The sequence below is a fragment of the Bolinopsis microptera genome, chromosome 6 (genome assembly GCF_026151205.1).
Source record: "Bolinopsis microptera isolate Bmic1 chromosome 6, MBARI_Bmic_1.0, whole genome shotgun sequence".
Lineage (NCBI taxonomy): Eukaryota > Metazoa > Ctenophora > Tentaculata > Lobata > Bolinopsidae > Bolinopsis > Bolinopsis microptera.
The window spans coordinates 5,950,567-6,070,621 of NC_087077.1; the positions used below are offsets into that span (position 1 = coordinate 5,950,567).

The 120,055-nt window shown below is 39.3% G+C and overlaps 8 protein-coding genes across 13 annotated transcripts in view; 7 read left to right on the forward strand and 1 right to left on the reverse strand.

Moving 5' to 3' along the window:
- The window catches only part of LOC134817618 (E3 ubiquitin-protein ligase RNF123-like), a 5,030-nt gene extending 4,250 nt beyond the window's left edge, over nt 1-780 (forward strand). Inside the window, exon 2 of the mRNA XM_063826849.1 lies at nt 1-780. This exon is cut by the window's left edge and continues 3,287 nt beyond it. Coding sequence (XP_063682919.1) covers nt 1-167 — 167 coding nt within the window. The 3' untranslated portion in view covers nt 168-780.
- Nucleotides 781-7,933: 7,153 nt separating this feature from the next.
- On the forward strand, nt 7,934-9,377 carry LOC134817249 (uncharacterized). Its single transcript, XM_063826391.1, has one exon. The coding sequence runs from the start codon at nt 7,962-7,964 to the stop codon at nt 9,210-9,212; it is 1,251 nt and encodes a 416-aa protein (XP_063682461.1). The 5' UTR covers nt 7,934-7,961; the 3' UTR covers nt 9,213-9,377.
- Nucleotides 9,378-16,769: 7,392 nt separating this feature from the next.
- LOC134817346 (clumping factor B-like) lies at nt 16,770-20,502 on the forward strand. The gene is made up of 2 exons (XM_063826483.1): nt 16,770-17,100; nt 19,712-20,502. The coding sequence occupies exons 1-2, from the start codon at nt 16,770-16,772 to the stop codon at nt 20,500-20,502; spliced, it is 1,122 nt and encodes a 373-aa protein (XP_063682553.1).
- Nucleotides 20,503-40,678: 20,176 nt separating this feature from the next.
- LOC134816866 (centrosomal protein of 192 kDa-like) lies at nt 40,679-63,848 on the forward strand. The gene is made up of 14 exons (XM_063825867.1): nt 40,679-40,820; nt 49,574-49,712; nt 49,839-51,549; nt 52,209-52,379; nt 52,586-52,686; nt 54,871-54,951; nt 55,741-55,852; nt 56,321-56,441; nt 56,553-56,715; nt 57,383-57,735; nt 57,853-58,014; nt 60,316-60,478; nt 61,587-61,687; nt 61,880-63,848. The coding sequence occupies exons 3-14, from the start codon at nt 51,033-51,035 to the stop codon at nt 62,820-62,822; spliced, it is 2,988 nt and encodes a 995-aa protein (XP_063681937.1). The 5' UTR covers nt 40,679-40,820; nt 49,574-49,712; nt 49,839-51,032; the 3' UTR covers nt 62,823-63,848.
- Nucleotides 63,849-64,682: 834 nt separating this feature from the next.
- On the forward strand, nt 64,683-67,210 carry LOC134816817 (arylsulfatase G-like). The gene has a single exon (XM_063825809.1). The coding sequence runs from the start codon at nt 64,694-64,696 to the stop codon at nt 66,182-66,184; it is 1,491 nt and encodes a 496-aa protein (XP_063681879.1). The 5' UTR covers nt 64,683-64,693; the 3' UTR covers nt 66,185-67,210.
- A 947-nt stretch (nt 67,211-68,157) lies between these two features.
- LOC134817213 (early endosome antigen 1-like) lies at nt 68,158-70,995 on the forward strand. Its single transcript, XM_063826349.1, has one exon. It carries the CDS (start codon nt 68,264-68,266, stop codon nt 69,905-69,907), a length of 1,644 nt encoding a protein of 547 aa, XP_063682419.1. The 5' UTR covers nt 68,158-68,263; the 3' UTR covers nt 69,908-70,995.
- A 1,371-nt stretch (nt 70,996-72,366) lies between these two features.
- Nucleotides 72,367-91,137, forward strand: LOC134816522 (transmembrane protein 104-like). Of its 2 annotated transcripts, XM_063825401.1 has the most exons (15): nt 72,383-72,499; nt 73,541-73,662; nt 73,771-73,894; nt 75,328-75,375; nt 76,666-76,723; nt 77,070-77,113; nt 77,686-77,716; nt 78,620-78,719; nt 85,740-85,821; nt 86,480-86,573; nt 86,701-86,814; nt 87,525-87,691; nt 89,382-89,552; nt 89,644-89,796; nt 90,143-90,590. In XM_063825401.1, exons 1-15 carry the CDS (start codon nt 72,437-72,439, stop codon nt 90,299-90,301), a joined length of 1,530 nt encoding a protein of 509 aa, XP_063681471.1. In that variant the 5' UTR covers nt 72,383-72,436; the 3' UTR covers nt 90,302-90,590. The 2 variants fall into 2 exon arrangements, with proteins under 2 accessions (XP_063681472.1, XP_063681471.1); XM_063825402.1 differs by lacking the exon at nt 75,328-75,375 and having other exon boundaries at nt 72,367-72,499; nt 90,143-91,137.
- Nucleotides 91,138-91,933: 796 nt separating this feature from the next.
- On the reverse strand, nt 91,934-110,362 carry LOC134816523 (GRIP and coiled-coil domain-containing protein 1-like). Of its 5 annotated transcripts, none has more exons than XM_063825406.1 (14): nt 110,123-110,362; nt 109,708-109,877; nt 107,850-107,903; nt 105,921-106,026; nt 105,474-105,664; nt 104,695-104,834; nt 103,719-104,012; nt 101,966-102,017; nt 99,503-99,586; nt 98,414-98,518; nt 98,245-98,306; nt 94,103-94,214; nt 93,609-93,790; nt 91,934-92,665 (listed from the first exon to the last, which is right to left on the reverse strand). In XM_063825406.1, exons 1-14 carry the CDS (start codon nt 110,304-110,306, stop codon nt 92,542-92,544), a joined length of 1,860 nt encoding a protein of 619 aa, XP_063681476.1. In that variant the 5' UTR covers nt 110,307-110,362; the 3' UTR covers nt 91,934-92,541. The 5 variants fall into 5 exon arrangements, with proteins under 5 accessions (XP_063681476.1, XP_063681474.1, XP_063681475.1 ...); XM_063825404.1 differs by having other exon boundaries at nt 105,921-106,038; XM_063825405.1 differs by having other exon boundaries at nt 91,938-92,665; nt 105,474-105,673.
- Nucleotides 110,363-120,055: the final 9,693 nt, after the last annotated feature.

A 120,055-nucleotide genomic window follows, 5' to 3' on the forward strand; every position in this document is an offset into this window, starting at 1 on the left:
ATTTGTGTCCAATCTGTTATGACAAATGCATATCGGCGGTCTTTAATCCATGTGGACATAAATCTTGCAGGGCATGTATAACCATGCACCTTTATAATTCTAAAGAATGCTTCTTCTGCAAAACTAACATTGATAACATTAGCGACCTGGGTGGTGCTATATCATGACGAAAACTGATCATAACGAGGAAAATGTCAAATTAGTGTTGAAATGTTGGGATTGTTATGCGATGTGGTGATAATGAGGAGATAAGACTGAATAGAGAGAAGATAAGACTGAACTGGGACTACAACACAGTACCCCACTGTGTACAGCTACTCAGCTGAATAATATGTTATTGATAAGTTGTTTAAATGTGCTTTAAGTTTTATAACTACAACATAATAACTTTTGAGGCCAGATTATAAAACATTCGATTCATTGTTTCCATTTGCCATCTTATGATCAACGCACCAGTTTTAGTTCGTTAAGAAAGAATTTGCGTTAGATATAATGTAATTACCTGTGTTAACCCTGTATATGCAATAGGAGCTTCATCTAACCGCAATATATGTTGGCTTTTTTGTTTGTTTAGACCTGTTTGAAGGTATTCGGTGACCTTTTCAAGACATAATGAGTACTGTACTATAATGAGGGTTTGTGAAAATATCGTTCCTTTTCCGCCATGGAGTTAACGTCAAAGATTTAAATTTTAGTAATACTTAATTTTACTTAATTTTTGGAGCAGGCTGCTGATAATTTTGTGTTAACATGTTCTATATTTGATTGCAGTACTGAAAATATTTTGTCAATCCTTGTCTTTTAAATTTCACATGACTTCCAATGTCATGCTTGCAATTAAAATATAATTATACAGCGGAAATAAAAGGATTCAAAATCATTCCACTAAAAAACTGATTTTATTTCAAAATCATTCCACTAAAAGATTAATTGTATTTCAACATCATTCCACTAAAATACTTATTGTATTTCCCTCACGCTCATTATCTGTGATACAGGTTGAATGAACTGCATGTGCTGCTCCCCAAGCTGTACGTGCGCCCAGTGGTGTTCATACCTCTACACAATCAGTGTCCAGCAACAACAAATGTCATGTACCTGTAACCCCACTCCAAATTATCACAACTATCCTAGTTACCCAGTACCAGACTACATCAACTACCACACCTCTCACCCAAACTACCCTCTCAATTGCACTCCTACAATACCTCAAAAAAGAACACCTCGACGGAATAAACGAAACAATTCCAAATTGTCAAATATATCAGAGAATAGTGAGAAAGATCAGAGTTCAACTGACGAACATATGGCCGAGGAACTGGCCAAATTCTTTAAACAAACATCAGAGCACAGGGTCAAAATGAAAGAGGATCGGAAGAACCTGTCACGGGTTCAGCTTGAGAAAGTGAACTTTGACATGAACGATCATTTAGACAGAGCGGGTAAGTTGAGTAAGTTATATGGTTCACATTATGTTGAGATCGCTAGTTTAGAGGCCAAGTTGAGTTTGCAGTATGAAACTTATTGCGATGAAAATCAACCTATTTTATGGCCTGTTTTGCCTTTGAAACTGTGATAACGATAAACCCTGCTACTCTAGTATAACGATAGTCTTTTCAGATTATTTGTTGTCCGTTTTAGAATATTTACTTGTACTTGTTTTAGAATATGACTTCATTTTTTATCTGGGATTTCATTGGTTTATTTCAATAATAACAATAATTTCAGCTATTCATATATAATTTGACCTTTATACATTGTGTATAATAAACATTATATCAGTTTTACGAAAACTAACGATCGATTTTATTTTCTCCGATGAACTCCTTTCGATCTGCCGAACAATTAAGCAACCGGTTTAACAATTACTGCACTGTTTTGGTCAATCGAGTGTAACGAAATGTTTAAAAAAAAGTTATTTTAACTTTAATGTGGCAATCTGGAGAAGTGTTCTCTGTCTGGCTCCTGTTATGTTGCCAGTAACACTGCACGTTTGATAGCACCTCCTGTAACACTTGTGATAGCACCTCCTGTAACACTTGTGATAGCACCTCCTGTAACACTTGTGATAGCACCTCCTGTAACACTGCACTTGTGATAGCACCTCCTGTAACACTGCACTTGTGATAGCACCTCTTGTAACACTTGTGATAGCACCTCCTGTAACACTTGTGATAGCACCTCCTGTAACACTTGTGATAGCACCTCCTATAACACTTGTGATAGCACCTCCTATAACACTTGTGAATTGTGATAGCACCTCCTGTAACACTTGTATAGCACCTCCTATAACACTTGTGATAGCACCTCCTGTAACACTTGTGATAGCACCTCCTGTAACACTGCACTTGTGATAGCACCTGTAACACTTGTGATAGCACCTCCTGTAACACTTGTGATAGCACCTCCTGTAACACTTGTGATAGCACCTCCTATAACACTTGTGAATTGTGATTGCACCTCCTGTAACACTTGTATAGCACCTCCTGTAACACTTGTGATAGCACCTCCTGTAACACTTGTGATAGCACCTCCTGTAACACTTGTGATAGCACTCCTGTAACACTTGTATAGCACCTCCTGTAACACTTGTGATAGCACTCCTGTAACACTTGTGATAGCACCCCCTGTAACACTTGTGATAGCACCCCCTGTACTTGTGTTGAAGTTATTAATAAAGTTTGGTAGTGTGTATTACATTTATTAATTACGTGTGTGGTGTATAATAGTGAGAGTGAAGCAGTGATAGGTAGACAATACACCGCTAATTAGACCTATCTGGATGTGTACAGCTGTGTGCACTGAGTGTGTGAGTAGTTGAGCTGGATGTGTGTATGTACAGCTGTGTGGACTGAGTGTGTGAGTAGTTGAACTGGATGTGTGTATGTACAGCTGTGTGCACTGGGTGTGTGAGTAGTTGAGCTGGATGTGTACAGCTGTGTGCACTGAGTGTGTGAGTAGTTGAGCTGGATGTGTGTATGTACAGCTGTGTGCACTGAGTGTGTGAGTAGTTGAGCTGGATGTGTGTATGTACAGCTGTGTGGACTGAGTGTGTGAGTAGTTGAGCTGGATGTGTACAGCTGTGTGCACTGAGTGTGTGAGTAGTTGAGCTGGATGTGTACAGCTGTGTGCACTGAGTGTGTGAGTAGTTGAGCTGGATGAGTGTATGTACAGCTGTGTGGACTGAGTGTGTGAGTAGTTGAGCTGGATGTGTGTATGTACAGCTGTGTGGACTGAGTGTGTGAGTAGTTAAGCTGGATGTGTGTATGTACAGCTGTGTGCACTGAGTGTGTGAGTAGTTGAGCTGGATGTGTCTATGTACAGCTGTGTGGACTGAGTGTGTGAGAAGTGCCCCCTTTGAGCGATATTATACATAGTTCATATTTACTGCGGGTGTATTGTGTAAGGCTGTATGTTGCACGTTAACATAAACTGTGACTGTATCAGTTTAAAACTAACATGTACTGAAGCTTTATATACTGGTGAGTATTGTACAGAGGAATGAAGAAATAGCAAGGGAAGCCACATTAAAGCTACAGGGAGTGTGTCCTTCACCCTACACCCTACACCCTACACCTTACACCCTACACCATACACTCTAAGTCTACACTCTAAGTGTACATCCTACACCCTACACCCTTCACCCTACATCCTTCACTCTACATCCTACATCCTACACCCTACACCCTACATCATTCACCCTACACCCTACATCCTACAGCCTACACCCTACATCCTTCACTCTACACCTTACATCCTACATCACACATCCTACACCCTACATCCTTCACCATAAACCCTGCATTCTACACCCTACATCTTACATCCTACATCCTTCACCCTCTCTGACAGGCATGTTGTTACTGTTACAGTTTCAGGGAGGAACTACCATATTCCGTTGCTAAATCCTTGTGAACATTTAAATCCAACGGAACCCTTAAATCGACCACTTTTCCCCTTACTATGTTCTAGGTGAAATCAAATTTCTATAGGCTGCTGTTAAAAAATGCCAGCCGTGACGAAATTGTCATTTTGTAAGGCATGTTTTTTAGAAAATTTCAAAGATGACAATTTTTATCGCCAAATTTAGGTTTTTCAATCAAATCAACCCCCGGGAAGAAAAATATACTTGTTGAACTACCTATCAGGATAATAAAACATTAACAAAACTCATTTTTGTGCATTTCAGAGCCATCTCCTTTTTACCGTCATTTTGTAAGACCCGTAACCATGTTAACTGATTTATATTAATAATATGAAAATGTTATCCAGTAGTCAGTACAATGTTACTGAACTGTCATCCCGCTAACAAGGTTACATTTACAGCTATTAAAATTAACACTATCCCAGAATAGCCCTTGACATGACTTATCAATTTAACAAGTTATGTTCGTTGTCATGGTAACGGTAAATAGATCTAATTAATATATATGCATGTTATTCAGTAGGTAGTCAGTACACATCCCAACCAGTAGTCATTACACATCTCAACCAGTAGTCAGTACACATCTCAACCAGTAGTCAGTACACATCTCAACCAGTAGTCAGTACACATCTCAACCAGTAGTCAGTACACATCTCAACCAGTAGTCAGTACACATCTCAACCAGTAGTCAGTACACATCTCAACCAGTAGTCAGTACACATCTCAACCAGTAGTCAGTACACATCTCGACCATTAGTCAGTACACAACATCGTGCAAGTTTCTTTAAATGCTCTCAATGTGTAAATCATGATTTATACTCTACTTCAATACATCTGATGTAGGAATGTGTACACTGTAAATCTGATGTAGGAATGTGTACACTGTACATCTGATGTACGAATGTGTACACTGTACATCTGATGTAGGAATGTGTACACTGTACATCTGATGTACGAATGTGTACACTGTTCATCTGATATACGAATGTGTACACTGTACATCTGATGTACGAATGTGTACACTGTACATCTGATGTAGGAAGCCCCCTGGATCGTATCCAGCTGTGATTAATAAAGCGTTCTCTTACATACTACTACTACTACATATCAGTAGGTTCGGTTGGTCTTACGCTTAGTCATACTTATGTTCGTGTCTTTGTTAGCTACGTTAGGTTTGCTAGCATGAACCCGTCTAACCCTAAAGTGGTGTCAAGACTCAAGAGACTAAAAGTAAAATAATTATTACCTATTTAATTCGCGTTTTTGACACCAAATTCCAAATTTTGGGCACTAACATTCTTATTCCTTGGCCTATTTTTTATTTATTTTTCATCCAGATTTGAAGGCCATTAAGTTAGTCAGCCACTACTGTCAGTAAAACAACGCGTTGACTTTAAATGTCAGTAAAATATACCTTTACACTCATCCTTGAAAATTATTTGTTATATAGTAGTGTTGAAAGTATTATAATATATATATATATATATTATATATCGTCTCGCTTTATATATAGTAACACTGTTATAGAGTTGTAATTTGTTATAATCCTACACAGTAGGAAAACAGGCAACACTGTACGACAAATGTATCCACGTATATAAACGTGCATTTATTTATGATACAACTTCCCTCACATAGTACTAGTAAGCTAGTAGTAGTAGTAGTAGTTCCCTCACAATCCTATACAGTATACAGAGGTTCTCAGAGTTAACCATTTTATATTGAGCTCTCTATTTTACTGCTCACGTACGGAGACAGATAGTTATATTTAAAGATCTCTTATAATACAGTACAGGAAACACTCTGTATATAATGTAGCCTATATGTTAGCGAATATAAAGGTTGCTATATTTACTGCTGTCTACACTCTGTATATAATGTAGCCTATATTATAGCCTATATTATTACACTCTGTATATAATGTAACAATATATAATATATTATATTGTTAGTCAGCCACAACTGTCAGTAAAACAACGCCTTGACTTCAAATGTCGGTAAAATTTACCTTTACAGTCATCCTCAATAAATGTAATAGATTTGTAGCGTTGTAATTAGTTTAAAACTATATATATATATACCCATACGTTGGGTCTTATAACTCCGCCGTCTTTTATATTTGAGAGTTGTTGCTTTGCAGATGGCATACTGTACCTACTTGTTTGAGGATTCCGTCGCCAAAATTTGAAAATTCGAATATTTTAGACCACGCCCATTCAATATTAAAACACCTATATTGTTCTTTGTGAACATGTTGGACGCCTAATTTTTTCTGAGACTGTAGATTATTACATTTTGCATCTGATCCAAAATAATAATGTGAAACAGATTAGAAATGACAAAGTTATCAAGCGATTTGTGTATCTCGTTAGCAAAATTGATTGGGTGATTTAAATGTGACACCGTGACATTCCCATAATGTTCAACGGGGTAGTTACCGGGGTCACCTTATCACGTGATTAGGTAAGCCAATCACCTGATCACACGTAATGAGTAAACTCGTTATGCTTCGTATCTCGGTCATCTGAGAAGCTGTAACTCTAATTTGGTCACGACAAACGTAATTCGAATGGCCAAACACAATTCAATAAAATTTAGCTCGATCCGACTATCCAAATTATCAAATTATTAAGAAACTGTTTACACCATTACATTAAAATATTCAAAACCCCTAAAAGAAATCCCCTAAATTATCAAATAAATGCGAAAATGAATCCTCATTGGAAAAAAATGAACACGAATATTTTTCGAGTTGACAAATTCCCCGAACCAGTGGTGGTACTAAGTTATACCAGAAAGAATATTTTCTAAAGGCCAACGTATGGGTACTGACTTTTGGCCCGCCCTGTATATATAAAGAGGTTATCACCTCTTTTAGCAGTTAGTTGCCATTACATATCCATTAGGTGGTACCAGCGTACTACCTACATTTAGGCTTAGCAGACTCGCTAATCTTATAAACATGCTGGTTCTTGATTCAGGTTGATGTGCGCTACTAAAGATTATATCGCGTTGCTATGGTGATTTGTAGGCCCCCTGAGAGTCTCATTGCAATTCAAGACGTGACTTTTCGTGAGTGTTGTAATGGATATTTCAACGGAGCTGTTCTTTTAAGTAGCGTCATCTGTTCCAAATCCTCAAGTTGTCGAGATTGTCAGATTACTGCTGGCAGTACACATTTCGTGTAATGAGTTTGTTAAACGTGTAAGAGCTGTAAAGATGGTGTTGTGTTTCAGAGCAGCCCTCTGACACCCTGTATACTAGTAGGGGGTACACGCTGTCACCCTGTTATACTGATTCAGTATAACAGGGTGACGTCATGTTTGTGCCTCCTGGCACTCAGCCACCTTTATTTTATATTATATAGTCAGTTTGAAATATAGCATAGATAGTTAGTTTTATAGTAAAGTTCTAAGACTGGGCCAGTATCATGGTACTGGTACTGGTTAGGATCATTATTTTGAATATTCAGCTTGTTAATAACCTTTAATTACTTGTTAATTACTTTGTCTCTGTAATATTTATAATGCTGCTCCTTCCCACTTTGTTTGTGTGCACTGCTAGCATGTATAATGACGTGTAATGTAATTAAGCGGACCGTCTCAAGTGCACTCTGGGTCAATTCGTGTTTTTCACTGGTCGGTTTAGCGCCGTGGCTTTTATTCTGTCAACAGAGTATTTTAAACAATTTAAATCTCTCCATGTTATTTTGTTATCTGTTTGCATGCTTATCGAGTACTCAAACATCTCTGACATTTTCTTGCTCCTGGTGCTTTAAATTGTTTAATTGCTAGACTTTGGATGAGAGTATATTTTTGTGTTGTTTCTTTCTCGCAACTTCATTCAAGTGTTTAATAAATGTTGATAGCTTCATAGCTTACTATCTCTAGAGAATATTCAATAATTTCGTGGTCAACTATTATACATAATATTTTAAATCGCTCTCGGCGAATATAATTACGAACGATTGCACAAATTTTTATTAATTATGACTAAGCACACTTTAAGAAAGTAAGAAGTTGAGAAATGAAGTGAGATGCCGAAAGTAGGACACACATCACTCTTCGACTACAAGAACCGGATAACGGACCTAGAAAGTGAAGTGAATACTCTGAAGCGGCGTCTAGATGAGCTACGGCGTGCTAAAGTGCAGGCGTTTTACAAGCAGAGACGTTCCTCTAAATCAGACATCCCAGAAGTGGAGCAGGTTCCCTGTATGGGCGTACTGGAACAGAGGATTACTCGACTACAGAACGAGTTGGAGTTAGCGGAGCTCAAATACGTGAGGGACACTAAGGAGCTGAAGGAGACGATAGAGCGGTTACAAGAGGAAATGAACTCTGTGAAGGAGAACCACCAAGAGATGTTAAACAAAATGAACGACAAACACTTGTACGAGATGGCGAAGTTAAAGCGGGGCCATACGGAGGAGTTGGCACTGTACTCAGAGAAAATAGAGCTGGAGAAAGAAGCTAGGGTGGGGGCGGAGAAGGAGCTGGTGGAGTATAAGTGTAGGATGAGGAGTGTCACTCTGCAGCTGCCTGATGTAGAGGTGCTCAAGAGTGAGCTGACTCGGCTCCAGGACGCTTACTACTCCCTCAAGCTGCAACATGAGAGTGAGGTTAGCAAGTTGGAGGAGAGAATAGCAGTGCTCATGTCTGACATTGCTGCTCACGGTGAGAAATCTAAACGAAGGTTTCAGCTTATCCCAGATAGGACTTACATCGTTAAGAAAACTACGCCAACCGCTTCATCAACCAGTATTGGGTCTGCATTAGAAAAAAACTCTCAAGCTGAAAACAACTCTAATAAATCTGCAGCTCGACCAAAATCAGCCCTGAAAAAATCAGAGGCAGACACCACAGATATATCAGTTGTTATGACGACCATAAAACCAGTTACAAACACTGCCAGGCCCACTATTTCAAATTTTCAGGCCTACAACACTCGGGTAGAAACGATTGACAGGCCCAAGAGCACAACAACCATTAGACCCAAATCTAGCTTGATTCGGAAGACTCATCAGCCAGTCCCGCCAGATAAGATAACCCGGCCCAAGTCTTGTTGGAGTGATCAGCGGGGCTCATCTAGCACTGAAAAGCGTGTCACAAGTTCTACTGTGTCAGGGAGGTTTGGAAATGTCAGCAGTAAAATAGACACGGGTCGGGGGGAGCCCCACTTACTGCCTAGGGAGTCCAAACACAGACCGTCTAGGAACGGTTCTCCCTGGCAAACGGTTAATGTGAGGACTACTCGCAGTTATGTAGCTAGAAGTAGCAAATTCTAATGGTACAGTTCACATTTAAAGTTTCAGATATGTTATTGTTTTCATAGTTTGAACATTCCCTGAGTGACATGAAACGAGAAAAATTATCCAAGGAGTTAATTTTTAATTGAATTGTGTTATCGTTATAATTTTTGTATTTTATCAAATACAGTTAAAGGTTCTAAATGAAAATGAAACGTTGCTCGGTATCACACTATTCTCAAAGGTTGAAAATCTAGAAGATAATGTATTTGTCATTACTGAATCCTTCCATACAGTTCCCTATATTTAGGGGGTCTTGATGAAAATTCGCCCGAAATTGAGCTTACAGCTGTTTCTGATGGAAGGGAGTGATATATATCACTATCAGCTGCTTTTAATCCTATGGCAAAAAATAGTCCAAAATTAGTTCCTATGTGTAATTGTATCGCTCAAAGTATTTTCGATCGCGTGCTCTGGAAGTCTAACTTCTAAAAATCTATCTTTTCCTACATTTGTTTAGTAATCACCCTTAAACTTTCAGGATTTATTTGACTTTCTAGCTTTGAAAATCTTGGTAATCGTCAAAAAACAAGGTCCAAGGTTTTCAAAATCAAATAAGCAATTTTTAAATGCCTATCTCAAAATTCTGTCCAAAAGGCCGTAAAGGCATTCGACTCAGCAAAAAACTTTTTAACGGTTTATCTCTCACGGTTTTCGCGGAAACCTGTGTTAAAATTGATGTCGTGGACCGTGGTGTTAGTAAAATGGCAACAGATATTATATATTATAATATGTAGTGACACTTGGGCTATTGAGTGCTGTGGATCATGTTTATATTTTACTGTACTTTATTCCTTTTCATTGTTCATTATTTATTGTGTCGAATTAGTATAACTTAAATGCAGCCACATTAGAAAATAGAACTACAACCTGTTGTACAAGTTAAATTAATAAATAAACACCAAAAATAAGTCTCATTTGATTATTTTACTTACTTTGGTATGGATACTTTGGAGAGATTCGTAGATTCCTCTACTGGGTCATCGAATAGTTCGACCGCCCTTGCAGCATCGCTGCTGCCTTATTCATACTCCAGTCCAGCAAAGAATTTCCATTAGGGCAGCTGTAATTGCTCACAGATGGGTACTGCTCTGGCTGAGACATGGAATGGTGGTATCGATGAAGTGGAGTAGAAAAATGGATCCCCAGGTCATTTGGGCAGCGTTGGTGCACGATTTTCCACATGTGGATGATAATATAACGCTATCTCCTCCATTGCATCGACATTAAATTTAGTGCTTTGAACACCCTAAATCCTTGATGTGAAAGTACGCTGTACTCCTTCAATCTGTTGGATGTCTGAGATTTTACTGGTATTCCACAGAGGGCAGCAGTACTCTAAGTGACTTCGGACAAGTGACTTGTAAAGTGTCAACATTGTGATTCTATTTCAGCATTTGAACGCACTGAGCACCCAGGCTGCAACTTTTCTAGCTCGGGATGCCATAGAACTGACATGATGTGACCACGACATATCAGAAGACACTATAACTCCAAGATCCTTAACTTGATCTGTAGGTGAGAGCATATTACCATCTGACATCTTGTATGTTTGTGTTTGACATACAAAAAGGCAGCTCATATAGACTCTCATTATGATTCCCCCGGTGAACTAGGAGCTCAGATTTATCCTCGTGTAAAACTATGTTATTACGTTTGGCCCAAGCAATTACATGGTCGAGATCTTGCTGAAGAACGATAACACCCTGTTCTGTATATATATGTGCATACGGGTATCATCAGCAAAGATTCTTATAACTGAGCCAGCCACACAAAGCTTTATGCCATTTATGAAGAGTATAAAAAGGAGGGGTCCAAGAATGTAGATTGAACCCTCCTTCTGAAAATTGTGCTGTAAACTGGCGGTCCCCCCTGTACCCCCGGGCCCCCAGCCTTGGTCGACCGACGACCCCATGTCAGAAACTTGATACCCGATCCCCCCCCCCCCCCCCCGTATCAGCCCACATAATTCTTGGAAACTCCTTTATAACGTAGCTTAGGATGTTTTCCGGGTGGTAGCTATTTCCGTGTGTATTAATAATTATGTAGGGGATATCGTATACTGCACACTTATTGAGGGTTATTGAATAGACCCAAATCTTGATCTATATTTTCTTCATTATTGGAAGTGTCCTGACTATTGTGTACCTGTTTATTAAAGCTAACTGGGATACCTTCTCTCTAATCTTAATACAGTCAAAAGATCAAACACGGCTTGTTAGTTGTTCCTAAACAGTAAGCACGCATTGTATCAAGTCTGTGCAGTACAGGTTATCTACATAATGTACAGTGTGTGCACTATGTACAGTGTGTGCACTATGTACAGTGTGTGTACTATGTTCAGCGTGTGCACTATGTACAGTGTGTGCACTATGTACAGTGTGTGCACTATGTACAGTGTGTGCACTATGTTCAGCGTGTGCACTATGTACAGTGTGTGCACTATGTACAGTGTGTGCACTATGTAGATTGTCTATCTGTCTGCGCACATGTTTGTGTAATATATTAGATGTTAACTACTCACGTTAACAAGCTCCAGTATTTATAAGATAGCAGTATAAGAATGCATGTGTGTGTACTTACCTAACTGTGTACTGTGTACTGTGTACTGTGTACTGTGCAGCTCTAGAGAAATAAGAATGATAACAACTAACTGTGTACTGTGTACTGTGTACTGTGTACTGTGTACTGTTTACTGTTTACTGTGTACTGTGTACTGTGCACTGTGTACTGTGTACTGTGCAGCTCTAGAGAAATAAGAATGATAACATAGATACACACTACACAGCACCTACTATCTAATATATAATATCTACAGCTATTGGTACTGTGGACTAATTCTTCGAGTTCGGTTGACCTTGCCGTAAACATACATTTAAAGGAGTTTGAGAAGCGATAATTTTCTAATTGCTTATCTGAAAGCTTGTAAACGATTATAGCACACAATCCTAAAATCGACACACATCTGACGACTCTCAAGCCTCTTCAGATCATGCCCGGTCGATCGCCAAATCTACTGGATTGGAACAGTTTGGGCGGTTACATCTTTACATTTTACCTCCAAAACGTACAAGTGGTTACAACTGTATTTCTGAGAATGATTGAGAAGAAGTAAAACTGATGAGCTGTGTTTAAATGTGAAACATACACTCAACACAGTATGTAGAATGCAATTTTATTCAATTATCGTTACATAATAATATTAGAGCTTGCATGGTGTTATATTTGTAGACGGCAAACTATTTTGGCACGTTTGTGGCTCACAATAAATATCCTTGTGTGTACATCTAAATATAGAGCGATTTTCCGTAATCAGTTCAATTAACCAAATTACGCGGTGCTAAAAATAACACCGCACTGGTTAGAAAATGACGACTTTTTAAAAGAAATTACCTCCCTCCCCTCTACTCAGTGAATACGTAATATTATGTGAACGACCTCTTACTTTACAACTAAAAATATGAAACTGTTCACCTCCTTTGGGTACCCGACTCTATTACAAAGCAGAATGAAGAGACGTTATTGCATGAGATTGATGACAAACTACTCAAATTCCTACGTTATTATGCGTTCAGTATGGACTATACATTACATATAAAACTCTTACGCTTTTTCTATTTACTTTTTCAGTTCGGTATTAACCTACTTGGAGGACTGTGTTTATGATCTAACTGATTAGACATTGATTATTTGATTGACATGCTGGTCACCGTTAACATTGAATAATACAACATTGTGTAATATAACAGCATAGGATTTAAAGGTGTATGACGTGAGAGGTGATCAAATGAAACGTTGTGTGATTCATAAACGTAAGGCGCCAAATACATACCAGTGTAAAAAGTGAAGTAAATTTCGCGTAGTAGATGAATGCCACGCGCGCGCGTTTAAATTGGTAATTCTGGGATTCCGAATTACACATACATACATGTTACATGGCGAGATCTCCATCCAAAAGGATTAGTCTGCGTCGACTGCGTCATTACTTTGTATTATACAACTTCGGCGGGTAACATTTCTCCATCCCTTTCGGAATTCGGTCTGCAGCTAATCTTCTCATACAATCAATCGTGAGCCCATTACGATCCAATCTCTGCTCAGCATCCTCAATGAATACATCATTTAAGCTCTTCCTAGGCCTGCCTCTTGATCTCTTCCCATGCTTGGGTTTCCATTCAAGTAAATAGTTGGGCAACCGATCTTCAGGCATTCTACTGAGTACTGACATGTCCAAACCAACGCAGCCGTTTTGTTGTTATTATGTCAGCAAGGGCAGTTATTGATGCCCTTCTTAAAACATCCTCATTACTTACTCGATGGAACCACCTCACTCTCAGGATTCTTCTTAAGCAGTACTGATGGAAAGACTCCAATCTTCTTGTCTGCACTTGAGTCGTGTTCCATATCTCACATCCATAGGTCAGAATGGTAAGAACACGACAAGTGTTAGTGAAACAAATTTTTTTCAACGTGACTTTTAACCTGTTCTCTAGCTGGCCCTGAACGACCATCCGAAACCCTTACCCTCTAATCTGATCCTAACTCAATCCCTAACATAAGCACATGCTGAAACTCTTAACGAGAAATTACACCAACTTCCTTACACGGTCATATCACGAGACTCGACAAGGGAGCATTTTAGCCATATGTCATGGAGGTGATTCGGAATCAGCGTCCGAAAATAGAAAATTCATCGATCCAAGCTTGGTTTCAACTGCATCGGAAGCCCCGCTGTGCGCGCCATCTGGGGGGGGGGGGGGGGGGGTGGGTGGGACAATTTCGAGCGTGCTCAATCACTCTACAGTCGATCTTCGAGATTGATTTATAGGGCCACCAACTTGAATCGATGTATTTTCGGACGCTGATTCCGAATCACCTCCATGACATAAGGTTAAAATGCTCCCTACCCTTGTCGAGTCTCGTGATATGACCTTGTATCACGTTGCGACCCCCACTTTATCGTCCTGACGATACAGGGGGAGCCGCGCACGAAGTGCGCGGCGGGTCATACAACGTATGACAAATATGACCGTGTAAGGAAGTTTGTATAATTTCTCGTTAAGAGTTTCAGCATGTGCTTTTGTTAGGGATTGAGATATATTACGATTGGGTTATATTACGATTGAGTTATATTACGATTGAGTCATATTAGGATCAGATTAGAGGGTAAGGGTTTCGGATAATCGTTCAGGGCCAGCTAGAGGCTGGCCCTGACGGCCGCATAAGAAAGTTAGTCTAATTTCTCGTTAGGATTAGGGTTCAGCAATATGCTTTTGTTAAGGTTAGGGTTAGGGTTTCGAATAGTCGTTCAGGACCAGCTAGAGAACGGGTTGAAAAAGTCACGTGACAGTCGAGTGTAGAGTGATTAATCATCATCCCAAATCTTCCTAAGCCTACGACTAGTAAGACTAGAAACGTTCACCGCTCACTAAGCTAGATTATCTCTCCTTGATTTGGCTAGAGTAACCTACTGTTGATATAGTTTCAAGTCAGTCCTCCGTCCAGATCAAGTCGCCTTTGGGACCAGCCAGTCCACGTCAAGACCAAACCAAGACCTAAACCTTTTGTTTTCTTCTCTACAAGTACAACACTATCAAATGTCAAAGCAATCATCATCAATTAATACTAATAGTTTTTAATTTGTAAGCTTTATATACCATATTGCATATTATATTACTTATAGTTATAAATGGCTACAGCTAACACTATTAATGCTAAGTACCAAACAACAAGTGGGAGGTGGATCGTTGGTATACCATTAAATCGATTTAACACCGCAATTCCAGTCGCAAGCCTGGGACCACTACTAGCATAGTCACAACATCTACAAAGCTGCCATATAACCTGACTGACAATTTTCTCGACTGACTGACAATGTTTCTTCTTTTTCCCCATTTAGAATACAAAGATTAGTACATTTTAGCTTATGATTAATATTATATTTTTACCTATAGTTTACCTAGATTAATAATACCATATAGTTAATAATGAAAATAATTTCTGTGGGTGTAGTAACTGTCACCAAGATGTAAATCAGATCGAATCGAGACGCCGTTCGATCTAATTTCTCGTTCGATCTAATTTCTCGTTCGATCTAATTTCTCGTTCGATCTAATTTCTCGTTCGATCTGATTTACATCTTGGTGACAGGTATCAATTATTATTTAATAGGATCATACACTGTAACACAAAAATAATAAACAAATTAATACATTAATGCAGTAATTTGTACCGCGATACAAATTTAAAACTGAAGAACCATAAATTAGTATAGTATTAGTATAGCCCTCCGTGTTCGATAAATCTGACAGGTCTATATAGTGATCAAATATTTATATCGCGCGCAAGGCTTGTTGCACTATATACAATATAATATTATTATTATGTTTTTCAATTTTCATATCGAAAGATAGTTTCTATTTCCGCCAACAACTTATTTTACTGGGTTGCGCTCAGCCTGTGACTCCGCTATATTTGTGTTTTCTGTCGTAGAAATTTTCCTATTTCCTGGGGCTCTGCTTCCCATACGTAGACCTTTTTTTGAACCAAGTCGTTTCAATGAGAATCTTCGACCAATTGAGTTACTCATTGTGGTGTTTTCTGTATTCGACTTCTAAAAATGAAAGTGGGTCAAACTCAATGGTTGTTGACATTGACAAATGATACTCGTCTAAATTTCTTCGAGTTGGAATTAAACATTAAATGTCTATACTTGTTTTTGTGAACATGCAAGTTAAGAAACTTTCAATTATTGGAAACTTTCCAAAAAAGTTACAATTTCGTTTTTATGCGCTGTACTGGGGGGTTTCAAAGTTGTGAAGATCTTTCGGTTAAGAGGGACAAGTTCAAATTCGTTAAGCTCAATGATACAACGATTGCATGGCTTGTAAAATAGAAAGGTTGATTGCTCCTTGTATTGCTCCTTGTATTGGTTAAAAGTACGAGCGCGAGAACCGGTAGACCAAATCAGCACTCTCTGATATATGAAAATGTCATTTAATGTTTAAAATCCGGTCATTCTTTTTTCATCACCCTGTAATATGATAAGTCATATAATCTAAAAATGACGCGGAACAGGTTCGTTAATTTCGTTAGTAAAATCGATCAGGTAAACTGAATCATGTGATGGTGTGATCACTATTATTCCAAAAAATGGTGACATCAGCATATTATGCTCGAACAACAGGGGCATTACACTCCGCTCCACAACTTCTAAACTTTTTCAAATGGTAGTTATACTTGCCAGGCTCGGGGAAGGTTTGGACTTTGGAAGCTGCCATGCGTGAGAATCAGTGTGGCTTTGGGGAAAAATGAGGGTCGTACGGGCTTTCTTTGACGGTACTGTGAGTGCGGTTTGGCATGACGGTGAGCTTTCGAGGTGGTTTGATGTACTCAGTGAAACTGGACAGGGAGATATCCAGGGGCCACCCATCTTCAATGTTTGTCTGAACTGGGCTGCTCAATCGGCAATGGAGAGGCTCAAGATCATTTCGAAAGGTCTGATGCTTTGTGAAGCATTTGGGGAGCTAAAGGAGGATGACATGGCCTGGCGGTCCTTTACGGGACAAAGGATGGTCTCAAGAATCTACAGATCTCTTGTCCCAGCATGTTGCATATGCTGGCTTGAAAATCAACAATGGCAAGACAAAGACCATGGCCGCTTCGAAGCAACTCAACAATCATACACAGATGCGTGCACTCTCAACATCAAGGTCGATGATGTCACTGTGGAGTGTGGATCAAGTCAGTCATTTTACTTACTTGGGAGCTGTAATATCTGCTGATGGAAACCTGGATAAATATCTGGATAGTAGGATTGGCAAGGCAGCGGGCACCTTAAACACCTTGTCCCGTGTCTGGAACAACCGTAACATCCTGACACCGACAAAGATCAGAATCTAGAGAGCTGCTGTGCTAACAGTATTACTCTGCGGAAGTGAGACATGGCCGACCATCAAAAGCCCTGTGCACCGTGTAGAGGTGTTCCATAAGTGGTGTCAGAGGAGAATTCTATGGATCAAGTGGTTCATGAAGACTTCTTTTGATTGGTCGGCGTCGACAGTAAGCCTTCCTTACGGTGGCTTTCACAACGCGTCCCCATTCTCCAACTCCTGCTGCTGGAGAGAGAGACTCCCAAATTATATACCATAAATATATTAAACATAGATATCGACAACAGACTCCGAGAGTCTTGAAGTTCTGTTACCACCGCCTCGGCGCCTCTGGTGCAACCCCGCCGGGTTAACGACAGAGAGACAGGGACTTCCAGGGGAGGTCATGGCCTGCAACGTGCAACTCGTAGGAGTATGCAATATGCTCCTGTAACGTCACTGTAGACCGCTCCTCTTTCCTTTTTTTTGAGTGGCCAATCCAAAACCAAATCCTGGAGTTACTGCAAGAACCATGGAAGCCTGTGAGCGTGTAGACCGCTCCTCTATCGTTGTTTTGAGTGCCCGATCCAAAACCAAATCCTAGGGTACACGAGACGTGGTAGCCTGTGTGAGCATGTTAGAGTCTGTTAAGTGTTAGAGTCCTAGGGTTACACGAGACGTGGTAGCCTGTGAGCGTTTTAAATCCTGGGGTTACACGAGACATGGTAGCCTGTGAGCGTGTAGACCGCTCCTCTATCGTTGTTTTGAGTGTCCGATCCAAAACCAACTCTTAGGGTACACGAGACGTGAAAGCCTGTGAGCGTGTTAGAGTCTGTTAAGTGTTAGAGTCCTAGGGTTACACGAGACGTGGTAGCCTGTGAGCGTGTTAAATCTTGGGGTTACACGAGACGTGGTAGCCTGTGAACGTGTCAAATCCTGGGGTTACACGAGACATGGTAGCCTGTGAGCGTGTAGACCGCTCCTCTATCGTTGTTTTGAGTGTCCGATCCAAAACCAACTCTTAGGGTACACGAGACGTGGAAGCCTGTGAGCGTGTTAGAGTCTGTTAAGTGTTAGAGTCCTAGGGTTACACAAGACGTGCGGTAGCCTGTGAGGGTTTTAAATCCTGGGGTTACACGAGACATGGTAACCTGTGAGCGTTTAGACCGCTCCTCTATTGTTGTTTTGAGGTTGCAATTTCAGCAGGAGATAGGAAAGAGTGGAGGACATTTTCCAGACTGAGACAACGGATACCAGAGGCTGGCCACTCGGATGATTGAGGAGACCGTTACAAGTACACGTAATGCGTAAGTAGTGATACGAAACCACAATTGCTCTTCCTGCACGATTCAAATACGGCGGATCATCAATTCAATCATTCGATCTCCCGATATGAGCAAATTATTTTTGTTTCATATCTCGGTCATTTGTGCAGTTAGCTGCTAGCGCTATGAGATGAATGTCATTCCAACTTTATTTGATGTTTTCCCAACGTATGTATTTTGACTTTCGCCCCCCTCCGGCCCATTCCCCTGTATTTCTGTACAATGAGGCTGTTTTACCCCTAGCTTATCATCAGTTAGATATTTGGTCCTCCTGGTGAATTTGAGTCTACCATCCTTCCTGACCAACTTTCTCTTCCGTTTCAAGATGGAGGGTCTTCTAAACTTAATGTTGTTCATTTTCAGATATGCTCCAAACTTTGTTCCTGTAATTTAACTTATTTAAATATTTTACATCGGTTAAATCGCAAAACCCTCTTCAATTATATAAAAGTTTAGATAACAAAGCTTTAAAAATTAGGAGGTACCAATGTTTGCATCTAGAGATGTTTATAATTATAAAGCAGGACAAAGTCAAACGTGAACTAAGTACTAACCTTTAATAAATTCTAACTTGAAAGCTCCTCTGCTACTGAGATTTTCCAAGAAACTAAGTGATAGTCTCTTTCTGAGATCGTAAGTGTGTTTCCACATTTGAATCATGTTTATTAATCCAAGTAACTGCTGCGATATCTCCTGCAGTGTAGTTTATCAAGTCGGACTTTAATAATTAAAAACCGCGAGTCTTATAACGTAGATTTATTATTCACTAGGTCTCCATTAGAAATGATGAATCAATTTTCTATACATCTGATTATTTGATTATTTTTATTCACAATCGTGCTACATAGAAAACTCATGATTTATTTTGACTGAAAGTTAGTACCCTGATGTAGAATAGAATGAGGGCATTGTATTCGTTGTGTAGAATGTCCGATTCTGGCTTGTTTCCCTAAATTATTAATTAGTATGGTTAATAATAGTCACTTAATCATAATGTGACTATTATAACTCAGTGACTTGAAACCGCTCGCAGTTTTAAATCAGGTTTGCGCCAGGGCTAGGTTATGGTTGTCGAGATGACGTGACAATTTGAATTATTCAACAGGCTTTTCTATTCTTGAATTTGTGACCAAAATTTATACTGACAAGATAACAAATTTGTTAGTATAATGCAGTAGCTAGTAATGTAGTAGCTAGTAATAAAGGAAATGCTATCAATTATAAAATAAACAGTGATTATAATGTATGCGACTTATCAGTTATGATTGAGAAACACTGACAGACGAACAGACAGAGGAAAAGACAGATGAACATACAGACGAAAAGATAGACGAACAGACAGACGAAAAGACAGACGAACTAACAGACGAACAGACAGACGAACAGACAGACGAACAGACAGACGAACAGACGGACGAAAAGACAGACGAGCAGACAGACGAACAGACGGACGAAAAGACAGACGAACTTACAGACGAACAGACAGACGAACAGACAGACGAACAGACGGACGAAAAGACAGACGAGCAGACAGACGAACAGACATACGAACAGACAGACGAACAGACAGACGAACAGACAGACGAACAGACAGACGAACAGACGGACGAACATACAGACGAACAGACAGACGAACAGACATACGAACAGACAGACGAACAGACGGACGAAAAGACAGACGAGCAGACAGACGAACAGACATACGAACAGACAGACGAACAGACAGACGAACAGACAGACGAACAGACGGACGAAAAGACAGACGAGCAGACAGACGAACAGACAGACGAACAGACAGACGAACAGACAGACGAACAGACAGACGAACAGACAGACGAACAGACGGACGAAAAGACAGACGAACTTACAGACGAACAGACAGACGAACAGACAGACGAACATACAGACGAACAGACAGACGAACAGACATACGAACATACAGACGAACAGACAGACGAACAGACAGACGAACAGACAGACGAAAATACAGACGAACACACATATGAACAGACATACGAACTTACAGACAGCTCACCGTTATATGGTAGAAGATGTAGGCACAGTAGTAGGTAACGCTGAGTGATAGCACTAAAATATAGACTGTTGAGAGGCGAAGAAAGAAGAAAGTTTCTTTATTGTGCATACTCTCTGATGAGGTCAAGTTCCTTTCCTGAAAATACGTGAACCATATAATATGTAGAAATACCTCAAAAAGGAGGATACAAACAGAATAGTGAAGACTTTATCTTAAAGAAAACACTTTTCTATTAGTCTATGTAATAAGCGCCATGAGTTGACACAGAAGTTTTTGTCTCCGATTTTGATAAATTTGGTACCAAAAGTTGCCTTTAAGTATGAATAATGTAAATTCACCGTGCAGCACGATAAGGTCGAGCTGTATGTGGGCCTCCTCTGTCAAAAATTCACGCCCTTGTGTTCAGGTTAATAAATTTTGAAAAAAATGTTTCTTTAAATCTTAACATATTGGTACCAAATTACAATGGTAATGTCTGACCCAATATAAAAAGTAAATTTACCCAAAAGTCAAAAAGTATATATACAATTACAAGTAGAGAATGAGAATAAAAGAGAAATAAAGAGAATGAGAATAAAATTGAAACCACTATATAATAATAAACAAAGAAATAATCCCCGCAAATCTTCAGAATGAGATTTAATTTTTTTAAATCAAATGAACTCTTCTTAAAGAGTTTCGAGTCTTACATTAGGCAATATTGTTATTGTTAGGAATTTGTTTAGAGGATGCTTTATGTGATGAGAAGAGCAATGATTTACTTTGTGAGGACAAACAGTGACGGAAATCTTCATAGAGAGGGCAAGTGCGCAATACATGAAGCTCATCTTCGATGATTGGATCAGGGAAAGGAAGCTCTAGAAGAAGGTTGAGTGACTCCTCATCTGTAGTAGAACAGTGTTTGCCTACCCTATCCGAAAGTTTATGGCGATTCATGCCGTGTCTTCCTGTTTCGATGTTGTATTGATGCGAGCTTGTTCTGAGTTGCGCAAGTCCCCTAGTCTGCTGTGGCCGTAGGTTGATCGACAGGTATGTTTCGCAACCGAAGCTTGCCTTGATGAGGTTGTAAAATGTAGAATCCCAATTTTTTATTATTATTATTTTATTCACATTTTTAAACAACTTTTGGTACCAAATTTATCAAAATTGGAGGAAAAGAATTCTGTGCCAAGTCATGGCGCATATTATATAGACTAAATAGTAGTTTGTAGTTCGGGAAAGTACTAGTTTGAGAAAGCTTTGGTAATGGTAAATGTGGGGTCTACCTTCATCATATAAGCGCCAATAGTGATGTTGGCTAGGAGGTACATAACGATCAGTATCTGCTGAGGTACAAACGCGCTCAGTAGCGTGTAGGATCCAGCTGCAATCAGGATACCTTTGCTGGAATCGTCACTCAAATGTCCGGCTAGGGGAGTTGGTGAAGTATTGGGTAGAGTGGACCGCTCGGTAAAACTGGTGACTGATTTAATTCTCGGTATCATTTTGCGTTTGGGTACGGTAACCGGGTAACGGTAATTTAAATTGATATAATTTCTTTTTGTGTGGAAAAAGTGTCCAGTGTCCACTCTACCCAATTTTAAAAATCAAATTGTAAAACATTGGGAAGTGAGGTAATTTCTTCGATTTCAAAATTTGATCTTTTTTAACATTTCCTTATGTTTGAGTCAGCATATCTCTCGCGAACACACACACGCACACATCCACGGATTTTTCGCTAATATTAAATAAATATATCATGAAAATATAAATAAAAACAGTTATTGTTAATCCTCTTCCCGATACTAGGTTTAGTTAGTTTTAATTCCACTCACCAACATTGACTTTATTTCTGACGTACTTCTTAATTATCAAAGCGTAGGCGGTCAGCAGGAAGATGACGGCAAGGATCTTTACCAAAGCAATACAGATAAGGTGCACCGTGGCGTACTCATCGTCCTTTAAGTTACTTAGTCAGAGAGTTGGATATTATTTTATGATAAGTGTTAGATTCGACATTTTATTCATCTTCTGTGAATTACTCAAAAATAATTCGAGGGCTTAATTAAAGATACAAAACTAATTATCATAGCAGAGCTATTAATGAGCGAGGTGTGACTTCTGAAGGAGCGGATGTTTGTTTGTAACATTTTGTTCGGCAATCTGGGTGAGTAGTAGTAAAATACTGGATTACTCACGGATGTACTGGTGCAGACCCCCACATTGTTAGAGTACTCCTTTGTCACTACAAATATCTCCGCTATAACACCGATCAAGGCTCCCACGGTTCCCAGAGTGATCAGCTTCCACACTACTCCATATCTGAAGTGTTTGGTCATGCGAGGGATCATTGTGAAGTCAATACATTTACTCACGTATAGGAGTTTTACTCCATCATCATTTGTTTTAGGTAGTATCGAAGAAGTCAAAAAGGTTTTATTGGCACGCAACAGCGATTAAACAATCGGCTAATTCGATCACAGCATCACTGTCACGTGTTGTAGGTATCACTCGTTCTTGTCACGTGTTGTAGGTATCACCCGTTCTTGTCACGTGTTGTAGGTATCACTCTTTCTTAGCATTTTACCTATTGTAGAACCATTAAGAATTTAACTTAATTCCTAACTACCTGTTTCATCTTCCTTGTCTCTTTCAACCGGCCGGATATTATCCAACTGTCAGTATTTCATCATGAGACTAACAAACAGCGAGCTACTCCAACATTTGGTAGATTTTGTGGTTTGAGCGTTAGTGAAAATTAGTTTTACTCATTTTTCTCCTAAAGTAAGACGTAGCACTAAGATGAATACACAGTACCTAGAATCTAGATTGTACCGAGCATATTCCCGTATTCCGGTCATTTTAAGCCCAAGTTCAAGTCTCTAAGTCCATCACTCTTAAGAAGTTAGTTGAAAATTTCCCTCACGCGCCTAACATAAAATATGGGCGTGGTCCCCCAGGGCTGGGACTTGCAACTCAACATGCGGTCCTATCGTTTAGGGTTGAATAGGTTACCAATAACCTATTCAACCCGATTCAGCAGCAAAAAACTCTATACATCGAGGTGTACACTGAACTATCCATGCTACTAGAGTAATTTACCTGAAATAAGGGAAACTTACCTGAAATAAGGAAAGTTTACCTGAAATAAGTAAAGTTTACCTGAAATAAGGAAAGTTTACCTGAAATAAGGAAAGTTTACCTGAAATAAGGAAAGTTTACCTGAAATAAGGAAAGTTTACCTGAAATAAGGAAAGTTTACCTGAAATAAGGAACGTTTACCTGAAATAAGGAAAGTTTACCTGAAATAAGGAAAGTTTACCTGAAATAAGGAAAGTTTACCTGAAATAAGGAAAGTTTACCTGAAATATGGAAAGTGTACCTGAAATAAGGAAAGTTTACCTGAAATAACGGAAGTACTCCAGGGGAGCGTAGGTTGAAATTATCCTACCACACATCCCGACTACGTAGCAACAAACCTGTCGGGCATGTTTTGTGTTACAAATAGGAATATAACTTAGATTACCCATACCAAAAACGGCAGAGGCTATTTATTGATATCATAAGGTTAGCGTAGGACCAAGTCCAGTCTAAAAAGAATTTCTGGGATGCGACCCTCGTTCAACTAGAAATTGTGTCTTATACCTGGGGTACTTGCGAACAAATAACGGTTCGATAAAATATAATCTACAATAATAATCCCAAAAAATATGTGTGTGTGTGTTTGTAATTTACGAACGACTTAATCACGACAACGGTTAAGTTATTTGTTCCTATTTTTTAAATTTAATTTTATCGGAGTATTAACCTTATCTTATCTTTATTAGGTACTTATCAATGAAACAAGAAATTTCAATGAAACAAGAAATTTAATTTTAGCACATTTTACAGAATAAAAAGATGTAAAACAATTCATAAAATATAATGCCCATTTGGTGTATGGACGAAAATATTCTACCGATGTTATAAAGATTTTGTTGGAATTTTTGAAACTCATTCGTTGTTTGATTGCGGGAAATACCGATCTTGGAAAGTAAATGTAGCTGGATAATGATGAACCTACGAACTATTGGTTGTTACCTGGATGAAGGCATTAAATTGATGTTGGTGAAACAACTGGTTATATTTAAGTTAGATTACTGTAATTCTTTGTACATGAATCTACCCAAGACCAGATCAAACAAACTTAGGTCCATCCTGAATGGGCCCATTCCGTGGTTCCCTTCTATAAGAAGTCCCACATACCCTCTATAGACCAGCGAATCTTCTTTAAAGTCTGTCTATTAACCCACAAATCAGTTCACGGTACTGCACCTGGTTACCTCAAAGCATTACTGGATGTGGATGTAGTGAATACAAAACTTTCAAGCACCGTGACCAGGTCGAAGAGACCGTGTGACCATCTCATGCTCAAGATACCAACGAATAAAAAGTCCAAAGTTGATGACAGACGTTTCTCAAGCCATGCACCGGTTGCATGGAACTCTCTTCCACTGATGTTGAGATGTATTACTGATACTACATGTTTCAAGCGAATGTTAAAGAACCATTTATATAATCAGTTTTGATATCTTTTTATTTTCTATTTGTCTTCACTTTGCAAGACACCTTGGCTTTAATTTTTTACCGCACTCCATTTTATCTCTTGATCTCTAACTTTTTAGGATCTGTTTCTTTTCGGTTGATTATGTCACTGTACTAACCTTTATTATATACCTACATGTATTGTATGGTTTCTGCTTCTACTTAGTTGAGTGTGGTTTACAATACACTCTGCGCCCTTACCATGACATCACCTACTACGGTCTAACACTTTATTGCAAACTTTAATAAACCAAACCATGATAGAGCGAGGTAAATCGCTGGAGATGGTTTGTAGAACACACAAGACTTTCTGGTATGTTTCCGAGCTAGCGCTGTTGGAACTGGCGAGGTAGCTGGAGCTGAACAAACCTGATAAATAATGAGGTACCAATTTATTGAACTGTAGTAACCTAACTGTACCAATTTACTCTACTTTTACCCCTTTACTAGTTTTATCATACATCTCAAAATATTAAATATTTGTTGAATATCTAGTTAGAATGATTCAGAATAGCATTTCTAAGAGACTTGTGCAAATAAATAACATGAAGGCTGACGCTCTAGCAGAAGAAATAAATAACACTGACGACGCTAGAAAGATGTTTGAAGCTTCAAGATCTTTAGCTGGAATAAAAAGTCGGGTAACATAGTGGTCAATGATATCAACAACAACCCTATTGGTACTGATTTAGGGAAAGCAAACACAGCGAAATCTTTCTTCAAAAAACAACTAACAGAAGGAGTTGAAGCTGGCCTGCAACCTTTTACCTGCGATCCAAAACCACTTGATAACCCCATTACACCAGTTGAAGTTAAACTTGCTGCAAGTAAACTCAAATCAAACCGTGCCAGTGGTCCAGATAATCTCCAGAATGAGTTGATAAAGTACGCCCATCCAATCACTTTTGAGAAGTATGCTGAGGCAATTAATGAGTCATTTAGTGGGAACAAATACATAAGTTCAATAGGACAAGGTATTGTGACTCCTCTACAGAAGCCCGGTAAATCTAAGGGTCCCCTCACAAGCCTCAGACCACTTACACTGTTAAACGGATCGAGGAAGATGCTCACTCAAATTGCCTTAAAACGGGTTGAGAGTAGAATTGACATCTACACCATGCCATGGCAGAGTGCTTACAAGAGAGGTAGGAGCTGCTCTGACATTGTGTGGGCTCAGAGAATGCTCATATCTGTTGTGATGAGGAAGAAATGGACATTTAGCAAAATGGGTATTGATATGAGTAGAGCTTTTGATACCGTAAAAAGGGATACTATCATCAATGTTTTGAAGGATGCTGGTTGTTCGGAGGACGACATTCGCTTATAGTTCAATACCTTCTATCGAATACTCTCCTTAGAGTTCGTGTTAACTCCTCACTGTCGGAAGAGTTTGAAAGTTTACTCGGAGCCTTTCAAGGTGACAGTTTATCTTGAAAACTGTTCACACTTATTCTTGCAGCAGCCTTACACCACCTCAGAGCTGTATCCGGGAGACCAAACCCACCAGTATCAGAACTAGGTTTTCCAACTGAGTGGGAATATTCAGACGATTGTGACTTTGCTGACGAGGACATCGAGAAACTGAGAATTTTCCTTCCTACAGTGAAGGAGATTCTCAAAGACTGGAACCTCCAAGTAAATGAAAGTAAAACTGAATTCAGTACCTTCTACCTGGCGAAAAAATCTGATAAAGACACAAACGGTCAGCCATTAGCTAATAACGAACCATGGCGAAGTAACAAGTCACTTTGTTCCTTACTCTGCACTGAGAAGGACATTCAAAGAAGGAGAATCCTAGCTGAGATCGCTTTTAAGAACTTTGGAAAAGTATGGTTGTCCGGTAAGAAAATTTCCCTTGAAAGAAGGCTGAGGTTATATGATGCTCAAGTTGTATCTGTATTGATTTACAACTCAAATAGTTGGAGTCTTAAGAAAGCAACCATGGAGAAAATGGACACACTCCATCGTAGACACCTCAGGTCCATTTTAAACATCAAATGGCCTAAAGGTATGATAAGCAACAAAGCATTGTATGAACGGTGCAAAGTTGAAAAGTTATCCAAGCGTATAGAACACCAGCGGTGGAAGATGTTTGGACACATTCTCAGGAGTATGGAGAACACCCCAGCCCAAACGGCTCTCTCTTTTGCAATTGAATCAGATAATTTATTCATTGGTAGATTGGGGAGACCTAGAATGAACTTGTTATCGGTTTTAAGAAGTGATTTAAGTAGTAGAAATTTGCAAATGGACAACTTGCATGAATTGAACGAAATTAGAGATATAGCTGCATGCAACAGATGTTGGGAAAATCTTTTTCAAGGGTACAGTTTACCGCATTAAGGTATTTTTAAGAATCATTTTTGTCGGTAAGATCCTGTTTTATAATAATAATAATGAATATCTATCAGATTCAAATCCGTATTCACACTGAAATTTAGGCTTTTTCCTTGTGAGGAATGGAAACTGTCAAGTAGTTTCAAATGAATCAAACATCATTTAAATGTTAGAATATCAATTAAGTGTTTACCACGTCAAATCAAGACTGACCTATGGAGACGAAGAACGCATTAAGACTGGACATAATGCAGCAGATAGATATTACAACATAAACCAACACGTGGGCCTGCTTTTGTATTCCTACTCGGTGGTATCCCCAGATCACCAAAAATGCAAACATCACTCCGAACACCTGTGTGTGATATCAAGGTAGAAAGGTAGGGAGCGCTATTAGCTGGGTGTGATATCAAGGTAGAAAGGTAGGGAGCGCTATTAGCTGGGTATGATATCAAGGTAGAAAGGTAGGGAGCGCTATTAAGTATTAGCTGGGTGTGATATCAAGGTAGAAAGGTAGGGAGTGCTATAAGCTGGGTATGATATCAAGGTAGAAAGGTAGGGAGTGCTATAAGCTGGGTATGATATCAAGGTAGGAAGGTTGGGAGTGCTATTAGCTGGGTATGATATCAAGGTAGAAAGGTCGGGAGTGCTATAAGCTGGGTATGATATCAAGGTAGAAAGGTAGGGAGTGCTATAAGCTGGGTATGATATCAAGGTAGAAAGGTCGGGAGTGCTATTAGCTGGGTATGATATCAAGGTAGAAAGGTAGGGAGCGCTATTAGCTGGGTGTGATATCAAGGTAGAAAGGTAGGGAGCGCTATTAGCTGGGTATGATATCAAGGTAGGAAGGTAGGGAGTGCTATTAGCTGGGTTTGATATCAAGGTAGAAAGGTAGGAAGTGCTATAAGCTGGGTATGCTATCAAGGTAGGAAGGTAGGGAGTGCTATTAGCTGGGTGTGATATCAAGGTAGAAAGGTAGGGAGTGCTATAAGCTGGGTATGATATCAAGGTAGAAAGGTAGGGAGTGCTATAAGCTGGGTATGATATCAAGGTAGAAAGGGAACGTTATAAGCTGTGTGAAAAAATGAAAAAGAAAAGTGCTGCATTGTAAATAATTTGTAAAACCAATCAATCTCGAATCATTAAAAGTAAAAATACCCCGACAGCCAGCATGATAATAGCTAGTACGTAAGGCAACCCATCAACCTGGAGGATTCCCAGGTTTGCAGTCTGCGTGCCTGACATCTTCTTCTCCGTCACCAAGTACCCAGGTAATAAGTTTGTACTGAGATCTGCAGTTTAGAGTTTAACTAACCACCACATTTAAACATTGCTTAATATCGTTCACTTCGTGTTCATGTTATCCTATTAAAAGTGATTTTATTATTTCTTGACTTGACTACAGCTGAGAGAAATGACCGAGTAACTTACTGTTTCAATGTGTAAAAGTTACACTCCTCAGCAGCGTAGAAGCACAATTTTAAACAATAATCTCAGAATGTGTGTGTGTGTGTGTGTGTGTGTGTGTGTGTGTGTGTGTGTGTGTGTGTGTGTGTGTGTGTGTGTGTGTGTGTGTGTGTGTGTGTGTGTGTGTGTGTGTGTGTGTGTGTGTGTGCGTGTGTGTGTGTGTGTGTGTGTGTGTGTGTGTGTGTGTGTGTGTGTGTGTGTGTGTGTGTGTGTGTGTGTGTGTGTGTGTGTGTGTGTGTGTCTGTGTGTCTGTGTGTCTGTGTGTCTGTGTGTCTGTGTGTCTGTGTGTCTGTGTGTCTGTGTGTCTGTGCGCGTGTAATTTCCGAGCGGATTAATCAAGAAAACGGTAAGAGTTAAGGAACTGGTGTTTTCGGTATAGTTTCGACAAAACTCAGACGAAGCCAAATGATAACGGTTTTTAAATCGGTCGGTGGTAAGTGGTTTGATTAATGGTTTTGTACCACAAAAATTGCTCTCTTTTTCTCCCTCCTTGCTTTCTCTCCCATTACTGCATGTGTAGCTGCATATGTAACGTTGGTACATGAATCATAATTGGGTTAGCCGCGTAAGATTCACTGTCATGTAGTACTATAAGCTTGTTAGGGGAGGGGGCACTCATTGCGGTCTGTTTGGACTGTAGAGAGAGTTCATACTTTCTTTCATACAACAATGTTATGCGTGCTTTCAAATATAATAGGCGGGTTTATACTTTTGCATTTCAACTGCGATAGTGAAGTCCCGGCCGTAGGCACGGGTTACACTAGTAAACTTATAATTTAATAAAATATGATTTGTTAATACATAATAAGCATTTATTTTATTAAGGCTATGAAAATTTCGGCTGTCATACTATATAGAATTAGAAACTAAGAAAGCGCAAAAATAAAAACACAAACATAATCTGTCTAAAAATTAAAAATTAAACCGTTTTGATATTTTTTAAAAGGTTGCACAAAAATGTTTCTCAGATTTTTATAAATTTGGTCGATTGAAAGACCTGAAGGCCACCCATAGGGGCTTTTGAGCAGTATACAAAATGTATTATAAACAAAATAAATCCCTGGAAATTAAACGACCTGCACCTACTTACAATTAAAGCCAGACCCGCCTTGCAAGGACTTTCAGTCCTGCAAGCTCAACGGATCATGGCTGACCTAAATATTATAGTCTTATGCCTTGACCTTAATATAGTAAAATATGAGCCACAGTTCATTCTGCCTAAATCTCCACACAAAATCCTGCATCGTAAAAAAACTTGTTAAAAATGGTTTATAGAATACATCGGCTACAACTTACACTAAGTACAAACTAATTACTTCCTTATTTGAACACTGGAGGCCCTAACTCCTAACGTTCATCTTAATGTCCGTTCAAATAAAGTCCGTTCATTTAAGGTCCGTCCAAGTAAAAGTCCGTTGCATTTTTTTCAAACATTTTTCACTTCGAACTTTTTGTCCAGATTATGACAACTATGAGAACTTTATTGTGCCGTAAGTTAACGACGGAAAGGTTCTCCCTGATCTTCCGGAGGTACAGAAAACTTTACTTGTATATGATGTTGTTTTCAAGGGTCACTTGGCGGAACAAGTCAACGAAATTATTACACGTACAGCTCGATTTATGGTAAATTTACATTATTCACACTTTGAGGCAACTTTTGGTACCAAAATACCAAATTTATCAAATCGGAGTCAACAACTTCTTTACCAACTGACAACGCATGGTGTTTATTACACTGATTAGTAAACAATCAATAATTTTCGTAAACATTTTATGGGAATTTCTAGAAATTTGTAGGTTGGTCGAATAATTGTAGAAGTAGAAACTTCTACTGTTTTTTGAGTTAGGAGAATCTTCATCACTTCCATTATTGATTGATGGTTGAGTTAGGAGAATCTTCATCATTTCCATTATTGGTTGAGTTAAGAGAATCTTCATCACTTCCATTATTGGTTGAGTTAGGAGAATCTTCATCGTCTATTCGGTCACCTGAAGTGCCCGAAGTGGAGATTGAAGAAATCTGTTCATCTACAGCTCTCCCTGCAGCTCGAGTTTCGTGATCTTTTATTCGTTGCAACAGATGAAGCGTAATAGAGCTATTGAAAAGGATGCAGATGCATGCAAACCGGAGAATAATCGTCATGTCCGTGTTATCTATCGCCATGGCAACCGTGACTGAGTTTTTGGAATCCATCATTTTGTCACTCTACGTGGTTCACAGAGCGTGAGTCACTGATAAACTAAAGCACGAATAACAAAAGTGTAAAACGATAGCGGGATGAATTAATACAACAATAAATTAAGTTGATGAAAGTACACTGACGGATCATGTAAAAAATACAATACTTGTTGGCATCCACCGGTCTGAAAAAAATTGCTGACTGGATCAAAAGTGTAAACATTTATAAAACTACGAGTTAATCATGTGCTATTGCTAAATTTATAAATATATATATATCAACGCAGCCTAGCGGACGGAAAGATATATCGCTGTTAGCAGCAGTCAGCAGCAGTCAGCAGCAGTTAGTACTAGTAGCAGTTAGCAGCAGTTAGCAGCAGTTAGTAGCAGTTAGCAGCAGTCAGCAGCAGTTAGCTGTTAGCAGTAGTTTCTTTGCACTATAGTGTAAGATAGCCTGGAGGACCCGTTGGGCCCGAGTGTTATACGACACTTCCGCCTGCGAGGCGAGTATGATATGTATTATATCCACAAGTGGGCGTTTATCACAAAGCTTCAGTTTCCAACAATCATAGCAAATTAAAGTAAAAGATTTTAGACTAAAGTTGCAAATTTACGAACAAAAATCATAGAGTTATTGTTTAAGATGCAGAACAGAGCAAAATTACTGACTATAGAACATAAATATAATAGAGTAACGAGCGTGCTAAATCACTCTACAGTCGACCTTCGAGATTTTTCTAAAAGGTCCCCTGACAGTTGAAATCTACTTAATCCGATGTATTTTCGCACGCTGATTCCGAATCACCCCACATGACATAGGGTTAAAATGCTCCCCTAGCGAAATATCGGCGAAAAACTGTCTCGATCACGTGATATGACCATATAAGGAAGTTGGTCTAATTTCACGTTAGGGTTTCAGCATATGCTTCAGTTAGGGATTGGGTTAGGGTTAGGATCAGATTAAATGGTTAGGGTTTCGAATAATCAATCACAGCCACCTAGAGGACGTGTTTAAAAAGTCACGTGACACTGACAGTCGAGTGTAGAGTGATTAATCATCATCCATAGAGTAACCCACGAAAAACCGGCCGCTATCAAACAATTTTTGAGCTCATTGTTTCATGTAAACGATGCGATCAAAATATAGGCACTTGCTGCATGAGTGTGAGTTTGTCAACTGTAAGCATCTACTCGACTAAAGTTGCCAGGAGAGTTTGAAACGGAGAAAACAGAAAACATGAGAGTAGAACGTAAAATTCGCAACGGCAAAAACATAACTTTACTGGCGGTGTCAAAACGGGGCAAGTTTCTATTTTGGTACACAATATACTTGTATTTACAAGTACAAAACCGGCCTAAATATAAAAAAATTAACTCAGCTTATAGGTTATACCATCAAAAGGAGTGAACTTACTACAGCGTGGCCCAAAAGTAACTGCCCACACGCAACCCTTCAATAACTCACGCGTAATTCTTCTTAGAATTGCACAGAAATTGCAGAAATAATAGATATGGGTCAAACTTACATTTCCTGAAAGTTTCATCAAATTTAATTAATTACAGTGGGTGTGGTACGCCAATCTCTTTTTTCCGCTTTGTCGCCATAAAGTGAAACGCTTTCAGTTAGGAACCTCAACGTTTCTAGACATATTTGGTTTCATAATTGAAGTGCTTTCCCAAAATTTCAAGTTGGTTGTTCACAATTTACCCGAGTTATGACCCTTTTAAGATATTGCAGATACGTGATCTCGGCACTTAATCAGTGATTTCGTCACCCAATCAGTAATCTCATCGGGAGCTATTTGCTATCGGGATCTGATCACTTTGAGTGAGAACTGATAGTGACGATCCATAAAACCGAAGAAATTCGCTTTATAGCGCTTCGGTTGCTGTCCTATAATCCGTCTCCAACCAATCAGGGCATTGATTGAGTGAAGATATCACTGATTACGCGCTCCTACTAAATCGCTCGCCCAAATTTTAAGAAAATTCTTGTGAAAAGGCCCTTTGGGTGTGAAATTGATCTGAATCGGTGTATTTTTGGACGCTGATTCCGAATCACCCCACATGGGCTCTTACTAAATCGCTCGCCCAAAAATTTCACGGGACTTTGGTTTTTTTGGTTTTGCAGCCTTACAAAACGGTTTTACATAAACCCTAATCCCAACCCTAACCCTAACCATAACCCCGAAGCTATCCATAATCTTAACCACAATCCTAACCCTAACCCGAGCCCTAAATAATCGAATTCACGTTTTACTAGCCTGTCACGTGACCAAAACGGATTTTAACCCTACGTCATGGGGGTGATTCGGAATCAGCGTTCAAAAATACACCGATCTAAATCACTTTCAAGCCTAAAGGGCCTTTTCACAAGAATTATTTCTTAAAATTTGGGCGAGCGATTTAGTAGGAGCGCTTCCACGGAGAGTTATGGGCAAAAAACCGTTTTGGTCACATGACAGGCTAGTAAAACATGAATTCAATTGTTTAGGGCTCAAGTTAGGGTTAAGATAGGCCATGCAGGGGGTGGACGATAAAAATAAACTTGCTCGGATTTTACAAATTTTTGTACCGTTGTTTTCTTAACGGGTGATACTCGTAAAATATTTGTCCAACTCGGCGCGCGTCCTGGTAGGTTTAAAAGGGAAGTGATATCTATTTGCTACTTTTGCATTTTGGTCCCATGGAAAAATATTGTTCCTAGACGAAATGACTACCGGTCAAAGGTCAGCGCTCATGTGTAAATCAAATTATCAGATTTTGCAATTTAACTCAGCGCGCAACTCTTGTAGCGCATACGTCACTTTTTTATTGTTAGTTGGCGTTCACGTGATCTTTTGCACGGCTGTAATTTGTAATTGGTTCTGAACGATCACGTGAATGCGAGTCACATGCGCTCTAACATCCCATGAGCACTCGCACTTTTTTCAGGGCGATGGAAATCGTAATTCACTCAGCCCGAATAAAGATTCGGCGGAATGACAAGCTATGCTAAGCGCCGCCCCGTAACAATCGCGCGCCCTGAAAATCGAGTCTAAAAATTTATCTTCTCCTACATTTTTTAGCAATCACCTTGAAACTTTAAAATATGTCCTAAGGACCATTTAGAAGATTTCACGAGCGTACTAAATCACTCTACAGTCGATCTTCGAAATTGTTCTAAAAGGGCCCCCGACAGTGCAGTTGAAACCAACTTCAATCGATGTATTTTCGGACGCTGATTCCGAATCACCTCCCATGACATAGGGTTAAAATGCTCCCCTGACGAGATATAGGCGAAAAACTGTCTCGATCACGTGATATGACCGTATAAGGAAGTTAGTCTAATTTCTCGTTAGGGTTAGGGTTTCAGCATATGCTTTTGTTAAGGATTGGGTTAGGGTTAGGGTTGGAATCAGATAAGAGGGTTAGGTTTTCGAATAATCGTTCAGGACCAGCTAGAGAACGGGTTGAAAAAGTCACGTGACAGTCGAGTGTAGAGTGATTAATTATCATCCAAGATTTCACTCTTTTTTAAATTTCGAGATAGGCCTTTATAAAAATTTTTATTCAATTTTGAAAGTCTTGCTGTTGCTTGGACCTCTTTTTTTGACGATTTTTCCAGGTCCAAGATTTTCAAAATGGAATAAACAATGTTTAAAGGCCTATCTCAAAATTCTAAAAAGAGTGAAATCTTCTAAATCATAAATGGTCCTTAAATAACATATCCTAAAATAAAAGTTTCTGCAAGGTGATTGCTAAAAAAATGTAGGATAAGATAGATTTGTAAACTCGATTTTCTATATTCAGGGCGCGTGATTGAAAATCGCTCGCGCAATACAATTACACATGAGCGCTGACCTTTGACCGGCAATTATTTCTTCTAGGAACAATATTTTTCCATAGGACTAAAAGTAGCAAATAAATATCACTCCCCCTATTAAAAACAACTATAAAATCAGTTTCGAGAAAAATTTCATGAAGACCCCCCTGCCCCCTTAACAGCGTGTATATTTGATATTGATGAAATACAAGCTTGACGGAGGCTAATCGTCTAAATTTCTTCGAAGTAACGCCAAACGCGCGCCGGGCCAGACCATTAACAATGGTCAAATACAAGCGCGCTAGCTGCTAGCATACTTGGATCATTGCATTTAATTTTAAATCAAATTTATTCGGATATATATTTATTGATTATGTATTGAATTGGTGATAAATAATAAAATTGTCTTTTCTCAAAAATTGTATTTTCTCTATAATATATGTATGTATGTATTATATATTTGACCGAAACCCATAATCATGGGTAGAGTGGACCGTTGCCAGTGTCTCTCTTTCCCAAACAAGTAGATAATATTAATTTGAATGACCATCTGCAAATGCAAAATGATACCTGGAATGAAATCGTTCGCTCGCTTTTCCCATTCATTCACGGCATACGAATTGTAATAAGTTTCGAATAATTGCATTAATCACATGCTGTAAAAATCTCTTTGGGTTGCTACCTAGTATTTTGGGATAAGGGCGGTATAGTTAGTGTCAAATTAGCTGATGTTTATTCATTGTTGAATCTTTATTGATGAGTGCAGCTGCCTTCATGTAGTTCTTTTTAATATATTACAATTGTAATTGTAAATGAATGGGAAAAGCGAGTGACCGATATCATTCTCGGTATCATTTTGCATTTGCAGACGGTAATTCAAATTAATATATCATCTACTTTTGTTTGGGAAAGAGAGACACTGTAGCGGTCCACTCTACCCATGGCCATGATTATGGGTTTTGGTCAAATATCATCTCTTTTTTATTATAATGTCAAGGTACTTTACAAAGTCGAGTGGAAGATTAGTTCGGCAAATGCAGCCATGGGTTCTATTGATCACTGCGTGTGGTCCAACCCAGCATTAACTGACATCAAGTCCAAACTTTGGAACAATCATCTTATTGATAAGGGAATATTTTACATCTCAGATTTCCTTTCTATAGACCAAAGTACACTCCTTAACTACGATATGTTCATTAACAAGTGGGAGCTGTCACCGAATACGATTTCCAAAATTGATTACTGTAACATTATCATGGGGATACGGAGATATAACTGCCCCACTATTAACTCAAGCTCAAGGAATATCGTATTTGGCTTTAGGTAGGGTGCCCCGCTAAAAGAACTGGATTCTTCCAGGAAGCATCCCGTGCACAGAGCTTAGTCTACATATATATTAAATTATTAACCATTCACTCTGTATGTGCACGAAAATTTATTTCAATCAATATCGAATTTGTTGACCCAAATATAAAAATTCAATTTTTACATTCTTTTACTGGGCAGGTGAAGGGAAGCAAAATTTGGGATAAAATGTATGATTCTATCTGCACAAACGAGCTGTCTCCATTACGTCAATGGGTTATCGACTTAAATAGTCATTCAATCGATTGGGTGGTCGTTCTTAGCAACCTTTTTTTTCTTAGTCTCTAAAAAATTTAAGCTGATTCAATTTCAATACAAACTTTTGATGAGGATCTCAACTTGTAGATACATGAGACATAAAATGAAAATTTTTGCGGATACTCCCATGTGTAGCCTTTGTAACACTTACTTAGAAACTATTCCTCATATTCATCTCCATTGTATTCACACAAATAGCTTCATTTTTTATCTAGACACTTTTTTTACTTCGGAGTATTCCAACAGCCATATTGTTACACAAGTGCAACCAGCCAATTACAGGAAGCCGTATCAAAAGGAAAGTCGTAAAGTTTGTAATCACACTTCACAAATCATAAACTATTTTAATAAAGATTTCAGGCAGGGGAAATGCTGATCTGGCAGGGGTATATCAAATTACTTTTAAGCTTTCACTAACAGGAGACAAAATAGGTCACAAAAGTTCTATTGTGTCGATCTTGGTCGATTAGGGCTAAATATCCACTCCATTTATATTGCTGTCTAATTATGTGGTATTTAATTAAGTGGTATTCCTACCACTTGTAAATATTTAGAATTGACGATATATATATAGATATCACCGCAGCCTTGAGGGCGGTACTAAATATTGCACGCGCGTGCGCGGAGATATTTCCGTATAGCACGGAGGCCCAACGGCCCAAGTGTAGTTGTAATGCCAATTAGATGATCATTTACTAAGTTTTATAAACCACATGCGTAGTTTTATAGCCGTTGCCAAAAACAAATTTTACATTTTGCAGTTGAGTATTACATTTTTGAATTCCTCAGTCTCAGGAATAAGGAGAATAAATGAAACATTTTAATTTCACAAGGTTAAGCAATTCATATCAAGGTCAGGTGAAATCACAAAACAATTCTATTGAAGTATTGATCATGAACCTTTCAGCAGTTTAAAAACAATCATTTCTACCAGCTAGTACGGGGATCAAGTCAAACATTTTAAACAGTTCGGCAGTTCAGTTTAACATACGGGTAAGGATAAAGGTAACCAGAATAACGATTAAGATGAGGGCAATGGTTAACATTCTCTCTCGATAGTCTCTAGGGCTGTCCAAAGTGAAAATCTGTGACACTCTAGCCACATTTTTGGTGAGACCAGGTCGCTTTACATTGGGCTGCGAGAGGTCAGAAGACAAAATATAGCCCGCTGGTGGATATATTATGATCTAATAGTAAATTTTACAAAGCTGGCTTTGGATTTAGGTAAGATTATAATTTATTTTAAAAAAACCACGGATAGTTTTAAGTTTAATTCTATTTGTCGTATAATCATAAACAAGTGAATCCTGTTTTCAAGAATGCGCGGCTTTGGCGGCCAGTTATTGACTTATACATTAAATTGAACTTTAAGGTCATTGTCAATTTTGCTTTGCCCATTTTGCTTACTTTTTGATTTAAATTTTTGAGCAGGTTGATAAAGAGCAATTTAATCCTTTCTGATATCATTTTCATCTGAAGATTCCGAATTTTCTGAATTCTTTGGAATGAAGTTTCTATCTCATGTGGAGCAAAAGTTATGACCTGGTTTTCAATGTGGAGCAAAAAAGTGTGGAGCACCCCAATAAAATCTATGCTTTTTGACTATTTTGATCGCCATTTAACAAATAGATCCTGGACGTTAATTGCAAAATATTTTCACTGCCAAATCATAAAATGGACCTCAGCCAGTGTGGAGCAGTCGAAATATCCTCATATTTTTCGTCTCAACCAGGGGTAAACATTACAGTAGAATCTCCGTCTTTTCACAAAATCTTAGTTTAAAGGAATACGCACCAGATAACATTATCAATAATGGTAAACCTTGCTCAACCGATGCGGAGCACGAAACTATTATACCTTAGTTGGGAATACTGATTGGGAAGAAACTGAGTTTTGAAAGTGAGTGTGATTAAAAACGATAAATACATCTAATCAGGCCATAAAAATATCATTTTTTCTTGTGATTATGTTCAGACCCCCTGACTCTATTCTTTGGAACTGCTGATAAACCTAGTAATGCTCAACCATGTGGAGCAGAGGACTTTTACTGCATAACATGACTCCTCATCGGCTGATATGACTTGGATGAGAAATTAGAATGAGTATTTTAGCTTTTACAATAAATTACTAGCAGAACAGATTGAAAAATTGTATTTAATAGGCTCAACCAGAGAGGAGCAGAATGGAATGATAGATTGATAACACAACTATTTGTAAGGATCAGTGTTGTTATATTAGGATAAAGGAGGAATGATATCATCAATACTTAAGAAGCTGTTGATGTATGTAGTACTGTGTCCTTTAAAGAGAAATATGCCACCATAGAAAAAGACAATATGCTCAACCGTGAGGAGCAACAGGCTTTTCTACGGTAAAAAGAGTCTCCATGATGGTCGATCTGTAGCCAATTTGTACGTAATGCAATTTAAAGTTGACTGATATACTTTAAATACTTTTCTTACCATGATTGGGCCATGATTGATGTTCCAGAACTGTTCAGCCAGAGTGGAGCAGAGCTAGAAATGACATGTCATGTACGGGATTCCTCAACTGCCTAACATTTGATGAAGATCTCTCTTGCATGCGGCTGTAGAATGAAGTAGTGAGCTTCGAAAATCTAATACAACAGAAATCATCTCTGCTCCACACAGGTTGAGCACTGAATAGTTCCCGTGAAGTAAGTTTATTGACCAATATTATAACATATTTTCTCTAGAATGAATAAAAATAATATCCCATGAAGCACTTAAAAGTTGTCTCGATTGATCAAAAGGAAGACCTCTTTTTGCTCCACATGGTTGAGATAGGCTGTTCTCAACTAAAGAGTCTGCATCAACGGTGAAAATATAGATACAGGAGTCAAGATGTAAATCACAGAAGTCACTTTATCTCAACCCAGAAAGAATTTAAAAGTTGGCAAATTTTTAACCATTTTGGGCTCCACAGGGTTGAGAGAAGTGTACTGAATATAAATATCCGTTTCAGTACTCAAAATAGAGTTAGTAAGAGTTACCAAGCTAAAAAAATCTTACAGATCTAAACAAAAGCATTATGAAAAGCTAATAAATTAAAAATTTACAAATTTCTACATTGCCAAAACCTCGCTCCACGTCGGTTGAGACATGGTGTGTTATCGCAAATAGTCAAAAACTCTTGAGAGGGGTTTCAGCTAAAAAGTTCATAGAGTTTCAACCAAAAACTTGACTGTTTAGCGTATGATTTTTGGTCTTGAAAATTGCCTAACTTTCAAGCTACTGCTCCACACAGGCTGAGCATTAAAAGTTGTCTCAACCGGGGCTTTCTGTGTAGATGGGACCTTTTTCTGAGAGTCTCAACCTGTTTTGACTGCCAGATTCAGTTACCAACAAGATTGCAAAAAGTTTTAAAATGTCACTTTGAAGCACTGATATGCTCCACATTGGCTGAGTAACACATATAGATTACATGTTAAAGTGTCCAGTGAACATTTGTTTCCATCTGGGTGAAATATTAACAAAGGGTGAACACCAGGTGGCATGCTAGCTCACTAAATAGCTCAACCGGTCAAATTGTACCAATTTTGGCAGTCAAATTTGGGCAAAGCAAACTTTACAATGACCTTAAATAGAAATGTGAATATATTAAAATTTAAAACTTTCAAAACGGAGGCTTATAAATATTTTTTTACAATCATAATATAATTTTTTTTTAAATTGAATTTTCAAATTTTAAAAAAAATTATATTATGATTGTAAAATAAAGGATAAAATTTTAAATTTGTTTCACTAAAATTTGTTTCACTTCTAACCATCTTATAATTTTTTAGTAAAAAAAGTTGATGGAAAAAATTTGAAGCACAAGTATAACTTTGCCGTTGTGGTACATACGAAAGCAAATAGCAACAGTGCCTCTTTGCCCCGTCAACTATCAGTCCATCAGTCTATCTGCAGTATGACTGGTATGCAAAAATTATCCTAAATTGCTTTCCTTTAGCTTTGTAAAGATTTCCAATAATAATGTATAAAATTAGCATCAAATTGATAACTTGGTTTTATTGATAACTGGATAGCAATAAAGCTGAAATTGTTGACTACGATAAATTTGATGTTGATGTGAATAAAAAAACAGTTTCATCCACATTTAGCTATTCCAATTTTGACAGTTCCGGCGGCATACCTCTAATTCTACTGGTGTCTGATTCTTTTTATTTCAATACCAATTATTATGTGCATGTGAAAATAATGTTTGAAATCTTTTTCTTAGAATGTGGAAATTATGAATTCCAGTGACGAATTCACAAGTCCCATTGCAACCTCGACTGTTTGGAAAAAGAAGAAACCTCCAGGCTGGAATCAAGAACCCAACACAACCTTCCAAGAACATCATGAACAATCTGTGGCAGGGTTTGTTTTCTTAAATGATAAATAATAAATTTAATAAACGGGGTTTTAAACACAATCCGGATTTTACACTAATCGACACTTATATTTTATTCTCAGTAGTGTGAAAAGAACTATTTAGGGGTCGTTCACATATATTATGTAATCAATATTTTAGCAATTTTTACCCCCCTCCCCCCTCCATAATCAACCGTAATCAAGACCCAACCCCCCCCCCCCCCTCCTGACAGCAATATTACGTAATCATGGCCTGACTTTTGACTTTTTTCCCTGGAAACACTTTTCTTTACGTTTGATGCTACCCTGATTAGGAACCGACCGGATTGGGGTTTTGGCTGCCGGACCGGATTCAGCCGGATTTGGATCTCAAATCCGGCAAGCCGGATTTTGCCGGACCGGAACCGGTGGTTTCAGAGTGAAATAAAAGGCAGCCGGATTTTGCCGGTTTTTGCCGGATGTTGCCGGAAAATTTCCTTCCTTTCCACGCCTAATCTTCATCGAGCACTTCTTGCAGCTTGCATAAGGGATCCCATTTTCTTCTGAGTAGATCAACCAGACGGACGATGTTTTAGATTTACTACTACTCGACTCGACTTAGGGCGGCTTCAACGTCCGAACAGATATAGTTTTTTTACAAATCTTCCTATCTACTACTAGACATTGCTTAAACAAGCAGTACGTAGCAGACACAATGTAACACGAGTAGACACGAGTCACGACACTAGACGAGTAATACTCAGAAATGATATCTAATTGGCATATGCTGCCAGACCCCTGATTGAGCGCGTTTGTGCGAATTCCCTTTTTTTCATGCAAGTCTGAGTATCATTGGGTCACGTGACTTACAACCAGAGGTGCTTAATAAGGTTGTTCGCAAGCAGGCACTGTCTAGTACACTACTAATCACCGTCTGGCGTCTAGAGCTGAGTCACATGATTGCGGTAATGAGCTGATTGATTGATTGATTGAGGAGCACTACCCAGAGGCATTACTCGGCACTAACGCCTTAAAATCTTTAATTACAATCAAATATAAATATATGCACACAATGCAATGTATAAAATATGAATAATGTATAAAATATGATTACGCTATTAGCAAATTTGAATAGTACTACTATTAAGAATTTCTAAATAACTCTTATCTCTTGACATAAATTTAGAACAGCGACACAGGGTCTGAAGAATGCGCGGTGATATTTTTGTTTTGTAAATGACAGTGAAATTGCGCGGTAGCGATAGCATTGTAGAAAATGCTCGAAGATAGTCATATTTCGTTATGAGGTTAAAGTTTTGTTGCTCGTTATTATCAACGTATGTTGTACCAAATTATTTAAATTTCTAAAAGTACGAAATTTGAGTTGTTCCAGTCCTTGTCATCCGGGTTAAGTGCTTGTGCAGTAAGCACATGCTTGCTGACTGTAGACTTGAATGAATTTAGGAATTTGTCTTGTAGGCAAGTCGTGACATATTTTATGTCCTTGTTAATAATGTTGACTGTTTTGTTATATAACTTAGGCCCAATGTAAGAAATGCTCTTGTCTGAATTACATAAACGGTTAAATGGTACTGCAAAGAACTCAGGTTCTCTTCTAGGTGCGTTTAAGTTTGAAACAGTGAACATTCTTATAATATTTGGTGGTGCAGTGTTAGAATAAACTTTGTGCATTAAGCATAATATACATTTAGCTATCACGTTCGGTAAAGCTAATACTTCTAGTTTATTGAAAATTTCCTTTGTGTGTGAAGGTGTACTGTTCAGATCTTTGTCATAAAAATAGCGGTGGTATTGGTTATCTGCAGCGCGAATGCCCTTTTTCTGGGCCGAGAAGACTCTTTTAACGGAGTTTAGCGATCTTGTTCCCCAAACTGTGCAGCAGTAGTACAAGTGAGACTGAACAAAGCTGTTGTATATCAACTTGAGTGCTTTGTTAGGTACAGAGCCTTTGAGTTTGTAGAGTATGCCCGCATTTCTAGATACTTTAGTGGCTAAATGTCTAATGTGGTGGGCCCAATTTAGCTTGGTATCAATGATCACGCCAAGAAACCTTTCGTGATCACTTTGCTTTAATCGTTCACCTCCCATGTAAATTTCTATATCCTCAGTTTTCTTATTTGTAAAGATCATATATTTAGTTTTGCTAGCATTTAATTTAAGCCCGTTATTAGTAGCCCAATCAATTATCAAAGTCAGAATCTCATTCACCATTGCATTAAGTTGTTCAAATGTATCTGTACTTATTATTAGGTTTGCGTCGTCAGCGAAATAAATATGTTTAGCTAAATTACTAATCTGAGGAAGGTCGTTGATGTAAATTATGAACAGAATTGGTCCGAGAATGGAGCCCTGTGGTACTCCGTAGTTAAGTTTGAGGTGAGAGGACTTGCAGTTGTTGACGCTCACGTATTGCTCTCTATCGGTAAGATATGAGTGAAACCAAGATAAAGCCAATCCCCGAACTCCATAGTGCTCAAGTTTTCTCAGAAGAATACTGCTGTCAACCATGTCGAAGGCCTTGCTGTAGTCCAATAGAAGCAGTGCTGTGACCTGCTTTTTTTCTAGTGCCCTGTGGATATGGTTTTGGGCTTCTAGTAAAGCATGTTCACAGCTATGTCCAGCTCGAAATCCGTATTGAGAGTCAAATAGGATTTTCTCTGTCTTTAAGTGATCTAATAGTCGCGCTTGCATAATTTTTTCAAAGATTTTTGAGAAACACGAAAGTAGTGAGATTGGTCGATAGTTTGAAACTTCAGCACGTGACCCACCTTTGTGAAGTGGAATTACTTTCGCGATTTTCAATTTATGTGGAAACTTCCCCTGATGTAGAGACGCAGAGACTAGGCAGCTAAGCACTGGCGCAAGTATATTGCTCACTTTTTTCAGGGGAAGTATACTCATATCAGAAGTCGACTTAATCTTCAGACCCTTAACTATTTCAATTATTTCTGATGCGGACGAGTCTTCGAGATTCATGCTCCGCTGGCATTTGCTATCTTGAGTTTCTGTTACGATAGTCCGGCCCTCGGAGCATACGAGACCATTTTCTCTCTTAAGAGTCTCAGCTATATTGCAGAAATAGTCATTGAAGCTATTCGCAATTTGCTGAGAATCTGTTATCTCGCTCCCATTATAGTTAATTTTGTTTATCTTGATTTTGCCTTTTTTCTTTCTGTTTAACAAGTTATTAACCATTTGCCATTGTTTTCTGCTGTCGCTAGAATATTTTGTAAAGTATGCGTTGTAATATTTGTTTTTGGCCTTATCCACGTGTTTATTCACAAATTTCTTCATTTTCTTGTACCTAATATCATTTTCAGTGGTCGGGTTTGTGACAAAATCTTCATAAAATTTATTTTTGCGATCACATGCGCACCGTAACCATTCTTGGATCCACGGCTTTGTGTTTTTACGGCGGCCTGGTTTACTCTTTTTTGCCTTCATTGGGAAATTTCGGTCGTATAGTTCACTATATTTTTTCTCGAAAGCCTCAAATTTTTCATCTGCAGAATCATAGTTATTAACCAAGTTCCAGTCTACGGCAGAAATGTCGTTCTCGAACTTTTTGATGCTGTCATCGTTTATTACTCGAGAAGATGTATCTTCTTGAAGTTTACAACTGAGCCTATTCTGATCAACCATAATTGTGACAAAAGTTGCCAAGTGGTCAGAGATTGATTCAGAAATTACTCCCGATTTTGTAACAGCGTGGCAATTATTGACGAAAATATGGTCAATGATAGTCGCACTGTGATCTGTGACTCTAGTTGGTCTTGATATCACAGGAGCGAATCCGTGCTCTGCTAAAGTGTCCACATACTTAGTAACAGAGTCTATTCTCCCGTAATCTAGTAGGTCTATGTTAGTATCACCGGCCAGTATGATATTTTTGTTTCGATGTCTTGCTAAGTTACGGAGGAAAATTTTCAATTGTTCAAGGAAACCATTCAAGTCCCCACTTGGAGAGCGATATATATTACAGATTAACGCGTTTTTGTGCCCTTTCAAGGTAAGTTCTGCAACCAAGAATTCTCCTATCTTAGGATTATCGTGGCAACATAGAGCGCTCTTAACGTTTATGTCAGATAATTCACATAGTTTTTTGTTAACATATATGACTAATCCTCCACCACGATTTGACGCTCTAGCGGGAGTCTGAACATACGGTGGATAGAAACCGTCTAGTTCGAGCTCCTCTCCCTGAAAAGGCAAACATTCCGTGTTACAATTTGTTTCATTGAAGCAGAGAACGTCGTATTTTGTGTATTGATCTATATTCTCCCGAAATTCTTCAATTTTCCCACTGAGTGACCTAACGTTTAGCGAGAAAACTTTCAATTCATACTCCTTCGTATTTTTGATCGCGTTCGCGGTATAATATTTGCAGTTATTTAGAAGACTAGACGTTGTTTCCCATGGATTCAAATCAGCATCAGTATCATCATGATCACCTATTTGATTTGATAGGTGGTCGCGATTAAAGGGGTTAAACCTAATAGTGTTACTGAAATTTATCATGTGAAGCTGTCTAATGGAGACATCGTATGCTGGGAAAATTTTTCTCAAGCATTCTTTGCAGCCTGTTGAGCCAGCAGAACATCTTGTGTGGGATAGGTTGTCACAGTAGCAACATTTGGTCATTTGTCTTATATTCCCAATTTTTGTGCAAGTGTGACATTTTTCTCGTTTATTGGAGACTTGGATTTGTATAGGCCGTGATGGTGATAGAGGCATGACGGCACCCACTGGAAGAATTTCTGAAATGCAGCTGTAGCAAGACCATTCTCCAGTAAGTTCAGTTATGTCGCTAGGTGTTAGGTGAGCACATTTTGGGTGATATGTCGTATAACAAATACTACAAGTGATGCTTACCTTGTGTGAGACTAGGCGCTTTGCACAGGCCTTACAGCTATTTTTACTACTTCGGATAACTACCATTTTTTAGCTGTAAATGATACTCTTGTTTAAATGTAGATATAGGTTTGCTACTTAATATAATATAATAAAGTACACGGAAAACAGTCACTGAAAGTATCTACTCCAGATGAGTGAGCCAAGAAAATGGGGCCAGGGAAGAGTGAGAAAACGTGCGAGGTTTTGTGAACACTCTGTCCGGGTCCCTAACTTCAGCTTCTAACTAGAGAAATCAATTCAGTGAAGTGTTGTTCTGTGGGAATAAGTTTAAAAAGTTAATTGAAGTATGTGAAATGTGAATGTGACTTGTATTCTGTATTTGTAACTTGTAAGTGTATGTACTTAGTGGTCTGATTACGTGGTTCAACTTAGTAAAGATAAGATTTCGATTAGCCGTAAGCTGGTGCAGATAAGACATGGTTCGTATACTGTACGATTCTTAGTAGATTAATAATTTTGTCCAAATTTTCGTTATAGTATGTTTGCCGATTGTATTGCTGTTCTAAGGTCTGCCCAATGAAGAAACATACTCCCGTCTTAGCGGCCAGTGTTTTCGAATTAAGTAGCTGCGCCCCATAAATTCTTTGACACAGGTAGCAAGAGAGCGAGCTATCTCTCTCTTGGACATGACTGTTAGGTGGATTCCGTTTCCACCAGGATCTACAATGACCTCTCTTCTCTGGTATAAAACAGTACAAATATGGTGCGAGTCAAAGAACCATAGCTTGGACACTCTATTGCTTAGTTCAAAAATAAAGCTGTTAAAATGCTTAACTTCCTCATTAAGCCACGAGAAACGTGTGAGAACTAAAGAATTAAATATAAAAGTCGTGTTAGGATATTTCTCAATTAGATAATCAATATTTCTCTTAAAATCACATGAAAGGGAGTGGTGGTGGTGGTCATAGCGAGATAAATCGTTTATACCAGAAGAAATTATGACAATTTTAGAGCCAGAAATATATTGTTCGTGATCTAAAATTTTGGATAACTGGTACATTTCGCGTTTGATGCAGTGTACGTTAGGAGGGTCAAAAGGGACATCTCTGAGAAGCGAGTCCGTCAAGAATAATAGACGCTCCTTAGGTTGAGACTGCTCAGTAACCGTAGGCTTATGAATCGGTTCGTGGATCCTCGGGATTTTTTTGCGATGGGGGGTATTCTGAGAGAGGCGTCTGAACGTAAGCGATATTCTGCAGTCCTGAGTTTCTGGTTGTGGCAATATACCATGCTCCCAGAAATTCTGTGATTCACGTGTCATCACATACACACATCCATGGTCAAGTTTGTGGATCTGTTGTTTGACCGGACCGACTTTGCTACGAAATACTAGGTCTCTAGAGGCCCCAAGACTGAGTGTAATGATGTCACCAGTGACCTCATTTTCATCATCACTGTGGAAGGGTATGTGGCACTTGCCGTTTTCATATTTGGTGATTAGACAAGTTACCTGCTCCTTATTAAACGTAGGGTCATCTAATGCATTCGAAATGTTTGTAAAAATGTGGTCAATAACGGAGTTCTGAGGATAGTTTCTGGAATGATGCACGGTCGACCCATAGCGGTAATCTGTTGCTCCAAAGTACTGTACGGATCGGGATGCGATTCTGCGGAAGTTCATGCTCTTGCAGATGTCCATCCAATTAATGTCATTAAAGTTCACACTTAGATTACATACCGGAGTAGGTAGAGCTGCGGAGGGTGGGCTAATCACTAACTGTTGTGGGGCTGGAGCAGAAGGGAGTGCGCTGTTTCCGATGCAGTCTGCGGTTGTTCTCCGAACTTCTGTCTTGTAGTCCTCTAGTGTTGTTTCTGCCTTCTCCAGCAAACCGGAAAAATGGTTCATTAATGAATCTATTTTGGCAACATCTACCGTAAACGAATTGATAAAGTTAGCATTTTTACAATCGTTCTCCAGTTTTTGTTTCAATAGAACTTTACGTTTTGAAACCTTAGTGTTGGATTTAATCCCTAAATCAATTCCCAGTGAATTGTTGTAGGAGATTTCGTGCGCCATGTGCTCATCCTTAACGTGCTCGAACAGATCGAGGCATAGTTTAGGTGACAGGGTAGGAAGCCACTGTCCAAATGTTATGTCTGTTTGAGTACTTATAACGCACATACCGGGTGTGGTAGGGGGTGCCAGGCAGTGTTCTGTAGAGGTAGTGGTATGGGCACCACTACCTGGCAGCCCGGAGTCCGAAGAGATGAAGTCCATATTAGGAGTTGGTTGGATGTTCATGTGTTGTAAATTTGAGTGTAAGGCAGTCTTATCAGCACCAGCCCACAATCTATCGGCGGCTTATCAAACTATACTAGCGAGTTAAAAGCATGCGTAATACATAAAACTATTTGATGAATTAAGTAGCTACCCAGACCCTGAACACGTGACCTTAACATTTCGTATTTCATAATCAGAAGATTAAATACTGCCAATTTTGCGATTATAGCCGGGGGCTAGCCCAGGGAGGTGGCCCAAAATATTTTCCGGTTTTTTCTAAGTCCGCACCTACCATGCCACTCGATACACTATTCTGTATTCTGGACTCAAGGTTTCCCCCGGTAATGCAATCTCGGAAGGCAGGCCTCCCCTTTGCAACACGAGCTCGGAAGCGGGAGCTCTCGATACAGGAGGTACGTCTCGAGAACGACTCGGACCGAAAACTTCTAAGTTAAAATTTTTCGAAGTTTTTCTGAAAACCACTTTTTTCCACGATTCAGGCTACCCTGTTCATTATTAGCCGAAAATATTTTTCCGGTTTTTCGAAGTCCCCACCTACCCCTCGATACACAATTCTGGACTCGAGGTTTCCCCTGGTAATGTGATCACGGAAGGCAGGCCTCCCCTTGGCAACACGAGCTCGGAAGCGGGAGCTCTCGATACAGGAGGTACGTCTCGAGAACGACTCGGACCGAAAACTTCTAAGTTAAAATTTTTCGAAGTTTTTCTGAAAACCACTTTTTTCCACGATTCAGGCTACCCTGTTCATTATTAGCCGAAAATATTTTTTCGGTTTTTCGAAGTCCCCACCTACCCCTCGATACACAATTCTGGACTCGATGTTTCCCCTGGTAATGTGATCACGGAAGGCAAGCCTCCCCTTTGCAACACGAGCTCGGAAGCGGGAGCTCTCGATACAGGAGGTACGTCTCGACAACGACTCGGACCGAAAACTTCTAAGTTAAAATTTTTCGAAGTTTTTCTGAAAACCACTTTTTTCCACAATTCAGGCTACCCTGTTCATTATTAGCCGAAAATATTTTTTTGATTTTTTTTTGGTAAAAAAAAACTGAAATCCGGCAAATTTTTTTCCAGCCGGAGCCGGAACCGGAACCGGATTTTGAAGCCGGATATCCGGCCGGAACCGGATTCAGCCGGATTTCCGGTCGGTTCCTAACCCTGATCATGAGCCGGAATTATTGTTATTATGTATAATATATATATCCGGCCAAGCACCTTTCAAACTACTTACTTTAGCAGCCGGATTAGATAGGGGGCCAACGGCATAAAATTGAGAATTTAAAATAAACAGAACCCAATTTTTTACAAAATTTACTAGTAAACGGACGAAATAATTTAAATAAAATATTCATCTAGAATCTAAATATCATTTCGAACACCTAAAAGATAATTGTTTGCCTTTTTATCGTATTTCGACCTTCAACAATTTTACAGATCGAACACAAGCTTGTATAAATTTTGTAAAATATTGTGTTTTTCAAATATAATAATATCATAATTTTGGTACTAAACGTTTTGCCTTTCCAAGCTAAAAACAATCCAGTAAAGATGTTTCCAAAGTTTATTAAGTTTTAAATTTCGTGCATATCACTACTATTTCCAGAACATTGGACGACAAGGAAAATGTTGACACAAACAGCAATGTGATAGTTTCTAGTGAAACAACTTTGAACTTGTGGAAGTACATTGTTCCTCCCCATCCTGGCGAGCTTGAAGAGGACAGCTTCATTGTCGATAACATGGTATGCATTCAAGGAATTTTAACATCATTTGGATTAGTTGTTCTTCTTACATGTATAATTATTAAGGGTAGTTGGTAGTCTTATGAATTGAAGGCTCAGTTTAACAACCAATGATACATTTTGCAGGCGTATAACCTAGATGGAAGCACACCAAATGATGTAGATCAAAGAGAATTCTCTGAAAAGATGGCTGAAGATCTGGCCAGCCTAAATATACTGGCTAAGGAATTGAATGTTGAGGCATCTATTACAGAAAATTCAGAATTCCCTCAAAGAATATGCGAACAATTTTCACCTATACCTGGATACATTGTTACAGAAAATAATGTCATAATGCGAAGACATTCGTCAACAAACTGCCAAAAAATGGTTGCAAATGCAGATAAGGAAGATGCAGATGGTATCAGGAAAATGTTAAGTGCACCTCCTTCAATGACTATCATGGATGAACCAAAACAAGCACATAACGACCTGGATGCAGAGGTGGCTGCATTGACCTCAAAAAATGCTGTCGATTTCTTTGATTACATAGAGGTCGAGGAAGATCTCGTTAATGAATCGTTTTCTAAATACTTTCTTCAAGAGGATATCATAACATCTCAAGATATACCCAATATTAACAAGGAAACAGAAGATAAGATTGATCAAATGGCCCTTCAAATGAGCAAGCCTATGGATCAATTGTTGGGATCCGATCGCGATAGTCCCATTGATAATGTTTTGTTGCAAGGTCATGGTTCAAAAAATGCATATGAATTAGAGTTCGATACTAAAAACAGTGCTCGTTACTCCCTTGGATCTCTGAACACTGTAACTTATATTGATCCAGAGAATTCTATGACTACTGAAGCTCTCCAAACTCCTGGGCATGTTGACGAAACCGAGTTTGATGTACCTAGTGACGAGGAGTCATATGATGAAGATGAGGAACTAGAAGACAATATGCCTTCTGAGCTTAAATTGAAAGAACAGATAAAATAGCATTAATGAAGATAACTCGAGTTCAGAGAAGTTTGATTATGTGTCAAGTGAAGAGGAGTTAGACACTGGCAATGTTAATTTGGAAACTGATTGTGTGTCAAGTGATGAAAACAATTTGAGCACAGTGAACTGTGATGACGGAAATATGGCTCCAGATACTGACCATGGTGAAGTTGAGAGACATCCATCATTCAATAATAGTCTTGAAATTATGCACCATCATTCGATTCTCGACAGGATACTTAAAGATGACTTTGCCCCTCGAAACAAATTGTCATCTCTCCCAGCTATACCCTAGAGCAACCTTGTGCTGTGGGTATAACAAAGAAATTTCCTGTTATGATAGAAAACAAAACTGATCTATGGGTCCAGTGCAGTATATCAGTTGATGAAGTCGGAAAGATGAATGGCTTTAGTTCCCAAAACCGTCTGATAATTCCCCCCCTTGCAAAGGAGAGTTTGCCCGTATGCCTGTCTGCTAAACAAGACGGTCTGTGTCTGGGGACCGTGGAGGTGACTGTAAATTCTGTGATAAGTGGCATGTTACATGAACAACACCATAGCTGCAAAATAACTGCCATTGCTGAGCTACCTGGCCTCAGCATGCTTCCCAAACAAATACAATTCAACATCCAAGTAGAAAACAAAGAGGCGTCGTACGAGCTTAAAAATGCTTCAGACTATGAACTGCCTTTGAAAGTTGTGCTTCATTCTGAAGGCCTGGATGAAGTCTTCTCGCTTTCCGATCCTATGTCAAAGTACCCTACTGCTGTCTTTGCACTTATCCTACCGCCTCACCAGCTATTTGTTGGGCACATCGAGTTCTGCCCTTACGAACAATACAGCGTTTGTGAAGGTAATTAGTGGGGTTAGTGGGGATAAGTAGGATTAGTGGGGTTAGTGGGATTAGTGGGGTTAGTGGGATTAGTGGGGTGAGTGGAATTAGTGGGATTAGTGGGGTTGGTGGAGTTGGTGGGGTTGGTGGGGTTAGTGGGGTTAGTGGGGTTAGTGGGATTAGTGGGGTTAGTGGGATTAGTGGGGATAAGTAGGATTAGTGGGGTTAGTGGAATTAGTGGGATTAGTGGGGGTTAGTGCGGTAAGTGGGGATAAGTAGGATTAGTGGGATTAGTGGGATTAGTAGGATTAGTGGGATTAGTGGGATTAGTGGGGTTAGTGGGATTAGTGGGAGTAGTGGGCTTAGTGGGCTTAGTGGGATTAGTGGGATTAGTGGGATTAGTGGGATTAGTGGGATTAGTGGGGTTAGTGGGGTTAGTGGGATTAGGATATTGAATTATGCAGCTAAACTGAATGAAAAAGGAAAGTTATATATATATATAATGTATCATAAAGGTGATATTATGTTACGTAAAAATTAAGGGTGAAATGTGCAATTGCTATCTCGCTGGGTATCAAGTGTTGTATTACACACAGCATATTACACAAAATGACTTACATCCCTATTTCATGAACTATACATATATATTATATCATATCATGACTCTCCTCACTTTACAGCCAGTTTGAGAGTGTACGTGGATAGTCCTAACGGCGCACTGCTAGCAGAGACTGATGTTTTGGGAACAGTTGGTCATTATAAAGTGAGGATACCCACAGACAAACACTCTCTTTCTTTCCATTCCAGCCCAGGGGACCCACTCACCACTGACATCACCTTAATTAACACAGGTATAAATATTACAATTTTAAGGTTTGAAACTTCAAATCTTTCTTCATCATGCCGAGTATGTAACTTGTATGATGAAGACTCATCTCTTATAAACTATACCCTTCATTAACTTAATCGCTCATGGACGACTTAATAGTTATGTAATCGAAGCTGTGCAGTATGAATTCAGTTTATAAGATGTGTATGTAACGATGTAACTCTGCAGGCAACATGGCCACCACAATTACTCTCGATGTGACGCGCCCCTTTTCTGTATCTCCTCCTTTTATTGGCTCCTTGGTTCCGGGAGAGGAGGCTACCTGCCAGGTGAGCACTAGTGGGGTTAGTGGGAGAGGAGGCTACCTGCCAGGTGAGCAGTAGTGGGGTTAGTGGGAGAGGAGGCTACCTGCCAGGTGAGCACTAGTGGGGTTAGTGGGAGATGAGGCTACCTGCCAGGTGAGTACTAGTGGGGTTAGTGGGAGAGGAGGCTACCTGCCAGGTGAGTACTAGTGGGGTTAGTGGGAGAGGAGGCTACCTGCCAGGTGAGCACTAGTGGGGTTAGTGGGAGATGAGGCTACCTGCCAGGTGAGCACTAGTGGGGTTAGTGGGAGAGGAGGCTACCTGCCAGGTGAGCACTAGTGGGGTTAGTGGGAGAGGAGGCTACCTGCCAGGTGAGCACTAGTGGGGTTAGTGGGAGAGGAGGCTACCTGCCAGGTGAGCACTAGTGGGGTTAGTGGGAGAGGAGGCTACCTGCCAGGTGAGCACTAGTGGGGTTAGTGGGAGAGGAGGCTACCTGCCAGGTGAGCAGTAGTGGGGTTAGTGGGAGAGGAGGCTACCTGCCAGGTGAGCACTAGTGGGGTTAGTGGGAGAGGAGGCTACCTGCCAGGTGAGCACTAGTGGGGTTAGTGGGAGAGGAGGCTACCTGCCAGGTGAGCACTAGTGGGGTTAGTGGGAGAGGAGGCTACCTGCCAGGTGAGCACTAGTGGGGTTAGTGGGAGAGGAGGCTACCTGCCAGGTGAGCACTAGTGGGGTTAGTGGGAGAGGAGGCTACCTGCCAGGTGAGCACTAGTGAGGTTAGTGGGAGAGGAGGCTACCTGCCAGGTGAGCACTAGTGGGGTTAGTGGGAGAGGAGGCTACCTGCCAGGTGAGCACTAGTGGGGTTAGTGGGAGAGGAGGCTACCTGCCAGGTGAGCACTAGTGGGGTTAGTGGAAGAGGAGGCTACCTGACAGGTGAGCACTAGTGGGGTTAGTGGGAGAGGAGGCTACCTGCCAGGTGAGCACTAGTGGGGTTAGTGGGAGAGGAGGCTACCTGCCAGGTGAGCACTAGTGGGGTTAGTGGGAGATGAGGCTACCTGCCAGGTGAGCTGTAGTGGGGTTAGTGGGAGAGGAGGCTACCTGCCAGGTGAGCACTAGTGGGGTTAGTGGGAGAGGAGGCTACCTGCCAGGTGAGCACTAGTGGGGTTAGTGGGAGAGGAGGCTACCTGCCAGGTGAGCACTAGTGGGGTTAGTGGGAGAGGAGGCTACCTGCCAGGTGAGCACTAGTGGGGTTAGTGGGAGAGGAGGCTACCTGCCAGGTGAGCACTAGTGGGGTTAGTGGGAGAGGAGGCTACCTGCCAGGTGAGCACTAGTGGGGTTAGTGGGAGAGGAGGCTACCTGCCAGGTGAGCACTAGTGGGGTTAGTGGGAGAGGAGGCTACCTGCCAGGTGAGCAGTAGTGGGGTTAGTGGGAGAGGAGGCTACCTGCCAGGTGAGCACTAGTGAGGTTAGTGGGAGAGTAGGCTACCTGCCAGGTGAGCACTAGTGAGGTTAGTGGGAGAGGAGGCTACCTGCCAGGTGAGCACTAGTGAGGTTAGTGGGAGAGGAGGCTACCTGCCAGGTGAGCTGTAGTGGGGTTAGTGGGAGAGGAGGCTACCTGCCAGGTGAGCTGTAGTGGGGTTAGTGGGAGAGGAGGCTACCTGCCAGGTGAGCTGTAGTGGGGTTAGTGGGAGAGGAGGCTACCCGCCAGGTGAGCTGTAGTGGGGTTAATGGGAGAGGAGGCTACCTGCCGGGTGAGCACTAGTGGGGTTAGTGGGAGAGGAGGCTACCTGCCAGGTGAGCAGTAGTGGGGTTAGTGGGAGAGGAGGCTACCTGCCAGGTGAGCACTAGTGGGGTTAGTGGGAGAGGAGGCTACCTGCCAGGTGAGCAGTAGTGGGGTTAGTGGGAGAGGAGGCTACCTGCCAGGTGAGCAGTAGTGGGGTTAGTGGGAGAGGAGGCTACGCCAGGTGAGCACTAGTGGGGTTAGTGGGAGAGGAGGCTACCTGCCAGGTGAGCATTCCGGGAGAGGAGGCTACCTGCCAGGTGAGCACTCTCCACAACACAATAAACTCTCGTCACTTATTCTCAGTTTGAGATGTTGGAATAACTACAACATGGGATAACATGGTCACATTTACTACTTTCTTTTTATATTTCTCCTTTTTCTTTTTTGAGAGAGGCTGGATGGCTCCCCACTGTAACACATCTAAATTGTCAGGTGTCCTATTTCCCAGTGGTAACGGAGCACGTGACTGGGCTGCTCACCCTCAGTCTGGAGGCAGATTCTGTTGTTTACCAGGTATCAAGCCTTAAAAAATAATATTTTATTTCTTAGTAATGGACAAATTTTCAACAAAGTGCTTAAATTTGTGTTTCACTGTGAGCACTAGTTAGTGGGAGGCTACCTGTCAGGTTCCTAAATCCACAGACTGTCTGCATAACTCGGCCAATTTCAGCCTCTTATGTTTTGTCGATAACTCGGATAATAAGCTTTTTTTGGAGATCAACTATAATAAATTTTATACAATTTTGGCCACTGAAAATGTTGTGCAAACCAATAAATAGCTGAAGGCACTTTGCGTCTTGGAAACTTATTAGGACTGTAACTATAAAATGAATATGTGATAAGTGCGCTATAGGAACCGACCTAATATTCGACTGAGTCCGCTTCCAGCCCGATATATTATGGACACGTTCATTGAAATTTGAGGATATTGGTAAATTTAAAAAATAGCGTTTTCAACGATAGTGGCTTAATTTTAGCATCTAATAATCTAGCAAGTTCAGAAGTTTTTATAGTGTGACAATGTTAGCATCTCACTGCTGGCCGAATTTAAGCGATATCTTATCATCTGATAAAGATATCATTATGTGACAAAGTTTACCTAGAGGATGAGACGATTATCCTAACCATGGAGGGTTTTTATAGTTTTATAGTGCGACAAATTTTACCTCATCGTGTCATTTAATAGGGCTACTAACAATGAACGTGTGCATATATAATTATACAGTACTTCTCGATTCCTGATTGTTGATTTAGCTATTTAGGAACGTTTATTCAAAATGTTTTGCACTACACAACTACAAGGTACCGATCGAAGGACGGAGCACAAAGAACAAATCAAACGTTGCAAATACCACGTGTCCCTATTCGCTGCTGACCAGTAAAAGTATTGTTAACTTTGGGGGATCTGAGATTGGTTAGTCAAATTAACAGTCTCTACTCTCTTTTACAGAATAGATTCCGCGATCAGTTCAACTTGTACAAATAATGAATTCTAGTTTTCATAACACGCTTCGACGATACAACATACCCCAAAAAGATGAATACAGTAACCCCGATTTACCACGGAGTTTGGGGAAAGGAAACATCAGCGGTAAATCGGATTTCGCGGTAAATCGGGGTTTTGTTTGTTTACATTATGCATGTTAAGCCCTATTTGGGGGAAATGAGATGGCTGCGGTATATCGAGGTTGCAGTAAATCGGGGCGCGGTAAACACTTATACTATGCACCTTATAAATCTAATTATATAACTACCAGCCTATCATACTAAATTCATAAGAGACCCACTATGTTGCACACTTACAGTCATGTTATGGAAACATAGAGGTAGCCTAGTTCATAATTATTAAATTAGAATTATTAAACTAATTAAAATTGACCAGGCAGACAGAAGGAAGACACTATAGTGCTACAGAACGATTCACCCACTGAGTTAATGTGTCTGGTGCTGAGAGTGATCAGTCCTAGCCGCTCATTCTACATCCTCAACGACAACTCCATAACGTTTACACATTTCTCGTTTATTTTTATAATAGTGGATTAGTTGGTATGTTTGTAATATATATTTAAACGTAACTTTTGAATATTTAACATCACGTACTATCTGATTTGCAGGTTAAGCTGTGATATGGTGTTACCAGCAGGGACCTCTCAGACGCTCAAGTTGGGTTACACACCACTACACAGCCAACAGCATGTGGGCGAGTTGCTCGTTAAAACCAAGAAGAATAACCTTTCCTTTAATATTTCTCTATCTGGGCACGGTGGTCTTAGTAAGGTACAGTCCCTAATTGTTATGATTTTACGTTATGATGCAACCTCAGGTGGTAATCCTAAACTAAATAAACATGATATAACTCTAACTCCTGCAGATAACTATGATGCAACCTCAGGTGGTAATCCTAAACTAACTAAACATGATATAACTGTAACTCCTGCAGATAACTATGATGTAACCTCAGGTGGTAATCCTAAACTAACTAAACATGATATAACTCTAACTCCTGCAGATAACTATGATGTAACCTCAGGTGTCAATCCTAAACTAACTAAACATGATATAACTCTAACTCCTGCAGATAACTATGATGTAACCTCAGGTGGTAATCCTAAACTAACTAAACATGATATAACTCTAACTCCTGCAGATAACTATGATGTAACCTCAGGTGGTAATCCTAAACTAACTAAACATGATATAACTCTAACTCCTGTAGATAACTATGATGTAACCTCAGGTGGTAATCCTAAACTAACTAAACATGATATAACTCTAACTCCTGCAGATAACTATGATGTAACCTCAGGTGGTAATCCTAAACTAACTAAACATGATATAACTCTAACTCCTGCAGATAACTATGATGTAACCTCAGGTGTCAATCCTAAACTAACTAAACATGATATAACTCTAACTCCTGCAGATAACTATGATTTAACCTCAGGTGGTAATCCTAAACGCACAACAGAGCTCCTCCCGTCTCTGGGTAGACATGGGAGACATCTGCCCAAACACTCGCAACACCGCGCGTATCACCCTTAACAACACCGGCTCCAGGGCAGCCTTCGTATCAGGAGTTCTAGAAGACGAGGAGGGGTACCCCTTACCCTCCACTCTGGCCTGGATCAACCCCACCACTTTTGTGATCCCAGATAACACTACACGTGAATTGTACGTGATCTACGAGGCAGGGGCTGATAAAGAGGCGGGAGTGAGCAGGATAGCTCTCCTCAAGTTGTACTGTGGTGACGAGATCTCCAGGAGGAGGTTCTGCAACGTTCTCAACATTCTTGACAGGTATTTTACTTTTACAAAATTAAGTTACCTAAGGTTTATCGGGAGGGGGGGTGGACTGATTTGTTAACAAGGGTCGAATGTGTCCATCATAAATCATAATAATGCTCTATGCTTCAGGCCGGTGGAAGATCAGGACCTCCCGTTTGACCCTGCTGTGGAGTACCTGACACCAGGTGAAATGAAGAGAGAGGGTGAGCTGAAAGTACCTCATCTCATGCAGGCCGATATGGCCTTGGAGAGAAAGCTCTTCGGAAGTGGACTATATCAACTCTTTATCAGGTTAGCTAATTTGGTTACGCCTGGGGGCAAAATGGAAGAATTTACCTGCTTACAAGTATATCCATCTGTTCCTACATCCCTCCTGTTCCTACATCCCTCCTGTTCCTACATCCCTCCTGTTCCTACATCCCTCCTGTTCCTACATCTTTCCTGTACCTACATCCCTCCCGTTCCTACATCCCTCCTGTTCCTACATATCTCCTGTTCCTACATCCCTCCTGTTCCTACATCCCTCCTGTTCCTACATTCCTCCTGTTGCTACATCCCGCCTATTCCTACATCACTCCTGTTCCTACATCCCTCCCGTTCCTACATCCCTCCTGTTTTTACATCCCTCATGTTCCTACATCCTCCTGTTCCTACATCTTTCCTGTACCTACATCCCTCCCGTTCCTACATCCCTCCTGTTCCTACATATCTCCTGTTCCTACATCCCGCCCTCCTGTTCCTACATCCCTCCTGTTCCTACATCCCTCCTGTTGCTACATCCCTCCTATTCCTACATCACTCCTGTTCCTACATCCCTCCCGTTCCTACATCCCTCCTGTTTTTACATCCCTCATGTTCCTACATCCCTCCTGTACCTACATCCTTCCCGTTCCTACATCCCTCCTGTTCCTACATCCCTTCCGTTCCTACATCCCTCCTGTTCCTACATCCCTCCTGTTCCTACATCCCCCTGTTCCTATATCCCTTCTGTTCCTACATCCCTCCTGTTCCTACATCGCTCCTGTTCCTACATCCCTCCTGCTCCTACATCCCTCCTGTTCCTACATCCCTCCTGTTCCTACATCTATCCTGTTCCTACATCCCTCCTGTTCCTACATCCCTCATGTTCCTTCATCCCTCCTGTTCCTACATCCCTCCTGTTCCTACATCCAGGGGTGTAGGAAGCGGGGGGCAGGGGGGGGGGGGGGCATCGCCCCCCCCCCCCCCATGAAATCTGGCCAAGGGGCCAAAAAGGGCCAACTTTTTAATTTAGGTTTCTACAAAGTCAAAAATTTTCAAAGTTTTCTTGGAAACTACTTTTGTTCATGTTTCATGCTTCCCTGATCATTATGAGCCAAAAATATTTTTTTCGGTTTTCGAAGTTCAATATACGATTTTGGACTCGAGGGTTCCCCTTTGTAATGCGATCTCGGAAGGCAGGCCTCCCCTTCGCAATCCGAGCTCGGAAGCGGGAGCTCTGCTTTCAGAGGTACGTATCGAGAATGACTCGGACCGAAATTTTTAAGTCAAAATTTTTCTGGAAATTACTTTTTTTCATGTTTCATGCTACCCTGATCATTCTGCGCCGAAAATATTTTTTTCGGTTTTCGAAGTCCGCACCTACCCTTCGATATACTATTTTGGACTCGAGGGTGCCCCTTTGTAATGCGATCTCGGAAGGCAATGCAGGCCTACCCTTCGCAATGCGAGCTCGGAAGCGGAAGCTCTGCTTTCAGAGGTACGTATCGAGAGACGAGAATGACTCTGACCGAAAATTTTCTAAGTCAAAATTTTTCAAAGTTTTCCTGGAAATTACTTTTGTTCATGTTTCATGCTACCCTGATCATTCTGAGCCGAAAATATTTTTTCGGTTTTTTGAAGTCCGTTCCTACAATCGGAAGGTTGTGGATGTGATACTGAATGGTTTCATGTACTATTACTAATTAGTTAGTTAGTAGTTAGATAGTAGGAGACGGAAGCTTTCTAAGCTTTCCGTAGTGCCCCCAACCTGCTATTACTAATTATAGAAAACGTGATATTTGGCCCACAGATTTGAAGGAAAATACGCGAATTTGGTCCTCAGATTTAAAGGAAAATGCGCAATTTGACGCGGAGAACTGAAAAATCGCGATTTGTTGTGAGGCCAGGATTTAAAAATCGCGATTTGTCGCGGCCCGGCAAAGGTGAAAAATTGCGATACCGCACATGCTGCAATTTCATTTTGTCCTTACCCTCGAAATTCAGGCTTTGGCGCTTCGCGCCAAAGCCTGAATTTCGAGGGTAAGGACAAAATGAAATATTTAGAATTTGGCCCCCTCCATGAAGAAAATCATTCCTACACCCCTGCCTACATCCCTCCTGTTCCTACATCCCTCCCACTCCCGTTCCTACATCCCTCCTGTTCCTACATCTCTTTGTTCCTACATTTCTCTGTTCCTTTAGCTGTGGACACCTTGTACGTTTTTAAAAAATGATAAAAGTTTGTTATTTATAACTTAGAATAATGATAATTTAAATTTGTTCAGAAAAAAAAGGTAAATTGAATTTTATACATCCTAACACGTGATGAACCTTATATATAATATATTATAGTGTGATGGGAAGAAAGGGCGGTCCACCAGCTCGCAGATCGCTGGTTACCTTGACCAGACAAGAAGTTTCGGCCAGATCAGGCAGCTCTGATAGTACTATCTCAGCTGGTAACCTATCACAGGGTGCTACACCCCGGATTAGCCTGACTAATCCTAAAGCCAAGGTTAGGGACCTTTATTAGTTAATACTCTTCTAGACAATTAGTTAATACTCCGCTAGAGTACTAGGAAGGTTAGGGATCTTACTACTTTACTAGAGAACGGAATAAGGTTAGAGACCTTAGGAGAGGGAGAGACCTTAGGAGAGGGATAGACCTTAGGAGAGGGAGAGGGAGAGGGAGAGGGAGAGGGAGAGGGAGAGGGAGAGGGAGAGGGAGAGGGAGAGGGAGAGGGAGAGGGAGAGGGAGAGGGAGAGGGAGAGGGAGAGGGAGAGGGAGAGGGAGAGGGAGAGGGAGAGGGAGAGGGAGAGGGAGAGGGAGAGGGAGAGGGAGAGGGAGAGGGAGAGGGAGAGGGAGAGGGAGAGGGAGAGGGAGAGGGAGAGGGAGAGGGAGAGGGAGAGGGAGAGGGAGAGGGAGAGGGAGAGGGAGAGGGAGAGGGAGAGGGAGAGGGAGAGGGAGAGGGAGAGGGAGAGGGAGAGGGAGAGGGAGAGGGAGAGGGAGAGGGAGAGGGAGAGGGAGAGGGAGAGGGAGAGGGAGAGGGAGAGGGAGAGGGAGAGGGAGAGGGAGAGGGAGAGGGAGAGGGAGAGGGAGAGGGAGAGGGAGAGGGAGAGGGAGAGGGAGAGGGAGAGGGAGAGGGAGAGGGAGAGGGAGAGGGAGAGGGAGAGGGAGAGGGAGAGGGAGAGGGAGAGGGAGAGAAAGAGGGAGTCAATTCGTTCCTCGGAGGAGGTTTCAGGTTGAAGTGCCCTGTTCTTTGAGTTGCTCAGTGCTCTCAAGACAGTGCAATTAGTTTATAATTTCACTGTTTTTCGAGCAGCTAACAACACAGTCCGTGCGATTATAAACTAATCGCACTGATTATAACACCAGAAGCGTGGAGTTATATAATACGAATATAAATGCATGTATAATATGATTTCACCAGTTATTGCACTCGGCTGCGCCTCGTGAAATAACTGCAATAATCGAACTCGTGCAATTAATAGTGTAATTGCATTATACGCAGTTAAATTAGCGTATATACTACTATAGTTATAGTACTATACTATAGATATTATATAATATACACTAGTGTATAGTCTATTTATCTATGATCACCGTCCACTGGTATTTTCAGTCCTCCAAAGAAGAAAACAAAGAAACATGTTGGAGTTTTAGCGTTGATGAATTGAATTTCAGTAAACCAACCGTCTTCCACGTGGTTAACGAGAGTACCAAGTAAGATAGATATTAGATATATTAACCACTCATTTTACACCCCCTCTTCATGTTTCTAGCAGTGGTCAACGCTGTATATTAAATACAGCTCTTTGATGTTAAGGATCATGTTTGGTCCAAGTTGGTTGTCAGTAATGCGAGTTACTAGTCTGTTTAAAAGATATTTTATATTGAGATAATGCACCATTACAGATCGCTATTGTATGATGTTTCTTATGAAGGGACCCTGTACGATGTGACACCGAAAGCAGGTTGCATTCCACCGTCTGGGTGCACAGAGATCAGCGTCCGACCACGTGTTTCTTCTTCACCCTTCTTATCAACACTTCTTGTCACTGCTGGAGGAATTGAGAAGACTCTAAAACTATCTTACACCCCTGCTCAGTCTGAAAATGTTCGATTGAAGTGTCCTTTAAGTACATCTGGTAATACTGACAAACCTCTGTCAGTCCCAGCTAAGGTCAGTTTCCAAACAATCCCTATTAATACAAGCTGCTCTGCCTTGTTCGAGTTTAACAACACGCAGACTGAAGTTTTACAGTGGCGGCTCTCCTCCATTGCTCCAGCTTACCGCAAGGTGGACAGTTCGGACCCCATCAGAGTTCCATATTCTGCTTTCTGTGTAGACATGGTGAGCGGAGTGACACCTGCAGGTTGTCGGGAGTGTATACCCATCACCTTCTATCCTAAACATACCGGACACTTCAGTCAGTGCTGGAATTTTGTTTGCTTTAAAGGCTCTATCAAGAGTCTAAAGCACAGCCAAAGAGTGATATTAGAGGGAAGTGCTACAGCATCTACAATACGCACAGTCGATAATCGTCCCAAAGATAAAGTCTTCATCAGAATAAAAATCCTCGAATTCTCCGCTGGCATCAATGGTTGTCAATCTCTCTCATTTAAAGTGGGTAACCCTCTGAAGGTAGCCAGTAAAGTGAGACTGTCCGTTCTTCTTCCTCCCTTTTATTTGAAGTATAAAGAAGTCCTTGTCGAGGCAGGACACTCTGCACGCATTCCTATCAAATACAAACCCACTATTTTTGGTGAGTTTAAAGAATTTCTGAAGATCGATACTGACCATGGAGTCCTCACACTTGAACTTCAGGGAACTGTTACAAACCGTAAAAGTAAATAAATTTGACACTGAGCTATCGACATCGGGATGGTTCTCTTTAAATATTATAATATCTTGTATTACTAAAATATTATGATGCTGAACTAATATTTGAACACTGAGGCTAATTGCGCTGTGCACTTACGTTCAAGTAATGTTTAATAATGGTAGTAGTAACAATAAAGCAATAATGGTGTGAAGTGCTCGATGAAAAGTTGGCCAAATTCTGACGCGAAAGCACACAGCGTTTTAGGTAGAAATTATAACAAAATAATTTTATTGAATATTTTGAAATTTGTACGAAGTTTACATAACTTAGTTGTGTTATTATATATTTGTTGTTATATACGTAATAAGTATCGCATGTGTGAATATCACTAAGCATAGCCAGTTCTATGTACATTTTATATTATGTTCTGGCAGGGAATGTTTTTAACGCACTTTTAATCTGCATTTTTATGTGACGGAATGATTTTATACTTTATAGTTATAGCAACCACAATATTTAATTATTATCCAGGGTGTCCCAACAAATAACAACCAAGTTTTTGTTAATCACCTCAGATTTAATCTAACGACTAATACACTACTAACAACAGTACACTACTAACAGCAGTACACTACTAACAGCAGTACACTACTAACAGCAGTACACTACTAACAGCAGTACACTACTAACAGCAGAACACTACTAACAGCAGTACATAAAAATGAGAGATATCAGTAAATTTGTAAAATAGCGTCACAAGGCTGTCACACCACAGAATAAACTTTAAGTCTGATTTTTTTTCGGACTCCGGAGGTTACACGCTATAGCCTCTGTAAATTATAAATGGCGTTCTTAAACCGTTAAAAAAATTTAATCTCTTGGTTGCTTATTTTGGACACACTGTATTTGTGTATTTATGAAGCATTTTTACCATATTATTTGAGATTTATATATTGTTTAACATAGTAGTATAGTATTTAATGGCTCCACTACCTACTTATATAATAATATGTTGTAATTAATAAGATGTGCTATAGTTTTAAATTACACTCGTGTCCAAATATATCGTGGTGTTTCCTTGCAAGGGGGGGGGGGGGGGGGGGGGGGGGGGGTCGTAGATTCCTCTACAGGGTCATCGAATAGTTCGACCGCCCTTGTTTTACAATACACTATATTGTAGATGTTCTGAAGGAGTAACCTAAGAATTAAGATTCATGATCTTTTGGCACAGGCACCCCTCCTCATTTAACCCTCAATCAAGTTTCCTATCATTCGGCTGAAGTGATCGCGAATTTGGTACTAAACGTTTTGCCTTTCCAAGCTAAAAACCATCATGTACCTAAAAATATTTCCGAAATTTATTAGTTTTCATGTTGCATATAGCATGTAGCATGTATGTTTCTTCCAGTGTTCATGTTACCCTGATCATTATGAGCCGAATTTTTTTTTCAATAACGACAACGTTGTAAATATTAATTTTGGATTCCCTAAACGATATTTTTTACCGCATCAAAAATATCAATCACAACCAAAGTTATGAATAGTCATACCGTGAGCGTAAATGTGAGCTAGTCATGACGTAACATAAAGCATGAAAACGCGCATTGACAATCGGTGCTTGCTCACTCACATGCAATTTTTTGAGGTTGCTACGCAACGTCGCAGTTTACCTTCGATAAAATAACAAGGTTTCAACTCCATTTGCGAGCTGAAATTGGTCAGAACAAAGGGTCGGTTTTTGGTCAATTTTCAGTGTTTTTTGTCCCCGTTGCCGGGGAGATTTCGTCAAGTTTAAAATTTAATATAGAAATATATTCAGCTTATAGAGTATTAGGAATATTTATTTAAATGAGTGAAATTATGCCTAATTTATTCCATTGTTTTACATAACAATTTTGCAGGGATGTTTCTATCAGGGATCACCCTCTTTACTATTCATCTCCTTTGCGGTGTCAGCTCCTCTCCCAGACCCAATATTGTGTTGATAATGGCAGATGATCTAGGTTGGGGGGACGTGGCCCCAAACAACCCTGACATTAACTACACACCCAACATAGCTAAGCTTGCATCACAAGGAGTACGCTACACAGACTACCACAGTGCTGCTTCAGTCTGCACTCCCTCTCGAGCAGGACTACTGACCGGCAGGTTGGGGCAGAGGACTGGGGTCATACATAACTTCGGTGTTTACGCGAAAGGGGGCTTGCCACTTAGTGAGCACACTATGGCAGATTATTTGAAAAGTGTGGGTTACAAAACTGGGATAATCGGAAAGTGGCACTTAGGTCACACTCACAAATACCACCCCCTGTCTCGAGGCTTTGATTACTATTTTGGGCTCCCTTACTCAAACGATATGGGGTGCCTCAACAAATCATCTCCCGTCTACAACATCAAAGTGGATCCATATTGTGGAGCCAACATAAGGAACCTTTCTCTGCCACTTTTTGAAAATAGGGATATTATTGAGCAACCTGTAGATTTGATAACTCTAACTGAACGATATGCTAAGAAAGCTCTGCAGTTCATTAGTACCTCTTTAGAAGAAAAGAAACCCTTTTTTCTTTACATTCCAATGACCCACGTGCATGTTCCTTTATACTTTGCTAAACAGGAAACTGGAAATCACTTTATCGACACCGTTATTGAAATGGACCAGTATGTAGGTAAGCTGATCAATTTTTTAAAGCAAAACCAACTCGAAAAGAACACAATCGTCATTTTTACTTCAGACAACGGACCTTGTGAATTCAAATGTGACCTTGCAGGAACTTCAAAACCTTATTTGGGAGAGTGGCAGAAAACGAAGGGAGAGGGTGGATCGTCCAGTAAGATGACCACATGGGAAGGAGGTCACAGGGTCCCATTCGTGGTATCTTGGCCCGGAGTCATACCTAAGGGGCAGGTCAGCGGGGATTTGGTGAGCGCCTATGATATTCTCCCTACGTTGGCTCAGATATCAAACTTTTCCCTGCCAAATGACCGAGTGTTCGATGGGATTCCTTTGCCATTTGTTGTTCCACATGAAGATACCCGCACTCTCTTCCACCCGGATGTAGACCTCCTGGAGCTCTGGTCAGTTAGATACGGCAAGTACAAGATTTACTACGCTACTTACCCTGATCACGACTGTGAGAATAACTTCGGGACAGGGTTCCTGTACCACAACCCAGCTCTGGTGTTTGACCTGGACAATGACAGCAGCGAGAGCTCTCCGCTCAGTCTACAAGAGGTCCCGGCAGGTCTTTATCACAAGATAGAGTCTTTAAAGAAGAGAATGAGAGACAGTATTTACACCAGTTTTAGGTCCACAGTGAACTGGAAAACCGATGAGGATGTGGCAGCTTGTTGTAACAAACATAACAAGTACTGCGCCTGTTCAGTGGTCCATTAGTGGAGACTGGAGGTACATTACGTTGTAATGTTACAAACAGTACTTCACTATCTTATGAAGGCTTTGTTTCTCGAAGTTACATTTACTGTGGCTGTTTTCTTTCTCACAAACTCCACGGTAAATCAGGGTTTTACTGTATATTGGGTATATTGTATAATATCGGTGATGCTTGCACCTGGAATTATAGATGATAGGTGATCTAAGCTATCTGAAATTGGGTTAAATCTTTTTATTATTGTAATTATGATTTTTTGCGATTTTCTTACAAGTCTTGATTTTATTAATATTTTCATATTTATTTATAAATAATTGACTTTTAAAAACAAAATTAAAGAGGCGTTTATTTCTTAATAAATGCAGAGAAACTAGCGGGCTGCGATGAATGGTGACGTGCCACCTGGCCACCATGGCAACATTAACTGTATTGGCTCTGTTACATCGCTTCCTGTTAAACGTAATATAAAGCTCTGGAACATAAAAAGGGTTCGAATTAAAGGTATTTATAAATTTCACAACTCTCGCCGTAATTCTTACAGAATTCAACAAAATCCGAAAATGGGGAAACTAATTACAACACTACAAATCTATTATATTTATTGAGGACGTTACAGAAGGAATTAATTTAATGTAGTTTGAGGGGTCCTAAGTCTCCTCACGTCCAAAAATGGCGTTTCTCTTGTCGCTAATATAAAATAATAATAAAAACATTTGAATACAACTACAATTACTAATAAAAAACAGCAAGCCCCAAAAAAGTGCAACGAAGCACAAAGTACAATTAATCACAAACAATGAAGTATGCGACTGGACAGAGATAAGAAGCCCAATATACACTACTTTACTACATATGTAGTGACTTCATGTATACATGAAGTCACAAACTGTGAAATTGTGCCAGCGTTTGAGAGTACATGCTGGTTGATTATTAAATAAATGTTTAAAATATTTATACAATCTGACCTTCTTTTCAAAATTCTAAAATCAGTCACAACAAGTGAAGAGGATTTGTATATATCCTATCACTAATTACCTGTCTGTAAATCACACCTCGGTCCTCGAAACATAACATAAATAATATTAAGGAGGAATCTTCATTTTAAGTTTGTCTCGATACGAACAAATAAATCAAATAAATTAGTACTGACACTACTTAAGGCATCATGTAGCCGGTGGGCCCGACATGATACAACATATCTCGACACGTCGGGGTTTGTCGGGGTCTGTCGGGATATGTCGGGGTTTGTCGGGGTTTGTCAGGGTTTGTCGGGGTGTGTCGGGGTTTGTCGGGGTTTGTCGAGCCTGGAGGCTACATAATGCCTTACTTAGTTGCCAGTTGTTTCTTGTAATTATGTAAGTCAGATTTAAAAAATAGTCCCAAAAATAGGAAACTTATTCTTTTAAACTGGTTCAATAAAACCTTTCTTGAATAACTTCTAAGCTTCTTATTCTAAACAATATTAACATCACCAGTAATTATATGCCTACACTCGGCCTCGGTATAATAAAATTACTATCAAAGTTATAAAAATAATAAACATTAGAGATAGGCTCATTACTTAAAAAGTGAATTTTAATTAATAATTTCAGAACAAATTGATGTTTGTTAATTTTTTAATTGATTATTGTTTTATGTATATTCTGAAAAGGTTTTTTATTTAGATGTTATCATGGAGCTTACTACTACATTTTACTCAGTTATTAAACTACCAAGTGTTTTGATGTGAAACTTAATTCATTGTGTTTAAAAATTTAATTTGATCAATTTCAAGATCTGGTATATTATTATTTATTATGAAATAAACATTTGTGTAAGTAGATAAATAAATTCTAGTATTTATAACACGCTTCGACTGAGAGAAAAACCCCAAAAAGATAATATATATTTTATCAAGATTATAATATTCAGTATTCATTCGATAATATATTTAGATGATCAATTTTGTTTGGCATCAAATAAATTCACCTTGTTTTTCAGGATGAGTCCAGCAATAGCTACTGAATGATGAACTAAGATAATGGAAACGATTCAAATTTAGCTGTTCAGTTCAGCTCACCATTTATTTTCTTGATGGAGGATTGATGGACCTGACGGACCGGGAGAAACAGTTTATGTTAGAGCGAGACCAACTGGCAGCAGAAAAGCAGAAGATTCTTGAAGACAAACACCGTTCGGAGGAAGAGTTTGGGAAGATCCGAGCAAAGTTCAAGGATCTGTATCTACAAAGGGAGGCCGAGATAGTCAAACTAAGTGACGAGAAGAACAGGATAGAATATGAGATATCAGACGTACGCACCGCTGCGATGGTCTCTCAATCGACGGCTCAGGAAGAGTTGGATGGACTAACAAGGAGGTACAACGAGGAAGTGAGAACGTATAAACAACAGTTGCTAGAAGCGAGGGACAGGTTGCAACAGAGTAGAGTAAGAAACGACAACGATATAAGCGAGGTGGAGAACCTGGAGAGTAGCATGCTTAAAGCACAGAAAGACACGGAAATGTTGAAAGAGATAATAGTGCCTCTGGAGACGGAACTGAAGGAGGTAAAGCTGCAATGTCAGCAACTTATGGCGGAGAACATGAAACTTCGTGAGCAGCAAACCAAGGACTGCAGACCCCAACCTACGGTCGACATGTTGCTTGATCTGGACGGAGATATAGGAGGAACAGAAGTTGGAGTTGAGGTGAACTCCAGGGAACAGGTGGAAGAACTGGAGAGGGAGCTGGAGGAGGAGACACAGAAGAATGCGAGTCTAAAGGAGCTGGTGCGGTTGCAGGAGCAGCAACTTGGTGATTACAGGAAACGAGACGAGGAACTGACAAAGCAGAACTCCGAGCTCCAGGAGGAGTCCGGAATGAAAACAACAGAACTAGATGAGTTCAAACGGAGTGTACAGACAACTGAAACTAAGTGGACGGATCTTACTGAGAGGTTCACTGAGAAGGTGGATCACGTGACTGAGTCTTTTACAATCCTCCGGGATTCTTACAAAACTGCAGAGTCAGATCTCAGCATTTTCAAGAGCAAGAATACCGTTGAAATGAACGATTTTGAAAACTACAAGAGAAAGCTGATCGACGACTTTGAGAAGCTGAAAAATAAGTTGAGCGATGAGAGGAAAACGCACGAAGATGCACAAGCTCTACTTACTGATTCCTTAGAGTCATGCAGGCAAGAAATTCTTAGGTTGGAGGGTATTTCAAGCGAACTGCAAACCAGTCAGGAGCTCTGTCAAAAACTGCAGAATGATGTCGTCAACGTTACTGACAAGTTAAATGAGTCTCAGAGAAAAAGTAAGGATGTAATCTTGGGCTTACAAAAACAAATCCTTGCAGCTACTTCAGAAAAAGAAGAAAGTGTTGCGAGAATTGCTCGACTCGGCAAGGAACTCAGCGAGAGCCTCTCAGTGCGGGATGAACTAGCGGTTCAATCCTCCGAGCTGCAAGTTCAGTTGGAATCTCACCGTGAACTGCTGAAGAACATCAAGTGGGAACACGAGGACGATGTGGCTAATTGTCGGGGGTGCGAGGTGGCTTTCTCAATGACAAAGCGGAAGAGCCACTGCCGGAAATGTGGTAGGATTTTCTGCACTGAGTGCTGCAGCAGCACGATAGAGTTTGGAGTCAACAAGCGACAGTATAAGGCGTGTGGGGAGTGTGTTAGTAGGCACAGGGCTGAGCAACCTACCGAGTATCATACTGTTACCGTACCTAAAAGTACTTAATCTTTCGTGCGATGAAATTACCTTAAGAACGAAATAATATTTAGTCTACCATAAATTTGGTCAAATTTTTGACTGAAGTTGTTTTAAGTCACATTTAATTAATGCGACTATTTGAACCTTTAACTAATTAAAAAGCGAACTAAAATTTTGGTAGAGTATAAATCATTACAGATTAAGAGTTAAGACGTAATATCGTTGATTTTGACTTTGAAACTGTTGTCGACCACATCTACTCATTCGTACTCAAAGTTACAAGTCGAAATGTTAAAATTGTGCTTAATTAGCTTACTTTTAAGTTAAATTACACGAAAAATCAAATAAATCGAAGAAAAATCACGAACAAATGGACTTAAAGTTTGCAACATTTCTAACTAAAATATGGGTAACCAATTTTTTTTGTATCAAATAATGGAGTAGTTCGCTGTTTACTAGTCTCATGATTGAAATCCTGATAGTTGGATAATATCCGGTTGGAAGAGACAAGGACAAATGAAACAGGAAGTTAGGAATGTAGGCAAATTTTCGGCGTCAACGCCATCTTCAGGCTTAAATTGGTAGTACAAATGTTAGTATACAGTTATTATCCAACTATCAGAATTTGTTTTGTAACAAATTTTATTTTAGCCCAAATCTTTGGGACTTACTAAAGTATCAATTTGTTAATTTCCGAGTTGGAATTTGTTAATTTGTTAATAACATAAAATATGGTAACCTACGTATAAAATACTTCACTATAAATCACATATTATAATATTAACGAGGTCTGATAGTCATCTTCTTACAGCGTTCGATGTCTGTGTGAAGGTAAAATGGTGACATCTTCTGGAAAATGCAGGAAAATTTTGTCTCCTTCACTCGCTAATGTTAATTTTAATCCGATTAAACAGCAGACACTAAAGTTTTTCGCCAGTATTATTTTGTGATTTTATTAGACTGACACGTCTTCAATGGTAGTAGTAGTACAGCTATAGTCCCTATAGTAATACTATATTATAGCATACTATAATAAGTTATATACTTTATGTTAACACGTATTCTTCTCTCTTCTTCTCTCCCGGGTTTGAGTACAATATTTGATTCATTCTTTATTTGCTGTATTACTTTTGTTTGATATAAATTTCAGAGTTGTTTCGTCATGCGTCTTAGCTGTGTCACCCAATGTTCAGATTAATTCGTACGATTTTTAGATTTACATTTACTTGTAATTTCTGCAATAAGGGGTCGTTCACATATTACGTAATCAATATTTTAGAAACTTTTACCCTCCTCCCCACCTCCGTAATCAACCGTAATCAAAACCCAACCCCCCCCCCCCCCCCCCCCCCCCTTGACTTTTTTGTTCATGTTACCCTGATCATGCTATCATGATGAGCCGAAATCAATGTTATGATATCCGGCCAAGCACCTTCTAAACTACTTACTATCTTACTATATATAAAGCGAGACGATATATATATATTTATCTATGCCATTTTACTGACACCACGGCATCAACTTTCACGCGAATTTCTGCAAAAAAAGTCAAAGATATACAACTGAAACTTTTTTGACTGGGTCAAATGCTTTAATGGCCTCCAAATCAGCATGAAAAAATAAAAAATTGGCCAAGAAATAGGAGTTTTAGAGCCCAAAATTTGGTACCCCAAGTGGTGTCAAAAACGCGAATTAAATAGGTAATAATTGTTTTAGTCTCTTGAGTCTTGACACCATTTTAGGGTTAGACGGGTTCCTGCTAGTTATAATAGTGTATAGCCGGACATTCGATCAATTTCTAAATTTTATCACTATCAGAGTGAAATTGAGTGGAATTTGAATTAAAATATTGTCATTTAATTGTTATTATTCTAGAGGGTAAAAAAGAAAATTTTGATTACGTAATCAATGACCAAACCCCCCTCCCTGTAATCAACCGTAAGCATTTGGAAACCCCCCCCCCCCCCCCTCGGCTGATTATGTTATATGTGTACACGACCCCTAAGTGGAGATTAAACAGATATACAGTCAATGTTTATCAAAGGTAAAGATGTACGAGCCAGCTACATACCGCTCTCACGTCTTTACCATTGCATGTTCCTGGCAATTAGTTCTTGTGAATTTTGATCAACATTACTCGACATTTTGGCGAACTTCCCTTGTTAAAAATTATCAGCTTTATCGGTTTAATGATTTATCTAGATAAACCCTAAATCGTTATCTGTTTTAAATTTGGATAAAAGATTTCATACCGATAATGGATATCCAGGTTTTGAGTTATTTTCAGATAACTATACTCAAAATTGAATGATTGATATTTCAATCAAAAGAATGTTTTTTTAAGTAACATTGACAAATTTTTGTTTTTCTAAATTTGCGCTACAATACTATTTGTACATCACCTATGTCCTATATGAACATTATACTTGTTCGCATATTGATTTAGTTTGTAAGAATGTTCTTTTGTATTAATTTCCCTGATTCGTAGCTTGTGAGAGAGATAAAGACAATATTGTTTGCAAATAGATCAGATCACAGTATAGCTACTAGTGTGTAATGTCAGGTAGAAACAGCAACATGGCAAGTCACACTGATGTGGGTTCACAGATGTCCTCGCCGGTAAGCTACTAGTGAACCTAGTGAACCTAATGAAGCTAGTGAACCTAGTGATACTAGTGAACCTAATGAACCTAGTGATCCTAGTGAACCTAATGATCCTAGTGAAGCTAGTGATCCTAGTGAACCTAGTGATCCTAGTGAACCTAGTGATCCTAGTGAACCTAGTGATCCTAGTGAACCTTGTGATCCTAGTGAAGCTAGTGAACCTAGTTATCCTAGTGAACCTAGCGATCCTAGTGATCCTAGTGATCCTAGTGATCCTAGTAAACCTAGTGGGGGGGGTCAAAAGTCAGTGCACATACGTTGGCCTTTGTAAGCTCAGTCACTGAGTGCCGGATTGAGGTATAGTAATTCTTTCTGGTATGACTTACTATCACCACTCATTCGAGGAATATGTCAAATCAACAAAATTTGTTGTTATTTAATATTCATGTTTTAATTGTTTTCAAATAAAGGTTCATTATCGCATTTATTTGATAGTTCTGATAATTTTTTAATTGGATTGTGTTTGGAATTCGAATTAAATTTACCCTAAAAAATGAAAGTTTGTCAGATGACTGAGATATGAAGCATAATTAGAATTTTAATTAGAATTAGAATCAAATTTACACAGCCAGCAATATAATAAAAATACCATACGGTAACAAGGTTATTCATTACGTGTGATCAGGTGATTGGGTTGGCACTATGGGAATCCTGCAGAGAGCCCAATTACGGTGTCGTAGCACGCAATCACATGATTTCCCAATCAATTTTGCTAACGAGATAAACAAATTGCTTGATAACTTCGTCATTTTGAATCCATTTGGCGCCATATCTTCAGATCAAACCTAGATTTAATTACCTATTGGCTATTGCAATATTTTACAATGAATTTTCTAGCATGTTCACAAACACGAGTATATGCAATTCAATGTTTGATTGGGCGTGGCCTCTAAAAACCGAATTTTCAAATTTTGGCGACAGAATCCTCGAATGAGTACTGATTAGGCCCTGTATTATAATAGTGCACCTACTGAACATTAATCTCTTGTTTTTCAGATGGCGTTTATCTTTGTGTTCAACCTGCTTCTTGGAGCAGGTGCTCTAGCGCTTCCTGCAGCATTTGCTGACGCGGGCTGGCTTGTAAGCACTGTTCTTCTCGTTATTCTGTGCTTTGCGAGGTTTGTCTACTGTGAACTTATGAAGGGATGGCTATCTCTTTAATCTTCTCAGTTTCGTTTCAGCCTCGTTCATGTGTGAATGGATGGCTATCTCTTTAATCTTTTCAGTTTCGTGTCAGCCTCGTTCATGTGTGAAGGGATGGCTATCGCTAACGTGCTCCAGAACGTGGCCTGTCCTAAGAAAAACGACAATGTGACAGAAACAGAACAGTTATTGGCTGGAAGCGCTAATGTGAGTATACTTTCTCTTATTCGTACATAATATATACAGGGGGGGGGGGGGGGCAAAAGTTAGTGCACATAAATTGGGTCTTATACCACCGCCGTGTTTTATATTTGAGACTTGATGCTTTGCAGATGACATGCTGTTATGCTGTACCTACTCATTCGAGGATTTTGTCGCCAAAATTTGATAATTCGGTTTTTAGGGGCCACACACAATCAACATTGAATTGCTTATACTCGTGTTTGCGAACATGCTAGAAAATTCATTGTAACATATTGCAATAGGTAATAAAATCCGGGATTTGATTACCTATAATTGATCTGAAAAGATGGCGCCAAATGGATTAAAAATGACGAAGTTATCAAGCAATTTGTTAATCTCCGTTAATCTCGTTAATCTCATTAGCAAAATTGATTGGGTAATCATTTGATAGGTTGCTCCGACACCGTACATGGGCTCTCGGCACGATTCTCATAGTAGTATAGTGCCAGTGCCCAGTTCCCAATCACCTGATCACACGTAATGAATAACCTCGTTATGCTTCATATCTCGGTCATCTGAGAAGCTAGAACTCTAGAATTTTTTTCAGGGAAAAAGTTATTTGAATGGCCAAACACAATTCTATACAATTTGGCTCGATCCGATTGTTAAAACTATCAAATAAATGCGAAAATGAACCTTCATTCAAAAAAATGAACATGAATATTCTTTGAGTTGACATATTCCTCGAATGAGTGGTGATAGAAAGTCATACCAGAAAGAGTTATTTCAATCGGGCACTCAGTGACTGAGCTATAAATGCCAACGTATGTACACTGACTTTTGCCCCCCCCCCCCCCCCCCCCCTTCTATTATAGTAGCTTCAATGTCAAGATACTTAGATAATTTCAACTAATTTTTAAAAGGTTTAAATTGTTGTGAAATAAAAAAATATGCCACTTACCTTATCGGACCTTATTTGGACGGACATTAATTGAACAAATATTGATATGTTTATAATGAGGAATTTAAATCAATACAGTAAAACCCTACGCCACGATTTAACACAAACCACGATTTACCGCGGCCATATCATTCCCCCAAATAAGTATTTACACTCACAGACATAATTTCGGCACTTTTCGACGCTTTTTAAACGCATTTTTACACCTTTTTGGCGCTTTTGACATCTCTTTGACTTGGACTACTATACTATATATAGTAACTGTAGTAAATGTAGTAACTGTAGTAACTGTAGTAACTGTAGTAACTGTAGTAACTGTAGTAACTATAGTAATTATAGTAGCTGTAGTAACTATAGTAACTATAGTAACTATAGTAACTATAGTAACTATAGTAACTGTAGTAACTGTAGAAACTATGGTAACTGTAGTAACTATAATAGTAACTGTAGTAACTATGGTAACTATATAGTAAATATAACCTATGCTCTGGATCAGGGTCTACAATTGCTTAAGTACGAGTTTTCGGACTACGAGTCTGATTCGGTAAGATCCTGCTGAGCTCAATCCTGCTCCATCGCTGTGTTTTAGAGTTACACTGTTATATTTACATAGGGATTGGAAAGTTGATTCCTATGTAAAGGTAAAATCTTTATAGCATTATAGCAGCAATATATTGTACAAATAACTATATAATATATCTATACTAAATAACAAATGAAACAAAGTTGCCTCTGAACTTTGTTTCATTTGTTATTTACTTTGCTCCTTGACATCAAGTTGAGTACTGCAGAAGTGCCGATAAATAAAATACGCCCATATCTTACTATATATAAAGCGAGACGATATATATATATATTTCATGGCTGGACTTCTACACAATAAAAGAAAGCGGTTGTGATTAGATCTTCGAAAGTCTTTGCATCGTTTATTTACATCAATTCTCAAATTATTTGTTATATAGTAGTGTTGAAAGTATTAAAACTCATATATATATCTGTGCCATTTTACTGACACCACGGCATCGACTTTAATGCAACTTTCTGCAAAAACCGTAAAAGATATACAACTGAAACTTTTTTGGCTGCTTCAAATGCTTTAATATCCTCCAAATCAGCATGAAAAAATAAAAAATTGGCCAAGGAATAATGATTTTAGAGCCGAAAATTTGGACCCCCAAGTGGTGTCAAAAACGCCAATTAAATAGGTAATAATTATTTCAGTATCTTGAGTCTTGACACCGTTTAGGGTTATATTTCACGGGTTCCTGCTAGTTATATATAATCTACGTATATAGTACTATAGTATTTTAAAGTTGACGAAATCTCCCCGGCAATGACATAAAAACAGAAAATTTACCAAAAGAGCAAAAGGTGAACCTGCGTTGAAAACAATTTTAGCTGAGTTAGCTGAGTTGTAAAACATCATTATATATAATGCTGCTATTATAGTATTTTTAGAATTTTGATTTATATTTCTTTCAAACAAAGTGAGGGAAAATAGAAAATATGTTTTGGATGATATAAAGCTAAGTTTTGCTGGGGGGGGGGGGGGGGGGGGGTGGTCAGATCAACAGACCAGTCCAACCTAAGTTACGTGTTACAGGCTGTTTAAAACTGTATTACGACATCAATTGAATTGAATCTTTCCGAAAATAATCATCTTCAAAAAAGGTATCGCCCGATTGACACAAAAAGTACTACTACCACTATACCAGATTGCTTAAAGCAGGACTTTATAAACGGGTAAAATCTACGGTTACAAAATGTAACCGTAGCTTAATTAAGATAAGTCGTTTATATTTAAAATAAATTCTAATATGAGTATTATTGCCAGGATACAGAATACTACAGTAACCTGAGTTTACAAATTTCTCAGTCCCAAGCTTCCCTAGGTTTGTTCACTGTCACAATTTTCAGATTTTATCTTCGTATTAACTTGACATTCTTTTATCTTAAAAAGGGAAAATAGCAGTACTCTAGTAGCAGAGTGTAACTAACTAGAGTACGGGGCAACTTATTACCTCATTCCTCAATAACTTGATACCATTGCATTGCCAATAAAAGTGAATACACTTAATGCTGAGATACATTTGGCGCTATTTTTAGAACTTTGCTTAAAAGTACTGATTAGATTATACCGACAGGATATTTATCTTAATTATAATTTTAGTGTTTATTAATGAGAAATTAGGGTTTTATCAAACGTAACTTGGTGATACTAATTACTGCATTACACAGGGGGCTCCAGGTACAGCTTCAGGATCAGTAAAAGAATAGAAATGGTAAGAAGTTTTTGAAAAGGATAATTTAATATTATAAGTGTTAAAAATATCTAGTAATCACGTAAGTACTAAAAAGAAAACTGTCCCTTTTAGCGAATTGTAGATCGCCAATGTTTCGATCTAACTGACTTAATAACTACACCCTCCCTGCTACTGGAGCAAAAGCTCTGATTTAAATTTTATGTTCTGAGTTTTCGATTAAAATATTTTTAGAATGAACATGATTGTACTCACATTGAAACGTTGACACTTATCTAGTGAGAGGTACAGTGTGTAGTCACCACTCTCACTAGATAAGCAGTTTCCTTTTTCCTATCTACGTAATTTCAAATTTTGAAAAAAATGCGACTAATAAATAATGTTCCTGTCACTGATTATATAAAGTGAAGTTCCCTAAACCTGCCTCAAATGTACTGATTATATAAAACACCTGTTTTTTTTGTATCATCACTGATTATTTACTGTTTTGTGAATCTTTGCAGATTGTTGAAGCTTCAACGCTGAAAAGTCACGGAACACGGTTACCTCTCATTTATTCGTTAATGCATATTTTTACCCGTAGATTTTTTCAGGCGGAGATGGCGGAGATATTTTTCAACAAAGGTAGGTGTTTTATAGATGATAATATATAATGTATATTTATGATATAGTTTTAATTACATTTCTCATCGGAAGATAAAATAATGACAATAAAATCTAATAACATTTGTAAATCGTAAATATCATTTACCTCTCCTCACTGGCATGTGAATTGTGAATTTTGTTAGCATGTTTGTGCGTAAACTGTCGTTATCGTGCATAACAAGTTTCGCGCCTCTAATCTCCTCGTCCTTCAAATTGTGAAACGGTTTGCATTTGGCTGTAACAATCACTTTATCACCCCTTTATCATCGAAATGGAAAACGCGTAAATATTTTTGAAGGGTTTGTACACGCACGTACGAATAAACTACGCGCACGGTAGATTATCCAAACTTCATCATAAAGTATCGATCGAGTGTTTTATGTCTCCCCATATCTATTATCTACCCATGTCTCCCAAAGCATGTAGATAGGAATCACTTATCAGGATTATAATTTAATAATAGGCCCAGTCCACTATCGTGAACCGTCATAATTGTGTACAATTAGATAAAAATATCATCCAAGTTGGTTTGAAATCAGAGTCAATGTAATGACCACGGTTGACGGTTAACCTTACGACCTTACTTCAGAATAAATCGCGAAGTTTTCACCAAAATGATAGTAATATTGATTTCTCTTGGAGAATTTCTCTTTAGACTCTTAACTTGCGAACAAATTGAAGCAGCAAACTTTAGGCTAGAAACTTTATTGAATTGAAATAATCATTCCACGTAACAACGTCTTCTTCAGTTCTCAAATTATTTGTTATATAGTAGTGTTGAAAGTATTAAAACTGGTATAATATTGTTAAGGTAAAAGGTCAAACGTATTTGTGAAGCATCAAACAAGTACTATTTGACACTACTTGAAAATCTAATTTCAGTTGGTGTGGTGTTGTTTTATGTGGCAGTTATAATATACCTCTACGGGGATCTCGCTATTTACACAGTCGCAGTGCCTAAATCCCTTGCTAATGTCAGCTGGTGAGTACAGTTGCAGTGCCTAAATCCCTTGCTAATGTCAGCTGGTGAGTACAGTTGCAGTGCCTAAATATATTGCTAATGTCAGCTGGTGAGTACAGTTGCAGTGCCTAAATATCTTACTAATGTCAGCTGGTGAGTACAGTTGCAGTGCCTAAATCCCTTGCTAATGTCAGCTGGTGAGTACAGTTGCAGTGCCTAAATCCCTTGCTAATGTCAGCTGGTGAGTACAGTTGCAGTGCCTAAATCCCTTGCTAATGTCAGCTGGTGAGTACAGTTGCAGTGCCTAAATATCTTACTAATGTCAGCTGGTGAGTACCGTTGCAGTGCTTAAATATCTTGCTAATGTCAGCTGGTGAGTACAGTTGCAGTGCCTAAATCCCTTGCTAATGTCAGCTGGTGAGTACAGTTGCAGTGCTTAAATATCTTCCTAATGTCAGCTGGTGAGTACAGTTGCAGTGCCTAAATCCCTTGCTAATGTCAGCTGGTGAGTACAGTTGCAGTGCCTAAATATATTGCTAATGTCAGCTGGTGAGTACAGTTGCAGTGCCTAAATCCCTTGCTAATGTCAGCTGGTGAGTACAGTTGCAGTGCCTAAATATCTTGCTAATGTCAGCTGGTGAGTACAGTTGCAGTGCCTAAATATCTTGCTTATGTCAGCTGGTGAGTACAGTTGCAGTGCCTAAATCCCTTGCTAATGTCAGCTGGTGAGTACAGTTGCAGTGCTTAAATCCCTTGCTAATGTCAGCTGGTGAGTACAGTTGCAGTGCTTAAATATCTTCCTAATGTCAGCTGGTGAGTACAGTTGCAGTGCCTAAATCCCTTGCTAATGTCAGCTGGTGAGTACAGTTGCAGTGCCTAAATATCTTGCTAATGTCAGCTGGTGAGTACAGTTGCAGTGCCTAAATCCCTTGCTAATGTCAGCTGGTGAGTACAGTTGCAGTGCCTAAATCCCTTGCTAATGTCAGCTGGTGAGTACAGTTGCAGTGCCTAAATATATTGCTAATGTCAGCTGGTGAGTACAGTTGCAGTGCTTAAATATCTTCCTAATGTCAGCTGGTGAGTACAGTTGCAGTGCCTAAATATCTTGCTAATGTCAGCTGGTGAGTACAGTTGCAGTGCCTAAATATCTTGCTAATGTCAGCTGGTGAGTACAGTTGCAGTGCTTAAATATCTTCCTAATGTCAGCTGGTGAGTACAGTTGCAGTGCCTAAATCCCTTGCTAATGTCAGCTGGTGAGTACAGTTGCAGTGCCTAAATCCCTTGCTAATGTCAGCTGGTGAGTACAGTTGCAGTGCCTAAATATCTTGCTAATGTCAGCTGGTGAGTACAGTTGCAGTGCTTAAATATCTTCCTAATGTCAGCTGGTGAGTACAGTTGCAGTGCCTAAATCCCTTGCTATGTCAGCTGGTGAGTACAGTTGCAGTGCCTAAATCCCTTGCTAATGTCAGCTGGTGAGTACAGTTGCAGTGCCTAAATCCCTTGCTAATGTCAGCTGGTGAGTACAGTTGCAGTGCCTAAATATCTTACTAATGTCAGCTGGTGAGTACAGTTGCAGTGCCTAAATCCCTTGCTAATGTCAGCTGGTGAGTACAGTTGCAGTGCTTAAATATCTTCCTAATGTCAGCTGGTGAGTACAGTTGCAGTGCCTAAATCCCTTGCTAATGTCAGCTGGTGAGTACAGTTGCAGTGCCTAAATCCCTTGCTAATGTCAGCTGGTGAGTACAGTTGCAGTGCCTAAATCCCTTGCTAATGTCAGCTGGTGAGTACAGTTGCAGTGCCTAAATATCTTACTAATGTCAGCTGGTGAGTACAGTTGCAGTGCCTAAATCCCTTGCTAATGTCAGCTGGTGAGTACAGTTGCAGTGCCTAAATCCCTTGCTAATGTCAGCTGGTGAGTACAGTTGCAGTGCCTAAATCCCTTGCTAATGTCAGCTGGTGAGTACAGTTGCAGTGCCTAAATCCCTTGCTAATGTCAGCTGGTGAGTACAGTTGCAGTGCCTAAATCCCTTGCTAATGTCAGCTGGTGAGTACAGTTGCAGTGCCTAAATCCCTTGCTAATGTCAGCTGGTGAGTACAGTTGCAGTGCCTAAATCCCTTGCTAATGTCAGCTGGTGAGTACAGTTGCAGTGCCTAAATCCCTTGCTAATGTCAGCTGGTGAGTACCGTTGCAGTGCCTAAATCCCTTGCTAATGTCAGCTGGTGAGTACAGTTGCAGTGCCTAAATCCCTTGCTAATGTCAGCTGGTGAGTACAGTTGCAGTGCCTAAATCCCTTGCTAATGTCAGCTGGTGAGTACAGTTGCAGTGCCTAAATATATTGCTAATGTCAGCTGGTGAGTACAGTTGCAGTGCCTAAATATCTTACTAATGTCAGCTGGTGAGTACAGTTGCAGTGCCTAAATATCTTCCTAATGTCAGCTGGTGAGTACAGTTGCAGTGCCTAAATCCCTTGCTAATGTCAGCTGGTGAGTACAGTTGCAGTGCCTAAATCCCTTGCTAATGTCAGCTGGTGAGTACAGTTGCAGTGCCTAAATCCCTTGCTAATGTCAGCTGGTGAGTACAGTTGCAGTGCCTAAATCCCTTGCTAATGTCAGCTGGTGAGTACAGTTGCAGTGCCTAAATATCTTGCTAATGTCAGCTGGTGAGTACAGTTGCAGTGCCTAAATATCTTCCTAATGTCAGCTGGTGATTACAGTTGCAGTGCCTAAATATCTTGCTTATGTCAGCTGGTGAGTACAGTTGCAGTGCCTAAATATATTGCTAATGTCAGCTGGTGAGTACAGTTGCAGTGCCTAAATATCTTCCTAATGTCAGCTGGTGAGTACAGTTGCAGTGCCTAAATATAGCGCTAATGTCAGCTGGTGAGTACAGTTGCAGTGCCTAAATCCCTTGCTAATGTCAGCTGGTGAGTACAGTTGCAGTGCCTAAATATATTGCTAATGTCAGCTGGTGAGTACAGTTGCAGTGCCTAAATATCTTCCTAATGTCAGCTGGTGAGTACAGTTGCAGTGCCTAAATATAGCGCTAATGTCAGCTGGTGAGTACAGTTGCAGTGCCTAAATATCTTGCTAATGTCAGCTGGTGAGTACAGTTGCAGTGCCTAAATCCCTTGCTAATGTCAGCTGGTGAGTACCGTTGCAGTGCCTAAATCCCTTGCTAATGTCAGCTGGTGAGTACAGTTGCAGTGCCTCAATCCCTTGCTAATGTCAGCTGGTGAGTACAGTTGCAGTGCCTAAATCCCTTGCTAATGTCAGCTGGTGAGTACAGTTGCAGTGCCTAAATCCCTTGCTAATGTCAGCTGGTGAGTACAGTTGCAGTGCCTAAATATATTGCTAATGTCAGCTGGTGAGTACAGTTGCAGTGCCTAAATATCTTCCTAATGTCAGCTGGTGAGTACAGTTGCAGTGCCTAAATCCCTTGCTAATGTCAGCTGGTGAGTACAGTTGCAGTGCCTAAATCCCTTGCTAATGTCAGCTGGTGAGTACAGTTGCAGTGCCTCAATCCCTTGCTAATGTCAGCTGGTGAGTACAGTTGCAGTGCCTAAATCCCTTGCTAATGTCAGCTGGTGAGTACCGTTGCAGTGCCTAAATCCCTTGCTAATGTCAGCTGGTGAGTACCGTTGCAGTGCCTAAATCCCTTGCTAATGTCAGCTGGTGAGTACAGTTGCAGTGCCTCAATCCCTTGCTAATGTCAGCTGGTGAGTACAGTTGCAGTGCCTAAATCCCTTGCTAATGTCAGCTGGTGAGTACAGTTGCAGTGCCTAAATCCCTTGCTAATGTCAGCTGGTGAGTACAGTTGCAGTGCCTCAATCCCTTGCTAATGTCAGCTGGTGAGTACCGTTGCAGTGCCTAAATCCCTTGCTAATGTCAGCTGGTGAGTACAGTTGCAGTGCCTCAATCCCTTGCTAATGTCAGCTGGTGAGTACAGTTGCAGTGCCTAAATCCCTTGCTAATGTCAGCTGGTGAGTACAGTTGCAGTGCCTCAATCCCTTGCTAATGTCAGCTGGTGAGTACCGTTGCAGTGCCTAAATCCCTTGCTAATGTCAGCTGGTGAGTACAGTTGCAGTGCCTAAATATATTGCTAATGTCAGCTGGTGAGTACAGTTGCAGTGCCTAAATATCTTACTAATGTCAGCTGGTGAGTACAGTTGCAGTGCCTAAATCCCTTGCTAATGTCAGCTGGTGAGTACAGTTGCAGTGCCTCAATCCCTTGCTAATGTCAGCTGGTGAGTACAGTTGCAGTGCCTAAATCCCTTGCTAATGTCAGCTGGTGAGTACAGTTGCAGTGCCTAAATCCCTTGCTAATGTCAGCTGGTGAGTACAGTTGCAGTGCCTCAATCCCTTGCTAATGTCAGCTGGTGAGTACAGTTGCAGTGCCTAAATCCCTTGCTAATGTCAGCTGGTGAGTACAGTTGCAGTGCCTCAATCCCTTGCTAATGTCAGCTGGTGAGTACAGTTGCAGTGCCTAAATCCCTTGCTAATGTCAGCTGGTGAGTACAGTTGCAGTGCCTAAATCCCTTGCTAATGTCAGCTGGTGAGTACCGTTGCAGTGCCTAAATCCCTTGCTAATGTCAGCTGGTGAGTACAGTTGCAGTGCCTAAATATCTTCCTAATGTCAGCTGGTGAGTACAGTTGCAGTGCCTAAATCCCTTGCTAATGTCAGCTGGTGAGTACAGTTGCAGTGCCTAAATCCCTTCCTAATGTCAGCTGGTGAGTACAGTTGCAGTGCCTAAATCCCTTGCTAATGTCAGCTGGTGAGTACAGTTGCAGTGCCTAAATCCCTTGCTAATGTCAGCTGGTGAGTACAGTTGCAGTGCCTAAATCCCTTGCTAATGTCAGCTGGTGAGTACAGTTGCAGTGCCTAAATCCCTTGCTAATGTCAGCTGGTGAGTACAGTTGCAGTGCCTAAATATCTTCCTAATGTCAGCTGGTGAGTACAGTTGCAGTGCCTAAATCCCTTGCTAATGTCAGCTGGTGAGTACAGTTGCAGTGCCTAAATATATTGCTAATGTCAGCTGGTGAGTACAGTTGCAGTGCCTAAATATCTTCCTAATGTCAGCTGGTGAGTACAGTTGCAGTGCCTAAATATATTGCTAATGTCAGCTGGTGAGTACAGTTGCAGTGCCTAAATCCCTTGCTAATGTCAGCTGGTGAGTACAGTTGCAGTGCCTAAATATCTTGCTAATTTCAGCTGGTGAGTACAGTTGCAGTGCCTAAATATCTTCCTAATGTCAGCTGGTGAGTACAGTTGCAGTGCCTAAATATATTGCTAATGTCAGCTGGTGAGTACAGTTGCAGTGCCTAAATATATTGCTAATGTCAGCTGGTGAGTACAGTTGCAGTGCCTAAATATCTTCCTAATGTCAGCTGGTGAGTACAGTTGCAGTGCCTAAATATCTTGCTAATGTCAGCTGGTGAGTACAGTTGCAGTGCCTAAATATCTTGCTAATGTCAGCTGGTGAGTACAGTTGCAGTGCCTAAATATATTGCTAATGTCAGCTGGTGAGTACAGTTGCAGTGCCTAAATATCTTCCTAATGTCAGCTAGTGAGTACAGTTGCAGTGCCTAAATCCCTTGCTAATGTCAGCTGATGAATACAGTTGCAGTGCCTAAATATATTGCTAATGTCAGCTGGTGAGTACAGTTGCAGTGCCTAAATATCTTCCTAATGTCAGCTGGTGAGTACAGTTGCAGTGCCTAAATCCCTTGCTAATGTCAGCTGGTGAGTACAGTTGCAGTGCCTAAATCCCTTGCTAATGTCAGCTGGTGAGTACAGTTGCAGTGCCTAAATATCTTCCTAATGTCAGCTGGTGAGTACAGTTGCAGTGCCTAAATCCTTTGCTAATGTCAGCTGGTGAGTACAGTTGCAGTGCCTAAATATATTGCTAATGTCAGCTGGTGAGTACAGTTGCAGTGCCTAAATATCTTACTAATGTCAGCTGGTGAGTACAGTTGCAGTGCCTAAATCCCTTGCTAATGTCAGCTGGTGAGTACAGTTGCAGTGCCTAAATCCCTTGCTAATGTCAGCTGGTGAGTACAGTTGCAGTGCCTAAATCCCTTGCTAATGTCAGCTGGTGAGTACCGTTGCAGTGCCTAAATCCCTTGCTAATGTCAGCTGGTGAGTACAGTTGCAGTGCCTAAATATCTTCCTAATGTCAGCTGGTGAGTACAGTTGCAGTGCCTAAATCCCTTGCTAATGTCAGCTGGTGAGTACCGTTGCAGTGCCTAAATATATTGCTAATGTCAGCTGGTGAGTACAGTTGCAGTGCCTAAATATCTTACTAATGTCAGCTGGTGAGTACAGTTGCAGTGCCTAAATATCTTCCTAATGTCAGCTGGTGAGTACAGTTGCAGTGCCTAAATATATTGCTAATGTCAGCTGGTGAGTACAGTTGCAGTGCCTAAATATATTGCTAATGTCAGCTGGTGAGTACAGTTGCAGTGCCTAAATATATTGCTAATGTCAGCTGGTGAGTACAGTTGCAGTGCCTAAATATCTTCCTAATGTCAGCTGGTGAGTACAGTTGCAGTGCCTAAATATATTGCTAATGTCAGCTGGTGAGTACAGTTGCAGTGCCTAAATATATTGCTAATGTCAGCTGGTGAGTACAGTTGCAGTGCCTAAATATCTTGCTAATGTCAGCTGGTGAGTACAGTTGCAGTGCCTAAATCCCTTGCTAATGTCAGCTGGTGAGTACAGTTGCAGTGCCTAAATCCCTTGCTAATGTCAGCTGGTGAGTACCGTTGCAGTGCCTAAATCCCTTGCTAATGTCAGCTGGTGAGTACAGTTGCAGTGCCTAAATATCTTGCTTATGTCAGCTGGTGAGTACAGTTGCAGTGCTTAAATATCTTCCTAATGTCAGCTGGTGAGTACAGTTGCAGTGCCTAAATATAGCGCTAATGTCAGCTGGTGAGTGCGGCTTCGTTTAAACCAAAGAAAGTCTAGATCGAACATTTTAGTAGTAAAATGTAGTGTGAATATTACCAATTTGTCTCTATTTATCTAAACCGTGTTGTTTGCAGTATACCAGATCTCCGTGATGAACACAATGTTACGCTATGTTGGAACGGAGTCTCCCACGACGCAGCCTACAGAATATTTGTTGTAAGTTAGTGCTCCCTACTAAACATTGCAACGTTGTAAGTTAGTGCTCCCTACTTAACACTGCAACGTTGTAAGTTAGTGCTGCCTACTAAACACTGCAACGTTGTAAGTTAGTGCTCCCTACTAAACACTGCAACGTTGTAAGTTAGTGCTCCCTACTAAACACTGCAACGTTGTAAGTTAGTGCTCCCTACTAAACATTGCAACGTTTTAAGTTAGTGCTCCCTACTTAACACTGCAACGTTGTAAGTTAGTGCTCCCTACTAAACATTGCAACGTTGTAAGTTAGTGCTCCCTACTTAACACTGCAACGTTGTAAGTTAGTGCTCCCTACTAAACATTGCAACGTTGTAAGTTAGTGCTCCCTACTAAACTCTGCAACGTTGTAAGTTAGTGCTCCCTACTAAACACAGCAACGTTGTAAGTTAGTGCTCCCTACTAAACACTGCAACGTTGTAAGTTAGTGCTCCCTACTAAATGGAAAAATTAAGGCACTAATGCCAAAAAGGCTACTGTTTTGTTTACCAATATCCTCAAATTCAAATAGACATGTTCATATTATAGTAGTGGTAAAAGTATAACAAATAGTTGTACAAATATGCTATTCCGATTTAATATGCCTTCAGTACTTTTTTATTTACGTTGATTTTAATTTCAGCTTATCTATGTCTTGTGTATAGGCCCCTTTGTGTTTTTCAACGCTCAAAAAACGACACTTCTGCAGATTTTTAGCTCTATCCTCAGACACACATGTAAGTAAATAGCCTACAAATACTAATACTATCAAAGCCCAGATAGCAATTAATTATTTGCTTTAAAGCTTTAACACATCTATTAATTTTGATTAATTTGACTTATTTTGAACGCAAATAACCGCAGCATTCTTCATTATGGTAGTTATCGCCATTGACCGCATCATGAAACACAAACACGGTGTCCCAAAACCACAAGATGTAAAACCAGTCATCTTCGACAAAATACCAGATTTCATAGGTTTGTCATTTCTCATGTTGGATATTTTAAGAAATTGAAAGTCTTTTCAAATATAACGCACACAATGCGATTTAGACAATTAAACGACCTCTAAATATCTTTTATGTACAGGGGGGGGGGGGGGGGGGCCAAAAGTCAGTGTGCAAACGTTGGGTCTTTTACATCCGCCGTGTTTTATATTTAAGATTTTTTGCTTTGCAGATGGAATTATGTACTTACTTGTTCGAGGATTCCGTGGCAAAAATTTTAAAATTCGGATATTTTAGACCACGCCCATTCAATATTAAAACGTCTTTATTGTTCTCTCTGAACAGGCTGGACAGTGGACACCTATTGTTTTCAGAGACGGTAGATTATTAAGTGTTGCATCTGATCTGAAAAAATGAGGCAACACAGATTAGAAATGATGAAGTTATCAAACTTTTGTGTATCTCGTTACTAAAGTTGACTGGGTTATTATGTGACACCGTGACACGACACCTTAATTGGGCACCCTCAACAATTCCCGTAATGTTTAACGGGGTGGTTAACGGGGTCACCTAATCACGTGATTAGGTAAACCAATCACTTTGTGGATATTGAAATAGATTTCAAATTAATCTGACTGCATCTAACTCAATTTAAATTATATTCACTTACGAAGGAAATTATTAACTGCTTTTGGTGAACTATCTGAACAAAATACAATTGAACAATGTGTTACTTTACAGGAGTGAGTGTCTACTGTTTCATGTGCCAGCACTCTCTTCCTTCCTTCATAACTCCCATGAAGAACCAGAACAGAGCCACTCCCGTCCTCCTCTCTGCCTTGGCTGCCTGTCTCGGTATCTACGCTGTCGTCTGCTATACGGCTACTTTCTCCTTTGAAAACCTTGAGGTTTGCAAGGAGTACAACAAATTTAAATACTGTGAAAAATCGTTTTTCAAAACATCTTTGCCAGCAATTCCCATCGTATCAGTGTTTATTTAATTTGATCGGTGTTTATTTAATTTGATATCCGAGTCCAGCATCACTTTCAATTCAACAAATTTGCAAATACGTTATAGACTTACAGATTTACAGTGGTTTGCGTTCTCAATTTTTTCCCGATCCATGACTCAAGTGCCGTAGGCACAAAAGAGTCAACAAGGGTTAGCGAACGAGGTTTTTTTTTGTATATTAGGATGCAATGAAACTATCGGACTACGATGAATGGGGACTTGCCACCCCATGGCAATATTAAAATATATCGACTTTGTGACATCGTTTCCTGTTAATATAAAACTCCGTTACAAACTGAACTGGGATCTGGTAATACTACACCTCAAGTCAATAAAATATGATAGGGTGATGTATTTAGACTCATGCAAATGTTTATGTAATCTATTCTAATAATCTCGAAATGTCCGTATGTGTGTAATTCCAGAGCGGCTCAATCAAGAAAACGGTTAAAGTTATGGGACTGGTTTTTTTCGGTATAGTTTAGACAAAACTCTGACGAAGTCAATAAGCAAAGCTTTTCTAAATCAACCGGTGGTAAGTGGTTTAATTGATGGTTTTGTACCCCAAATGTGGTAATATTACTGAAGTGTCTCACTTTTTTTTCACACTCTCTCTCTCTAACACTATCCCTCCCCATTTACAGCTCCCCTAATTCTCTAATTACAGCTCTGGTATATAATTAGGTAATTTGGCATTAGAGCCAGAAGCCGCAAGTTTGCCTATTAAGTATTACTATTGGATACATGTTGTGCGCTCACTAAATACGCGAATTTTGGCAAAAATTGTTGCTTCAAATCAATTTTATTAACATTAACAATAAAACTTCGCTAATTTCCTTAATATAAGTACTTCGGTGAACTGTCGAACTCTGTTCAAATCAGTCACACACTAATTTCCCCTGCATACAAGTACTGCACCCCCGTCGGCATTTCGAATTCTATACGGGGGAGGGGTCTGGCAAATGCTGACGTCATTAGGGGTCGTTCACATATTATCAGAGATAAAATAATAAAAATTACCATTTTTCACCACAACTGTGAAATTATGCCAGTGTCTGAGAATACACGCTGAGGATATATGGTAGCTTGCGTCTGTAAGGGAGCGCAATTTGATCGCTGGCCCGTTTAGTTTCTATGGTATTGGTAATTATCTTAGAACATTTATTTTGCGCGTTATTTTGGATTAATTGGCTGTCGGTCACGGTGCGCGCAGATATGTAAACATTTTGACCTTTTAATTTCGAGTTAGTATAACATAAAGTATCATGCACAGATCCGTTTCAGCTTGCTTAAGCAATATTAGCATAGGCCTAGGCACTAGGGTTACATAGAATTAGAAATAAAAAATTGTTTTCATAATCAACATGGCCATGGGATATAATATTAATATGAGACGCCATCATGGATCGGGAAATTGAGCGGCCATCCACTTAAGAAATACGGCCGCATTTCTTGTTTTACAGTTACATTGGAACGAGAGGCTATTTGATCATGATGAGTTGACTTTGCCGATATCATGATTATTTTGGTGGCAAGAAATAAAGAGACTTTCAGAGGAATCCAACGTAAATGTTCACCCTTTTCAGGACGTTTACACGCTGAATTTTGCAAACTTTGGCGTGATACCTATCCGATATTTTTTGGAGCTGTACCCGGTGTTCTGTCTGACCGCCAGCTACCCGATCATCGGTATCACACTCAGGAACAATCTCAAAACTCTTTTTTCCAAAGAAGAATATCCCTGGCTCGTTGACAGGGTGAGTTCATAAGCCTTGCAAAATCGAAGACTAATTTATTAACAAAATTGAAACACTTTACGGTTTTTTAGTTCTTACACGAATCCCTCAGGTGGTATTTCCACTCCTGACGATAATCCCACCGACTATTATTGGTATGTGTACGGAGAATGTGGAGTTCCTGGTCTCGTACACGGGTGCGTTTAGTGGTGCGGCCATTCAGTACATCATACCTGCCTGCTTCGTCCTCCTCGGCAGGATTAAGGTAACCCATACCACATACGCAGGGGCGGGGGCTTTACCGGTCATTATGAAATTTTACTTCACGAGGAGGGCGATGATTTCTCTTTAATTATTTGTAAATCAATCATTATAAATGGGGTGGAAAAATATCAGATTTCAAACTTTCGACCGTCGTTTTGTGTGGTGGAGCGCACATCTGTTTGGTGCAGAGAAGCGCACATCTGTTTTGTGCGGACGAGCGCACATCTGTTTTGTGCGGTGGAGCGCACATCTGGTTTAATCTAAAAATTTTTACTATGAAGAATTTCTTCCTTTGATTGTTGATACGTAAGACTAAGCACACAACTCACTTTCGTTTTACTTTTCAGATTAAGGAAGTGTTTGGGAGAGAAGCTTCCTCAGTGAATAAGAACCACAGTGTGTTCTCTTCTAACCTGTGGCCCGTGGTTCTGTTGGTATGGGCAGGGTGCTGCATGGCATTCGTTTTATACTACAAAATAAACGCTGCTTTTTTTTCGGATAATTGACTGTAGATTGAAAACTGCGATAGTATAGGGGATGCAGCGACCAGAACAGTGTTAAATTTGAAACGTCTGACATAAGCTGTCAAATTTGACGGTTGATTCAGTAGGCTCATTATGATTAACACTAGGCTAGGGGGTGATTAATATCCAGTGTTGGACGTTGGTGTTAGTGTTCGGTACTCACCTTAATTTTGTAATGAATGTTATTTAAATAGTTGAATCATGTAACATTTATGTTAAATTCAGGTTTTTAAAAGTTTCAGATTTGATTTTTAAAATTTTGTTAGGATTTAATTATCGAGTTTGTTGATAATTCTCCATACTAAAACAACGCTACTGATTTAGATTTATGTGATGCGATGCTGGTACGTAGTCAGGGGGGGGAGGAGGATCTGGGCAATGGATGAAAAGAGGCCGAAAAATTGGTATCTGCACTCTGCAGTACAGTAATACTAATTAGACTAAGGTATAATCAGGGGTAGGAAGCGGGGGACTTTACAATATGCATCCCTTCTTCAAACCACACTTACTTCGCAAATGCTGTCGGCAAGCCTTAATATGCATATTAAATCGTATTATTTGAATAGTTTTTGAAAATGATCTCTATGAGTCTATCGGCACATTTGACATTGCTCGGCTAGAGTCTAAACCTTTTACACGAGCAAAATCGTCAACAATTTTTAGCGTACTGTAAATTGTTCGCCATGTATTGATATCCATCTGCTAACAGAATTAGGACAAGATGCAGCTTTTGTGTTTTGGCCATCCTGCTATAAGCTTATGCTGGTATTATCATTTCGTTTTTGTTTTAAGTACTAATCATTTTCTCTGTTCTTGATGTCTTTACCTGGGGACCTCAGGCTATTATATTTATAAATCAAGAGGCTTGCATATAATGAACATATTGACACGGGTGCAGAGTTGAGTCTGTACGGAACCTATTAGTTTCAGATCCTTGTTTAACTTGCCGTACAGCAAGGTCATCCACTACTTTAGCCCGGCGAGGCACATAACTCCCTCCACAACTCCATGACAAATGTTTCATATATACTAGCCGAGTTCACAAGATATATCCTTGTGTTTGAGAAGAGCTCGTTAGAACTGCTTCCTTTCCCTTCAGTATCCCACAGTCTCTCGAGTTTCGTAACTGCCAGAGAACTCTCTTAAACAATTACTAGACTCGGTGATTATAAATCAAGAGGCTTGCATATAATGAACATATTGACACGGGTGCAGAGTTGAGTCTGTACGGAACCTAGTAGTTTCAGATCCTTGTTTAACTTGCCGTACAGCAAGGTCATCCACTACTTTAGCCCGGCGAGGCACATAACTCCCTCCACAACTCCATGACAAATGTTTCATATATACTAGCAGAGTCATAATCATAGAATAGAGATTCGGCGGAATGACAGGCTGAGCGCGGCCCAGTATTACTATTAGTAATTATGTCTTCAATTTAATTCAGGTGTGGCTGTTTTTATAAAAATCAATTAGTATTACTTCCTTATCGGACTGAACGGACATTAATTGGCCGCGCTCAGCCTGTCATTCCACCGAATCTCTATTCTATATTATGTTTATGAACATAATAGCCTGAGGTCCCCAGGTAACCTTTTAAAACTCTAACCGTTTTTTAATTAAGCCGCTCGGAAATTACACGTGTACACACATACATACACACCCACCGACAGATTTATTGGGATTATTAGTATAGATGTTTTAGGTTTAACGATTCAACACAATATTTTAATTTTGTATAAAATATCCGCTGTTAAATTTATTGATTGCTTTCAAACTATTTTAAAATTGTCAATTCCGCTTAAATGATGAAATAATTTAATTTTGTATTCAATTACTTTATCAAACAAATAATCTTATTTAACTTAAATAAAATCAAATTTAGAATATTCTAATTTCATGCCGCACATAAAACACGAATAAACTGACTTCTAGAAAGTAACTATTGGGCAACTTCCTCGCCTTAGCTCAATAAATATTTCAATAAGTAATTTTAAGAAGAATTTAAACATTACAACCTATTTAATTTCAATCTAAGAAATCATCCCAATTATGAAGCATCCTGTACTACTACTACTAGTAGTAGTACTACTGCGCAGTGTACAATAACAAATAATTCAACTAAAAGAATTTATGCTAAAGGAGATACCAGTCCTAAATTACAGATTCAAATTCAGGACTGATACGTGTAATTTGGTGTGAGCTGTGCCTGTGGCACGAGCTATCTAGGAAAACCATCCTGGAGCAAGCTTGTGTTTTACTGAGCTTCTCTCCTGGTCGCTAAACTCCAGAACTGTGAATATTGCCAGCAAAATTTGTCTCCTCTCAGAACCACTCGATTTTAGGTACCTAGTAGGGAGGCAGTATTAGTAGGTACCTATCAGTAGGGAGGCAGTATTAGTAGGTACCTATCAGTAGGGAGGCAGTATTAGTAGGTACCTATCAGTAGGGAGGCAGTATTAGTAGGTACCTATCAGTAGGGAGGCAGTATTAGTAGGTACCTATCACTATCAGTAGGGAGGCAGTATTAGTAGGTACCTAGTAGTAGGGAGGCAGTATTAGTAGGTACCTATCAGTAGGGAGGCAGTATTAGTAGGTACCTAGTAGTAGGGAGGCAGTATTAGTAGGTACCTATCAGTAGGGAGGCAGTATTAGTAGGTACCTATCAGTAGGGAGGCAGTATTAGTAGGTACCTATCAGTAGGGAGGCAGTATTAGTAGGTACCTATCAGTAGGGAGGTAGTATTAGTAGGTACCTATCAGTAGGGAGGCAGTATTAGTAGGTACCTATCAGATGGGAGGCAGTATTAGTAGGTACCTATCAGTAGGGAGGCAGTATTAGTAGGTACCTATCAGTAGGGAGGCAGTATTAGTAGGTACCTATCAGTAGGGAGGCAGTATTAGTACTAGTAGGTACCTATCAGATGATAACGTGGATTTTAGGTACCTATCAGATGATAACGTGGATTAATAAAATGGCGACAGGTAAGGTCACGAAATCAGGAATATGATCTGAATTCTGAAAAGATGGCGTAAAACGGATGTAAAAACTAAAATGACGAAGTTATCAAGCAATTTGATTATCTCGTTAGCAAAATTGATTGGGTCATCAATGATTACGGATTACCCAATCATTAATCATGTGATAGCGTGCTACGACACTTTCTGTGCCAATCCAATCACCTGATCACACTGAATGAATAAACTCGTTCTGCTTCATATCTCGGCAACAGCACCTTAAAACATGGATTGTGGATGTAATAAGAGATGTATGTAATGATCATGTTAATAACCTGAGCACGATGTTTTTTAAATACTCCAAGTTAGCTGACTCTCTTGTAGAGTTCCGGATAAGCCGACTGGTTTCTTGTCTCAAGTTAGTCACCTCTCCCAGGTACACGTGCTCATTTCTCTCTTTCTCCCTAAGACTTTGCTCTAGAGTTTCTCTTGTTGCTTTCAGTTTCGTTAACTCTTTCTAGTTTGGTGTAAGAATGAGCTAACTTAAGAAGTTAATAGAAGTAATCAAGTATCAACGAAACGGCCAAGTAGTATGAATTTCAATTACAGCACTATTATGTAATTAATTATACATCTTAGTACAGGTTGGGGGAGGGGGGCAGGTTCCCCTGTGCACAATATTACTCCCACTACACTACACTTTACTGGCAACTGGGTGGCGCTCAGCCTGTCATTCCGCCTAAACTCTATTCTATGATTATGAACATAAATAAAATAGCCTGAGGTCCCCATGTAACAATACTATATATAATTGATTATAAAGTATTACCGTTATAAATGTGTGCTGTTGTTTGTAGAAAATCATGGTCCTGGGTACATTTTCCATCTCTACGTTAGACAGAAGTTCCCCCATCAAATTCCCTTCTTTCACATCAGGTTTTCTACGGGGAATAGTACAAATTATGATGCGCTTCTACTTTCTGGGTATTAGCAGAAACCCGTCTAACTTTAAAGTTGTGTCAAGATATATAACAATCTTTATTAAATTTGTGATTTTGACACCACTTGGGGGTCCAAATTTCGGGACCTTAAGTTCTTCTTTTTTGGCAAATTTTTTATTTCTTCGCACTGGTCAAAAGGCCATAAAATTTAAAGCATTTCACCCAGCCAAAAATGTTTCAATCTTATGTCCCTCACGGTTTTTGCGAAAAGTCGTGTTCTACATATATGGACACGTTCATTTGAGTTTGAGGATATTGGTAAACAAAAATAATAGCGTTTTTGACGATAGTGGCTTAATTTTGACATCTATTAACCTAGCACGTTCAGAAGTTCTGAACATTAGCCACGTAGCCCATCCTCCCATATGCACCGCTCAGAAAGAAAATCTATTGTTGTTAGGCACTATAATGTTTCAAATGTCACATTTTGTGTGACTTAGTTAACTGCAGTTGTCTAATTATCATTCCTCGGTCTGAAATATAGTAAATTAGGTCAATCTAACAATTATGATACAACATTGGTTAATGGGCACGGATCGAACGGTTACAAGGCAATATTTGGGTAACTTTGTCACACTCATGATACCATACCTCTATTCTACTGTGAGGTGTCCTAAAAACCCTTTCAACTCATTATTTGATGGTTGCTCTACCAATCATAGCCCTAAAATATGTTGTTTTGAATATATAGCTAATACAGGCACTCGGTTATTGGGAAATGAGGTTAATTCTGTCACAATATATGGAATTTAAAATTTTGGGCGAATTATTTATATCTGATTTTGGTTTGAAAGGCGGGAAAATTTTATATGATGACAATGTAGTTGATGCAAGTTAAGATCAGTTGATGTTAACATTGTCACAAAAAATTATACGAAATCGTAAATAGATTAAAAACAATGATTATAGAATGAAATAGTCTCTTATAATAACTCTTATAATAACCCTTATAATAACTGATGTGACAAAGTAAACATGTCTTGCCCCTATTTTGAAGATCTATATTCTATACCTCTATTAGAATATTGTCCAGAACATCAGAGCTTAAGTTTAACAATTTTAGGTTAAATTTGTCAAAGTCACTAAAAATGTGACAAAATTAACTTTTCATGCCCCAACAATTTCAAGATAGTGTGTAAAAATTAGCATAGGCTGCTTTATTACCTATATAAATCAATCCAAACTACAAAAAAATATATGTTAATGTGATGACGATTACCTAACTCTTATAATAACTGATGTGACAAAGTAAACATGTCTTGCCCCTATTTTGAAGATCTATAACTCTATTAGAATTCAACATTCTTTCATAAACGATTGGAAGAATATTGTCCAGAACATAAGAACTCAATTTTAAAAATTTAGATTAATTTGTCAAAGACATTGAAAATGTGACAAAATTAACTTTCCCTGCCCCAACAGTATCAAGATAGTGTGTTAAAATTGGCATAGGATTTATTACAGGTATATTAAAGTATTAATCGATCCAAACTACGAAAAATATCTTTTAATCTGATGACGATTACCTAACTCTTATAATAACTGATGTGACAAAGTAAACATGTCTTGCCCCTATTTTGAAGAACTATACCTCTATTAGAATACTATGTAACTTAATCATCAAAAAAATTTCGATAAACTAGTTATTTTGCCAGCAAGGAGCTAACAGAGTTATAATAATTTTTTGTGACGAAATTACCCTATTTTTGACCATGTAGCGGTAGTTTAATTGTGACACTGTTAACATATTACCACCTGATAATGATTTATGTGACTGGTGCATGGTACTAGCAGTGTTGTTTGATCCATAGTACGTATAATATAAGGGGTTTAAGCTGGTATATCATTATTTGTTCAATTTCACACATGTTCAGATATCATCAAGATTATGTGACAAAGTAAGCTTGGTTGTGCCTTCTGTGTTTTAATTCCTTACGACTATATGATATAATAACAATTCCCAGCACTTTCAGGCCATCAAATAAACTGACACTACTCAGCATTGCTTATCAGGGTGCCCTAAACATTCATCACATATTTTCTTTAATGTGTGACAGAGTAAACCTGAATGCGCCATCTAACGAAAAAAGTCGTCAAATATGTAGGTAATGGTCATATGTACCCATCCAATCAACTGGACACTCAAAAATTTGGTCAAAAACGGCAGCAAGGGGTCCATATTTACTCCGTCACATGTTTATAGTGTGACAATGTAACCATTTCCGTGCCGGCCGTATTTAAGCGATATCTTATCACCTGATTAAGATATCGTTATGTGACAAAGTTAGCCTGGAGGATGAGACGATTATCCTAACCATCAAGGGTTTAAGTAATTTCATAGTGTGACAAAGTCAAATACACTGTGCCTTTTAATAGGGTCACTTATATTTACCAATATCCTCAAACTCAAATGAACGTGTCCATATATATTATAGGTGATGCCGATGAGAAAGTGTGCAGAGTCATTTGTATTATTTAGGGTATAATAAGTCGAATTGAGTTAAGAAACTTCGTGGATAGTTTCAAGATAAGTTTCTTCAAATAGTATAACAGAATACAGATAATTCGGTCATCGAAATGACTGTGGCCGGCTTTTGCCAGCCTAATCTGAAGTGATGACACGATAGATTACGCGCGCATATTTTAACTTCACGCGCGCAATTATTAGGTATTAGATTCCCGCGCGTTCCACATGTCTGGAAATGCAGAGGGTGTTTTCTCAGATTTTGTGGCGGATATGAATCTTGCCCCCATCATGTATTTTGCCTATTATTGAACTATTATTCTACCTTATTCAAAATTATTCTGACACTTGTTATTTTTCACAACTATGATTGAAATGATCGAGAATTCAGCAAGTAACTAGCCGGCCAGTGACTTACTAGCTACTAGCCGGTCACTATAAGTTACCAGCTATTAGTATAATTAATGCTCCTTCTTTATTACTAGTAGCCACTCTCATTTGATAGAGAGGGAGCATTTGAACTAGTAGCCGGCTAGTGACCGGCTAGTGAACGCCTAGTGAACAACTAGAAGCCTATAGTCAGTAAGTGGTCACTAGCCAGTTAGTAGCCGGCTAGTGACCGGCTAGTGACCACCTCTTAATTTGATAAGAAGGGAGCATATAATTGCTAGTAACCCGAGTAGCCGGCCATTGATCGGCTAGTGACTACTTTAGAAGTACCGAATAGTGACCACTTTTTAGTTGTGACATAGCTATATTATATAATATATAGCTATAATTTGGTTTGGTTATGATGTGGTTCTAACATGGTTATGCAATGGTAATGATATGGTAATGACATGGTTATGACATGGTTATGACATGGTTATGACATGGTTATGACATGGTTGTTAATACAATTGAATTGCTATAATATATATATATATATATATAAATATAGATTTCCGTTCACTACAAGCTCTGATCATAGTTCATATAACATGAAGACTTTGTTGTAACTTGTATGAAAACCATTAATAGTTCATATCATAGTTCATATCAGTTCATTTCGCTTCATAATATTATGCTTTAAATACGGGAAACACTTGTGATCCAGTACACAACATGTGTACACTACACGCGCATGCACTGACTAAAGTACTATACAAGTACAAATCTCCGCAAGCAACCCTTGCGCGCTGCACGCGTCTTTCTCGCTCTTTTTCTGCAAAATCCCTCTTTTTCTGCAAAAACTTCCATTCGTAACCTTTCATTTAAAATGTTTGTGTCGCAAAAATGATTTACGGAAATAAATAGGAGTGGAGAAATGAGGAAATTGATTGATATAATATAGATTATTAATTCTTTAGCTTAAATTTAATTTTTATATTTAGTAAACGATCAATCATGATATTTATTGATATTGTTGAATATATAATTATCATAATATAAAATTATGTAATATCCTATTGAGGCTCATGAGTCATGGGGATTTATTTAATTGGGGTGTTTACTACTACTACTTACGATTTGGAATAAAGTTTCTTCTTTAACTCGGCGACTTCTTCATCACCTTCTGCTAAAAGTTCCTGTAAAATATTTAGTAATAACTTGACAAACTGGATATTTTCGAAAAATCAATATTGCTAATACTTATATTTCCCCAGATATTGCCAAATTAACCATGCTGAGTCACCTGCGATCTTAGTCGAGCTTTAGTGCTACTCTCCAAGAGCTCAGTGAGCCGTAAACAATGACCTTTGTCCAGCTTAGTAATTTCTAATGTGTGCTGCTCAGCTATCTGGAACAATCGAATGATTAATTTCTTAAGTAGGCGTGGAGTTACTGGAATAAACTATTGATGTATCTACGATCGGGAGCTTTTCTTAAAACCTCCCTTCTACAATCTCCCACTCACTTAAGGCATTATTTTTCTCCATACATATATATCACATAATACCTCCTATCTTGATTGCGCGTGTATGGATGATTTGTGAATTGAACGTGTCAACGAAACAAGAAATGCGGCCGCTTTTCTTTTGTGGATGGCCGCTCAATTTCCCGATCCGTGATTGCGTATTTTTCATATTCCATACAACCTGGGCACCCTAGGCTTTACTGTTTATAAGCATGCAGATATGGTGGAGTGACAGGTCCATAATCGTATATCGAAGGGTAGGTGCGGACTTCGAAAACCGAAAAATGTTTTCGGCACATAACGATCAGGGTAGCATGTTGTCTTAATTGAGTTTGTTGTCTTAATGTTGTCTTAATGTTGTCTTAATGTTGTCTTAATATTTTATCTTATTTTGTTGTCTTATCGGTGTTTGTTGTCTTAATCTTGTCTTATTGTTGTCTTATTGTTGCCTTAATGTTGTCTTAATGTTGTCTTAATGTTTGCTTTAATGTTGCCTTAATGTTGCCTTAATGATGCCTTAATGTTGTCTTAATGTTGTCTTATCGTTTGTTGTCTTATTGGTGTTTGTTGCGTTAATGTTGTCATAATGTTGTCTCATTGTTGTCTTAATGTTGTCTTATTTTTGTGTTAATGTGTCTTAATGTTGTCTTAATGTTGTCTTATTGTTGTCTTAATGTGTCTTAATGTTGTCTTAATGTCCCATCGGTGTTCGTTCTAGTTGCCCACCTGTTTGATGAGTTGCAAAATAATAAACTCGTTAAAAACAATTAATCCAGAAATGAAAGCCTGTATCCCACTACAAGTGCTATAGTGCTATAGTAATAGTGCTGACCTATAGTGCTATAGTGCTATAGTAATAGTGCTGACCTCGTTAAGTTGGATCTTGTGTTGCTCTGTTAACTTTACCAGATTCAGCTGCTGCTGTTTCTTCTCGTCCTGCAATTTCCTTATCTGCAATATTAATAATTTGGATAATTTTGATAATTTGGTCCTAGCTACCTTATTTTACAATATACTACTAATAATATACTACTTATAATATACTACTTATAATATACTACTTATAATATACTACTTATAATAAACTACTTATAATATACTACTTATAATATACTACTTAGAGTTGAGACACAGTTGATAAACTGCGGAGTGACTAAAATGCTATACAGCAAAAAACAGAACGCTCCAACCAAACACTCCACCTACTGATCCTAACCACCCTAACAACTCTCTAGCTCTCTCTCTTCAACCCTCATTCTCTCATTCCTCTTGGTGCACAAAACCATTCTAACCTATGTATGTCCCCCCTACGGGTTCCACAAGCCCAACGGTACATAGTTAGACGAAAAACAGAGAAGCCTTGATTGCCAGATCAAGGACTGCATCAGTAGCAGCGAAATACGGATATACCTTCTCCCTTACAGTCAGCGAGCTGACAACTATCTGACTGTGTCTTTTAGGCCTTGCCACACCACCTTCGCTATTGCATCCGCTCGCCCGTATTCACTGACACATGCCACACCTGGGTTTAGTATGAAGATGTACGCATATTCACCCAAGATGCGGAGATGCCTCAGTTTAGCGAGTTGAGATACAACAGCAAACTCACAGGATCATGGATCAGAATCATCAGTTACCAACCTGACACCGTTTCGGGGCTTTAATCGCAATACGGTTTCCTGTCAGGCGCCCCAGCAGTCCACTCTTGAACCACCATCTGATCCGAGAGTCACTTGAGGAGACCCGTTAGAGCTCGCAATTGGCGACGAGATAACGTTTATGGTACCTCTAGATGTTATAGTGAACTCTCAAGCTCCAACCTTCCTGAACTCCCACTCCCTCTTTCTCGATAACAAGTAAATCCACCTGGAACAGTGGGCTGCCTCTTTCCCGCTGTCCCGTACCAGCTTCTTCAGCTCTCTTCCCCTAAAACCAATCCTCTTCGCAGCTCTCTCCAAACTCTGCGCAACAACTCCCCTAGCTCCAACTTCGACTGCGGCATTATAACAGCACCAACCTTTCGCCTGAATCTCAGCCTGCAGACCGCTGTATCGGTCGAGCTTGTACTCGTGCGATTCAGCGATCCGCTCTTCAGATGGTACTGTTAGCTCCCACCAAATAACTGTCTTTGCCGACCTTGAGAATATCACAAGGTCCGGCCTCAGCCGTGTTTCCACAATCTCACTGGGAAACTTAAGCTGCCCCTCAAGGTCTGACAGCACTATCCAATCCCGATACCCACTCAGGATCCCAAAACCACGACTCTCTTTCCGGTCGTCTGTACCTGCTTTTCTTTTCCCAGCAGGAACAAAATCAATGAACTGCCTTCCATCGCCGGCCTTGTTCTTATAAGTGTTCACTCGGCGATCACAATGGAAGACAACCTGTTCAGAGATCTGCTTCAGAACCTTGTCGTGCCGCCATCTATACCTTCCTTGACTAAGGGCCACCTTACACCCAGCCAAAATGTGCTGAATGGTGCCCATCCTCTCCTCACATAACTTGCACTTCCCATCCTCATCTTCACTCCACTTGGAAACCATAGAGGGAGTTAAGAGGGTGCCGTACACAGCACTTAGCATGAACCCAATAAGTGAGTCACCATACTTAAAAAGTGTATGCCAGCTCAAATCCGTCTTCATTACGAGCTCTCTCCACTCACCCCACCTGCTCTGCATCTCCAGAGAACCTACTTGCACCTCCCTCTCTCTTTCAATGTTCTCCTTCACTCTCAGCATTACCTCCTTTTCTCTTTCCCGCTCATCCATCCTCTCCCAAGGTTTTTTTCCAGTCACCAAAACCGATGCCAACTCTTTTTTGAGGTTGCACCATCCCTCGCACCGATTCACAGACCAAATCTCTTCTGGCCTCTTCCAGTTCTGTCTCAGGCCTCCAAACTCTACCAGAACGAACTTGGGGCTGGACTGCTTTAATCAGGTCATCCTTAGATGTCTGATAGGATTGCAACAGTCGACACTTCTCTATCTTCCATGTATCTGTCAAACTGCTCACCGGTAAGGCCACACTGGATGATTGACTGAACAGACAAAGACCACTCAGAGTGTGCCCCACCCCTAACCACTTCCTGAGGAAACTATTGGTGTTCTGTTCCCATCTGGTAACTGTTGTGATCGGAATATCATAGATGGCAAGAGGCCACTTCAGTTTTGGAATATACTACTTATAATATGCTTCTTATAGTATACTTTTTAAGTAGCAAAATTTTGCGTTCCACAGATATAGCCACATATTGTGCCACAGCGGATATATTATACCTTTAAATTATGTAAGGAAGCGTTTAATAACATGATAGTAGAATAAAGCGCTTACTTCGAGCTTCAACAGAGTGACATTGTTCCGGATCTTTGTTAACTCCACTTCTCTGATAATATAGTTATGGTTACTTTCGGAAAAAGCAAACGAAGCATAATTATCAAACTGTAAGTTCCGTTTATCGATCATCAGGGTCGAGAAATAAACACAATTACAATAACAGGGGGGGGGGGGCATAAGTAATTTTCCATACGTTGGCCTTTATAGCTCAATCACTGAGTGCTCTATTAAAATAATTATTTCTGGTATAACTTGCTATTATCACTCATTCGATGAATATATCAAATCAAAGAGATTTCATGTTCATTTTTCGTGAATGAAGGTTCATTTTCGCATTTATTTGAAAAGTTTGAATAATCGGATCGAGCCAAATTGTATTGAATTGTGTTTGGCCATTCAAATAACATTTGGCCAAAACAAATGAGAGGTCTAGCTTCTCAGATGACCAAGATATGAAGCAACAAGTTTATTCATTACGTGTGATCAGGTGATTGGTTGACACTAGGTCCGCATTATGGGAACGTGCAGAGCCCAATGACGGTATCGTAGCACGTTATCACATGATTAGTGATTGGGTAATCATTGATAACCCAATCAATTTTGCTAACGATATAAACAAATTGCTTGATAACTTCGTCATTTTAAATCTGTTTTGCGCCATCTTTTCAGATCATATTCCAGATTTGATGACCTATCGCAATAGAGTCTCTAACATGTTCATAGACACAAGTATAAGCAATTTAATGTTGATTGGGTGTGGCCCCTAAAAATTGAATTTTCAAATTTTGGCGACGCGGTCCTCGATTGAGTATTTACCCCCCCCCCCCCCCCCCCCCCCTGTATATCAAAACCCCCCTCCTATGGTCTCTTGCACTGTAAGGCATAATTTTTGACATGTTTCCCGATCCATAACTCATGCGCCATAGGCAAAAAAGAGTCAAGGACAAGGCCAAGGGTTAGCAAACAAGGTGTTTTTGTTTATGGCATCTTGCGCACTCCGTAGGGTTCATTCCGGCCTCAGAATTGCGCACTCCGTAAGGTTCACTCCGGCCTCATGATTGCGCACTTCGTAGGGTTCACTCCGGCCTTAGGATTGCGCACTTCGTAGGGTTCACTCCGGCCTCAGGATTGCGCACTCTGTAGGGTTCATTCAGGCCTCAGGATTGCGCACTCCGTAGGGTTTACTCTGGCCTTAGGATTGCGCTCTGCGTAGGGTTCACTACGGCCTCAGGATTGTCGATGGCCCGTTAAGTCGCTATGGTAATTGTATCGCAAAGTTTTTGCGCGATATTCTGAACAGCAAACAAAAACGGAAACTTATAAAACTTAAAGTGAGCATATAATTCATGCCACCCTATAGTCATCCAGTGATGTTAAATGACCTCTTTCCAGGAAGCTTCCTCTCGTAAATAAAGTGTTATCCAAAAAACTTCGCGAAACTAATCCAAATTGTTTAAAGCATTGCTTATAGCAATTGGGATTGCTTTATTATCTTTTTTTATAGTAGTAGTTGTAGTAGTAGTAGTAGTAGTTTATAGCATTGCAATTATTTTTAATTCTTGATCCAATCCACCTATTTGTTTAGTTCGCAAGTCGCAACAGAGGGAAGTTAGAATGTACATATTATAACAAATTAGCATTGATCACTTAATTTTAAACTGTGCCTCATTTTTATATTGATATTAATATTAGTATATATTATAACAAATAAATAGTGTATACTAACAATGTCCACAAACTGACGACTCACCTATTCTTAGATACTAGCTGTAGTGGAACTATGTCTGTACAGGATGTAGACGGTGTAGTAGGTGGATCTGGTGTAGTAGGTGGATCTGGTGTAGTAGGTGGATCTGGTGTAGTAGGTGGATCCGACAGGACGATGTTAGTGTTCACACTAACACTAACACTCCGCCGTTCTGTCTTGCTGCTGTCAGTCTCTACTTCTAGTGTGGAGACCCGTGCTGTAAGCCGTGCGATTTCGTCCTGGTCATGTTTCTGTGTTGCATCGTAGTCCGCTATCAGCTCAGATAGATCAGTTAACCTGAAATAGTAGTCCGCTATTAGCTCAGATAGATCAGTTACTACTACTAAAATAGTAGTCCGCTATTAGCTCAGATAGATCAGTTAACCTGAAATAGTAGTCCGCTATTAGCTCAGATAGATCAGTTAACCTGAAATAGTAGTCCGCTATTAGCTCAGATAGATCAGTTAACCTGAAATAGTAGTCCGCTATTAGCTCAGATAGATCAGTTAACCTGAAATAGTAGTCCGCTATTAGCTCAGATAGATCAGTTAACCTGAAATAGTAGTCCGCTATTAGCTCAGATAGATCAGTTAACCTGAAATAGTAGTCCGCTATTAGCTCAGATAGATCAGTTACTACTACTAAAATAGTAGTCCGCTATTAGCTCAGATAGATCAGTTAACCTGAAATAGTAGTCCGCTATTAGCTCAGATAGATCAGTTAACCTGAAATAGTAGTCCGCTATTAGCTCAGATAGATCAGTTACTACTACTAAAATAGTAGTCCGCTATTAGCTCAGATAGATCAGTTAACCTGAAACAGTAGTCCGCTATCAGCTCAGATAGATCAGTTAACCTGAAATAGTAGTCCGCTATTAGCTCAGATAGATCAGTTACTACTACTAAAATAGTAGTCTCTGATTCTAACCTGTTTTAAAGGTCTCTGATTCTAACCTGTTTTCAAGGTCTCTGATTCTAACCTGTTTTCAAGGTCTCTGATTCTATTCTGATCTGCACTGCTCTGAAGGTGCAACTGCTGGTGAACCTTCTTTTCTTTCTCATTCTTCAGTGCGTCCAGCTCAACTCTTAGTTTTCTCAACTCAACCACCTCCTTCTCTAGCTGAGGGATACAAATGGTAGTGTAGGGACTGTTCTACATTACTATTGATCCAGGTAGTAAATGTAGGGACTGTTCTACATTGCTAATAATCCAGGTAGTAGTGTAGGGAATGTTCTACATTACTAATAATCCAGGTAGTAGTGTAGGGACTGTTCTACATTACTAATAATCCATGTAGTAGTGTAGGGACTGTTCTACATTACTAATAATCCAGGTAGTAGTGTAGGGACTGTTCTACATTACTAATAATCCATGTAGTAGTGTAGGGACTGTTCTACTTCATCATTGCTACTCATCCAGAAGTTAAATTTTGGGCGAGTGCATTTCCAATTCCTGTTTTCATGCATTCATGCAATCCAGGATCGAAGAAAAACAATGAGGAAATTCTTTGGCTTTGAAAGAAGTAACCATTTGCCTTTGGGAATGGATCTGCAATTGTAGTACAGTACATTACGAGATACTCACATTTAACTGGCACTCTGTCCGACAAATCGCAATTTCGTCACTTACAAATTAAAAAGGCCTAAGGGTAATTCCACGTTAAGGTCCCACTTGGTGAAAATACTTTCTTTTTTTACAGCGGGGGAGGCGCCAAATGATAACGTTACGCCACTATAATAGTTGGCTCATGAGACTTACCAGCAAGAATTCTCTAGTTGGCTCATGAAACTTGATCCTGATCTTCTCAAGCTCCCCACCTAAGTACGTTTTTTCCTCATTTAGTAACTTTATCTTATCTGTAAACAGCTTCCTTTGCTTTTCGAAGTTTTGTGAGCTTCTTATATCGTCCAGCTCTAACTCCAGCTTCTGGTTTGAATTTCTCTCCGCAGCTGGGATGTCTGAGTCTTACACGTTAATGATTCTAGTCGCTAATTTACACAGCATGTGTTTTAGTTAATTATAGTAGTCGCTAATTTACCCAGCATGTGTTTTAGTTAATTATAGTAGTCGCTAATTTACCCAGCATGTGTTTTAGTTAATTATAGTAGTCGCTAATTTACCCAGCATGTGTTTTAGTTAATTATTATAGTAGTCGCTAATTTACCCAGCATGTGTTTTAGTTAATTATAGTAGTCGCTAATTTACCCAGCATGTGTTGTAATTCCCGTAACATGGCCACATGATGAGTCTGTTCTTGCTCTCGTTCGTGTTGTTCGTTTCTCAGTTTACTCTTCATCTCTTTCAAATGAACCTGTAGTAGACCCTGGGCATTAGGAAAGTTTGCACGAGATGGACCACTTTTTTCCCAATCCAACCTTAAAATATTGTCATAGGAAGAACTTTTAAGATAGGCATATGATATTTCACATGTCTATAGTTCAACCCTAGTTGAACTAATTGAGTTTCGATTAATAACATTTTTGGAGCATTTAGTCGAGGGCAAATTGAGGCTAACGAGTCATTTTACATGTTGTTTTCTAATGAAACATGCAATAAAAGTTTTAACGTGTTTAATCGATTCATCAGATCGAACTCTTTCCTAATCCAAAGACTCAAAGAGAAGAGGGACATTTTTTCGCTAATAAAGGGGAAAATGAGGCTAACAAGTCATTACTAATTTTTGAATTATATTTGAATAATAACGTCTATCAAAGTATCCTCTGACCTAAAATACATGAGATGGATGCTCTATGTCGAAGGCCGGCCCAGCCGACCCCTTTTTTTTAATGGAGGGTTAAGTGAGGCTAAGAAATCGTTTCTAATTTTTGGATTGTGTTTGAACAATAATGTCCTTTAAACTATCCTTTGACCTGGTATACATTATAATATGGATACTTTAGGTCAATGGTAGACTCCACCTACCGTTTCTGTCTTTTGGAGGGTAAAATAAGGCTAAATATCAAAGTTTTGTTTATTACTTGTTCTACAGCCTCTTCAGACTAGCCCTTGATATTGTTTCTTTTTAACCTGTATTCATAAATAGTCGACGATCATATAATATACTAACCTGACATGAGTTTTGGGAGGTGAGATTGAGGCTAACTACTGTCACACTTATTAAAATATTTAACAGTGATAGTTTTAATGTTGAATGCTTTTATTTACTATAAGATTTAATCAACTTGTCTGTTGTGACAGTACAATATCTAGGGACTGAAGATCAACAGTATCTGTTAGCCCCAATTTCGCCTCCCGGAGAGAGGGTAGCCTCAATCCAACCTCACATAAGTTATGATAAAGTCCTAATAACCTGCGGGCTACAATAACCTAATAACAAGTTTATAAGTGGGTCTATAAGCTGTTTCCGTACATTGAAGTAAAAATGCGATCGAAACTCGAATTATTTATTAGCCTCATTTTGGCCTCCTACAAGTAGACTCGGCGATTTTTGAAATGTTGAGCTTGAAGAGGATGAATCAATCTTTATTGTTGACACATTAGATAGTCACAATACCGAACCTGCTCGAAAATATACACAAAAGTATTCTTGTTTGCCTCATTTCACCCTCTCAAAAGGTGGTCAGGGTTAAAAATAAAAAAACAAAAAAAGAAAAGAAAAAAAAAAAAAGAAAAAAAAAGGTGGTTAGCATCATTTTCACCTCGAATATTTAAAGCTTAGATCTCGATCAAGTATAATCACTATGGATTATTATATGTACTTGCAACTTGGATATTATGGACGTAACATGAGTAAGTTCTTTTTGAAAGTGATGAGGCTAATTCGTTTAAAGCCTAAATTGTCCCTCGCAGTTTAATCACTCCTACTGAGTCTAGTGAGTGAGCTAGGAGGTCGCCGAACATCTCATTTTAAAGCCGTATCAATTTTCTATACGCATACTAAAAAATGTGTAACTAAAACAGAAATGAAATTACAGAAGTTTGAAATGTTTTAAAACGAACTTTTAGGGGTGTTTCTAATGACCAGGGTCAGTAGGTGGATGGACTACGGTTCAATAATATACGTTTTCTTGATTATTCAGATTCTTTAGAATTACAATTAGAATGATTAATGATTTATCGTTTCATCTATTATGTAATAGTTTTACTTCTAATAGTAGTAGTAGTACTACATACCTCATAGTCAGCCCTATCTCGTTGAGATACCGTGTGCTGAGCAGACTGCGAGTTCTGAAAATACATTTTTTACGAATACCTTTAAGTAAATACTATTATATAGTATTATATAAGGAACTAATATAAGTAAAATACACAATGGTTTAATCTACCATCTACAAATTAGTCAGAGGCCAGGGAAAAAGCGAAAATAGAAGTGATTAGTTTACTACTACTACTGGTTAGGAATTTATAAAGTCCTCATTATCACACTCAGGCATTCATTTTCATTGAACGAATAAAAATAATGCTATGCAGAAGCTTGTTCATCATTATCATTGACTTCATCATAACTGTTACCATGCATGATGATCAGATGATGGCTGAAATCACTCATATGCCTACACGGAGTAGAAGGATTAAATATGAGAATCTTGCAGATAAGCGGGGAGAAGTAGGAGGACTTATTACAGATTGGTTGCTATGGAGACAGCGTATCAATACTTGCACGCTGAAGCTGCCTTAAGTCAAGTCAAGTTTTGTAACGATTGGTCACCTCATATACCTAAACTCAGATTATCTTAAAATTTATTCCGCTTTTAGTTTTATTCCCACTCTCGATTCCTTTCTAGCAGTCCGGTTAATTTAGTACCTTTAGTGGGTCTCATTTAATCATTAGCTCTAATTAAAGAACCTCTCACCCTCTCAGAAAACTCCGTTCGGAGATATTCCTTATTACGCTCTAAGTTATTAATTTTCCTTGTGTTTGAATCCTTTCACTTTTTAACTGTTTTTAGTCTTTGTTATTTTCGGCCGATTTCTGCACTTTTACACTGGGTCATCATTCATAATTTCTGGGATTGAGACGACTTATATGAGCATTTAAGGAAGAGTTTGCTTGTCTGACTTACTTCATTAGACACTTCTGGTCAAGAACTGAACAAGAACCACATTCGAAGACTGGAACATCTGAATGACTCTGCAACCCAGGAATCAACTACTCAGTTATTATCGCTCAATAATCGGTTTGGTATCGACGTTACATACTTTATTATTTTTTTTTTTTTAAAAAGCTGATTTTAGAAACCAGGGAATTAAAGTTACTGTCCTAAGGCTAACATTAAATCGCTGATTTTATTTATATATATCACTTTTTTTTGTTCTTTCTTTTCCTTCAAAACATTCCAGTACATTGTGCAGAAAGTTGGAGATGAAGCCGTAGTACGTACATGTAGCATTGCACTGGATTGAACTTGCAGAGTGTGGTTTTTTCCAGTCTGCGCCGTGTGCTTATACAAATATACGCGGCGCAGATAGACTGGAGGAGATTGCACTGTGTAGGCTCTGGTGTAATGTGATATGTATGTACTACGGCTTTACAAATTTTGGAAGCATGTAGGGATATATTTCTGATACCAATCGTATATACTAAAAATACTCTAGCACAATTGTAACTGCAGTTTTACAGAACTCTAAATGCTTAATGAACACTCTTGCAGGTACCACCCGTATTCACACTCAGACCTGAGTTTAGTCATTTTCCAATACGAGATTGGGGACGGGTTCTATAAACAAACAAACAAACAAACATACCTAAACTCAATCACTTAATTCCCGCCATCTTACTGCCTTCGAAAAACGATTTCAGAGTACCTAGTGTTAACAAAATATAAGTATAAGTATAAGTAGATTTATTTAATCGGGTACCGGTAAATGGGTCGCCAGTGAAACCCTGATTTACCGCGACCATTTTCTTCCCCTGAAAGGTGTTTAACATATAATTATGTACTAACGCAAACAATCAAAACCCCAATTTACTGCAAACTCTGCGGTAAGGCAGGGTTTTACTGTATTAAGTTTTGCATATCCTTTTTCTTACTTTTAAACTCTCAATTTGTTCCAAGAGTTCCTTCTTGTCGTTTTGGAATCTAGATTCTAAAGTGTTGTTAGTTTCGTTGAGACTTGTCAGGGTCTTGGTTAGTGCTTTGACCTGTTGTCTCAAATTTGTCTCTTGACCACAACTCTCTGCTGTTCCTGTGTCTTCTTGACCTGCACATTTTTTGCTTTTCTCAATTTGATGACGTTCACATGGTTATACTTGTTATTCACCAAATCTAACATAGAATATGCAGGATGTAGTATCCCAACAATTTGAACAGCTAAAATTTGGGCGGCCCAAAAAGAGCACAAATATACAAGATATAATGTCAAATTGTCATCACAATACCAAATAGACAGAAGAGATACTAACGAAGTGCCCCCCCCCCCCCCCCCCCCCCCCCGTCTGAACTTACAGTTATTCTGAGGTTGAAAACTGAACACATTTACAGTTTCCTGCAAAGCTTTCTTTTCCTCCTGAAGGATCTTGTAGGCTTTCACAAGGTCGCTCAATTTTTTCTCATACTTAGCTAGTCTGTCTTGTTGAGACCTCACAGTTTCGTGCAATGATGACTTGGATCCGCCAAAAAAACCATCCATAGTTTATCTTTCCGATCGCTGACCTTATATTATGTCACGTTTGTAGCATTCCTATTGTTATTCGCTCGATATCAGTATTCAGTTGATTTAATCCAAAACATCAAATGCAATTTGAATTAACATTCATTTGCAACACTTAATTTCAAAATATCTAAATCGTCTCAATCAACAAATATACTGATTGAAACTTCGTCAGATTCAGCTGTTAGATAGTAGTAGCTGTTATTATAATGACCAATCAAGTCACTCGACTATGCAGTCATTCTCAAACAACATATCACATTTGACAAGAGGCAGCACAAGACAACATCTCATATTTGACAGAATCAGCACAACACAACATCTCATATTTGACATGAGGCAGCACAACACAACATCTCATATTTGACAAAAGGCAGCACAACACATCATCTCATGTTTGACATGAGGCAGCACAACACAACATCTCATATTTGACAGAAGCAGCACAACACAACATCTCATATTTGACAGAAACAGCACAACACAACATCTTATATTTGACAACGAGCATCACAACACAACATCTCATATTTGACAGAAACAGCACAACACAACATCTCATATTTGACATGAGGCAGCACAACACAACATCTCATATTTGACAACGAGCATCACAACACAACATCTCATATTTGACAGAAACAGCACAACACAACATCTTATATTTGACATGAGACAGCACAACACAACATCTTATATTTTACAGTCGAGGCAAATTGTCTACCAACAAATTGATGATGATAGATTATATATTTTGATGAGTTATTGTAAACAGTTAAAACCTTTGCAATCAAAGATTTTGCAAATAAATGTGTATACTGTATGTAGTAATGATAACTCCATTAATTAATCATATTTGATAAAGGAGCAGCATATCATTATTCTAATTTGGCACTGGAGATTGGTATTATTTTCTATGACTTTATCATGAAACGGTTCGTATGCCTGCATTGTGAAATCAACTATGAAATTCCCAAGCAAAGCGCTCATACCATGCCATATAAGCGTACTTAATAATCTTACTACAGGGTGGGCCAAAAGTCAGTAGGTACCCATACGTTGGGTCTTATACCTCCGCCTTGTTTTATATTTGAGAGTTGTTGCTTTGCAGATGGCATACTGTACCTACTTGTTTGAGGATTCTGTCACCAAAATTTGAAAATTCGAATATTTTAGACCTCGCCCATTCAATATTAAAACACCTATATTGTTCTCTCTGAACATACTCTACGCCTAATTTTTTCAGAGACGCCTGAATATATTTGAACATTGTTTTGTCATATTATGGCCCCCTCAAACTACAACTCATCTTGAACAATTTGTTGCTATCCAAAAGCGGGCCATTGAATGGATCAATGGTGAACCCTACAACAGCTATAATGACGATAAACTTGCTACAGAACAAAAGAAATTAAATATTCTCTCTGTTAAACAGAAGTTTATTTATAACGATCTTATGATCTTCTATAAAATAGTGAATAGCATAATCCAGTATCGCTCCCTACTTATATAGTCCTATGCCGTCCAGAGGGCATCCAATACACTTGGCACAGCACAATGCTCAAATAATTTACAGGTTGGATACTTCAACTCACATGAGTACTACTGTGCCCTGCTCAGATGCCTTCCGAAATAGCTTTTTTCATAGATCTATGCTGAAATGGAATAGTCTTCCAGTATGTATCCGGCAGTCAGAGCGGATTTCTACTTTTCAGGCCAAACTGATCAAGTAAAAAATTAAAAAAGGGGGGGGGGACCCCCAACCCATGTAGCTGAGAAACCTCACAGCAAGTAGACCAAAGTGGCTCTTGCTTGTGAAAGGTGTATCAACTAACCGCCGAGGCAGTGGGTTGGGAGTCCCTCCTGGGATCATTTCGTCCGTAAAATTTTACACAATATTAAAGCTACAATAAATTATTTATAAAATTTACATAAACAAACTTAAGAGACCTCAAAGCTCGTCTTCTGAGGAATGAGATTGAAGGATACCTCATCCAGTCCAAGGTGCTGGGCTTTTTGTCTTTCTCTGATTCCCCTGAGTGCTATGAGTGTGCTTTGTAGCAGATCAAACCTGAATCGTGTTCTGATGTGATTTTTGACCAGGCTCTTAGCTTCTTTATTGTGGTCAGCTATCCTTTCAGAAATACGATCTACAAACACAGTGCAGAGTGGGCCCATACCTCCGGATGTTGTAAAGACTAGAGGGACAAAGGACCCTTTCTCTGACAAAGGACCCTTTCTCAAACTTACCAAGTACCTCTTGGCTGCCGATACAGTCTGGCCAGATTAGCTTCCCAGAAATGTGTTTTTTGTTGGTTACAATTCCGTCCGTTGGTTACGATTTCCTGTCCGCTTGTCTCCCTTATTTTTCTTGTTTTCAGTTCGTTGTGACAGAATTTTAATGAGCAAAATACTTATAATTATTTATGATATGTTTGATTTCTTGTTATTGTTTGTCCTTCAAATTTGTTAGATCACGGTTCCAACGTTAATGTGGCTCTTGCTATGTGTTGGTTCATCCGAATTAAGTGTTATATAATATAATCAAGTTAATTTTTCTTTTCTAGTTAGTTGTCATCCGGCCACACAATAATATATAATTATAATATAAGCAAGTTATTGCAGCACTATTTTAAAATCAGTATATCAAAATATGCATATTGATGACATGTCATTGTAATTTTGCATGGCTAAAATGTAACGCTTGATTTATATATAATAATTATATAATAATTAATTGAATTTTCAAAAAATGGAGTTGTTTCCTTAAGTAGTAAAATATTCAAACAATATACACATAATATAGCAATGACCCTATATAAAATCAACCCTTTAAGAATTCAAAAAATTCCCTTAACAATCAAAAATTTTTTTTTACCCTTGGCCTTGTGGCTCCAAGTTAAGATCTAGACTGTTTATATCAACAATGTTTTTTCTCGCACCTCTGTCTCCACGGAGAGAAATCACTGTTGTTCTGAGGATTTCAAAGCGAAGGCGCTTTCTTATGTATCCTACAGCGTCTGAGTACCTCTGGCCAGTGTGGTACTCCATCTTACTGGCCAGCTTCTTGACCAGTCTCTCAGCTTCACCACCCATTCCACCAGAAGTCGAGAACACTAAAGGTGTGAAGCTTCCTTTCTCCACTTCAAGAACCCTTGCATTGTAACATCGCTTTTTCTCATTTTCATGGGACAGGTACATTGCTGGTATCGGTTTGCTTGCATTGGAGGGGGCTGGGGCATGAAATACCCTTACATCAAAAAATGCCCTCTCTGAAGCATTCCAAATCGATCTTGCAGAAATGTCCAGCCTGGCTTGGTCTCCTAGGACTGTTCCCTTTGGTAACTGTAGACCATCAACTGGAAGAAGAACTGGCTCAGTCTGCACATCCTTGCATTTCACAGTTCTCATTAGTTCTGCAAAGGTGTCTCTCAGCGAGTTGTGCCGCAGTGACACATATCCACCAAGTTTGCAGATGAGCGCATGGTTTGCTGAGTATTTCTGGCCACACGTACATGTTTTAGGGCAGTCCTTTAAGTTCAGGTTGTATCTGAGAGCTATTGCATCTGAGAACTGTTGTTTATTCATCAGATACCCATACTCTTTTTAAGGTAGTGCTTGTTTCCTTAAGTTGTTTCCTTAAGTGTAAAGGAAGCTATTTCATATTTTGATACATATTTAGTGATGGTTTTGTCATACGTTGTATGACCCGCCGCGCACGAAGTGCTCGGCTCCCCCTGTATCAGGACGATATCGTGGGGGTCGCAATACAACGTGATACAATGATGGTTAACGCCAATTAACATCAAGTGCAATTTAATTTGCCACTTTTTAAAATAAAATATCGAAAGAATTAAATTTGGATTTGGTAGCCCTACACCATATAATATTCATGTAATCAAATTGAGGAAGCATAAGAGCGTTTACAGACATTTTACTATATTTTCGTGGAAGTAGATTTCATTATGTTTCACCCTCAAATCCATACCACACTGTTATTATGTATTGTACTTTGCTAATTATATTACCGAGGTATTATTAGTTATATTATTATTAGTATATTAGTTATTCATTATAAATTAAGCCACGAGATCATTTACTGTAATGTAATATTTAAATATTTATAATCTACATTGATTCACGATGTTAATCTTTCGCAGCTCGGTGAGGCCCAACCATTCCGCCGTCATGTCATTCTGTCTAATAGTAGAGGCTCTTACGGGCAAAAAGACGTGTTTTCTGCTACGAGTTTAGAGACCTAACCGCTAATTGGACACAATAGTATGATGTCTAAGGATCGATAATATGTTAAGAAGTATAAAATTGGCCTTATTAGTCACGTGCTATACCAATGCGCGTTTTAAACTTTTACAGTCTATTACTCTGAGGCAAATAAAGTAATTATATTCATATTTTGTCAGCAATAAAATCAGATTATTTTCTATTTGGTGTGAAAATATGAGCTAGAACGGACATAATCTCGCTGAGTTATAGCTGTTTGAAATTTATGATGAACGCGCAGGAGCCAATTGATAACAACTAAATGCTTTTGCGCGTAGTGCGCGTCGAAAATTTGGCAAAAACGCTTGCGGAGTGACAATATTCAAACTTCGATAAACTATATGAAGTGGGTACTTCTCGGAAAGGAAAAATTTAGGCAAACACGATGTGACTATTTTTGGGTTGATTTAATACAACTGCAAAAAATTATTCAAACTTCAAGCAAAAAAGTCAAAATTTTTACCACTTTTTTGGATTTTACCCCCAAAAAAATAAAGGGATTTTTCAAATTTTTATATCATCTTGTGCGACTGTGTTTTAGCTATCTCCATGCAAGTTTTGCCGACATGCCAACAAAATTAACTTGTTCATAATATCAAAAAACATGGTTTTTTGGCCTATTTTTGCCCAAAAATCGGTTTTTTTCGATTTTACCCCCAAAAAATCAGTCCAATCATCTTTAAACCACTTTTAATCGAGTCTACGGTCAAAAATACGTTTAGTAAGGTGTAGCTGGGGTCCCTAGCGTATCGAGCAGACAATGCCCGTAAGAGCCTCTACTATAATCTCTATTCGGATATATTTATATAATAATATAATTATGTTTGTGAACATGATAGCCTGATGTCCCCAGGTAAGGCCCAGTGGTGCATTTTGCCGATCTAACCGTTGCGAGAAGAACTATTTGATGCGCGGCGCGGCCCAGTAGTGCATCGCGCTACAATAATTTAGAGGAATTAAAAAGAACGCGTAAATAACTAGCCGGTTATAAAAAATAGCTGGCTATTTTAGATCATATCTTCTACTACATTGTCATACTAAGAGCCAGGTCAAAAATCACATCAGAACACGATTCAGGTTTGATCTGCTACGAAGCACACTCATAGCACTCAGGGGAATCAGAGGAAGACAAAAAGCCCAGCACCTTGGACTGGATGAGGTATCCTTCAATCTCATTCCTCAGAAGACGAGCTTTGAAGTCTTTTAAGTTTGTTTATGTAAATTTTATAAATAATTTATTGTAGCTTTTAAAATGTGTAAAATTTTACGGACGAAATGATCCCAGGGGGGACTCCCAACCCACCGCCTCGGCGGGTAGTTGATACACCTTTCACAAGCAAGAGCCACTTTGGTCTACTTGCTGTGAGGTGTATCAGCTACATGGGTTGGGGGTCCCCCCCCCCCTTTTTTCTTTTTTTTTCCATTGTCATACAAGCCTATAGTGATATTATCAAAATATAGTGCACTGTCATCTGCAAATAAATAAGCAGTAGACTGTTTGCAATTATTATTAAGATCATTTATGAATAAGCTTAAGAGAATCGGACCTAATAGTAGTAGTAGTAAAACACAAATTTTTAATAAAACAAATTATATTTTATACCCACAATCAATTTATATTTAGTTCAAATATTTAAAGTCAAAATAACCATTCCACATAAGTTGTTTTATTATAATAAAATAATTTGTGATAAATTAATAAATTAATTTACACTCAAAAATGTACAAAATATACACAATTTTTACCTTGGTTCGGCGCGCGGCTGATCGAAAAAGTTTGGTTTGCATTTACTGACTACAGTGTACAGCGTACATGAAAAGATAACTCACTGAATTGTTTAATACTAAATACATATTAATTCAGATGTTGTTCAATGAGTTAGCCACAAAAATGTTCAAATTATGTAGGAGGGTAAAGGACACAATTGCTAGTAATGCTTCTTTGTGCCCGTTGACTACAATGAAGATTTTGCGGAGTTTCTCCAAACGGCATTCATCGGAGTGCGTGTTATTTACTAGGTTATGCACAAGCCAGGCCAACATTTTGTTTTTGTGTCAGCTGCGCTACCAGGTTAACATTTACGTCTCCGATCTATATTACTTTCTTTCCTTGAAGTTTCATCATACATTCAGTCATATAATCAAGGAATTTATCTAAATGACAAAAGTTGTGTGATCTATAAAAACAGCAAATGTAGAGATTAGCATCCTTGAGTTGTATCCATATGGCTTCAATTTTTGAAATATCAGAGTAAGTCAGTAAACGACCGGGGGTAGGATTTGGCCGGGGACGGGGCCGGGAATGTCCAAATTTTGCCGGGGCCGGGAATTGGCCGTTCTGGAATTTGGCCGGGGCCGGGGCCGTGAATTTAATAAATCCACGGCCAAGTTAGAACTTTTCAGGACTTAGGATCTGAACTTATTTTTACATGACAATATAATGTTCGTATCAATTGAACAGTTTAGAAGGTAATTAGATTTCATATATATTTTGGTAAAATTTTAAGATTTATATGAAAGTTTTAGGCCGATTTCGATCAAAAATTCCCGGCCAAATTCCCGGCAGATATTGAAAATCGGCCGGGGCCGGGGCCGGGAAGAAATAGCTCCCCCGGTGCCGGGATTTCACGGCGCCAGGAATCCCGGTCGAATACTGGAGTAAATCTATTAGAGTGGGTTATATCATATTCGTATCAGAAGAAAATTGTTAGCAGACATTAGGGGTTTTGTTGTCTTGTTGCGACAGAAAGTCTACACTATAGTATGCTTATTGCTTAAGTTTATATTGTGTAGTTTGAGGATATAAAATGCAACTTCAAGATGGATATTGGAAAGCTGGTGAAAAATTATGGCCTTTGCATCAATGGCCAGTGGTCGTAATATTTATATGTCACTTAATTCTGGTGAAAATACAAAAGAGTCTTTGGAGCAAACTTTATGTGCAATCTGAAAGACCGTGATATGCTTGTCACGTCTGGAAAACATCAGGAAGAGCTGTTATTTACGGTAAATTCTTCAAAACCGACCCAATGATCCAGAGTATGAAATATAATAATGTTAATAATCAGTGCAATGAAACAAGAAATTAAATTTTTAGCACATTTCACAGAATCAACAAACTTATAACAATCCAATAAAATATGATGCCCATATTTTGATGTATGACATTTTGTAAATTAAAGAATGTGACAAGTAAATCTGCAAGCAGTTATAATGTGAATGATCTGCTTAACAACCCCTTTTACATAGAAGAGATAAAAACATGTCACAGTGAACAATATGTGATGCGGACAATATTCACCCCACCATCCTCAAACACCATCCTCAAATTGTCTAAGTGTAAGGAAAATGGTTGTTGGAAAAAGTCGAGCTACATGCCACCTGGAGCGTATGGAATGAGGAACTTTTTAGGTGTTGAAGGAACTCTAGATAAAAATCTAGAAGGCTTCATTGGAGGAAGATCAACAACTCGATATATTTTTAAACTGCTGGCCAACTTGAGGAGGTCAAAAGACAGAAACTGTAGGGACTACGGGTGGAAGATGAATAATTGATATTCCAACAGCATCTTGTTCCCTGCACTGTGCTGATTCCGGGAAGCATTTTGTTTACGCTCTCATCATTCTGTAGGATGAGATATCGTTCATTTAAAATTGGGTAATTATAGGCCTGTCAAGGATTTCAGCCTAATTAAGAGCTGATCAATTGCAGCTAGTTGTGCCATATAAGGGATAACTGAGGTCACGTGACATTCAGTCCTATCACGTGACTGCTAATCCTATCACGTGACCTTGATTCGTAAAGCCTCGGGCACGTGATCACATTCGTAACGTGTCGTATGCCGACTAGGAGATTTTGTGACGTCACCAGAGCTGAAGCTACTTGATCAGGCCTTATATGGAATAATATCGTGTATCGGGTGTAATTGGACCCAATTAGAGCAGCTGAGCGCTCAATTATAGCAGCATCTGGTACCACCTTCTGAAACCCAGCAGACAGCTGGCCCAGAGAATCGAAATTAGAAGGATTTTTTATTGATGGAAATCGAAGCGGAAACCTTGTAACCCTATGTTTTCGATGACGCCGAACAAGATTAAACAGGTTATAATTGTCCTACTCTCGTGTAAATTGCTCTAAAACGTGATTGAAATTGTAATGATGCTATCAATTGTAATACAGTTTTTACATTAAGCTGAACGGCTGGCATTCCTGGGCCGCACTCATCCCAGATTGTCATTCCGCCGCAGCTTCAATTTTTCTGAATATTACAGCCTGGGGTCCCCAGGTAACGACTGGAACCACTATATCTGCCTAATCTCAGTTATTGTCAATAACGAAGCCTGTGATCCGCACATCAGTCATTGAATGGGCTTGAATTGAACGTCGTGTTATTACTATAAAAAATATCATAGTATCGGGTAAATTTTTTCAAAATGCACTTGAATGTCATCAATTTGATTAAGTTATCATAAGTTGAATAGCTGGCGCATTTACAGTGCTACGTTTTCAATTATTCTACGAACACTTGGAATTAAAATCTATTTATATATATATTGCATTGTTTAATACTTATAATCAAGATTGCTAAGTTCAGTGTGTGGACGAAGTATTGCGATGGAATCAATAACATATTTATGACTGTTTGATATTTCTTTGCTGCAGTCTGCATATCATCCAGAGAAAGCTAATTTTAAAGAAGTAGTCTCGAAGTTTTCGGGAATAAACTCAATATTGTGAAACATCATACAAAATATTATATAACGAGTGTTCTGTTTTAATAAATCATTTCATTAGTTTTTTGAACTTCCTCTGTTTTCCTGGATTTTGTTGCCTCTCCTCAGAGACAACAATGTGGTGTCCTGCTTTCATGTCTTTGTTAGCACACTTCAGCTTTGATTCTGTCATCAGTGCCACCGCTCTTTCGACTGCTTGCTGGTGGCAGGGATATTTCGTCACCAAAGTTGATTCTATGAACCTGTCGAATTGATCAGGATCAGAGGGATGCACCCTTACTACCGATGGAATAGTGACTGCAGCCCACTTCAGCTCTTCTGAAATATAACTCGAAGAGGATGGTGACTGTTCAGGAGATCTCACTCATGTGGAAAGATTGGTCAACCTGTCCCGCATATTCCTGAAAAGAATGAATTCTAGATTATTTAGTTGATTTAAATATTGTATATTATACATCTTAATCTAGTTCCGGTGAACCTGCATCCACTCTGATTTCTAACATAGACTCCCTTCCGACCGATTTACTTTTACTTATTATTCCTGACATCACTTTAAAGCTTTACTGAGTAAACATTACATCTATCAACGAACTAATCTTGATTCGAGAATCGAGAGAGATATTATTTAAGAATTTTAGATATATCAGAGCATGTGTATAATCTATCAGTCTTATCCGCTCCCAGTATCTTATCTTAATATAACTTACTGTAATG

Excerpts from the sequence above, each read along its gene's own strand:
- LOC134817249 (XM_063826391.1), top strand. The coding sequence starts at position 7,962 with ATGCCGAAAGTAGGACACACATCACTCTTCGACTACAAGAACCGGATA.
- LOC134816522 (XM_063825401.1), top strand. The coding sequence starts at position 72,437 with ATGTCAGGTAGAAACAGCAACATGGCAAGTCACACTGATGTGGGTTCA. Across the intron at positions 73,895-75,327 it reads TATTGGCTGGAAGCGCTAAT|GGTCTACAATTGCTTAAGTA; the intron begins GTGAGTATACTT and ends GCTCTGGATCAG. Across the intron at positions 86,815-87,524 it reads CAAAATACCAGATTTCATAG|GAGTGAGTGTCTACTGTTTC; the intron begins GTTTGTCATTTC and ends GTTACTTTACAG.
- LOC134817346 (XM_063826483.1), top strand. The coding sequence starts at position 16,770 with ATGACATGGCCTGGCGGTCCTTTACGGGACAAAGGATGGTCTCAAGAA. Across the intron at positions 17,101-19,711 it reads GTCCCGTGTCTGGAACAACC|ACGAACAGACAGAGGAAAAG; the intron begins GTAACATCCTGA and ends AAACACTGACAG.
- LOC134816523 (XM_063825403.1), bottom strand. The coding sequence starts at position 110,306 with ATGGATGGTTTTTTTGGCGGATCCAAGTCATCATTGCACGAAACTGTG. Across the intron at positions 104,835-105,473 it reads CAACTAGAGAATTCTTGCTG|CTAGAGAAGGAGGTGGTTGA; the intron begins GTAAGTCTCATG and ends TGTATCCCTCAG. Across the intron at positions 99,587-101,965 it reads TCACTCTGTTGAAGCTCGAA|ATAAGGAAATTGCAGGACGA; the intron begins GTAAGCGCTTTA and ends TTAATATTGCAG.
- LOC134817213 (XM_063826349.1), top strand. The coding sequence starts at position 68,264 with ATGGACCTGACGGACCGGGAGAAACAGTTTATGTTAGAGCGAGACCAA.
- LOC134816866 (XM_063825867.1), top strand. The coding sequence starts at position 51,033 with ATGATAGAAAACAAAACTGATCTATGGGTCCAGTGCAGTATATCAGTT. Across the intron at positions 52,687-54,870 it reads GAGAGGAGGCTACCTGCCAG|GTGTCCTATTTCCCAGTGGT; the intron begins GTGAGCACTAGT and ends CTAAATTGTCAG. Across the intron at positions 56,442-56,552 it reads CTCAACGACAACTCCATAAC|GTTAAGCTGTGATATGGTGT; the intron begins GTTTACACATTT and ends TCTGATTTGCAG.
- LOC134816817 (XM_063825809.1), top strand. The coding sequence starts at position 64,694 with ATGTTTCTATCAGGGATCACCCTCTTTACTATTCATCTCCTTTGCGGT.